The following is a 139,711-nucleotide window of genomic DNA, read 5'->3' as shown; positions in this document are numbered from 1 at the left end:
ATCACAGAAAACACTTTGAGCAAGTGTTTGGGGGCCTATCCTCAGAAGAAAGAGGAATGGAAACAGCCCAGACATAAAGAATAGCCCCCTATACAAATGGAAATGATTTTTTCCCCCAAGTTCCTTGTGAGACATGTTTGTGACGATGTAGAGAATATTCCCGGTACATCTTTGGCTCCCTGAGGAGGACTTCCTTTTCCTCTTATTGACCTCCACGTTCATGTCACTGAATTCTCTCTCTCACCCTTCTCAGTCCCCAGCGTGCCTCTTCCAATCCCTTCACGACCTTGACGTCTTGTTTTTCCCCCTTGAAATCGCAGCCAGGATTCGAACCCACGACTCTCTCACGGCCCCAGCCCAGGGGAAGCCGCCCGGCCTCATGCATCCCTGAGGATTGCCAAGAACAGAAAGCTGAGAAGTCCAGCCACACAACAGGGACTTTCAAACATCTGTTCCTCTTGCTGTTGTGACTGCCACACCAATGTCCCCCCCACCAAGCCCCCACACCCCTGGGCTCCTCTCCTCTGGATGCTGCCACCCTGCCACCTGACCCAGGGTGACTCACATATTCTAGTCACACCCGCTTCATCAGTACTCAGGGTGTGGCCTCCACCTATTTCCAGGACAAGTTTTAATTAGCCCAGAACCTGGGGCCGGAGCCTCCGTGGCTGACAGCAAGATAAATATACGTAAGTGGCTGAGCCAATCGGAAGTCGGCCTCATTTTTCTTCCATAATAAGACAAGTGGCGGCCAGGGTGGGTGGGGGGCTCCTTATCTCTGGCAGACCTTCCGGATGACGAGGTGTCTGATCTGCCTGCCATCACCAGCTTCCTGCAGCCACGTGTTCACCTGCTGCCACCAACCCACCCACCCCTGCCCCCCCCAGCCCATCAGGACCTCAGATTCTGGCTTACTTCAGTTATCCATTCCTTCCCAAGAATTTCTTTCTTTCTTTCCTTTTTTTGGGTGTAAAGGGGGTGCCAGGGATTGAACTCAGGGGCACTCGACCACAGAGCCGCATCCCCAGCCCTATTCTGTCTTTTATTTAGAGACAGGGTCTCCCTGAGTTGCTCAGGGCCTCGCTTTGGCTGAGGCTGGCTTGGAACTCGCGATCCTCCTGCCTCAGCCTCCCCAGCTGCTGGGATGACAGGCAAGAATTTCTGGATTCTTGGGAATTTTGGGGGACCGAACCCAGGCAAGAATTTCTATTCAAAAGTTTCTTTTGTGAGAGGACATCACTCAAACACTAAAGAGATTTTTGAAAAAGGAACAGTAAAGGCTCTTCACACCTTAGCTGTTTTCCCTTGTAGTGGAATTGAACGGGGGAAAGCTTGAAATAACACAGATCCGAGTTCAAATCCAAGTTCCTCTATTTCCTGGCTGTGTGACTTTGAACAAGTGCCTTCCCCTCTCTGAGCCTTGTGTTCCTTAAACAGGCACAGCAATTCCTGAGTGTTCAGGGAACTTAGGTGTGGGTTCCATCCTCAAATCCTTATCTGTTGATCCTTGGTAATGTTTAATCATCTTTTCAGCATCCAACGGATGCTAAACTCTGTGGGTTGAACATAAAGTATCTTCAAGATTCCCTGTTAGGCTGGATATGGTGGCGCCCGCCTGCCATCTCAGCAACTCGGGAGGCTGAGACAGGAGGATCACAGGATGGAGGCCAGCCTCAACAACTTAGCAAGGCCCTAAGCAATTCAGCGAGACCCTGTCTTTAAATAAAATATTTTTTAAAAAGGGCTGGGGATGGGGCTCAGTGGTTCAGCACCCCGGGTTCAATGTCCAGTACCAAAACCAAAACAACTCAACAAAACTACATGAACAAAAATCAAAAGGTAAATTGGATGGGCTGCTTGCTTCACGCCTTTCTGCAGCTCACAGTTGATAAAGAGTCTAAAATATCTAAGAATCAGAAACAAAGAGACTTGGAGATAGGAAAAAAAAAAAAGAGAGAAATTAGAGGAAAATCAGAAGACCCCTCCACCCACTCAACACATCTCTGCCAGAGGTTTTGTGTGTGTGTGTGTGTGTGTGTGTGTGTGTGTGTGTTGGGGTGGGGGCTGGGAGTCAGTGATAGCATGTATATCCCCCATTAAATCATCCCATTATTCATTTTCAAAAAAAAAAAAACACAGATTAATCTGATCAGTAACTGCAAGCACATTTTTCATTAGCCGAGAACAAAGGAGCGAACTGGAAAGATAAATGCAACCTGATGATTAGATACTCAGCTTTGGCAGGGGCGGGGGGGGGGCAGCTCAGCGGGAGAGCTCTGGCTTCGCTCCTGCAGGAGGATGGCAAGTTCAAAGCCAGCCTCAGCCATTTAGCCAGGTCCTCAGCAACTCAGTGAGACCTGGTATCTCAATAAAACCTGAAAAGGGCTGGGGGTGGGGCTCAGTGGGTAAGCACCCCCTGGGTTCGATCCTGGGTGCAAAAAAAAAATTAGTGATCTCTGGATTTGAGCTCTGGGCGGGCTCATTTGCATAGGCAAAGGGCACTCCCGTGACCTTGGGAGGGGTTGTCTGTCCTCAATCTGCAAGGTCCTAGGGAGTCAAGGCTAAGGGCGCCGCCACTCTGGTTCCTTGGGCTGCAGGGGACCCCCGGTGACTTCTCCCCAGCCACCTACCTACTGTCCCTCCAGTGAGCCACTCAGATCTCCGACAGAAGAAAAGACAGGCAGAGGCCACCAGGGGGCGATGTTCCCCCCATCTGGCCCTCCACTGGGCTGCGCGGCTCTCCCAACACCCTCATGCCTCCCTTGGAGATGGAGAGGCGACTTTGGTTGTTGTGATTGTTGTCTTGGTTTCTGGAGCTGCTTGTGCATTCTGCAACAAAGGGGGAAAAAATAAATCCAACACACACTGGGAACCGAAAGCCAAAGGCAAAAGCAGTCTCCCATGTCACCCCCCAATCCCACCCACCGCCTGCTCCCCAGATCCTTCTCATAATGGTCTATTCACGGTGCATCCCACAAATAGTAGCACGATGTGCACATTGTGCTCCACGCTGCTCTTCTTCCATCATACTTCATATGGATTTGACTCCTTCTTTGCAAAGCACCCTAAAGCCCTATAGATTGGGGTGAGCCCAGTTGACTTAGCAACTCTCTCTCTGTCTTTGACGGACAGATATTTAGGCGGTTTGCAATTCCGGCTTCTGGAAACCCAGGCTGCACTTGAATCACCCTCCTGCACAGGGGACAGTCTGTGCACAAAAATTTCCGAAAGCTGGATCGTCTTGTGGAAGATACCCCTAGGGTGCATTTTCAGATCGCTGTCCACAGGGGGCGGTATCAATGTCTACCTTCACCTTTGCGAGTGAAAGATGACAGGTGGGTCTGGTTTAATTCTTCGCTAAGGGGGCAATTCTTCAAATCCTGGAGTCCAGCAGGGAGATCAGACTGAGGCTCCAGGTTGGCCATCTTCCCAGAGCCAGGCATCTGACCTGGAGACCTACTGTGTGCTGGCAGTTGGCAAGCTGAGGTCTGCAGAACTTAGTGTCCTCAAGGTAAAAATGAGAAGTGGGCTGGGCACCATGGTGCACGCCTGTCATCCCAGCGGTTTGGGAGACTGAGGCAGGAGGATCGTGAGTTCAAAGCCAGCCTCAACCAAAGCGAGGCCCTAAGCAACTCAGTGAGACGCTGGGCCTGATTCACTCAACGTCTCTGGGATTCACAGAAGCCCAGCACCTGGAGGCGGTGCCCTGGGCTAGTTGACAGTGTTTTCTCTTAAAGTGCCATAGGAGGGCTTGGACTTTGGGGACTGACTGGGACAAGCGCCTGAGCCACACCTCTAGCCCTATTTTGTATTGTATTTAGAGACGAGGGTCTCACTGAGTTGCTTAGCAACTTGCTTTTGCTGAGGCTGACTTTGAACTCATGATCCTCCTGCCTCAGCCTCCAGAGTGCTGGGATTTTTTGGGGGGAGGGGAGATGTAGCAGGGATTGAATTTGGGGCCCTGAACCACTGAGCCTCATCCGCAGCCCTATTTTGAATTTTATTTAGACACTGGGTCTCACTGAGTTGCTGAGCACCTCGTCATTGCTGAGGCTGGCTTTGAACTCGCAATCCTCCTGTCTCAGCCTCCCCAGCCGCTGGGATGATAGGCATGTGCCACCAGGCTCTGCTCAAGAGGTTTTTAAGAAAACCCCTGAATCCAAAATTTCTCCCTAAACTCTCCTGGTTTTAAAAATCTCGCTTATTCAGATAAATTTCCAGAACACTGTGGGTGTCAAACAAAACTGTCCCATGAGCTGGGAATCCTGAAGTCATCTGTTTTCCAAGTTCTGAAAACTTACCCTTCCCTCTCCCATTTTGCAGATTGAGAAAACTGAGGCCCAGAGAGGCCTTGGCTAGAGGTGTCTGGGTCAAGATCAGAGAGACTAGGTTCTTCTTGTCCATCACCCCCTCTCTCCTGCCACCCCCCTCGACTCTGTCTTTAATGGGTGTCTCTGTGTGTGTGTGTGTGTGTGTGTCGCCTCCTGTTTCTGCAGCCTTGTGGCCACCTCCTGCTCTTTCCTGGATGCCTCTGAGTCTCTGCCTCTTTTCTTTGCCTCCAGCTCCTGCAGAGCTGGGCTGCACACACGACCCCACGACAGCCCCCTCATCCTGTGACTCCTCGCCGCCCCTCCCACCCCCGCCCCAGATTTCCGGAGGAGGGGACAGGCGGGGTCCCGCGGGGGCTCGCTGCCGTCAGCACCCCTCCCGGGCGACTGCGACCCCTCCCCGCTGACCTCACCGGCGCCGCCGCCTCGCGCCCATATAAGCAGCGTCCCCACCGAGGAGCGCGCCGCCGGCGCCCCGGGTCCTAGCGGCGCTTGCAGACTTGGCGACCTGCGGACAGCGGACCCCGCGGCCCAGGATCCCGGACCCACCCCGCGGAGCCCTAACCAGGCAGGTGAGCCCCTCCGATCCCTTACCAAGTGGCGTCCTTTCCGGAGCACTGGGACAGGAGCGCACGATCGCCGGCCCCGGGACCCGACGGGAGCCCCAGCCCGGGGCGCACGGGCGCATCGTGCCGCTGCGGTGCGCGCCAGGTCCCCGGCACCCGGGGTCGATGGGAGCCCAGCATGCATGCTGTCCCCGCCGGGATCCAAGCTGTAGGTTGGCTCCAGAGGAACCAGGGGCTGGGCGGGTCCGCGGGAGAGCCGGGGAGTTCGGATCCGAACCTCACGTTGGAAACCGAACCGCTCGCTTTGGAATGCACCAGGCTGTTGCATTCCTGGTCCGGACGCAGCTCAGCGTTGCATTGGAGAAGCGGAGCCTTGGAATCGGAATTTTAGCGCTCGAAATAGAATCCCCAGGCCCCGGGGGCTGGTGGCCGGCGACAGGGCGCTCGCCTAGCTTTTGCGCAACTCCCTGGGTCCATCCCCAGCCAATAAAATAAAATAAAATAATAAAATCCCAAGGAAGCCTCGTACTAGATCAAGAAAGTTGGCGATGGAGTATTAGCATTAGAGTGTGGCGATGGGACCTTGGGGACAATGTTTGCAGCGACCCGATCCTTAGCATCCCGCGGGCCGTCGGGCGGGCCAGCGCTGCAGCCTGGGCGGGGACATCGCTGGCTTGGTCAACCCCAGCTCTGGCTTCCCCAGCTTTCCCGTGAGGTTGAGAGGTGGCAGTGACAATAGGGTCCCCATGGTCTCCTGGCTCACACAGGCACAAGGCGGCGTGGCCGGGCATCCCTATGGACTAGGGTGGTTCCAGGTGGCAGATTCCGCATTCCTGGTGACCCTGGGGTCTTGCCACTCCCTGGGAAGGGGGCTGAACCGTGAGCGATTTGTTCTGGGGAAGGAGAGGGAGAGATGGAGCAGATGCGATCACGCTCCTCTCTGTCCACTGACCCTCTAGCCGCCGCCATGCCGGGCCCTTGGCTGCTGCTCACCCTGGCTCTGACCTTGACCCTGACCGGCTCCCCGGGAGGCCGCGCTCAGCCCCAAGCCGCCCAACAAGAGGCCGAGATGGCTGCGGAGCATCCCGCCCTGGACGACCTCCTGCGCCAGGCAGAAGGGTTCCTTCTCCTCCAGGATGACATCCAGCGGCTGCGAGGGGACCTGGGCCAGCCCTCAGGTGAGTGGACGGGGCTGTTGGTGGCTGCTGGAGGTGAACTGAGCAGCCCAAAGGACTGGGGGACAGGGATGTGGGGTGGGGGGAGGGTGACTTGAGCCTCAGCCTCCTGCACTTTAGAAATCCTAATGCCACTCCTTTGGCAGAGACTGGAGACATTATTATTATTATTATTATTATTATTATCATTATTATCATTATCATTATTATTATTATTAAATTATACCTGAGATTGAGCCCAGAAGTTCCTTCCCACTGAGCTATATCGCCAGCCCTTCTAAGTTTTTGTTTTGAGACAGGGTCTCCTAAAGTTATTGAGGACCTTGCTAAATTGCTGAGGCTGGCCTCCAACTCCGGATCCTCCTCCCTCAGCCTCCCTAGTCGCTGGGATGACAATCATGCAACCACCCCGCCCAGCTGTTATTCCCATTTTACAACAGAAGAAAACCGAGGCTGAGAGAGATTGAGTCACTTCTGGTCACTTAGGCCAGTTAGTGGCAGAGCTGGGACTGGAATTCAGACGTCATGGCTTTGACCTTGTCTGTGAGGGTGTGTCTCTTTGGGGCCTGAGAGGCAGGTGCAAAATCTCTGGGTAGGTGCTGCAAGGAGTCTGCCTTGGCCTCCAAGAAGAAGGCTGGGGTGGGCATTCAGGATGGTAAGGTGGGGAGGGGACCCTGATGGCCTCTTTCGTTTCCCAGAGTCCCTGCAACCTGATTCGCTCTCCAAGCGTCAACATCCGGGCAAAAGGGAAGAGGAGGCAGAGGAGGGAGTGGAAGAGGAGGAGGAGGAAGGCGGAGCTGTGGGGCCCCACAAACGCCAGCACCCGGGGCGACGCGAGGATGAGGCTGCGTGGTCTCTAGACAGGACCCAGCAGCGCAAGAGGCAGCACCCCGGCCGGCGCTCCCCTTGGTCCGCTGTCACCAAGAGGCAGCACCCAGGCAGAAGGCTGGTGGACGCCCAGGTCCAGGGGAGCTGGGGAGAGGAGCAAGAAGAAGATGCAGGAGAGGGGACCCCGAGGGTTGAGAGGCGCCAGCATCCCGGCAAGAGGGCGCTGGGAGGCCCCTGTGCGCCCCAGGGAGCCTGTACCCCATCGGGCCTCCTCCTGGGGCTCCTGAGTGACCTGAGCAGGGGCCAGGGGACCCAGGAGAAGCCGCCCCACCCCGAGCGTCGGGCATCCTGGACCAGAGAGCCCCTGGAGGAGTGAGCCCTAATTTCCTGGAAAATCCAATTTGGGGACCTAAGGATACCTTAAGTGACCACTGCATCCCGGTCCCCTCTCTCCCAGCCACCAACCTGAGCCTCCTGTATAACACACTCCCAAGTCCCCGTCCCTGTCCCCCAGGGCACCCAGGATCTCCTTTCCCTTCCTAAGCCTCCTTTTGTAGATGGAAAGAGACTTAATGGAACTCTCTGTGGGGACCATGGCCCTGCGTGGGAATGTTCCGTCACAGCCCTGGAAGTTGTGGCTTGTATATAACCCCCCCCTTAGGCACCTTCTCCTTGTCCACGATAGTCCCCCAAGTGGTAATAAAACGTGCGACCTGAACTCCGAGCTCTGTGGCGGTCACTCTGTTCCAGCTGGCACGGGGTTTCTCTTGGGCACCCAGAGGGGCACTGGAAATCAGGGGGCGGGACTAGCGATCCCCAGTTCTGCTGCCCATGGCCTGGGGGACCCCGGAAAGTCAAAAGTTCTCTCTTCTGACCTCATCGCTGGACACATGTGGGAGGTGGATAGGGAGAAAGGACCCAAGGCTGGTCCCAGACACAGCTGGCCCAGGTGGATCTCTGGGATTGAGAGGCCAGTTCAGGGTCCTGACTTGAGTTTCCTGATGGGAAAAGAGACAGGAGCCGAGGGGTCTGGCTCAGGTCTATCATTCTCATAGGCTGGGCTCCGTGGGGGCACACCTGTTAATCCCAGCAGCTGTGGAGGCTGAGGCAGGAGGATCGAGAGGTGGAGGCCAGCCTCAGCCACTTAGACCCTTGGCCATTTAGGGAGACCGTGTCTCAAAATAAACTTAATCCAAAACCTTTAAGAAACCATGAGTGAATCAAACAGTAATAACAATAGTAAAGACCCAAACACAACACCAGGGTCGTCAATATTTTGTGTATATAAGTTTCTAAAATCCTCACAATAATCCTCCTGGGTATAGCTATTACTGTGTCTATCTTACTAATGGGGAAGGAAGGATCAGCAAAGTGAAGTAACTTGCCAGTTTAACCTTTCCCTTAAGCTAACCTCCACAGTCCCTCCAGCCTAGCAAGACACAGTAGTGCACACTTGTAATCCCAGTAACCGGGGAGGCTGAGGCTGGAGGATCACAAGGTCGAGGTCAGCCTTGGCAATTTAGCAAGAGCCTGTCTCAAAATTAAAAAAATAAATAAATCAAAAGGACTGGGGATGGAGTTCAGGGATAAAGTGCCTCTGGGTTAAATTCCTAGTTAAAAAAAAAAAAAAAAAGAAAAAAGAAAGAAAAAGAAAATAAAAAAAAAATTTCCCCATCTTAGGGTTTAGAAGTTCCTGGGCACCTGTGATTTTTATTTTTGTTTATTCATTTATCTATTCATTTGGGGGCCCAAGATTGAACCCCAGGGGTGCTTTAACCACTGAGCCACACCCCCCAGCCTTTTTTATTTTGAATTTTGAGACAGGGTCTCACAGAGTTGCTTAGGGCCTTCATCAATTGCTGAGACTGGCCTTGAACTTGCGATCCTCCTGCCTCAGCCTCCCAAGTCAATAGGATCACAGGCCTGGGTCCCTGCTCCTGGCTACCATCAGACTTCTTAGATGCAAGAAATAAATTTGCATTTTGTGAAGTCACTGAGATTTCACGGCCTGTGACCAGATTTGCCAAACACAAATACCTCCTCCCTTTCCTCTCCACATGGCGCTCCTTCCTAAAATCTTTTCCTGCTCACATGCGTCTGCCTTCACAGATCAGAGCCTGGAACAAAGTAGATGCTCAATAAATATTTGTTGAAGGGCTGTGGCAAGCTTGAGATCAGTTGGATTTTCGTTTCCCTGCCGGATTTCCTGGGGTGCCTTGTACTTTGAGGTTTCTTAGCAATAGAGCTGGAAAGTACTGGAATTCTGCTTTCCACAGGAAAGTGTAATCCATGAGTGAGCAGGTTATTTCTGTGGGCATCGGGGGCTCTGTCTTGTTGAGGATCCTCAGGGGACTAAAGAACAGGCTCCATACTCTCCTGCATGACAGGACCTAGGGCAGGGTCTCGCACAAAGTAAGTGCTCAGTAAACAACTGAATGCATGAAAAGTGGGATTTGAGACCATCTGTCTGATTCTGAGCCCCCCAGGGAGGTGGTGGGGCAAATCCAAATGCTTACACCAAGCTCTGGGGTGGAAGGTTCCTGCAGGTTTGTCAAAAACTGGTCCCGTGGATGGCCATGGAGCTTAGAGCTTATGTTGAAACCCACTGTAACATCTGCCCAAGTATCCTACCTTTTAAAATACCCTAGAGGACACCAAATGGCCCTCTGTTGTCTTACTTACTACTTACTTACTTACTACTTACTACTTCCACTGTGGACTGAAATCTGCAAAACAGCAAGCTCGAATAAACCTTTTTTTCTTATAACTTCATTATCTCAGGTGTTTTCTTCCAGTATCCGAAAGCTGACTAGTAGAGTCTACAAGTGAGAAATAAGCCAAGCTCAGAAAGGTGATGTGATCAGCTCAAGGTGTACCCTGGTTCTGTAAAATCCCAGATCCTGGGGATCTTTTATCTTGACCTACTCTCTCTCTTGCTAGGGCAGTTTTTGCAAAAGCAGGGTGACTTCTTCCTGGCCTCACCTCTCACATCCAGCCTGCCTTGCTTGTGAAACATCTCAATGTCACTACTTCCTCTGATATGTTCTTTAATTAATTCTTTCTGCCAACCTGATTTGGATTAATTAAGTGCAATCAGAGGACTGGTTTTCTGAGAGACTCAGTTCCTGCTCCAGGGCCTCTTGGGTGGGCTGAGAACATGTGGGAGTTTTTACCTGAAGGATGTCAACAATTAGAAGCCATTTCAATCAGCGGCCGACCAGCCGACTGCCTCAATTAGCTCTTTGGCTAACCGGGGCTGAGAGTTACGGGTTACCAAGGGGACCCGTGGTCCATGCCAGGATTTAAGTGGCTTTTATCTTCCGGGATCATCTTTCCTGAATTGCGGCCACGTTCTGGGGCTGGTAATTATTGGAAGGTTGATTAGACCCTGTCCATGACGGAGTGTGACTTCCTAATCACCAGCTGCTGGAGAGGAAGGCGTCCAGAGATGTCGCAGGTACACCCTGTCCCACGTGCCTGGCATTCAAACAGACATGTCTGCTGTGGGCCTGTGGCTGGAATCTCTCTGGGGAGGGGCTCAGGTGCAGCAGCCCAAGGGGGCGAGAAGCCCTGGGCCATTCTTGGAAGGTTCAAGATCCTGTCTGAGGAGGTGCGAATGAGGCATTTCTCGGTACGTATCCACCATGCTAAGTGACGCAGGACTGGAATGATAACAGTTAGTGTTTATTGAGCACTTATTATGTGCCAAGCACGGCTCTGGCTCACTCCACAGGGAGACAATTCATTCGATCCTCTCTAGGAGGAAACTGAGGCACAGGGAGGTCGGGTGAGTGGCCCACACACCTGAGATTTAAATCCAGGAAGTGTGCTTTCAGGTTCCACAGCTACAGAATGCTAGCTCTTGTGCTGAATGAATACCAGCGGTTCTCAAAATCGCCCAGAGACCAATGCGCCTCTTCCCATTGCATTGTTTCCTCTTTTGAAAAACACAGTTGATTGTCACAAGCATGTTTATATTAACAGAGCATAGATTTATCAGGGCTATCATAAATTAATACATATTTTAGAAACTCTCGTTTTTAATTTTTACTCTGGGAAATATCAATAGCTATAATCCATATAATGAAAAGTTCTTTAGGGTCCTCAATAATTTTTTTTTTTTGCCCTGGGGATTGAACCTAGGGGTGTGTGACGACTGAGCCATTTATCTGGGTCCTTTTTATATTTTACTTTGAGAGAGAGTCTTGCTGAGTTGCTTAGGACCTTGCTAAATTGCTGAGGCTGGCCTTGAACTCACAATCCTCCTGCCTCAGCCTCCTGAGCCGCTGAGATTACAGGCGTGCACCCCACATCCGGCTGTTACAGGAACTTTTTATTATTCTATTAAACATCTCTGGAGATTTCTGGTTGAACAGACTGGATTGGTCATACCTAACAGGCTCCCCTTCTTCCTAAATGGACCAATCTAAACAAGGACAATCTAAACATTTCAAGAAAATTTGCAACTTAAAAATCAAAGACATCAAGAAGAAGAAACAGAAAAAAAACATTGAGCCCAGAGGAAAATAAGATAATTCTGAAAACAGAAATAGATGTTAAAATAGAAAGAGAAAACACGCATCAGTGGGTATCTTCAGAGACAGAAGATAAATTACAGCATCCGTAAAACTAGCACAAAATGATATAGAAATGGAACAGAGAATAAGAAAAAAAAAACTAAACTAAAACCTTCTGGAAATTAACACTATGATTGCTAGAAATACATAGCTCATCTTTCCTCTTTCACCCTCACCACCCCAACACTAGTCTATTTTTTTCTTTCCTTTTTGCGGTGCTAGAATTGAACCCAGGGTCTCGTTCATGCTAGATAAGCGCTGTACCACTGAGCACCTCTTGCCTGGTCTATTCTTGCTATTTCGTCACAGCTTGCTCTGTCTTTTGACTATCCTTTCTTTGGGAGGTGAGGGTGATCTTTTCAAAACCCAGACTCCATTTATTTCCTAACTTAACGCCCTAAGGACGCAGGCATGGTGGTGCATGCCTGCAATTCCAGCCACTGGGGAGGCTGAGACAGGAGGATGGAAAGTTGGAGGCCAGCCTCAGCAATTTAGGGATACTCTGTTTCAAAATTTAAAAAAATAATAAAAATAGTTGGTAAAATATACCCCTAGCTTGAATTCCAGGTACTGAAACAGTAACAACAACAAAAATCCTAATGGCTCTTTATTTCTTTCATAATGAAGGATTTTTTTTTCCCTACACTTAGAACTTGTGGCAGATACTGTTAGCTGCCTCATCGAAAGCGACTCCCCTACCATTTCTTTCTAGATTTGTTCAGTTATCAAGCAGCGATGCGTCTCCAAAGGGGTGACACTTGATGGGTGGAAGCCCGTCATTAGAATTAAATTCTCTTGCCAGGGATCTGTTTTAGGGGTGCCTGTGTCATTCTTTGTCACACTGACATGGCTCCCTGGCTGCAGGCCATGCAGCCGGCCCATTGATCATGGGGAGAAGCCACCGTGGAGTGACAGAGAGGTGGCCTGGTAGCCCAAGGGGGTTGGAGGGTGGGTGGGCAGCACAGCCTCATGGCCGCGTGGAGCCCACCATGCAGGTCTGAGGCGCCCTGGGCCACCACCAAGGTGAACCTGGACAAGCCAATCTGATTTGTCACCCGGCCCTGCACACAGGGGAGACGCCCATTGCAGGAGGCGCTCAGCAGAGCCAGACACCCCACTGAGCATGCGCAACCCGAGGACTTCAAGCCACCAATCATAGTAAGGCAAACCACAACGGGATGCAGGGCTAACCAATAGCGTTAGTACAAGCCCTAATTAGCATAAATTTGGACCAATAGCCGTGGACCCGGTGCTATATAAACCCCTGGATGCGCTCAGTAAGTGAAGCACCGCTGTGGGGTGATGTGAGGGGTTTTCCATTGCTCTTCAATAAGGCTGTGGTTTTTCATCCTTTTATTTCTTAAAACATTGAATTCTTAATCAAAAAGAAGTTAGATGAAAGGCGCTGAAGGATGAGTTACTAGAACTTGCTGCAAATGCTGGCGGGCATGGCCTGTGGCAAAGATCGGCAGTGCTTTCCTGTTCAGAGATCTGTAGCTCATACCGATTTTACATGGTAGCAGAAGTAGGGAATGAACTTGGGTCTCAAGACCTTGGTTTTGATATGTTGAGTGGTCAGTAGGGTTATTGGGAATAACTTTCCTTATTTCTGAAAGGTGTTGCTGAAAGAGGAAAATTTAGGACATCATGTTTCAAGTTGATGATTGATGCTTTGGCAGCCCTTTTGGAACCATAAGGGCACACACCAGAGGTCAAAAACGGCTGGAAAAGCAGAAACAGATAAAAATCCTTGTCAATGTCATGAAGCCGTAGGGAATTGAGCCACCTCATCTTGCTGTGTGAGATAATGGAATGGACCTGGGTATCCGTTACTTGCAGCCCAAATCCATCCTAACTTTATGAACCTGATATTTTCAACCTTTGCAACTTCCTGGTCTGTTCCCTATCCTTGGTGGTCACTTCCTGTAATGGTTCACCATTTTCAAACTCACAGTTAACACCCAAGTAGTGGCTCAACATGACTTTCTAGGTGTCCTGATCCTCCGGGTTTCCAGCCCTGTCTTTGCAGCACTGACCACCAAGGAGCATGTCCGTTTTCCACTGACCTGTGGTGTCTTGAGTGGCAATGGATTTATGGATCTTCAGCTGAGCAGGATGCTTCTTGGATCCTCAGGGTTATCACAATCTAAAACTACCTACTAAGTTATGGTCATGTATATGTGCACGTAGAGTTAGCTGGTTGAAAGTGTGAGTTTTGAAGTTAATCAGCTCTAAATCCAGCTAACCAGGTCTAACCAATTCACTGATGAGCCGTGTGGCCTCTAACCACAACCTCTCTGTCTCAGCGTCCCCCCACCCCCTACAAAGCAGATATGGTCAAACCTACGTGAAGATTCAATGAGATGAGCCCACTGCGGTGGCACCTGTAATCTCAACAGCTCAGGAGGCTGAAGCAGGAGGATCGCAAATTTGAGGCCAGACACAGCAACTGAGGGAGGCCTTAAGCAACTCAGCAAGACCCTGTCTAAATAAAATTAAAAGGGTGGGGTTCAGTGGGTAAGCATCCCTGAGTTCAATCCCTGGTACAAAAAAAAAAAAAAAAATGAGGCACATAAACTATTAAACTTGGTACTTGGCATGCGATCAATTATTCATAACACCAATTTGGGGGATTATTGCGATATTAATTTGCATTTAATTTTTTTTTTGGGGGGGAGGATTCTGAGCTTTGATTAAATTCTCAAAGGGGCCTGTGAGCCAGGAAGTCAGTGACTAGTGGTTTTGGGGGTAGATGGAGCCACAGGGGACTTTGCCCACTGCAATAGATGTTCGTGGGTTTTGCAAAAACCCTCCAGAGAGTCCTGGTAAGCGCTCCTCTACCGGGTCACGGTGCCCGCTGTCTGATCTCGCTGGTGATGAGTCTCGGTTCATTATCCCTCCCCCAGGGCCCTGGGTTCCGTGACCTCCGGAGCTGTCCAAACACCTCATTAGCGCCTGCTGGGGACAGAGGGAGGACGGAGCTGCCGTCAGCCTGGGCAGAGACCAGCTCTCATTAGAGCTAAGGGACCCGACGGGGGCGGGGGGCGGGCAGGGGCCCACGGTGCCCCTTTGTCTGGGCCTGATGACTCAGGGAACATCGCACTTGGGAGCACATGGTTGTCAGCACAAAGCAGCGACTCTGCGACAGAGCCCGGGCCTCCCAGGACTGGCACTGGGCCACCCCGCCCCTTCCCTCATTCCTGAGTCTCTTTTCCTAAGATGCCTTAAACCTGCTCCTTACTGTTTGCTCCTCCTAGTGGCCACAATGGGGTGGAGTCCTGTTTTATGGATCAGAAGAGCGAGGCAGGTAGCAGGGAGTGGGATCTGGGTCTCTCTGCTCAAAAACAATAACGAAACCCAACTTTTTTTGGTACTGGTGATTGTACCCAGGGAGGTATTTTTTGCCTTTGAGCTGCATCTCCAGCTCATTTTTACTTTTTAAATTTTTGGCTCAATTGCCCAGGCTGGCCTCCAATTTGCGATCCTCCTGCCTCAGCCTCCCAAGTGGCTGGGATTACAGGTGTGCCGCCTCTGCTTGCAGTCCTGATCCAAACTCTACTTGTAGTTTCCAATGCAATACAGGTGCCACCTCCTCCTCCAGGAAGCCCTCTAACCTCCTCCCACATCGCATCAGGTGCTGCCTCTCTGAGCTGCAGGGTAGACCCCAGTCTTTTTGAGCCTTAAAGGCTCATCAGGAGCAATATATTTGTTGGGAGCAGTGGTACATGCCTGTGAGACTGGCAACTTGGGAGGCTGAGGCAGGAGGATCTCAAATTATAGAGGCCAGCCTCAGCAATTTAGCAAGGCCCTAAACAACTCTTTGAGACTCTGTCTCTAAATAAAATATTAAGAGGGCTGGGGGATGTGGCTCCGTGGATGAGCACCCCTGGGTTCGATCCCTAGTATCCCTGGGGAAAAAAAAAGTCCTCCAGGGAATTCTGATACCCCAAATTTGAAAATTGCCTCCTTTCAAACTATCCTGGAGTCCTGCATTTGAGGCGGGTTCCCTGGCCATCCCCCCTGCCCAGGGACTCAGCCTAGACGACCTGTTACAGAAGAGAATTTTCCTCATCCCAGCCCCTTCTCGAACCTTCCGCAGACACACAGCCAATTTCAAATTGCAGCATAACTTTTATTGGCAAAGGAGAAACATCGGCACCATCTCATTTATTTCTTATCAGATTTTCTGTCCCTGTCCTGCCAAGCCAGGGGCCTGCTGAGCCCCAGAATGTAACCACTGGTTTTCTGCCTCTTCAGAAAAATGCTGTAAAATTTCATGGGGTTCTTCTTAGACACACCAAATGTTGTCTGGAAAAAAATACATCTTTTTGCCTCCCTCTCTTGCTCAAGACCCCAGCCAGTGTGGCTCAGAATGTAGTGCAGTTCTCTTGTCATTCAAATGCTTTCTGAGCCAGTTTTTCTTCCTGTTAAAAGAGTGCAGCTTTCCTCAATCCCCACCCCCCATCCTCCCTTCTCCTTCACCTTGAGATTGAACTCAGGGGCACTCAACCACCGAGCCCTCTCCCCAGCCCTATTTTGCATTTTATTTAGAGACAGGGTCTCACTGAATTGCTTAGTGCCTCGCTTTTGCTGAGGCTGGCTTTGAACTCGAGATCCTCCTGCCTCGGCCTCCTGACTCCTGGGATTATAGGTGTTTGCCATTGTGCCTGGCCCACACTCCACTTCTGAAATACTAACTTGTCGTACTTAGAAGTTCTTCTAGGTGCCTAATTTAATTCCTTCTGGCTCCAACATTCAGCAAACACATATTTTCTCTGCTTTACAGCTGTAGGAACTAGCACAGGGTCCAGTAGGCACTCAATAGATGTTGTCTTAACCAGGTGGGATGGCAGCACACACCTATAATCCCAGCGCCTCAGGAGGCTGAGGTGGGAGGATTGCAAGTTTTGAGGTCAGCCTGGGCAATGGAGGCAGATCCTGTCAAAATAAAAAAAATAAACAGGAGCTGGGTACTGTGGCTCAAGACTATAATTACTAGCAGCTTGGAAGGCTGAGGCTGGAGACTGTGTTTCAAAAAAAATATAAAAAGGACTGGGGATGCGGCTCAGAGGTTTAGCTACCCCGGGGGGTTCAATCCTCAGTACTGCCACCCCCACAAAATTATTTTATGTATAGCTACCTGAAGTTCAGCCTCCCTTAGAAGAGGCACCCACGGTAGCCAGTTTGAAACTGGTAATTTAGCCTAATTTCTCTCTGAAAGGGGCCCAAAGCTCAAGAATTAATGTGTGGGTGTCCCTCATGACAACTTTTTGACTGGGGATTGAATCCAGGGGTGCTTTAAGCCCTGAACTACATCACCAGCCATTATTATTATTATTATTATTATTATTATTATTATTATTATCAAAAGCAAAGTCTTGGCTAGCTTGCCCAGGCTGGTCTACCAATTTGGGATCCTCCACAGATCCCAAGATCTGCGAGGTACAAGATCAAATCAAAATTTTGAGATGAAACATGTTCCCTGCTCCTGCCAGCAGGCGACTGCCTAAGTGTTGAAGCAGACCCCCAACAGCTCACCATCCCCTTCTTTCTTCCTGGATTCATTACCTGACAAACTTTCAAAAAATAAAACCCAAAGCTACACAAGCAAGTGCAACTAGGAATTATTGAATTAAAAAAAAAAAAACCTACACAAAACCCTGCAGAAGGAAACCCACCACCTGGGAGCGGTCTGGGCTAGGGGTTTATATACTGCTCGGCTCACTGCCATTGGTCCAAACTTATGCAAATTAGGGTTTGTCAATGGGCTAACGCTATTGGTCAAAACTTATGCTAATTAGGGCTTGGCACCTACAACGCTATTGGTCAATTCTCAAGCCGACTTCCACGTTCTCCAAGCGGGTTAGGAAGCAGGAGGTGGGTTGTGGGTTGGGGCTGCCTTGTTGGGCACCCTGGGCTTCTGCAGCGGATATAAGTACTGTGCCCATGCCTGGCCATCGCAGGTTGACAGGTCAGTGTCCTTGGCTCGCCTGGGCGCTGCCTCCACGCGGCTGCAGGCCGAGCTTGTCCCCATTAGGGCCACCACTCTGCTGTTGCTTCTGGGCAGGGACCAGAGTTCTTCTGCACAGCTTGGTACCTGGGGAGCGAGATCAATGGCCTCAAGGACAAGGAAGGGAGCTCAGGTGGGGGGGACAAGCACTGTTAACCACATGGCCATCTGCCCTTCACCCTCATTGCTCTAGAGGTGCTTAACCACTGAGCCACATCCCCAGCCCATTTTATTTATTTATTTTTATTTTGAGACAGGGTTTCACTAGGTTGCTGAAGAACTTGCTCAGTTGCTGAGGCTGGCCTCCAACTTGCGATCCTCCTGCCTCAGCCTCTAGAGTCACTGGGCCTGCCAGGCACCATTATACGCTTATGGGATCTCCCTGGTATATGTGGCATATCATTGTTGCTCATTGCATGACTCTAGAAGTACTCATGGGACACATTGTATGAGACATAGTTATACTAAAAAAAAAAAAATGTTGTCTGACGTTCGAACTTAACTCTGCTTCTTGTATTTTTTCTCTGCTGAATCTGTTGACCTTACTCAACTCCTTCCCGTTTTCATTCACGGGTATTTTCTTCAATAAATCACTTGCACATCTAATCTTAAATTGGTGTCTGCTTCTCCGAGACCCCCAACTAACTCGTGGTGGGAGGCGGATAAGGGAACACAGAGAGAAATCACGGAACCAGGCCTGCTCCCCAGGAAGTAAACGTTTGCATTTAGTACAGAGACACAGCCAAATATCACCAGCTGACAAGCAAAGCCACCCTAGATGGATGGCTCTCCATCCTGCGGCAATTCCCTCTCCCCTACACTTAGTAGGTGCACAAAACGTTTCTTGCATTTATCTTCACATGTACAGACTATTTCTGGGAGGACATGCAGGATTGGTGGTTGCCATGGAGAAGACCTTAGCACCTGGAGAAGAAATATAAAAGGGGCACTCTCTTCTCTCTACATCACCTTGCCTACCTTTCCAATCTGTACTGTATGACTGCCATTACCTGTCACAAAAAAAACTAGGCTGTTGCTGGGCGCGGTGGCACATGCCTGTTACCACAACCACCGGGGAGGCTGAGGCAGGAGGATCGCCAGTTGGAGGCCAGCCTCGGCAACATATTGAGGTGCTAAACAACTTAGTGAGAACTTGTCTGAAAAATAAATAAGTAAATAAAGCGCCTGTCGTGCGCCCCCTGCTGGCCGAAGGAGTCGCTGCCCCTGGGTGGGCTTTGCTCCTGGACTGGCTTGTCCCCTAAAGCGCAAGAGTCTGGGCAGCTTATATAAGAAGCAAGCGTTGCTCCAAGCTTCTTATTAACAGTTAACCAGAGGATGCTATTTAAAGCAGACGTGGGAGGCCTCTAGGTCTGGCACATGGGCGCAGGACGCAGACAGACGATGGTGCCCCAAATTCTGATCCTCAAACTTGCCACCCAGGCCCAAGCGAAAAATAGGAGCGGCTGGCAGTGGCCAGACAGCGCGGGGGCGGTGGGGAGGTGGAGGAGGCTTTAATTAAAATGCTTAATGGACATGGTGATATTTATTTTTTTCCCTAGCTGAAGTCTTATGGGTCCCCATGTTTGGTCTTCTGCCTAATGAAGGTGAAGGTCATTCATAACTCATCAGTTCATACATTTAGCAGGTGCTAGGCAGGGCACGGATATAAAAAAAGAAATGCACGGGGTGGGGGCAATATCAAAAATGAGCTTAGCTCACGTTTATTGAGTGTTTACTATGTGCCAGGCACTATTCTATGTGCTTTGCATGTATTATCTCATTTAATCCGTGCACAATCCCCAGGAGGATCCGTATTGTCCCATTTTACAGGTGAGAAAATGGATGCACGGAGAAGTTCAATAACTTGCTCAAGTTCTCACTGTGGCTGGCCACAACCCAGCACCCTCCTTGGACAAGTTCAGTCTAGTAAGGTGACGGATTTGGAAAATACATATTAGCCATCGGGGACTTGCAAAGGATGGAGTACCTCTTCTGTGCGGGAAGGGTCGGGGAGTGTGGTCCCTTGAAATAGGGAGTTGGAGAAGAGGGGAGGAAACCTCAGACAGAGGAAGGGCTCTTGCAAAGGCAGGGAGGCAGGAAGTGGTACATCTTCTACCTTAAACAAAAAAAGCGGCTTTGGAGCTGGGCGCAGTGGCGCATGCCTGAAATCGTAGCTGGGCACAGGAGGCTGAGGCAGGAGGATCTCGAGTTCAAAGCCCGCCTCAGCAAAAGCGAGGCAACACGCAACTCCGTGAGACCCTGTCTCTAAATAAAATACAAAATAGGGCTGGAGATATGGCTCAGTGGTGGAGTACCCCTGGGTTCACCCCCAAATAGAGGAGCACCTCCTTTTCTATGTCACCCATGTCTGGCAGAGAGAATGGCAGAAGAGAGATCAAGGCTTCTGTCCTGGGTTCCCAGCCACCTACCCTCTGAGTCTCAGCTTCCTTCCGTGCAAAATGGTTATTACTCACATCTGTCTGTGACAGAGCATAGAAAGGGCCCACTTCTGGTCTCTGCTAGGGGCTGAGTTGGGTTCTCCTCCAAATTCTCAGGTTGGAATCTGACCCTCAGGAACCTCAGAAGGTGACCATATTTGGAGACAGGGTCTTTTTTAAAAGAGGTGATTACGTTAAGGTGTTTGAATCCAGGCTGGTCTTGGTGACTTGGTTTGGCCAACAGGAGGCTAGAAAGAGGCAAAAGTGACAATGTGGCGGCTCTGAGTGGTGACTTTCCAAACTTGGGCTGTTTGCGTGGTTTAGGTGGTCTGATAGCGCCACCTGGTGGCTGACCTGGGTCATTACGCCCTCTGCTTATCTTGAGACACCGTCAGAACTGGAGCCAACTCTGATGAAGGGTAAACTTGCCTCAGACTCCGGACTGGGGCACATAAATCCCCAGGCAGGAATTTTTTGGGACCTCCAGGTGCCTCCCCACCCCTGACTCGCTGAGTCTTCCAGGGGTGGGATGATGACTCTTTATCTCAGAAGAGCAAACAGGTATGTGAAATTTTGGAAGAAGAGGTGGCTTGGGGACCTTGGCCCAGTTTTGCTTTCTGCTCTTTTTCTAATCTTCTCTTTCCTTTTTTCCTTCTGCTACTGGAGATTGAACCCGGGGTGGCTAACCACTGAGCCTCATCCCCAGCCCTTTATATATTTTATTTAGAGACAGAGTCTTGCTGAATTGCTTAGGGCCTCGCTAAATTGCTGAGGCTGGCTTTGAACTCATAATCCTCCCGCCTCAGCCTCCCGAGCTGCTGGGATTACAGGCGTGCGCCACCAGGCCCAGCCTCCTTTTTAAATTTTTTATTTTGAGAAGGGTCTTACTAAGTTGTGCAAGCCCTCACAAAATCGCTGAGGCTGCCTTCAAACGTGCAATCCTCCCACCTCAGCCTCCTGAGTCACCGGGATAAGAGGTGGGTGGCACCACACCTGGCTGTGAATGAACTTTTTCAGGTTTATCAAAGGACTCACACTCTTTCCCATAACTATACCTTTGGGGCCAAGGTATACGTAGAACAGTATCCGGCACGTGCAAGTCACTTAGTAAATATTGTCATCATCATTAAAATGGAACTATGAATCAAGCTGCCCAAAGGATTAAATAATGACAGTGCTTCTGATAAATGGCAGAGCAGACAGGCAGGACTTTGCCCCTATGATTCTTTTTCTTTGTAGGACTTGGGGACACTTGACCACTGAGCCATATTATCCCCAGCCCTATTTTGTATTTTATTTAGAGACAGGGTCTCACTTAGCACCTTCTTTTTTTGCTGAGGCTGGCTTTAAACTCGTGATCCTCCTGCCTCAGCCTCCGGAGCTGCTGGAGGCCACTATAATTCTTTAAACTATCAAAACAACAGCAGTGACCCATCTATCATGATATTCCGGATTCACAAACTATAGGCTATACTGCTGCTGCTTTTTGGAGCAAATGAAATGGTGACTTTTTTTTTTAAGCAAATAAATTGGTTTTGGTAGACGACAACAGAGGGGAGGGCACCGGCTGGCTTTAAGGCGTCGCCAGTGTGAACCAGGGACGTCCGATCTGCAAGCCTAACTCCTCCCCACATCCCCGTTGGGTCGGCGCCTGCGCAGAAGCCAGCGACTCCCGGGCAGCCGATCCTCTGTGTCTCCGCCCCCTTCGCGCGCTCGGCGCTCGACCGGCGTCTCCCAGCCTGACTTCCGGTTGGGGCGCCGCCGCAGGCGCGCTTGCCGAGCGCCGAGCAGCCGATGGAGATGGCGGCCGGGATTCTGTGAGAGCGGACCTCTGAGGCCCAGAGCCCGGGCCTGGGAACAAGACGGGCCTAGGGTGCCTGCGAGAGCCCGGCGGGGTACTGAAGGGGCTGGGCTCGGCTTGCGGGCGGGGGGTGGGCTCGGTTGGGGAACGGAGACGGGCCGGGCGGCGCGGGTGTGCGGGGTCTGCGGTGGCGGTGGGTGTGACGTCCGCGGCGGGCGCTGAGGTTTTGGGGCCGTGAGTCCCGCCGCGGGGATGGCGGGGCTCGGGGCGGTGGTGCGGGTTCCCGGGCGTGTGCAGGGGTGCCGGGGGGCGGGTGGCCGTCCCCCGAGTGCTCGGCGTGGTTCTCCGGTGGCGGGGTGCGGCCGAGGCGTTGGTGTGGCACCTCGGCGGTGCGTGGCGTTGTCGCGTCTGCCCCACGACCGTGAGTGTTCCGCGACGAGTGTGTGGAGGCGACGTGTCGATGCGCGGTCGCGTGGAGCTCGGGGCCTCAGGTGGTGTGCGCCCGGGGCTGGGGCTGTGGGGACAGGGGGACGTTGGCGCAGGACATGAAGTTGCAGGAGAGGAAAGTTTTATTTTTACATTATTATTATTATTGTTATTATTTTGATGCTTTAGCAGGGATCGAACCCAGGGGCGCTCTACCACGGAGCTCTTTTTATTCATTTATTATTATTATTATTATTATTATTATTATTATATCTGGAGACAGGATCTCTCGCCCCCTTGCCCCTTTGCCCAGGCTGACCTTGAACTTGTGCATCCTCTGGCCTCAGTCTCCGGGGTCCTTGCGATTACCAGGCTGGCTCCTCGTTGCCTTGCATTTACATCTTATGTGATTTAGGATATAAGGGGCTTGCCTCTGTGTTCTTTGGTGGCTTTGGGCAATTTCTCTGGGGTGCATAGGCAGTTGCATGATTTTAGGGTTGATTTATGCATCCCCTCGTGGAGATGCATTCCGCTTTGTCGTGCAGGGGCCAGACCCTGCGCTGTGCCCCTGGGGGGAAAACCTAGCCTGTGTTATTCAGTCAGTTTACATCTGATCATAAAATCGAGGTAATTGCTGGGAAGGAGAGGTGCACCCCCCTGATGGGTCCGTTCCTTGAGTTAGAGGCGCAGTTGCTTTGAGGAAGAGAGGTTTGGGCTGAGCTGTGAAAGGTGTGGATGTGGCCTGGGTGGAGTGCCCTTGGCGTAGGCTTTGTGGTTGTTAGGGATGATTGCTCATGGCGTGGGTAGGAAGGAGCTGTCAGAGCCCGGGCATCAGGTGTGTCACCACCTGGGGAGGGAACAGGTTAGACCTGGACTGCTCTTAAAAACCCTGTATGTAGTCACTAGGGTTTTTAACCAGAAGAAAAGAATAGGGACCTGGTGTGTGTGTGTGTATGTGTGTGTGTGTGTGTGTGTGTGTGTGTGTCTGTGTCTGTCCTATTCTGAGCTCCTGCCTCCCTTCAGCTTTGAGGATCCATGCAGTCCCCTCCTCCAGGGCCCTCTCCAGTCATCTATAGGAGGGTCACACATATTCCTTCCTCCATATTGTGGTTTAGGGCTCCAGGTTCTTGGACCAGAGAGTTTTCAGCTTTATGAAATGGTTCCGTTTGAATTCTCTTTGTGGCGGGGAGTCTTTCTGAGGTGATCATTGAAAGTGACTTTGCTATGACCCAATAAATTTTTTAAAAATGTAATATTAAGCCCTGATCTGTTGGAGTACCACATCCTCTTATTTTTGAAACAGTGAGAACATTAACCTTGCTGCCCAGATGCTACTTGCTGTTATTAAATGTAGGATGCTCATTGGAGAGAGTGTTCTGCAAATAAAAATCAAAAAATAAGTTTTCTCCTTCCCCTCCCCATTCTGCTCTTCCTCTTCCTCCCCCCCCCCCCTTAAGGGACAGGGTGTTCCTGTGTTTCCCAGGCTGCCCTAAATTCCTGGGTTTGCAATTCTCCTGCTTCAGCCCCCTAACTGGCTGGAACTACAGGCACACATGCTGTGCTTGGCTGGTCTTTCTTTTTCATCACTAGACTTCTAATGTTCTTCCTCAAGCTAAGGCTGAGATTTTTGTGGGTTTTGGTTTTGGTTTTGGTGTGGGAGAGCGAACCCAGGACACTTTACCACTGAGCCACATCCTGAGCCCTTTTTATATTTTATTTATAGACAGAGTCTCGCTGAGTTGCTTAGGCCCTTGCCAAGTTGCTGAGGCTGGCTTTGAACTTGCAGTCCTCCTGCCTCAGCCTCCCAATCTGCTAGGATGACAGGCTACTTTTTAAATTTGGAGACCGGATCCTGCAGCTGACCTTGAATTTGTAATCTTCCTTCTTCAGTGTCCCAAGTCACCCTGATTACAGGCTCTGCCACTGCACCTGCTTGTTTTGTTTCTTTGTGGCAGATACTGTATCTTTTTCATCTTGGCATTTTGAACATGTGTGCCTTGGAGTATGGAGCTCAATATGTGTGGTTAAATAAACTTTCAAGGAAAAAGGGTTAAATGAAAGCTTGTTGATAAGTACTTAAGACATTTCCTCAGTGGCTACAGTGGCCTAGAATTGATGAGGTGGGACCATTTGGAATGAGTTTTAAGAGAAGGGCCTTGGTGTCAGCTCTGCTTATCATTGGAAATCCACTTCCCCCTTTATTGAGTTCCTAGCATCCTGTGATCTCACATCTTGGGTTTTGTGACTTGGTTTTAGGATTTGAGAAACAGTTTCTTTTTGTAAATTTGCACAAACATGAAGTACCCTTGTTGAACTGTGAAGAGAACAACAACAACAACAACAACAAAACCCCCTCTAGATTGCTGCTAATTTGCCTGACTTGGCTTTTCCCCTCTTCTTTCCTCTCTTAGGGCACCTCCTGCTCCAGAGAGGAAGCCTCATCCAGGGCCAGGATGCGTCCCCGACATCCATGTGCTGCTTGGTTAAGCTAATGCTGCAGGAGCCCTGGTCCCTTGGAAGGAATCACGCCACCTGATGGCATGAGACTTCTGCCTTCCCGGGGTTGAGAGGAGCACGGCCATGGCTTCTCTGGACGACCCAGGGGAAGTGAGGGAGGGCTTCCTCTGCCCTCTGTGCCTGAAGGACCTGCAGTCTTTCTACCAGCTTCAGTCACATTATGAAGAAGAGCACGCGGGGGAGGACCGAGACGTCAGAGGGCAAATCAAAAGTAAGAGGCGAGGACCTTGCTTGTTGCATTTTGTCAATGAGCGATTTCACTCATGGGAAGTGTTCAGGGGCTTCCATGTTTTTTGTTTTTTTTTTTTTTTTAATATTTATTTATTTATTTATTTAGTTCTCGGCGGACACAACATCTTTGTTGGTATGTGGTGCTGAGGATCGAACCTGGGCCGCACGCATGCCAGGCGAGCGCGCTACCGCCCGAGCCACATCCCCAGCCCAAGGGGCTTCCATGTTGCCACCAGGGTATGACGATAATGAGAGTAGCAAACGGGCATCTCGTGCTTGTCATATGCCAGGCATTGTTCAGAGTCTCCTGTGTATTTATTTTATTAATCCTCCCAGTATCTGTGTGCTTATGAGCCCCATTTTGTTGAAGAGAATACCAGACACAGAGAGGTTAGGAACTTTGCCTAAAGTCACACAGTGAAGCAGAGCCTAGCTTAGAATCTAATAAATATAATCACTGTGATTTGTCTGTTGCTAGATTATTTTAGTTACCCAACCCCCAGCCTAAGGGGGTTTAGACAGAAATGTTTTTCCTTTGCTGTGAAAGTGGAGACTTGTTATGTACCATTTGTCTGTCACAAATTTGAGCCTTCCCGCCATCCTTCCTTCCTCAACTGGACCTTGCCCTCTGCAGCCCAGGAAAAAGAAAGTCATAGTTGAAAAGCAAAGAGAAACAACTCCCCAAAGTTAAACTTTGGTTTTGAGTTTCCATTGGCTCAGGTCATAGAGAGTTAGTGAAAGAATTTTTCAAAGATAATTTTGGCTCTCCACGTATTTATTATATTTCCTGGATTTCAGGTTCTAACCCCAAATAAGTTGCTGCTCCTTTGGAACTCAGCCTCCTAGGGACTTCCTAATCGGCTAACTTGCTTCTCACACCTGAGGCCGTGAGATTTTAAAAGTCTGGATGCAGTATTCATAATCTTTCTTGGGTAGAGAGAAAGGAGTGATCCTAGGTGGGATATGTGAATCATATACCACTTGTAATCAAAGTTTTGTCCCTGGAGTTCCACTCCAGATCTTACTTTTCAGTTAAGGAAAAAAAAAAATTGCTGAAAACATTAATAGTTACAATTTCTGAGTTGGGGACGTGGCTTGGTGGTTGAGTGCAATCCTAGTAGCTCAGGAGGCTGAGGCAGGAGGATCCAAAGTTCGAGACCAGCCTCATCAACTTACTGATATTCTGTCTCAAAATAAAAAACGAAAAGGCTGGGGATGTGGCTCAGTGGTTAAGTGCCCCTTGGTTCAATCCCTGGTACCTAGACAAACAAACAAACAAACAATAAACTTCTGTCCAAAAATATGACAAAGTGATTTCCAAAATCCTAAGGGCTTTGATTTATCAAGGTGACTTCTGGCTGTACAGGCTTGAGCAGAGCCATAACTATAAGGAGGAATAAAAACAAAAACAGACCGCACTCTGCTTTATAGTTTTCAGAGTATCTGTCACATAAATTATTACTTTATTTGACTCTCCCAACACCCAGCGGGAAGGTGGTGATTCTCATTTTACAGATAATAAGTGAGGCACAGAGATGTTCAGTAACTTAATGAAGGACACACAGGAATTGGCATAGCTAGGTCTGGAACCCAGACCTTCTGTCTTAAGTCTACTGCTGCTCTTTCCTCAGGGCATCACTGATAATGAAATACCCTGTATTCTAATGACAGTATGTGTTGCAACTTCCAGCAAAAGAAAACAGGGACAAAACCCCCCAAGACCTAATTATGTAAGTTTTCTTTGGGCAGCTGAAGGGCTTCCATGGTTTTCAGTAAGCTTCTAGTGTTAGTGTGCACCCTACTGATTCACATACCTTGATATTTCCAAGACTGGTTACGTCAGTTTGTAGAGAGGTTAGAGAATGTCCTCAGATTCCTATGGTGACCCACTTTTAGAGAGAAAATGTTTTAAGATTATTGAAGGAGTAACAGATATGGAATCTGGGGAATGCTACATAGATTGGAATTTTTGTTCCTTGTGAACGGAAACTTAAAGATAAGATCCTCTTGGGGACCTGGGGCTGTAGATCAGTGGTAAAGTGCTTACTTAGCATAAGTGGGGCCCTGGGTTCCATTCCCAGCCCCATAAGAGAAAAAAAAAGAAAAAAGATTCTCTTGTTTTTTTCCCTCCTCCATTTCTACTTCCAGAGTCCTCAGAGTTGAGCATTTCCGTGGCACTTAAGATCATCCCTTAAGTTAAAAAGTAATTCTTATGTCACCAACGTATTTGTTTTGGATTCAGGAGAGGAAAGTTTTAAAGATTGGCACCCAAGACTTTTTGAAAAGCCCTTTCAAAAGCAGGCCGTTTCTCTATTTTGCCTATTGATCTTCTGACATTTTATGGAGTTTATATTTTAAGTCAAGTAGAAAAAGCCAGAAGAACAAACATGGGTGTAAGGTTTTAGAGGCCGGTATTATTATTATTATTATTTTAAGATAAACTAGACATTCCTAAAACATGTCTCTGGGTTCGAGCCCCAAACCTGGTTCACCTTCAGCTCATTTAGTAGATAGAAGAAAAGGCAGTTGAAAATCACCTGGAGCTGCTTCTTTGGGTTTTAAAATATGGATGGGTTTGTTCTTAATTGTTCCCTTTGGAAGGGTCACGCCGCTCCGGGAGGGTTGCCAGGCGGTTTTCCTGTGTTTCCAGATGGTTCAGGGCCTGTTGAACTCATGCAGTTCAGCCTGGTTTGCAGAAGTGAAGTGTTGTTTGCTGACTCCAGTTTCCTGTCCGCTGGGCCATTTGTCCACATCGGGCAGTTTCCTCTCCCCTGGTAGAGGATGACTTGACTGCGTGTTCAAGGGTGTCTTGAGTTCTTGTATTTTTCCAGTTGGAAAAAGTAATCTCAGGGGGTCTGATCATCGAGGAATTTGCTTATGGGCTCCACCTCCTAACGAAGACACCTGTCTTCACTACTAACTCCTTCGTGTCTGTTTACCAAGACTTTTAGAAAGCTCTGGGGGTGTTTTTAGTGTTATTCAAGTGACAGAACACTTCAGAGTCATGAGAACTGCATGCAGTATTGATCTATTAAATGTCCAAGTAATGATGTCATTTGTATTATCTGATTTTTTTTTTTTTTTTTTTTTTGTGGCACCAAGAACTGAACCCAAGGCCTCACATGTGCTAGGCAAGCCCTCTACCACGGAACTACATCCCCTGCTCTCTGGTTCTTATTTAATTCTAGTGGTAGAAGGGCCATCAATCACCCGAGATTTAAGAATATTAGTGAAAGAACAACTTAGACCTGAAGGATTCTTTTTTCCTCCTGCTAGTGAATTGTTCAGTTCTAACAAGTGGGCCTCTCACCTCGAACAGGCCGCAGAGACCCTGTTCTGAGAGGTAGAGTTGGTGTCCTTGCTGGCTGGGGAGGGCTGGCCTCTGGTTTCAGAAAGGTGACATGTCCCCTCCCAGCCCTGCTGCCTGTGAGCTCTGTGACCCTGGGTGCAGCAGGTCCTCCCCTAACTCTATGTCCTCTGGTCTTCTGTAAGCAGGGCTGTCACCTGCCCTGCACGCCATGGACACGCACTGCCACAGAGTAGTGGCATCCTGGTGCATCCAAGGGCCCAGTTCAGAAAGGGCTCGTTTTCTCTTCTTACCGAGCTGCTTCTCTTGTGCTGTGCTCTAGGTGTTATGTCTATTTCTTGAAGCTTTTTGGAAATATTCTCACATATGCATTCACCACGTGGGAGGGCAGAAGTGGGAAGGAAGGACGCTCCGCCCAGTTACCCGACAGGGCTGTTGTTGGGTGGTGTCCCATCCTGCAGAATTGTCCCTCAGGGATCCCTGGGGAGGACTAATGAGTACTGAAGAATGGGACTTTGAAGAAACTTCGGGACTGGGAGGATGGCTCAGTGACAGGCTGCTGAACTTGACCTGCACCAGGCCCCCGGTTCCATCCACAGCACTGTGAGCAAATAAAAACTGTAATTGAGGCGGTTTTACACATGTTTTTACGTATATAAGTCAACATTTTGAAAAATGTCTATAATTACTACCCAGTGAAGACAGGAAAACACCCCTTCCAACAGCCTGGTTCCTCATCACGTGAGATTTCACCCCTCCTGCTGTCGGGCCTCAGGTGTCCAAGGTGGTGAGCTCTAGGTGACCCCTCACGTGGGACTCGTGGGCCAGCATCGTGGTTGGGTGCTGGCTGCGTTTCCTCTGGGGTCCAGATATCTCCTGTGCATTTTCAACAAGGATGACTACTCTGTTAGCTTTGGCCTTGAGATTGCCCTTGGCTCTTTTCTGGGTGCCCTTGATCGCCCTTGGCTCTTTTCTGGGTGCTCCTCGTGGCTTCACTTGTCTTGTCTGTTCCATTCTCAAGGTTTCGTGCAGAAGGCCAAGAAAGCAAAGAACAAGTTGTTGAAACGAGAAGGGGACGAGCGAGCAGACTCGGGAACCCAAGGATATGAGTCGTTCAGCTATGGAGGGGTCGATCCCTACATGTGGGAGCCCCAGGAGCTTGGTAAGAACCCATCCATCTGTCCGTCCTTCGCTCATCCACTCGTAGCACCTGCTGTGTTCTCCGTAAGGTTTGAGGTCATAGAAGCATCAGCAAACCAGAAGGATTAGTCTTTAGACCTTGTGCCCTAATAGGGGGACGGAACGGGAGGGGAAGAGCTGAGCATCTCTGTGTGTCAGGCCTGCATTAAATGCTGTTATGTGTGGTCCCCCTGGGTCCTCACTGCACCCATGGGAACCTGCCTGTGGTCATACGGCTGGTGTGTGAAGAGGGTATGACGGATCCAGGTCCTTCTGCCGCCAGTCAGCCCAGGTAGACTCTACCAGCGCGTCCATCGTCACTCAAACAGGACACTCCCTGCCAAGTGGGAGGCACTGAAATGTGTAATTATGACATCCTTTGCAAAGTAATCATTTTGAGGGGGCATGGGATGAAGACATTCTTCGGTTTCTTGTGATGGTCACATAGCTCTGGGTATATACTAAAAAACATGGAATACCCGACACCGTGAATTTTTAAAAAAATATATTTATTTTTTCAGTTGTAGCTGGACACAATACCTTTATTTTATTTATTTATATGTGGTGCTGAGAATTGAACCCAGGGCCTTGCATGTGCTGGGCGAGTGCTCTACCACTGAGCCACAACCCCAGCCCCAGCCCCTGACACAGTGAATTTTATGTATGTAAAATATATCTCAATACAGCAGGTACCAGAAGGATCATGCAGCAAACACTAAGCTGAACTATCTGATTTCTCATGTCCTTTAACTATTGAATGACGGTGATCAGTAATACAATAAAATATTTTCTGACCCAGAACAGGATATCGATTCCTTCATAGTGCTTTGTTTTATTTTCATTTTCATGATCCTGGTCACCTTTCACAAAAGCCCAGGGAGGTGGAGGGGGTGAGGATGCTCATTCCCATTTACAGATAGGGAAACTGAGACTCTAAGAGAGGAAGGGACATCTCCCCAGGGTCAGGTACTGTTCCCTATAGTGCCTCTACAGATGTGTCTTTTTGGATGAGGAAAGTCCTTGAACCATGCTGTCCAACTTGATAACCAGTAGCCACAGCTGGCTATTTAAATTTAAATAAATTAAACTGAAATAAAATCAAAAGTCACTTCTTCAACCGCACATGAACCACATTTCAAGTGCTCAGCATCTATATGTGGTTATTGGAGAGCAAGAGAAAATTGCTTTAAAAATAGTATACAGAGCTGAGTGCAGTAGTGGTCCACGCCTGTAATCCCAGCTACTCAGGAGGCTGAAGCAGGAGGATAGCAAGTTCAAGGCCAGCCTGGGCAATTCAGCAAGACCTTGTCTCAAAATAAAATTTAAAAAGGGCTGGGGCCAGGTACAGTAGCGCACATCTGTGATCCCAACACCTCAGGAGGCTGAGGCAGGAGGATCGCAAGTTCAAAGCCAGCCTCAGCAGTTTAGTGAGGGCCTAAGCAACTCAGCAAGATCCTGTCTCTTCATAAAATATAAGAAGGGCTGGGGATGTGGCTCAGTGGTTAAGCACCCGTGGATTCAATCTTTGGCAACAAAAATTAATAAATAATTATATATGTATATAAATATAAAAATGTATTTCAGTTATAGAACACTTGCTTAGTGTGGCAAGGCCTTGGGTTTGATCCCCAGTGCAGAAAACAAAAACCCAAAACAAAAAAATTGTACATATGTAATACTGAGTTATATATGAAAATCAGTTAGAATCATGCAGAAGAAATTCTAGACGCATGAATTCTTATTAGCTTTGTGATACCTTGTTTCATGCCAGTGTCTGATTACCCTGATGGTTTTCTGATTAACTTGTTTCAGCAACTAAAGGAAGTCACAAATAGTGGAAGGTCAAAGGCATGACAACTTTTAGAAGTTAATATTCATAGCTACTGCCAAGAATTCTAATCTAAACTGCACTTAGATGCTAAAGTATAAGGGAAGGGAAGAAAAGACAGAGGTCTCGTTAGAGTATAGCATGTGGCGCTGTAGGTCAAAGGACACAACAGGTCACACAGGAACAATATGTTCAAGAGATCTGTCTGTAGTCCACATGGGAACTAAGATTAATAAAAATGTATTCTCTTGCTGGAAGCAGTGGTGCACGCCTGTCTTCCCTGTGACTTGGGAGGCTGAGGCAGGAGGATTGCAAGTTGGAGCCCAGCCTCAGCACTGTAGTGAGACCCTGGAGACACAGCTCAGTGGTAGAGTGCCCTGAGTTCTGTCTCCTGTACCACCATAAAAAACAACAGAATCACCTGTAATGGTACTGCCCTTTTTATTTAACAAACATTCATGTGGCAGTCCATATTCTAAGGATTTTGAACTTAATTTCTGTAACAACCCCATGAAGTAGATCCTGTTGTTACGCCAGCTTTACAGATAAGTCCTCTGAGTTTCAGGGAGGTTGCGGGAGTGGTCCAGGCTCATGCAGCACGGAGCAGAGTTGCAGCTCGAGCCCCGGGATCCCAGCTCTCATTTGCTCTTGTCTCAGGCCTCATGCTATAGGAACTTTACAGCTTCCAAGGGCCACAGCTAACATCTTAGCAAATTTCTTCTCATTTACTTTAATTCTTGTCAAAATTAAAAATCCTAGAGTTCAAGTTCAAATCCCCGAATTTGACTTGCTTTTGCTGTTCACTGAGGCTGCACAGGGAGGCAGAGAGTCTCCCTCGGAGAAGGCACAGGTCATGTCTCTTCCTCTCCCCCTCCAGGTGCTGTGAGGAGCCATCTTTCTGACTTCAAAAAACATCGAGCTGCCAGAATCGATCACTACGTTGTTGAAGTCAATAAATTAATAATCAGGTTAGAGAAGGTAAATTTTGTTGTTTTGAAACACTTTTTTTTCTGCAAGTACAAATTTTCTGGGGACGAGGCCCACGTTTCTGTACCCTGTCGTACGTGACATACATCTGATACAGGCAGAGAAGTGGCTGTCCCAAGAGGTGCAGAGGACATGGAGCACAGTTCTAGCCGGGGCTGGCTTTCCTGCAGGGAGCGGCCCAGGCTGACAGACTCTCATGCACCTGCTTCCTGTTCCCACCTTGGAAGCCCACTCGGCTGCCAGGCTCCCTTCCTGGGGTCCCGGGCACATTCACTCAGTGCAGCATGATGGGTGTCATCTGGTGAGGAACAGAAGAGCAGCGGCCAGGGCTGTGACTGTGTGGTGGGCCTGGTGGCCACCACAGGCGCCATTCTTCCTGTGGACGTCGTAGGTCAGAGCTATGTGGCCACTTGGATTCTCCATGAGGAGTGGAGAATCGGGAGCCCCTGTTGCTCTCAGTAGCCACCCAGCCCCATCCGTGCCCACCCTGGTTATTGCTCAAATGGGACAAAGGAAAGACTGGAAGAGGGTCGTGGGCAGGGCCATGCCTTCTAGGTGTGAATTGAGAACTGCATCACGTGCTAAATGGCTGTCGTGACTTTGGGGCTGAGGATAACCCACGCACAAGACTTGAGCATTGCAAACGTGACTGAGCCTGATGTGCTGGTGGGGCGTGTGGGGAGTGTGCGCGTCACCTGGTTGATTCCACCTGGCCCTGTTTTCTCTGCTCAGCTCACCGCCTTCGACAGGATGAACACGGAGTCGGCCAAGATTCGAGGTGAGGGACTTTATGCATTCTTTATGTTCCTTTGTTCTCCCTGAACAGATCTGTGTTTGAAATGCTTTTCTTCTTCTTTGTTCTCCCCAAAGCAATAGAAAAGTCTGTGGTGCCTTGGGTCAATGACCAGGATGTCCCTTTCTGTCCAGACTGTGGGAGTAAGTTCAGCATCCGGAACCGCCGTCACCACTGCCGCCTCTGCGGGTCGATTATGTGCAAGAAGTGCATGGAGCTCATCAGCCTTCCCTTTGCAAGTACGTGACGTGGGGGAAGGCCCCGGGCGCTCCTGTGCTGCTGGGACCAGCTTATTCACTAGTCACCACCAGGGCCATGGGGCCTGTCTGTTTAGTGGCCCATGAGCTCTTCATGTGTTCACTTACTGAGTCCCCAATGCCCTCTGTGTTGCTGGCCAGGGGTCCAGTAGTCTGTAACAGAGCAACATTTTTATAAAAGATCAGGTAGGAACTGGGCACAGTGGCACAGGCCTGTAATCACAGCTACCTGGGAGGCTGAGGCAGGAGGATCTCAAGTTGGAGGCCAGCTTAGGCAATTTTCTTAGACCCTGTCTCCAAAAATAAAAAGGACATTCCTTAGTGGCAGAGAACTTGCCTGGCATACACAAGGCCCTGGGTTCTGTCCCTGGTGTCACACAAACACACAAAGTTCCTGAAGTCATCTTGCTGATGCAGCGCCATGTTGGGGATTGGCACCCCTGGAGGCTCTGCTGCCTGCACACACTGTTGGCCACGGTGTCCACAGGCAGAAGCCGAGGCCTCCTCCCTCCAGCTGACATCCCCACCAGACCCACTTGGCCTTGACCTTTCCCCCTCCCTGTGGCACTAGCCCCTTCTCCCACCTGGGCTGCCTCAGGACACTTGCTCTTTCTTCTTGGGCACATTAACCAGCCCTTCCCGGCAGCTGCAGCGGGTGGCCCTGCTGCTGGGTCAGGGCGCAGGTGAAACACACAGTGTCTACCCGCAAAGGGTCACAGATCGCCAGGGCAGGTGCATGGAACAGGGACAGCTGTTACACCTGGAGGAAGGTCCTCCACAGCGGGGAAGCGGTGGGGGATGGCTGGCTGCCGCCGGGTCACCACGCCTGTCCTCTGTGGTTCACAGACAAGCTCACCAGTGCCAGCAAGGACTCCCTGAGCACCCACACCAGCCCCAGCCAGTCCCCCAACAGCGTCCACGGCTCGCGCCGGGGCAGCCTGAGCAGCCTGAGCAGCGTGAGCTCGGTGATGGACGAGAAGGACGACGAGCGCATCCGCTGCTGCAGGCACTGCAAGGACACGCTGCTCAAGAGGGAGCAGCAGATGGACGAGAAGGAGCACACGCCCACCATCGTGAAGCTCTACGAGGTGACCGCCGGCAGCGCAGCGCTCGGCCACGCACAGGCCCAGGGTTCTAGAGAATGCTCTGGAAGTCGTGCCCTGACTCATCTTGACTTCCTGCTAGGGCCCTGGGCGAGTCAGTCACCCGGGGAATGTTTCTACCAACCCGTCCGCCACCTGTCGCTGCCCATGGGAAAACAGGAGGGGGTGGTCCGAGGGCAGGCCGGGCAGTGGTGGCCAGATTCTGTGGGGGAGGCAGAAGCTGGAGCTCTAGAAACAGCGGGGGCCTTAGCCGGGGACTTTAGACCTGGCTCCATTGAGATTGCAGGTTTTAGGGTTGGTTGGTTTACTGCCCAGTGCTTAAAAGTGTGCCCTTCCAAGTCCTTTCAAATGCCCCAGCTCTGGCCACCACCAGATCCCAGAACGCCCTTAGCAGAGGCCCACGTGAAGGGGAGATAGCATGGGTGGGAACATCTGGGAGGGAGACCAGCCAGCCTCCTGTGGCCAGCGGAGACCCGCGCGCTGAGGAGGACTGGCCAGTGGGGGTGCAGTGGGGAGGGAAGGGGACAGGAGCTCAGGCTGGCAGAGGAAGCTGCGTGTGCACAAGTCTAGCAGGGGCACAGCTTATTTTTGTCTAATGATGGTGGAATTGTCCCTGTTAGCAGTTCTGAAGGTCACAGGGCTGTTTCCTGGAGTCATCCTGTAAGTCCTCAAGCTACTGGAAGTGGTGTTACCCAAACCCAGCGCTGAGTCATGTGCGGACTCCATGATCTTTTCTTTTTTTTCAAACAGCCACTGTGCTTTTTTTTTTTTTTTTAATATTTATTTTTTAGCTGGACACAGTATCTTTATTTTATGTATTTTTATGTGGTGCTGAGGATCGAACTCAGGGCCTCACACATGCTAGGCGAGCGCTCTACCACTAAGCCACAACCCCCATCCCACACTGTGCTTTTTGCTCCTGTTGCGCCATGGCAGCACCCTGTGCTGGGGTTTGGCCGCTGCCGGGTGTCGCCTAGCAGAGCCCACACACAGCTGTTCCCTCTGTGCCGACTTGCTAGGCACCTGGCTCATACCCTGGAAGCCTGGCTTCACTCCAAAAACAGCTGGTCAAAAGCAGCACCCTCTTTCCTTCCTGTGAGATTTTTTTCTGCTTGGAAAGTAGGTCTGTGAGGAAATTGGTGACCATAAGGTTTTTTGTTTGTTCTTTTTTTTTTTTTTTTTTTTTTTTTTTATGCTTGGGAACAAACCCAGGCCTCGGCACATGCTAAGTCAAAGTCCTCATTTTGAAAAGTGAGCATTTTGCATCCACCTCTGTGGATGGCAGCCTGGCTTCTGAGGTGGGGGTGGCGGATCCTGAGAGCAGCGCTCACCTCTTCTCTTTTGTCCTTAGAAATTACGGCTCTGCATGGAGAAGGTCGACCAGAAGGCCCCCGAGTACATCAGGATGGCGGCTTCACTAAAGTAAGCCCTCTCAGTGGCACCGTCTTCTGCCCTTCTAGTCAGTTCTAAAGCAACGGAAAATGGCAAGCTCTCTCTTGTGTTTTTGGCTCTTTGGTGCTGGGGATAGAGCCCAGGGTTGGGTGAGCGCTAACCATGCGCAGTACTCTGCCCCCAAATGGAAATCTTGACTATAGCCTTGCTCTTTTGTGGCCAGCTGTGAGAGATCCTCCTGCTGCGTTTCAGTGGACACACATTCCATCACGGGAGCTCTGTATTAGGCACAGGCTTGTGTAGGTGACCCAGCCCTTCTGGTGGAGCAGGTTTCGGAGTGGCCTTGGAGGACAGGCAGCACCACCAAGGGCAGGGCCTGGAGCGGGTATTGGCTGACCAGACCCTGGCCACATCTAGCCTGCCACCTCTGTTTCTTTTTTCTAAATTAAGATGTTCATCCTGTGAACTTCACTACTTTATTTTTTATTTTGTTTTTTTTTTAAAGAGAGAGAGAGAGGGAATTTTAATATTTATTTTTTAATTATCAGTGGACACAACATCTTTATTTGTACCTGGTGCTGAGGATCGAACTCAGGCCGCACGCATGCCAGGGGAGCGCACTACCGCTTGAGCCACATCCCCAGCCCCAAACTTCACTACTTTAATGTTTAGCACCTTCCCCAAGCTGTGCAGCCACCACCACTGTCCTAACTGGTTTCCTTGCTCTGACAAGAAGCCCTGCACCCCTATAGTCACCCCCTCTCCCCAGAAACCACCCATCTACTTTCTGGCTCTGTGGATTTTATTTTTTATTTTTTATTTTTTTTGGTTCTGAGGATGGAACCCAGGGCCTTGTGCATGTAAGGCAAGCACTCTACCAACAGAGCCACGTCCCCAGCCCGACTTGTCTATTTTTGACATTTCATATAGGTAGAATCACAGACGTACAGTGTTCTGTGTCTGGCTTTTACAAGATGCAGAGCTTTTACGATTTACCCATGGGGTTGTGTGGATCAAGTAGTTCACTTCCTTTGTGTGAAGGCAGTGTGGGTAGACCACATTTACTTATCCCATTGATCATTCTTTTCCCCTCTTAACTGTCATGAATAATGCACGTACAGGTTCTTTTTCTTGTGATGCTTGTGAACAAACCCAGGACTTGACACACACTAAGCATTTCTCTTCTACTAAGCTGTATCCCAGGTTTTTTGGTTTGTTTTTATCTGGAACCCAGAGTGCTTTACCACTGAACTGTATCCCCAGCCTTTGTAATTTTTTATTTTAAAACAGGCCTCGCTAAGTTGCTGATCAAATTTGTGATCAGACTTATCAAACTTGTGATCAGGGGCTGAGGCTTTAGCTCAGTGGTAGTGCACTTGCCTGTCATGTGTGTGACACTGGGTTCAATTCTTAGCACCATGTGTAAATAAAATAAAGGTCTATCAACAACTAAAAAAAATTTAAAAAAAAACAACTTGTGATCCTCCTGCCTCGGCCTTCTGAGCTGCTGGGCTACAGCCATGCTGCAGCACACCCAGCCCCAGCTCCTATTTAAAAATTGTTTTTGAGCAGGGTCTTACTGTGCTGCCCAGGTTGACCTTGGGCCCCTGAACTCAAACACTCCTCCTGTCCTGCCTCCCAGGTAGCTGGGACTACAGGTGTCTGCCCTGCCTGGCACTCGCTGGGTTTATGGTAACTGTGTGTTTACCATTTTGAGGAGTCGTCAGGCTGTTTCCAAAGTGACTGCACCAGCTTACATTCCCGTGGTCACAGGTGAGGCTGTCAGTTTCTCCACAGTCTTGCCCACCTTGTTGTTACCCCCGTTTTTATAAATAAAGTTTTATTGAGCCTCAGCCTTGCCCATTTGTTTGATGACAGTGTGCAGTGACGCACTGGGTGGCCTGCAAACAAAGTGTGCATGCCCTGGCCCCTCCTTGCTTAAGGTGCTCCTCCTCAGGGCTTGTGTGGGGGCTGGCCTCTGAGGTGCTGCTCTTGGAATCAGGTTCCAGAAGCTTCCCAGCCTGCAGGAGCAGTTGAGGTCATGATATGCAGAATTTCTCGCTTGGCCCATTTGGGCTCCTGCATGCAGTACAGATGCACCTTGTTTAGAACAAAGTCATGTTTTCATTTGGATGTTTACTACAATATTTGACAGTGTTCCCCAAATACAAAGAGTGCAAGTGTGGCTTTCCCTCCTGATGTTGGTGGCCATGTTCCAATAGGCCTGTCGTGTGGGTCTCGCCTGTAAAGAAAGTGAACTTGAAGCCAGGGACGTGATGTGTGCCTGTGGTCCCAGCTACTTGGCAGAGGGAGGAGGGTCACTAGAGCCCAGGAGTTTGAAGTAGCCTGGGCAATGCAGCGGGACCCCACCTCAGAAATCAAAAGCAAAAAAGAAAAAAAGGAAAAAGGAATTTTTTCCACTGTGGTCCATAGGAGTTTCCTGACATTGGAGTCTGCAAATGTCCTACTTAGGAAATAGGAGAGGCTAGCCTGGCTGGTTTGTGCAAGAAGCATCCCTTCCCTAGTGTTTCTTGTTTTTTACTGACTGCTTTTGCTGCAGGGCTCTCCTGCTGTTCCCTGCTCTTCCCTCCTGTCTCCAGCTACAGGGCAGAAGAGGTGGGCAAGGAGAGGAGGCTGGGGGACGCTCGGTGGTGGAGGGCTTGCCCAGCGGGCATGAGGCCCCCAGGGTGGAGTTCCCAGCACTGACTGCCAGTGGATAAAAAAAAAAGTGGGGAGACAATAAAAAGAGGTAGGAAAATCATTGTAGAGTCTCCAGGCCTTTGTGATTTTATTTTTTTATTCTTTGGTTCTGGGGATCCAGCTCAGGGCCTTGAGCTTGCTAAGCAAGTGTTCTGCCACTGAACCACACTCACCCTGGGTACCCCAATCCTAATCATTAGAGGTCTGCTTTTTTTTTTTTTTGGTGCTGAGGATTGGATTCAGGGGCACTTTACCACTGAGAAACATCCCCATCCCCTTTTTTTATTTTTGATTTTAGATTTGAGACAGCATCTCACTAAGTTGCTGAGGCTGGCCTTGAACTTGAGATCCTCCTGCCTTAGTTTCCTGTGTCACTGGGGTTACAGGTGTGCTAAGGGGTGATGGCCAGTGTCTCGTTGGGGGGTTCTTCTTCCTGCTGAGGAGGGTGGAAGCCACCTGAGAAATTAAAGTCTAGAATAATTAGTGAAGAGCAGAAGATAAAGAGTCAGAAATATATTTTCAAAAACGGAGCCCCTGCTAGGTTTAGCCCACACGGGAGCTGGAGCTAGATACAAGAAGAGGGCTCCGCTGCTTTATTTAAGGGGATCCATTAAAGGCAGGGATAAGGTTTCAAGGGCCGCGTCTTGCTTGGTGACGTCTTGCACTCAGCAGGTTGATGGGCATCTTGGCGGGTCACACTCATCTCTCGTGCTGTGTGGGACCTGGCAGAGCGGAATAGGAGGTCACAGTGCGCCAGGGCAGTCTGACACAGAGGAGATGTCCCCGGGAAGTTCCCAGACCCCAGATGGTGCTCCTCACTCGGGTGTGATGCGTGGTGGCCCACATGCAGCCCGTGGCTGGCTCGCAGCAGTGGGTGCCGCTCCTCCCCTCTCCTAGCAGCTAGCTGGACAGGGAGGAAACCCTATTTCTTGGGCCCTCTCAGCTGCCATTGTCCTCCTTCTACCCCCTCCCCACCATCTGCACCTCCTGGGTCTGCCTTCCTCTCTGTCCTGGTCCTGGAGCACTGGTTCTGAAGGGCAGCAGGCAGGGGCGGATTTTCTTCTCCACCTGCAATTTCCTGAGAAGTAGATTCAGTTGATGGAGGGTCCTACCCTCCCCAGGGGCAGGTAGGAGGAGGCACCCGACTGAAGTTAGTAGCCACGTCTGATGAGCCTACACAGAGGGCCTCAGCCCGGAGCATCTGTCTCCTGCTCCTTTTCCCCCTGGAACCTGCTGGAATGTATCCCACACTGCCCCGTCGCAGTTGCGGGCTCAGGAACCTCCCTGACCTGCGCCTGTAGCTGAGCAGTCTCAGAGGTCTGTTCTTAAGCGCTTGAAGTCCCTTCGCTCGCTCGCCCAGGAGGTGTTTCCTGAGCCCAGCGCTGTGCTGGGAGTGTAGCAGTGAACAGGGGAGACGGCGCCTGCTCTCCACAGCTTCCTTTCCCTGGGAGCTCACACTGTCACCAAGGGAACAGTGATGGAACCACAATAGGACTGACACCTTAGGAAGCAGCTTCAGGCTTGGGCCAGCCTTGAGATCTTCCACGACTCAAAGATGTCCAGACAAAGCCCTTGTCCAGTTCTCTAGAGGCCAAGCTGGGCTCCAAAGTCCTGGTGCCTGGGCACTTGCACACTGAAAAGCAGTTCTGGTCTGTTAGTGCATCCCAAGAACGCTAACAGTACGCCCAGCACACCCTTCGAGAGCATGAACCCTGTCCTTGTGAGACCTCCAGACTTGAAAATCCTTCTATTCTACATTGTCCAGATAGTAAAACATCAAACTTTCTCTGATTTTTTTTTTTTTTTCCCCCAGCGCCGGGGAAACCACCTACAGCCTGGAACATGCTAGTGACCTTCGAATTGAAGTGCAAAAAGTATATGAGCTAATAGATGCCTTAAGGTAAGGACCAGCTTAAGGTAAACCAGCTCCCTGAGGTGTAGGGATTAGAGAGACCCAGGGGGATAACTGGGAGGAGGAATCACTGTCCTTCCAACATGCATGATCTGCTACACAAATGGCAGATCCTTGTACAAAATATCAATGCTGTCCCATTTAAACATCATTAAGAACTTTCAGACAGCAACAGGAGGGCATTAAACCTGGTCCCTTTAAGTGTCAAGCCCTGTGCAGTTGCTCAGGTTGCTCACCTGTGAGGCTGGGTCTACCTATGAGGTCAGTCCCTGAGCTATGTCTGGAGTCTTGCATACAAAGGGGAGGAAATGGGCTTCCACACATCTTCCCGACAAGAAAGCCAGGCAGCACCAGCCACTTTCCAGACCTGTTTCTGAGACTGGCTGCACTGTTACATTGCTGTGCTTTTCCGTTCCAGTAAGAAGATCTTGACCTTAGGCTTGAACCAGGACCCTCCCCCACACCCGAACACTTTGCGCCTGCAGAGGATGATCAGGTGCTCAGCCACGCTGTTTGTGCAGGTAAAGTCCTCCCAGGGCAGCAGGGGTGTCGCGTAGACTCCTCCAGAAGGCACATCTGTGCCCATGGCTGGCTCTTTTCTGTTTACATGTTTATTATTTTTTACAATTATGAATGCATCATACCACATTTCACAGGAAAGTAAAATACTTTTAATCCTACGTACCTAATGTCATCACTCATCATCCGGTAGATTTGTTTTTTTTCCTCTTTGCATTTTCTACAAACGGAGTTAGTACATATTTGCAAATTGGTGGCTTCTGGTTTTCATCACTAAATGCTTAGATCCTGAGCACTTTTTTACATAAAGCTCCAACAGCTGCATGGGAAGAGGTGTGTGGGGTGTGTTTTCTCATTATAGTGCTGAGAGTTTAGTCTTTCTCCTTTGATTACTGAGTGACTATTCAGCAACCATTAATGGAGTACCTACTCAGTACCAGGCAGTATTGTAGGTGCTGGGTGTCCTGTAGTAAAAAAAGGGGACACCCATTCTTGCTGTCATCAAGCTGATATTCTAGAAGGGGGGACCAATAATAAAGAGCTAAAAATACACGATCTATGGAAGGGCCATGGGCTCATCTGGGGATCACTTTTTCCTCAAAAGGGTTTAAGTGTAAAATTGCCTGTGTCCCCTGCAGGAGAAGCTGCTGGGCTTGATGTCACTGCCAACCAAAGAGCAGTTTGAGGAACTGAAGAAGAAGAGGAAGCAGGAATTGGAGAGGAAGAGGGCCATGGAGAGACAGGTGTGCAGGGCCAGGGCCGGGCCCAGGCCACACCTCCTGCTGCAGCCCGGTGGGCCCCAGGAGGTCCTGCAGGTCACATTGTGTTGGAACCTCTCGTTGCTCTTGTTTTCTGCCCTGTTCCAGCCTCACACTGATCTGTGGAAACCAGAATAACTGTTTTTTTTGCCAGGTCCTAGTTTCCTCTGAGCAGTTTGGTGACTCTCTCTTATATCGCTCTCTGGTAGGGCTGCAGGGGATTAAGACGTCAGGAGGTTCCCAAACTTGGAATCTGCACGTAGCTGGGTGCAGTGCACCCGGACAACTTAGCAAGAGCCTGTCCCAAAATGAAACATTTATTTTTAATTTTTTTAGTACTGAAGATTGAACCCAGGGGCACTTAACCACTGAGCCACATCCCCAGCCCTTTTTCATATTTTATTTTGAGACAGGGTCTTGTTGAGTTGCTCAGGACCTTGCTGAATTGCTGAGGCTGGCCTTGAACTCATGATCCTCCTGCCTCAGCCTCCCAAGCCACTGGGATCATAGGTGTTGGCCAGCATGCCTGGTTCAAAATGAAATTTTCACAAAGGGCTGGGGTGTGGCTTAGAGCACTTGCCTGCCTCAAGTGCATTGAGCACTCATGAGGTTCACAGGGACAAGGTGTGTGGCCGGGGAAGCTAAGATCGAGAGACTCCTGCCCCTTCACTTTATCTTACTTTATTTTTGAAAACCAAACACCTGACTCAAGCGGTTGGGTCTCTTGGTTCTGGGAGGGAACTGGAGTGTTGCAGGGACCACAGCTGTGCAGGTGGCCACTGGCCTGGCGACCGTGGGTGGTGACCCTGTGCCTTGGTGTCTCTGCAGGCGGCCCTGGAGTCGCAGCGACGGCTGGAGGGGAGGCAGAGTGGCCTGGCATCCCGCGCGGCCAACGGGGACGTGGCATCCCTCCGCAGAGGCCACGCCCCCTTGAGGAAGGCGGAGGGCTGGCTCCCGCTGTCGGAGGGCCAGGGACAGAGCGAGGACCCCGACCCGCTGCTGCAGCAGATCCACAACATCACGTCGTTCATCAGGCAGGCCAAGGCCGCGGGCCGCGCCGACGAGGTGCGCACGCTGCAGGAGAACCTGCGGCAGCTGCAGGACGAGTACGACCAGCAGCAGACGGAGAAGGCCGTGGAGCTGTCGCGGAGGCAGGCCGAGGAGGAGGACCTGCAGCGCGAGCAGCTGCAGATGCTCAGGGAGCGGGAGTGGGAGCGCGAGCGGGAGCAGGTCCAGGCCGCCGCGCTGCCCACGCGGACGCCCTTCCACCTGGAGGCCTCCCGGGGGCCGCGCACCCACCTTGCCCACGCCCTGGACCTGGGCTCCTTCCCCGTTCAGAGCGCCACCATCCCCGACACCCCTTCCCCCGGCTTAGCTCGAGCTCCCGTCCACGCGGCCTCCGGGTCCCCGGCCCTGGGCCAGGACATCCTCCCCCAGACCACTGTGTCACAGCCAAATGACGTGCCTTCCCTGAACCCCTTCGACGAGGACGACCTCTCCAGCCCCACCCAAGAGGGCGCAGTCAGCCCCAGTGCTGCAGAGGCCGCCCCCCGCCCTTCCGCCCCTGTCCCCAAAGAGTACAACCCTTTTGAGGACGACGACGAGGAGCAGGAGGCCGAGCCCGGGAATCCCTTCACTGGCCCCGACGGCGCGGCGCCCAACCCCTTCGAGGAGGAAGAGGACCGTCCCCACCCGAGGTCCGCAAGCCCCCCTGCCCCTGGCAACCCCTTTGAGGACAGCGACAGTGGCCCCGAGGCGGAGGCGCCCATCGAGGAGGAGCTGCTGCTGCAGCAGATCGACAACATCAAGGCCTACATCTTCGACGCCAAGCAGTGCGGCCGCCTGGACGAGGTGGAGGTGCTGACCCAGAACCTGCGCGAGCTCAAGTGCACCCTGGCCAAGCAGAAGGGCGGCCCTGACTGACGGGGGCGGGGCGGGGCCTGCTGGGCTGTGCACCACCAGTAACGCGGAGGGCCACGCTAGCAAAGCCAAGGTCACTCGCTGGCTTCCCCGCATTTTTTTTTTTTAATTGGGGGTTCCCCCTTTGGAAAGGGACTTCACATTTTTACTACCGAGTTTTAAGTCACACTGCTGTCTGGGGCCAATGCAGAAATGGCTGCCGTGTCCCTCTGGGGTCCGTTCCCAGCTGCCCAGTCCCAGCCATTGTGCAGTATTGTGGGGTGGCCTTGTGCAGGGAGCCCCTTTAATGAGTTCCGCAGCGTTGTACTTGGCTCCGGCAGAAGTGGCCCGGTTAGGCTCTGGGTTCCGTTTCACCTGTGGCTTCCTCCGTGCTGCTCAGAGCCTCCTACCTGTGTAACAGTCGAGGGGGACCCAGAGGGGCCAGCACCTCTTTTTATGACAAGGGTTTAACCCGTTGTCTCCCACTGTCCTATGTCCAGGACACCTATAAAAACTGGAGCCGTTTTTATGGGTGTTCTGCCTATAAGACGATGATGCACATGGGTTAAGGAAGCAAAGCTCCTCCCAGGGCTAGGGTGTCTGTGAACTTGACCGTGAGCGCTGTAGGAACCAGGAGCAGCTGGCTTTCTGATGTTAGCATTGTTGGGGACAAGAGCTTCTCCAGATGTTGCTGTGATGGCACCATGATCTGTGCCCAGGGACCTCCCTCCTGAGCTTTGGCCGGTGACTCTGATCGGGGCTCAACGTATGTCTCAGGAATCAGAGGTCAGGAAGCTTCTGTGGAGCATCATCAGGAGAGAAGCTGCCCTAGGTCAAGGACAAACTGACTTTCAAGGCTGCTGCTCAGCCCTCCTCCTCTAGCTCACCCTCCCCGGGCACTGGTAGACGTCGTTTTACCATTTTAGTATTAAGACACTGCAATGTTTGAAGAGACACAGCCCAGGATCATTCCACAAGTGGCCTCAGTCCTCATCGAGGCCAGAAGAGGACACTGACCGACTGGTATCATGATAACCCAGTGCCGGGCAGGGCCTCTGCAATTCCACTTGTTAGTTCATGAACAGTAACTGACCACTAGTCACTTTATACCCTTTAACTAACTCTGGGTCAAGCGCCCGTGGGCTCCTGTGTCACAGCTGAAATCCATTTGTTGCACGCAGGTGAAGACCCCTCTAGACAATGCAAGTACAGACTCCCGAGAGGCGTGAACCCGTGTCCCCTCTGCTGCTCTCTCTCTAGCACCTGCTGGGATTTTGGGTCATAAGAAAAACTCCCATAGAGGGTTGTAGGAATGAGGGGCAGTGGAGTGTGGAGGCCTCTGTGTCTTGGGCTTCTGCTCCCGAGGGCTGTAGGTGGGCTCCCAGGCTCTTCTGGGAAGTGTGCAGCTGGCATCTAAGATGTCGCCCACTGCAGGCCCCTTTTCTTCTCCAAGCCCTTGATGCTGTCACTCTGGGGCTCTGGAGATGGTCAGCAGACGCCTCCCTGTCATTTCTATCTGACTGAAGAGGAGGAGATTCTGCACTGAGGGAAGCAAACTGCTGCTTCCTCTCAAGTTGCTTTTTATTAGGAGAATGTCTCTTAGCTGGTAATTTCAATGAAAACTGATTCCCCAAATCTCCTTCCCTGAGATCCACCCCAGGTAACAATAAATAAGCAAGCGTAGTGAGAAACGCAGGTTTTTAAAAACTTTAGAATAAAACCAACTCACGGAATATACTAAACCCAACTAAAATCAGTCCTCGGGTCTCGCGAGATTCTTCCACGCTCCTCTTCTTCCAGTGAGTTCTTCCATGGCCAGGGTGTCCTGGAAACCAGACAGGACAGGAGCCAGAGCTCTCTGCCCCCTGGACAGAATCACTTCCCAGAATCCACTGGCAGAAGGATGGATTTCAGAGCGGGGCTGACGTCAGGAAGGCTGGCCCCGGAACTCTCAACTCCAGTGTCAAGTTCTTACCTCATGTGACTGTCTCGCTGCCCTTCAGAGCACGCAGCTCCCTCTGGTCCAGGAACCTGCGGCACTGGCAGATCTCCTAGCTTAGATCACGGTCAGAGTGAAAGAGACTTCCGGGACTGAGGCATCTAGTGAAGCTGGCTTCCCCTCACACGCCTTGTCCCCGTTTCCCTGTCTAATACACAAAGGACACTTGCTCGTTTCATTTGCGACTCAATGTAGCTTTGCCGTCCAGACACTAAAATGTACCTCTGAGTCCTCGCAAGCCATGCAGAAGGTTGGATATGGCCTAGTTAGTTGATGGGACTGAAGTGGGAAGGTGGCCTCTTCATCAGGTCACAGACTGGAGTAGCAGACTGTGCTGGTCAGCTGATGAGGTAGTCGGAGGTGGTTTATGTGCATGTGCTACTCTGGGGCCTTGAAACCTTTTTTAAACAATAAAATAACAGCTATTCATGGTTGGGGGTGCTGAGTGTGTATGTGTGTCCACGGTGCCTCCGGTGAGACTCGCCACAAAACATCCACCATTCTTGATGGTCACTGACCCAACTCCCCTGTTACCTGTCTGGTGAAGGCCTTTGGATAAAAATCAAGGTCACTGGGCCCTGAGCAGGGGATAGATATCAGTTCCATTTCTGCTTTACAGATGGGGACAGATGGGGGATATGGGGGGTGCTCAGCTATCTTGCCATTCCTGGTGTTGATTTCAGAAAAGGAGATTTAGTGAATCAGTTTTCGTTGAGATCACCAGTTAAGTAAAAGACGGATTCCCATAAGAAAAGTAAATTATGATAGAAAGCAGCATCAACATTCTCTAGGTGCAGAGAACCGCCTCCTTTTCAGAGAGAAATGGCAGAAACGGGCAATGGGGAAAGAGGTTGGGTGCTCCCTGGCCTCGAAATTCAGACTTCCCCAGGACCTATGTGGATTGCTAAATGAGAGGATGATTAGTGCTCACTGTGGGCCACGGTGAACCCCAAATATATGGCATGGATTACCTCCATCTTCCCAAGCGCCCAGTTAATAGGTGAAGAAATGAATGCAGGGGTGGGCGTGTTTTTAAACTTGCTTAACACTGCTCTGCTGAACCCAGGGCCTCCCACGTGCTAAACAAGTGCTGTACGATTTTAGCTACACCTGCAGCCCTTTTTAAAATTCTTTTGACACAGGGGGTCTCAATAAGTTGCCCAGGATGGCCTCGAACTTATGATCCTCTTGCCTCAGCCTCTCCAGCAGCTGGCAAAAGTATCCTTCCCAAGATTCGCTAGTGAGGTCCAGAGGTACAGGTCCCAAACCATTCATTTTTTTCCTTTGGCAAACCAGCTTGTTTTTGATTTGAAAATGGTGGACTTTGAACTTTTTTTCCTCCTCGGTGTTGAGCCGAGGGGCGCTCTACCACTGAGCCACATCCCCAGCCCTTTTTATTTTGAGACACGTCCTCGTAAATTGCCCCGTCTGGCCTCTTAACTTGCGATCCTCCTGCCTCAGCCTCTCTCTAGTCGCTGGGGTTACCACTGCGCCAGGCTCCAGCTCTTCATTTCAAAACTGAAGATTTTGAGAGAAAAATGGGTTGATTTGGGGGCTGAATAGCAAGCTCTCAGAAGACTTGGCAGCGATACCAGGTGTATTGATTTATTTCCTAAGGTAGAGTTCGAGCCTATTTAATTATTTTCCCGTGGGCGGGTGGGGAATTGACTAATTGACAGAACGTGAAAATACAAAAGCTCCCAGGTGGCGGTGGCGATCAGAGCCGCGCACGCCCGCGGAACGGGACTACAAATCCCAGGCTGCCCCGCGGCGGCGTGCGGCCCGCCGGGAGGCGCCTCCCGTGATTCCGTGCGGGCGTGGAGACCCGCGAGGAGGAAAGCGGCGCGAGCTACTCCGGGCCCGACGGCTGCCGGCTCGCGTCTCCTGGCGGGCCGCCCTGCCTCCGCCGCCATGCCCATGAAGGGCCGCTTCCCCATCCGCCGCACCCTGCAGTACCTGGCCCAGGGCACCGTGGTGTTCAAGGACTCGGTGAAGGTCATGACGGTGAACTACAACACGCACGGGGAGCTGGGCGAGGGCGCCAGGTCAGTGTCCGGCGGACCGCGACCCGTCCCCGTGCCTCGCGCTGCCCGCGTCACCCACCGAACAGACGAGCGCCGCGGGGCCGCCCGCAGTCGTGACCAGAGGCGCCGGCCAAGGCCCGCCCTTGTCTCTTTCCTCCCGCGTGGTGTGACAAGGCCACCTTGAGGAGGCCACCGGACCCCTTGGCCCCCATGTGGCTGGAGGGCTGGGGAGGGGCAGCCCAGGACGCCTGACGGGGCTTGCGTCCCAGCTCCTCCACCTGTGGCACTGGGCGAGCTGCTCCAGCTAGGTGTCCCCGACGGGGACGGTCACTCCGCCCAGGGGGAGGTGTCGGAGAGAGACAGCTGTTGACATCTAGCCAACCCTTGTTAATGCCACTCAGGCATCACGTCGCCTATTTTTAAGGGCACCCGAGGGATGGGGAGGCCCCTCTGGGGGCTGGCCCAAGGTGCCGCCGCTGCCCAGGGCGCGTGGGGGGCGTGGCGAGTGGGGCTGGGGGCGTGGCGAGTGGGGCTGGGGGCGTGGCGAGTGGGGCTGGGGGCGTGGCGAGTGGGGCTGGGGGCGTGGCGGCGCTGCCACGGGCGGGAGCAGTGGGGCGAGTTACGCAGCTGTCCCCGCTTAAGGGAAACGCGGGGTGGTCAGCCTGGAGTGGGAACGGGCGTGGCACGAACTGACCCCTGCGCGTCTCTGCGCTCTTCTGGTGTCAGCACGAATGTGTTGAGTGACCCTGGAATGTGGGGACTTCAGCAGGGTCGGAGCAAATAGCCGGCCAGAGCGGGAGTCTGGGAGGGAGCACAGGGGGAGGAAGCTCCTTGTGGAGCGAGTGTCCCACGGGAAGGGCTTGGACGGCAGGGTTGATGGAAAGAGCCAGAAGCCTCCTCGTAGCCATTGCTCTAAGCACGTGAGGCCCAGAGCTCGGGCCTGCTTATATGGGATCAGCGGGGTGAGGGCTTCCGGAGGACTTGGGCTTGGGGAGAATGGGCGCCCACACAGTCCTTCATAACCCGCAGACTGGCCCCATGTCGCCTGCCAGCCTTGGCTCATTCAAGGGCCCTCCGCATTTTTTTTTTTTCTTCCCTCTTCTTTTTGGTCCCAGGAATTGAACCCAGGGGCGTTTAAGCACTGAGCCATATCCCCAGTGCTTTTAATTTTTTTATTTAGAGACAGGGTCACTCTGAGTTGCTTTGGGACTTGCTAAGTTGCGGAGGCTGACTTTGAACTCGTGACCCTTCTGCCTCAGCCTCCCAAGCCGCTGAGATTACAGGCGTGTGCCGTTGTGCCTGGTGGCGCCCAGGATTTGTAGTCCTGCTCCGCGGGCTGGGCGCGGGCCAGCGGGCGTGCGCGGCTCTGATAGCCACCGCCACCTGGGAGCTTTTGTATTTTCACGTTCTGTCAATTAGTCAATTCCCCACCCGCCCACGGGAAAATAATTAAATAAGCTCGAACTCTACCTTAGGAAATAAATCAATGCACCTGGTACCACTGCTTGTTTTTCTTGTGCTGCTGGGGATGGGACCTGCCAGAGTTGATTTCCTCAGTCCTCTCTCCTTGTTCTGTCCCTGGGCTGTCACAGATGAGCCCACAGTAGTCCTCAGGGTATGAAAGTGTGAAAGCAGAGGTGGAATTGTTGACTTAAGATCTGTGCTTTCTAGCTGGAGATGCGGCTCAAGCGGTAGCGCACTCGCCTGGCATGCATGCCTGCCACCCCGGTTGGATCCTCAGCACCACATACAAACAAAGATGTTGTGTCTGCCGAGAACTAAAAAATAAATATTAAAAAATTCTCTCTCTTTAAAAAAAAGAAATAGATCTGTGCTTTCAAAAAAAGTGAAGGCAATTTACATTTATGTTTCTACATGTTTCTTTCTCTCAGTATTGAGGAATGAACCCCAGGGGTGCTCTATCCCTGAGCTACAACCCCAATCCTCTTTGAGACAGGGTCTTCTAATTGTCCAGCCTTAAACGTGCATGTGACACCATACCTAGCCCCAATTTATATTCTTTTGTTGTTTGTGTTCTGGTACAGGGTATTGAATCCAGGGGTGCTTCACCACTGAGCCACATCCCCAGCCCTTTTTTTATTTTGAGATAATGTCTTGCTAAGTTGCTTAGGGCCTCACTAAGTTGTTGAGGCTGGCCTTCAACTTGTGATCCTTCTGCCTCAGCCTCCCAGGCCACTGGGATCACAGGTGTGTATCACCACACCCATTCCAGTTTATATTCTTCATGAAATGTTTCCTTTCTTCTGTAGCTGTTTTTTTAAAAAAGTTAACCATCAAAGATGAAAAAGAATCATTCTAATTTACATGAGTTGAATGGGAAGGTTCTAGAACATAGGATGATGGGCCATTTCCCTTTCTCTTCCTCTCCTAGCAGTGGCCCTTGCCTGTCAGTTTTATTAACCATGTGTGCGATTCTGTCTCAAGGGAAGGGACCTTTGGTTTATGTTTTGGGAACATATTTCTTCTGATCTGGCAGAGCTGACTGTTGGTCAGCTGTGCTGTGCAGACATTCTGATGCGGTTGTGGGGATCCGTCTTGGGAACATTCTGGCCCAAGGTCTTCCTGCACACCTGCACTGTAGAGTATTCCTTTATTTCAAAGTTGGGGCCTGACCTGGACACACTGCACACCCAGGATGGGCTTCACCCACTGCCCGCTATGAGGGCATCAGACCGAGGTGTGGGCCTGTTGGGATTCTATTTTTCCTTTTAAATCTTTGGTCAGTTTTTGGGGAGTGTGCCACATCCTGGGCTTTCGATTTCTTTCCCCTGAGTGAGTAACCGGGAGTCCCAGCACTGTGGGGGGCACATGGTGGGGGGTCCTTTCCAGCTACAGTTCTGCCTTTTGCGGGGTTAGTGTCCTCTGAGAATCCAAGGCAGCTCTGGACACTCCCGAGAGCGGTCCATGTGTGCTCCACATTTTATGGTCAAACCCCTGTGACATTGGGTCGTGTCTTCTATTTGCAGGAAATTCGTGTTTTTCAACATTCCTCAGATCCAGTACAAGAACCCCTGGGTGCAGATCATGATGTTCAAGAACATGACGCCGACGCCCTTCCTGCGCTTCTACCTGGGTGAGTGCCGGGGCCTGGCTGCGCCCTGTCTGGGCGGCACCTGAAAGACGCTTCTTCCCACCGCAGCAGTGATCTCCTGCTCACGGGCTGGTTTTTGCAGAATCTCTTGTTGCCTGGTGCAGAAAGGCCTCGCCCTGTGCCCAGACCCCTCTCCACCCGCCGTTTCCTTGTTTAACCAAATAAGATTTTCAAGGGGCTGGAGATGTTGCTGGGCCCTGGGCTCCGTCCCCAGTACTGGGGTCCTGTGGGAGGGCTCTGGGCACACTGGGGTCCTTGTGGCAGGGGTCTTGAGGGGTCTTGATTGGTGATTTGGCCAGCCACGCCCATCTCCGAGGGGCGGTGGGCGCCCCATGTCCGGGGCTGTTGCTGCTGGGAGGCCCCACCCCTCGCGGCTCCAGCGGCGCTCGGTTCCCCACAGCTCACGGGTGGCAGGTCAGGGAGCAGAGGGCTGGCCCCGGTGGCCCCTCGTCTTGTGACCCTGCGCGGCGGCTCTCCCGTTTCTTCCGCAGTGAAGGCGGAACAGGGCTTACAGGGCTGGTGGCTCCAGGGACCCGCAGGTGGGCGAACGGACCTGCCCTTCCCTCCTGCCTCTGCTGGGTGCCCGGGCCCCTGGGAGAGGCCCGTCCAGCTCGGGCTCTCCGCCCTGGGGAGGCGCTCCAAGCAGGAGAAACCAGTGAGAGAACATGCTGGAACATCAGTGCTCTGAGCAGCACGAACCTGGAGCCGTGGCCCAGGGCACAGAGAGGGTGATGGTGGCACCCGTGTTTGCGCGAGTGTCTGGGGGCTGCGCTGGAGCCCAGCCCAGGGGTCCCGGTGTTTTGTGAGGCCTCTTTCTCCCACCGCCTTCTTGATATTCGTCGTCCTCATCGTAAATCAGCAGTTGATCATTGGAGCTGCGGGTGGAACCCGGGGCCTTGTTTGAGCCGAGCCGCCTCTAATGGGCTTTTGTTTAGAGACGGGATCTCCCTATGATATCGAGGCTGGCCTCCAATTCCTGGGCTCCAGCGATCCTCCTGCCTTGGTCTCCTGAGTAGCTGGGACCACAGGCACAGCCTTTGTTCTTGGCTTCTGTTTATTTTCATTGCTGAGTGATACTCCACTGTAGGGACACACCACAGTGGTTTACCCATTCCCCTGCTGAGGGTGCTGGGGGTTTTGCTACGTGCTAACACATGGGGTGAGACTTATTAGAAGACCTTGAAAGATAAAGGGCTGCAGGAGGCGGGACAGGGGAATGGCCGGATCTCTCTCTGGGACAGGAGGTCTGGGGAGGGGGAGCTGCAGATGACAACACAGCTGAGAGAGTCAGCCCCAGGCCTGTCCCAGCTCTGCTGGGCAGAACGTCCCTGAGAGCGTGGGCTTAACCTGGGGTGCAGCAGACCCCAGAGGCACAGTGACGGGGCTGCCAGCTGGCTGGTACTTGAGGGAGCTCTTCTGAGGGGAAAGCTGAGCAGGTCTCGCTGCAGCACAGACCCGCAGGCTGAGTGGGCTGAAAAGAAAGGAGTTTACTTTTTATAGTTGTGTGGGGTTTTTTTGTTGTTGTTGTTGTTTTCCTTAATTGTATAGGGATTGAACCCGGGGTTCACTGAGCCACATCCCCAGCCCTTTTTATTAAACACAGGGTCTCGCTGAGTTGCTTAGGGCTTCCCTAAATTGCTGAGGCTGGCTTTGAACTCGAGATCCTCCTGCCTCAGCCTCCTGAGCTGCTGGGATTATAGGCTTACGCCACCGTGCCTGGCCTATCCCTAGTTTTTTGAGGATTCTTAGTCATTCCTATCCTGACTGGAGTGACATGAAATCTCAGTGTAGATTTGAGTTGCATTTCTGTAATTACTAGAGATGTTGAACACCTTTTCATATGTTTGTTGATTGATTGTATTTCTTCTGTGAAGTGTCTGTTCAGCCCATTTGCTCATTGGATTATTTGGTTTTTTTTTTTTTGGTGTTAAGTTTTTTGAGTTCTTCTAAGTCTTTATAAGTCAGTGCTCTGAGGTGCATGTGGTAAAGATTTTCTCTCCTTCTGTGGGCGCTCTCTTCACATTATTGTTTCCTTTGCTGAGAAGCTTTTTAGTTTAAATCTATCCCATTTATTGATTTTTTTTTTTTTTTTTTTTTTTTTTTTTTTTTTTTTTTTATTGTTGTGCTTTAGGAGTCTTGTTAAGGAAGGCAGTTCCTGAGCTGACCTGGTGAAGATTTGGGCCTACTGTTTCTTATGCTAAGCACAGGGTCTCTGTTCTGGTGCCTAAATCCTTGATCTGCTTTAAGTTTTGTGCATGGTGAGAGGGGTTTAATTTCAGTTTGCTACATAATGGATTTCCTGTTTTCCCAGCACCACTTGTTGAAGAGGCTAGCTTTTCTCCAGTGTATATTCTTTGTCTCTGTGTCTTCTATTCTGTACCATTGGTCTGCGGGTCTGTTTTGATGCCAGTTCCAGCCGTTTTTGTTGTTATAGTATAGCTCTCTCATTTAAGTTCTGGTATTGTGATGCCTCCAGCTTCACTCTTCTTCTAAGGATTGCTTTGACTATTCTGGGTCTTTTTCTAAATGATTTTCATGATTGCTTTTTTCCATTTCTATGAAGAATGTCATTGGGATTTTAATAGGAATGGCATTAAATCTGTATAATGCTTTTGGTGTTATGGCCATTTTGACCGTGCTAATTCTGCCTATCCACTAGCATGGGAGATCGTTTTATCTTCTTAAGTCGTCTTCAGTTTCATTGTTTGGTGTTCTGTAGTTTTCATTGTGAGGTCTTTCCCCTCTTGTCAGATCGATTCCCAATGATTTTATTTTTTTGAGTCTATTGTGAATGGGGTAGTTTTCCTAATTTCTTTCAGTGGATTCATCATGGATGTAGAGAAATGCTTTTGATTTATGGGTGTTAATTTTATATCCTACTTTGCTGAATTCACTTATTAGTTCTAGGAGTTTTCTGGTGGAATTTTTTGGGTCTTCTAAATATAGAATCATGTCATCACCAAATAGTGATAGTTTCCTATTTGTATCCCTTTAATTTCTTTCTTCTGTCTAATTGCTCTGGCTCAAGTCTCAAGGACAGTGTTGAGTGAAAGTGGTGAAAGAGGGCATCCTTGTTCCAGTTTTTAGGGGGAATCCTTTTAATTTTTCCCCATTAGAACGATGCTGGCCTTGGGTTTAGCATAGACAGCTTTTACAGTGTTGAGGTATGTTCCTAGTGTGCCTAGTTTCTCTAGTGTTTTGAACAGGAACTGTGCTGTATTTTGTCAAATGTCTTTTCTGCATCTATTGAGATGATCGATCATATGATTCTTGTTTTTAAGTCTAGTCTTCTGATGAATCACATTTATTGATTTCCCTATGCTGAACCAATCTTGCGTCCCTGGGATGAACCCCACCAGATCGTGGTGCACTATCTTTTTACTATATTTTTGTATGCAATTTGCCAGAATTTTATTGATAATTTTTTTTAAAGAGAGAGAATTTTTTAATATTTATTTTTTCAGTTATTGGCGGACACAACATCTTTGTTCGTATGGTGCTGAGGATTGAACCCGGGCTGCACTTGAACCACATCCCCAGCCCTTTATTGATAATGTTTGCCTCTATGTTCATCAGGATTATTGGTCTGAAGTTTTGTTTTCTTGGTGTGTCTTTGTCTGGTTTTGGTATCAGATGCTAGCTTCAAAGAATGAATTTGGAAGGGTTCCCTCCTTTTCTATTTCATGGAATAATTTGAGGAGTATTGGTGTTAGTTCTTATTTGAAGGCCTTGTAGAACTCTCCTGAGAATCCGTCTGGTCCTGGGCTTTTCTCAGTTGGCAGGCTTTTGATATTTTCTATTTCATTGCTTGAAATTGATGTTTAAATTGTGTATATCCTCCTGATTCAGTTTTGGTGGGTCGCATGTTTCTATAAATTTGTCAATATCTTTCAGATTTTCTATTTTATTGGAATATAAAATTTCAAAACAGTTTCTTCTGATTATCTTCTGTATTTCCGTAGTAAAAGAACGAATAAGGCTCATCGTTGGAGAAAATGCCCGTTTATTGAGGAATAGCTCTGCTTATTTATAGAGCCGGGGGTGGTTTGACAGTTATGACAGATTAACAGTTTAATGGTCTGACAGTTGGCTGGGGTGCTTTCTGATTGTTGGGTCAGGATCATGTGAGCCAGCAGGGCTAGTCCAATTGGTGGGTAAGGATCATGTGAGCCAGCAGGGCTAGTCCAATTGGTGGGTAAGGATCATGTGAGCCAGCAGGGCTAGTCTGATTGGTGGGTAAGGATCATGTGAGCCAGCAGGGCTAGTCTGATTGGTGGGTAAGGATCATGTGAGCCAGCAGGGCTCACCATTGGACGGCTCTTCTCAGGGGATGGGGAAGTTAGACTCCCAACATTCCCCCCTCTTTGTTATTAAATGAGACTGGGTGTTGACTCATTCTAGCTGCTTCCTGCTCAGATGGGGCGGTGTGGGAGAATCAGAGAGGAGGGAAGTAAGGAGCCCCCACAGGGGGCAGAGAGGGCTGGTATAATTTCAGGAACCAGATCAACGAAGGTTCCTTGCCATCACACATCCATGATGATGTCAGTCCATTCAGCGTAGGTCTCGACTGGAGGTATCATCAGTAGCCAAGAGCTGGTAATTCCTGAGGAGAAGCTGGTTAAAAGCTTGATTAGAAATTTTTTACTCACCTGAGTCTGAATGAACTTTATGATAAAGGGAAGGAACAGGTACAGGGAGTTTTTATAGCCCAAATCTAATGGGGTCTCTGGGTCTGCAAGCTGCACAAGGCTGAACGGGGGCTTGGGCATTTGGACTTGAAGCAATCAGGTGATAAGGAACCAGACAGAGGGTTTGAGAGGCCAGGTCATCCTGCAGCTAACTTTGTTTGACATGCCCTGCAGACCATCCTGTCCTGCACCCAACACCGTCAACTCCACTCTTCATTCCTAGTCCAATCTAGCTCCCTGCCCTCTCTATTAAGGCTGCTCTTCAAACTCTCTCCTACCTGGGTGTCTCTGAAAGCAGCTTGCTTCTCTCTTGACCTTTCTCTGGCCCTTGGTCCTGAAATATTACTGTTCCCAGCTTTCCCTAGTCTTGTCTCTCTCCACAGCAAGAAAGCACGGGCTTTGTAATAAAGAAGGCAGCTTCTCTCACGCCCTGAACAAAGGCGGCCAAAGGAGGACGGTGGCCCATTGTTACCAGATTTCCTTTTGAGAGCAGTCAGATCTGTCCAGGTCTTAGTGAAACACCTCAACCTTAAATACTGTACTTGAAATTCTTACGAGACTGGGAGGGAAAACAACACACACACGTTCCTCCTTAGGCCCAGAAGGCAATGGTAAAGTGCTCCCTTATGACAAAGGTGGTTCACATTTATCCAGGGGTCACCATGCTCTGGACACCTAAGTGGTTCGCGGTTAATCTTCAGAAGGACAACGCACAACGGTCCCACTACTGGCCAGACCCAAGCAAGGAGGGGGTCTGTAAGGAGGAGTAGGGGGTCTGGCTAGAGGGGGCCCTTAGGGTCACTTGCTTTGAATCTCCAGACATAGGACAAAGAGAGGACCCAAGAGGGGCCAGAAATGAGGGGGAGCATTAGGTATTGGGCTAAGAACAGAGACCCTGGAGAGGCAGAGCTTGAAGGGATCTTGTGGGGAGGGATGCACAATAAAGCCAAGGGGAGCACCTTTACCCAGTCCAGGCTTAATTCCGTGGTGAGCTTGGTGAGGGTCTCTTAAGGGACCGATTGGTCCTTTCAACCTTTCCGGAAGCCTGGGGGCGGAAAGGGCAATGGAAATGCTAAGGGAGTGATAGCGTGAGAGCCAGTCCCTGAGTTACCTGCGAGGTGAATTCTGGGCCATCGTCTGATTGGATAGAAGTGGGCATCCCAAAACGGGGGATTATGTGAGTCAACTACCGAAGAGTCCTGTTTGTTGGAAGTGGGAAAGGCTTGTGTTTTTACTCGGGGCATGTTGGTGAAGTCAGTCTGCAGCTGGGGTATGACTGGGCCTGATGAGAAGGGAAAGGTTTAGGTTTAATGGAGTATTGGTATTGGTTCTCTGGCAGATCTGACAAGCGGAAGTGATCTGTTGTAGGAGGGTCTTATCGCGTGGGGAAAGGGTGAAAAAGGAGTGAAGGAAAGTAGTGAGGCTCTGTGGACTAGCATGGAATAGAGAGTGAAGAAACTGGAAGAGTTGCTGGAGATCTTTGGGCCGATCCCCGGTGGTAACGAAGAGTAGCGGAGAGGAGGTAAAGCTCTGTAGGGCGGCTGATCGAGCTGCTTGATCGGCCTTGGAATTCCCCACAGTAGTAAGGGAGGAGTCGGTTTGGGGCCTTGCAATGGATTATTCCCAGTTGGGAAGGCAGCCTGGAGCTCGTAGTAGGCCAGAAATAAGTGTGGAATTAATGACTGCCGTCCCTCTGGTGGTTAATACCCGCTTTCTTTCCAAATGGCTGCGTGGGAGATCGGGATATGGAAGACGTATCTGGAATCTGTATATAGGGAGAGGGTTTTCCCTCTGCTAGCTCGCATGCCCTGTGGCAGCTCTGAGTTCAGCTTGGTGGTTGGTATTGGGTGGGAGAGGTTTGCCTCTGTGATGGTGAGAGGGAAACGACAGCGTACCCGCCACTCTGACCCCTTCATGTGTAAAGGAGCTACCATCTGAGGACCAGACGGGGTCCAAGAGGGCAGGGGTCCCTCAGGATGGTGGTAGGGCAGGGTAAGATCGTCTCTAAGACCTCCAGGCATTTGTGGACAGGATCTTGTGAGGGAGAAGATGGGAGGAGGGAGGCAGGGTTTAATGGAGAGCAGGGCTGAAAAGAGATGGAGGGATTCTCAAGGAATGAGACAAGGAGGGATAGAACCCTGGAAGGAGGAAGTGACTGTAGCCCCTGGTAAGTGAGAAAATCCTTTAGATGGTGAGGAGATGAGATGGTTAGCGCGGAGCCAAGGGTAAGCTTGTGATCTTCTTTCTGCAGGTCATGGGCCACTGCTAGGGCTCTGAGGCATGGGGCCAGCCCCTGACAGTGGGGTTGGATAGGTGGGCCACTGGTGCAAATGTGGGGCCATATTCCTGACCCAGAATGCCCAGACTTTGTCCCTGTTTCTCATGTACACAGAGGGTGAAGGTTTGGGACAGGGCGGGTGCCTGGAGGAGGACCTTTTTAAGGGTTGTAACAGGCTTCCCTGCCGCTGAGGGTAGGGGTTCATCTTGGGGGGCCCTTGGCCAGATTATATCTTTGGTGTAGATATAGACACAATAAGCTGTTTCCTGTCTACTGTCATGGCCTTTTTCCCTTGCGAGAGAGAGAACCCTAGATATGTGACCTCTTTACATGCTATTTGGGCCTTTTTTGGAGAGGCCTGATATCCCTTTAAGGCCAAGAAATTAAGTAGGAGAACTGTGTCATCTGTTGAGCACCCTTTGGACGGGCTAGAAGAATTTGTAGAGGTTTGCAAGAGATGCAGAGCAGGATTGGGTCAGAGCAAGAAGAAAGCCTGGACATAAGCCATCTTTACCCATTTTTACGCTCACAGTGATTGTAGAGATCCCTTAGAATGGAGGGATCCAGGGACCCAAAAAGGGGCCATCTGCTTTGGTTGTCTAAGGGATAAGTGGGCCAGGCCTGGGTGCTATATGTGATCCAAGAGGCATTGTAAGGGAGAGTCGACCGTCAGAGAAGACACATTACCCATGTAAGGAGGAGGAAACTGATTTATTGGCAAAAGGGGCGTCCTCGCTAGAGCCAAAAAATCAGGAGTGCCTAAGTGGCAGGTTCGAGCTGCAGAGGTTGGTCGTCACCAAATCCTGACAGTCGAAGCTCTTGTCCTGGATGAAGCCGGAGCCGTGGGAGACCTTGGCCAAGGCTTTTTGGGACCCCTCCTGGAGAGGCCAGATACTCCCAGGTCCGGAAAGAGAGAGGAAGGGAAGGGTAAGTGTCTCTCTAGTGGCCGAGTCTTAAAGGTGAGAGGATGAGGACTTTCGAATCTAAGGAAGGAGTCCCTGAGGGCCACCGTAGCCTTAAAGGCTGTGGTGGGGTGCTTTCCTCCCCACAGGTGGGCAAAGAGATTTGCTGGACAATAATCAACATATTGCAAGAGGGAGGATTCGGGGCACTGGGGGTGAAAAGATTGGAGGTCGGAGGCCAAGGTTTATCCAAAGAGGGGTGGACTATCTCGAAATCCCGGAGGAAGGACAGTCCAGGTTAGTTATTGAGAATGTCTGGTGGTGGGATCTGACCAGGTAAAGGCAAAAAGATCTTGTGATTCGGGGGCAAGGGGAATGGATAAGAAAGCATCCTTTAAATCTGTGACTGAGAAGTGGGTGGCAGTGTGGGGGATCTGAGACAGCAGGGTGTAGGAGTTGGGAACCAAAGGATGTAAGGGCCTAACAGGTGTTGATGAGTCGTAGGTCCTGAGCTAAGCGATAGGACCCGTTGGGCTTTTGTACCGCTAGTATGGGAGGATTGTACGGGGAATGAGCAGGGCGGAGGTGCCCCTTGCTAAGAAGGTCCTGAATAATAGGTTGTAGGCCCAGGAACATCTGAGAGAATGGGGGATTGTCTATGGAACAGAGGAATAGGGGAGTCTTTCTTGGATAGATGGTCTTTTCTCCTACCCCGACAATAGGAGAGGTGGACGGCACTGTTTGCCCCCAGAATTCTGTCAGGACTGAGAAGGTGGCCCTGGTGTCCAGGAGAAAGTCAACCTTGTGTCCATCCACCTGAATCCGCACCCTGGGTTCCTGTCTATTGATCGTTATGGCCGGGGACAAGGACCCAAGGCACCGTCAGTTGATTGCCATGCCCAGAAGGTCCTTGGCCATAGACCTCCTACGGGATCTAGGACAGTCAGAGCCCCAATGACCTGTTGTTGACATTTAGGGCATGGGGTACGTGGAGTGTGTGGTATGGGGCATGACCTGGCCCAATGTCCTTCCTTGTCACACTTGAAGCAGGCGCCTGAGGGGGTTTTCAGTGATGGGCAGCAACCTGAGGAAGCACCCTGCAGGGCCTGGGTGAGCATGTGAAATTTCTCAGTCTAGGGGGGTTGGCAGGACCATGTTTGAGCTTCTTTAGTTTTGCCCGGATGTCGGGGTAGCTCTGCGAGAGGAAATATGTCATAAGGACATGAGGGCCATCTGGGGTTTTGGGAGTTTGATCTGGGGCAGCAGGTGGCCCTGGAGGGCGATTGGGATTAACTTGGTGAGTTTCATCAGCATGGGCTCTGGAGAGTTCCCAGACTCTGGTACCTTCCTCAAGAAGGAGGGTATTAGCCAATAACATGGTGAGTGGGGCTATAGGCCTGGGGGACCCATTGAAACTCTAGGGACCTGGTTTGGGGGGAGAAACAAAGGTGTCGGCTGAGTCAGGGGGGAGCACCTGAGGGGCTGGACGGAGCCGACGGGGGCGGTCGGTAGGGAGGGGGTTCATCTGCTGGATAGGTCGGGTGAGAACGAAGAAGAGAAAAAGCCTCGACATAGGGGAGCTCCGTCCACTTTTTGGAGCACTCGCAGGGGTTAAGCGGATCTCTGAGAACTGCGGGGTCTAGGGATCCTCCTGGGGCCATTGACTTTGATGTCTAATTGATGCTAAGGCCAAACTTGTGCAGAATTTAATAAGGGGGAGTCTGCAGGGAGGGAAGAAGAGCCCCCATAGGTCAGGAGAGGGACAAGGTGGGGGGGGAGAGAGAGGGAGGGAGGGAGGGAGGGAGGGAGGAGTGCCTCTTCTTCCAGCCCTCAGTGCCTCCCGCTCGTGAACCAGGCTCCAGAGAGTCCACTGTGACCGTGACCGTGACGGTGGTGGTGGGGTGCGTTCTCTCCTCCAGATTGGGCATCAGAGATTTGCCCAATGATCACTGTCAGAGCCCCTGTGTAGCCCGTCTGAAGTTGGGAACTCGCCTACTGAAGGGCGGGTGTTGTGTGAGCAGCGCTGGAAAGAGAGGACGAGGACGGCAGGCCTTGAGAGGGGGGGCCCTCGAGCAGTGAGGCATTCCCCTTCCCGGGTTTCGGCACCAATGAAAGAACGAATAAGGCTCCTCATTGGAGAAATGTGAGTTTATTGAGGAACAGCTCTGCTTATTTATAGAGCTGGGGATGGATTGACAGTTATGACAGTTGAATGATTGAACGGTTTGACAGTTGGCTGGGGTGCTTTCTGATTGGTGGGTAAGGATCATGTGAGCCAGCAGGGCTAGTCTGATTGGTGGGTAAGGATCATGTGAGCCAGCAGGGCTCACTATTGGACGGCTCTTCTCAGGTGGGGAAGTCAGTCTTTGGAGCCGGGGTGACTCCCAACAAGCAGTGTCTGTTGTGATATTTCCTTTTTCATCATGGATTTTAGTAATTTGAGTTCTCTTATCATTAGTGTGTCTAAGAGTTTATCAATTGTATTTTTCAAAGAACCAACTTTTTGTTGTGTTAGTTTTTTGGATTGTTTCTTTTGTTTCAATTTCATTAATTTCAGCTCTGATTTTAATTATGTTCTGTCTTCTACCTGTGGTATTGATTCCCCCCCCCCCAGGGCTTTGAGATGTAATGTTGGGTTATTTATTTGTGGACTTTCTATTTTTATTTCTATATCTCATTTACCTCTAAGTATTTTTTATTTGATCCCTGATTTCTTCTGCTAGCCATTGGTCATTCAGTTGTGTATTATTTAGTCTCCAGGTGTTAGAGTAGCTTCTATTTTTTATTTTATCATTGATTTCTAATTTTATTCCATTATGATCTGATAAAATGAAGGATATTATCTGTATTTTTTTTTTTTTTTTGTATTTGCTAAGTTGCTTCGTGCCATAGATATGGCCTATCTTAGAGAAGGATCCACGTGCTGCTGAGAAGAAAGTGTATTTGCTTATTGTTGGATGAAATATTCTCTGTATGTCTGTTGAGTCTAAATTATTGATTGATTATTCACTTCTGTGGTTTCTTTGTTAGTTCTTGTTTGGAGGATCTCTCCATTGGTGAGAGAGGTGTGTTAAAGTCACCCAGTGTTACTGTGTTGTAGTCTGTTTGATTCTTGAAATTGAGAAGGGTTTGTTGGATGTATGTAGATGGCTGCATTGTTTGGGGGCATAAATATTTACAATTGTTAGGTCTTGTTGATGTGTAATTCCCTTCAGCAGTGTGCAATGTCCTTCTTTGTCCCTTCTGATTAACTTTGGCTTGAAGTCCACTTTACATGATATGAGGATACAAACGCTGCTTGTTTATGGGATCGTGTAAGTGATGTCTTTCCCATCCTTCCGCCTTCAGTCTGGGAGTGTCTCTGCCCATGAGGTGAGTCTCTTGGAGACAGCATATTGTTGGGCCTTGTTTTTTAATCCAATGAGAGACTCCGTGTCTTTTGATTGATGAATTTAGGCCATTTACATTCAAGGTTATTATTGATCTGATTTATATTCCTACTCATTTTGGTTTATTTTTGTTTTTTAATTTGAATTAGGTTCTCCTTTCATTGACTATTCCTTTAGCGTAGTTTCTCTTTGCTGGTTTTCACTTTTTTTTTCTTTTCATTTCACTTTCATGAAATATTTTATCAAGGATGTTCTGTAGTGCAGGCTCTAGTTGTGAGTTCTTTTAACCTTTGTTTATCATGGAAGGATTTTATTCCATCTTCAGACCTTAAGCTTAATTTTGCTGAACGTAGGATTCTTGGTTGGCATCCATTTTCTTTCAGAGCTTGGACATATTATTCCAAGACCTCATAGCCTTGAGGGTCTGGGTTGAGAAATCAGCTGAGATCCAGTTTGGTTTCCCCCTAAACATCATCTGGTATTTTTTTCTCGCAGCTCTTAAAATTCTCTCTGTAGTCTGTACATTAGGCATTTTTATTATGATGTGCCTTGATGTGGGTCTGCTGCAGTTTTGTACATTTAGGGTTCTGAGCCTCTAGTATTTGATTTTCCAATTCATTCTTCAGGTTTGGGAAATTTTCTTGTGTTATTTCATTGAAAAGATTGTGCATTCCTTTCATTTGTAGTTCTGTGCCTTCATCTGTCTTGATAAATTTTAAATTTAGTCTTTTCATGTTATCCTATAATTCTTGGGTGTTCTGTTCATGGTTTCTTAACATCTTTGAATGGTCAACTTTGTTTTCAAGATTATATATTTTGTCTTTCTTGCTTGAGGTTCTGTTTTCCAAGTGGTCTAGTCTGTAGGTGATGCTGTCAAGTGAATTTTTAATTTGGTTTGTTGATTCCTTCATTTCTAGGACTTCTGGTTGATTTATTTTTAGAATCTCTTTTTATTGAAGTGATCTTTCACCTACTGAATTCTACCTCTGATTTCACTGCTTACGTCATCCTTTACGTCCTGGGTCAGTTCACCTACGTACATGCTAACCTCCTTCTGTCGTTTAGTCTGCTGTGGGTGTCAGTGGATTCTGTTATGGGAGCATCTTGGTTTCTTGGGGCAGTTTGTCCCCTTGTGTTCTCAGGTGGTTGTGTGTCTACCCATTCAGGGTGGACCTGAGGCAGCACAGTTTCTACCTGTAGACGTACAGTGTTCCTGAAGGTTCCAGTATCTCGTCTTTGAGAGAGAGACCATGACAGCAGCCATTACAAACAATATACCAAACTGCTTAAACCAGCCAGCTCCTCTAAGACGTCTGTGATAGTGTCACAGTAAACAGAAATGATGTGTTCAATTATTGTCCACAACGTGAACAGTAGGCTTGCAAAGGGTTTACAGTTTCAAATGGTGAATGGAGGGAGAAGAGCGTGGTGTAGGATGTGATGTTTATGAGGAAGGAGGAGAGAGAGTAAATCATCACAGGAAGAGTGAGCGGGGGATTGATAAAAGTTGGCTGTTGGTAGGAGAAAAGAGAGATTCCAGGGAAGCAGGAGAGAGAAGAAATGTATGTGTAATGAAAGATTTTTAAATAAATAGAAAAAAGTAAAAATCAAACAATATACAACTGATTCTTGAAAAATACTTAGTTTCGAAAAAGAAGAAAAAGGAAAAAAAATCTTGATGAGCAGTTGACTGCTTCTGTTGGGGTTCAGAAGTTTCTCAGCTTCCCTTCTCGGCAGTGGGGTTGTCTGGGGTGTGGTGCTGGCTCCACCCTCAGGGCGGCCCGGGTGGCCAGGGTGGCCGTGAGAGGGTTGGTCCTGGAGGTGGAGCTCCTGAGGCAGGGCGCAGGCTCGGGGTGCTCCAGGCTCCTCCCTGGCCAGTTGGTCTGTAGATCTGAAGTCCCCGCTGGAAGACCGCACCCATGGCTCTCCTTCAGGTTCCACTCATGTGGCGCAGGAGCTCATTCTTGGCCCACTGTGGCTCCTTGGCCCACCAAGATTCCTGGTCTCTGATTCAGACACCGGTCCCTCCCACTCCTGCCCTTTCCAATCACCGGTCTCAGGGCTGTAAGGGGGGAGCAGCCAGGCGGGCCCCCCTCCAGTGTTCCCCTGGGTAACCTCCTCCATGCTGGTCACTTGTCGCACTCTCTGACACCCGGCGTGGGTGTGCCCAGCGTGGTGTGCTCAGTAACTGGCCCCCAGGTGCAGCTGCAAGGTGGTCCCCTCTGCTGCTCCCGTGGGCCCTGGGTCTGTTATCAATGGCCTTTACAGCATCGAGGTGAGGCAACTTCCTTCTGTCCCCAGCTTCTTTCTGACCTGAATGGCTGTTGGAGTTTATCAAAGGCCTTTGCTGCGTCTATTGACCGGATCGTGTGATCTTCTTTTTCTTGATTTTAAGTGACGAATCACATTTATTGGTTTGCAGATGTTGAACCGACCTCTCATCCCTGGGATGAAACCCACTTGAATGGGGTATGGTCTTCTTGATGTGTTTCTTCTATTTTAATTTTTTAAATACCATGTTGTAGTTGTAGGTGGACACAATTTCTGTTTCTTTATTAAAATGGTCTTTCGTCTCCTGTAGTCGCTCTCTCAATTCCTTCCTTAGATCTTCTTTTAGTTTGTTGGACATTCTGAGAAGCGGTTTCTCATGACCTTCCTGTTTCTTCGTCTCCCCCTCATCAGTGGGACCCCTTGTTGGGGGCTGTGGGTTTGGGGAGACTGTGCATCTGTGTCCTCGGGCCCTGGTCTTGGCCTCCCCCTCTGTTTACCCACATTCCCGGGTTGTGACTGTGGTGGAGTGGCCTGGATTGAGATGCTCCTAGGTGTGCTGTCTGAGCCTGTGTGTGACTTCACTGTTGGTGCTGTGGCAGTGGATGCCCAGTGGGGCCTGGACAGTGGTGTGGGGTTTGTCTCGTCTCTTCCTCGTGTGGAAGTGCAGCTGAGGACGAGTGTCGAGCTGTGGGGGGGACGAGGAGCGCTGTCCTCTGGTCCAGGGTGGCTCGGCAGCAGAGTCTGTTCCTGTGACCCTGTGGTGTCCTGGAAGGAGGAAGGAAGAGGTCCCAGCAGCCCTTTGAATAAGGGAACCAGCAGTGGCAACCGGGACACCAGCCGCACAAGGCACTTGGAGAGAAGGACACGTGGCAGGTTCCACCCTCCAGAGAGTGGAGAGAGTGGGGAGAGCAGGGCGGAGGGTGAGGGGAGGAGGCACAAGTCGAGGAAGTGGGAGGCAGCCCGGAGCCTGGCTGTGAGTAGATCGCTGAGCCCGGACCAGGCCGGGTGCGACTTTAAAAATGTACAAATGAGGAAGGAGACGCTTCTGGGGACACTGGGTCTCCCCCAGGCAGTGGGTGCGGCTGGCGCTGCGGGGAGCCCACAGCCTCCGCAAGTGGTCACGCAGTGAGAGCGGCTGGCTGAGGGGGCCGTCCACCGTGTTCCCGGCCTGTCCCTTGCTTGTCCCTGGCTGAGCGAGGAGCAGGATCAGCTCTTGAGTCCTTCCCCTGCCGGGAGGCAGGTCTGGGGTCTTCCGGACCCTTGGCCCTCTGCTGCCCAGGGACCCGCCGTCCCCCATCCCGCTGGTCACTAAGCCGCTGGGCTGGGATGGGGGCAGGGGACGGGCTATCCTGGGCTGTCCCCACTGGAACCCCCCGGGTGGAACTTTCTCTGCTGGGGCTCTGTTCTGGGTGCCACCGAGGTCACGGGCAGCGCTCGGCTGCCGTGTGGCCGTGTCTGCTCTGCTGTCCTGGCACCTGGCCGCCCCAGTCCTGCCTGGTGCCTGTCCTGTGCAGGGGTGTCGCAGGGCTCCGTAAGGCCGCCTGGGGCTCCAGCAGGGGCAGCCTGGGTCCCCGCGGGCTGTCATTCGCATCCCAGCAGGGTGGCAGCGGCTTTCCTGACCTGGGGATGCTGGGTGCGTGGGTGCCAACTGACCGGAGCCCTGGCAGCCTGTGCTGGGTGCCGAGGAGGGTTGTGCGCCTCTGAGCCTCTGTCCAGGGCGGAGTCGTAGCGAGGGCCCCTTTGAGTCGCCTCCAGGGAAGCGGCGCTCCCGCTCCGTGGCTCCCGCTCCGTGGATCCCGGTCTCCGTCGCTGCCCGCCTGCCTGCCCCGCCGTCCTTGGGTCGTTTTTTTTTCCCCTGGGTTCGGGTCCTGGGGGTTGACCCAAGGACACTCTGCTGTGAGCCACACCCCAGCTCTGTGTTTTGGGTCTCGCTGACTTGCTTGGCGCTTCACTAAGTTGCTAGGGGTGGCCTCCTCCTCGTGATCCTCCTGCCTCAGCCTCCAGTGGGCACCATCCATCGCGTTCAACCTCACGGCTCCTTGGCAAAGAATCTGCTTGAATCTTTTGTTAATTTAAGGGGAAAACGTTGGCAATTTTTCTTCTTTGTATATAAAGTGTCCTTTGCTATAGTTACAATCTGGATGCGCTGTCCTCCCGGGCCGCCTGTTACTATAGCCATGGAGCTGGGGAAGCCGGTGGCCTCTGGGGTCTGTGGAAGCTGGGGCCCCTTCTCTGTCCCCTGCCCGCTGCTCCTGCTGCCCTCCACTCCCATCCACCATGCTCCTGTGTCCCTTTGGGCCCAGAACCCTGGGTTGAGCCCACCTCCAGCCACATCTCTGAAACCATGAGCCACAGCAAGCTTGTCCTCCCCTAAGTTGTCACTGTTGGTATTTTAGTCACAACATGGAAACGTTAGCAGATTGGAGGGCTTTTTTTTTTTTTTTAATGAGCAGAGTTGGAAATTTTCAAGGACACCCGCTGCTTTCTGTTGTCCCTTGGGCCCTCCTGGTTCATCTCCACCCACCCCAGGCCACTTCTGCCCAGTCCGGCTGCAGCAAAATAGCCCGGGGGGGGGGGGTGACGAGCAACTTGTGTAGATTGACACAGCAGGAGTGGGAGCCGTTTTATTGTAGGACAGGAGGGGTATTTATACATTCCACACAGCTTATCTCATTAACATAAACTAGATACAGCAGTCAACCAATCGGGAATCCCCACACTTAATGGCTCGCTGGCGTTACATCACAAACCACTCCCCCTGGGAAAATGCCAGGCGCCATCCTGATTGTTTACAGACCCTAACACACTTTCTTGAAGAACTGTAACCTTAAATGTCTGTTTTGTCCTGTGGTCCACTTGGTGTCATCTCCTGTGTTCAGTAGGGTGTGGCTTTAGACTTGGAGGTCTCGGGACCTGTGACCCCGTGTTCAGCCCCCTTTCCCCGCTGAATATGCTGCGTCTGTCAATCCGTTCACACAAGTGGACAAGAACGTGTGGGCTCCACAGTTGGTCACTCAGCCATGGAGAGCAGCAGCTGGCACACACCCCACCATGTCACTCTGGCGTGCTCCTGGCGTGCCCGGTACAGAGGCCCACGTGCGGGTACACTAGCTCCCCTGAACCGTGTCTTTAAAAGGGTTAACATGCTGCGTGTATCCTGGGCGTCTACCCCAACGTCCCCTGACAGTGATTTCTGAAGTCCTTTTCCTCCCTCTCACTGGTGGGCACTGGTCCTCAGCTCATAGCCGCCTGTGCTTGTGCAGTGTTCTATTGAACTTGAGTGGCGGGCGCATGACTGCAATCCCAGCAGTTCAGAGGCCAAGATGGGAGGACCTCAAGTCCAAGGCCAACCTGAGCAACATCATCCCTGTCTAGAAATAAAAAGGGGCTGGGTGGAGCTCAGGGGCAGAGCAGACCTGAGATTAACTCCCAGGAAACAAAATAAAAGTGATAAATGAAGAAATGAAAGGAACTGGGTAGTGTTCGTTCAACGAGGCCCTCTGGTTTTCCATGTAAACCACAGACTCGGCTGGGCGAGGATCACGTTGGAATTACTGCAGTTGACTGCTGCTTCCTGTCTCTGCACCTGCCGTCGACCTTGCTCTCTCCGTTTCTAGTTTTCATTTCTAGATAGCTTAAGATAAAGTGGTGTTCCGCATCTGCACGTGGGAGTGTTATTACAAGCTCAGCAGCAGGGTTGTGCTTTGCTTTTGGTACAGGGATTGAACCCAGGGGCCACTGAGCCCTGTCCCCAGCACTGTTTGTATTTTATTTAGTGACAGAGTCTCACTGAGTTGCTTAGGGCCTCGCTGTTGCTGAGAGCGAGTGTGAACTTGAGATCCTCGTGCCTCAGCCTCGCGAGCTGCTGGGGTGACAGGTGTGTACCACCAGGCCCGGCTAGTAGCAGGTTTTATTTTCATTTTTTAACATCTTGGTGATTCCGATGACACCTCATTGTGTTCGTTAGTATTTTCCTAGTGAGTAAATTGAAGATTTTCTCATGGGTGTATTGGCCACTTCCGTTCTGAAGTCGGCTTGGCTTGAGTTGACAGTTGCTACATATTTTGGGCACAGGTTCCTGATCCCCAAGTTTGTGGCTTATGATGGGGTCCCAGGTGAGGGCACGGTGCCTGGCATGCCCTACTCGTCTTTCCTCTCTGGCTTCCACACGTGAGAACACAAGGCCTCCACCCTCTGGGTGAGGGAGGCCCGCTTCGGTGGTCACTACGGCCCCTCCAGTGGCTGAATCCAGCTGTGCCATCCACGTGCCACCCTGTCTTATTGCCACCTGTCTGTTGGTGGACACCCGGGGTGGCTCAGTTTAGCTCTTAATGTGGCTGGAAGCCTTTGTTCAGCAGGGTTATGATCTGCTCCTGTGTTCTCTTCTAGAAGGTTCCTTCTCTGTGCAGCCTGGGGCGTGCTGGGCAGGCGCTCTGGGAGTTCCTGCGCGTGTCCGCTCTCGGTCTCCGATGCCCACGTTCTTGCTCCTGCACGGGCTGACGCAGGTCGTGCGGGGGCCCGCCTCGGCCCAGGCCGCTGGTGCGCACAGGAGCAGGCAGTTCCCGGACTAGGTCCGCCCCCCCCCAGGCCCCTTGTCACGCAGACCCTGCGTGTCGCACCGCAGTGATCCCGTGGAAACGGGAAAGCGGACTCCCCCCCCTCCTCCCCGTCTAGTGTTTCAAGGCGGTGGCTGCTCTGCGCCCTTAACTTCTCCATGTGTGTTTCGGGGTCAGCTTTTTCGTTTCTGCGGAAACCCTTGCTTGGGTTTGGGCAGGGTCCGCACTGGAGCCGCGGATCAGTGACCCTGTGTCTCCTGTCGCCTAACAAAATAGTTCCTTACCAAAAGGCGGATGGGCGCCCCGGGGCTCAACGCTGGCACTAGAGGGAGTTTGGGGACGCAGCTCGGTGTGTAGAGCCCCGGGTTCCATCCTCAGAGGTAGAGGTGTGTGTGTGTGTGTGTGGTGTGGTGGGTGTGGTGGGTGTGTGGTGTGTGGGTGTGTGTGTGTGTGTGTGTGTGTGTGTGTGAAGGCCCCACCCACTCCAGGGAGACCTGGGCCAGGCCCCTGCAGCGCGGAGTCTTGGCTGGAAGGCGCGGTGCTGGGTACCCACCTGAAGGCGGCTCGGATCCCGGGAGCACGGAGAGCGCCAGGCGGCCTCCTGGGTTCTGTAAACACGTGTGTCCAGGTGACAAGCGTCCCTGCCCCTGCAGCAGATGGAGTCGCAGCTTCTGGGCTGTGCGCACGAGCTGAGCCTCCGTCCCGGGCCTCTCTTTGCAGACTCCGGGGAGCAGGTCCTGGTGGACGTGGAGACCAAGACCAACAAGGAGATCGTGGAGCACATCAGGAAGATCCTGGGGAAGAGCGAGTGAGTGGCTGCCCCTGACGGGGGAGGAGCCGAGCGGGGGCTGCCCACAGCGGGCCTGTCCGGGTCAAGAGGGCAGGTCGTCCCTGGCGGGGCGGCGACAAGCCCCTGGAGCGCAGCTGGAAGGCCCCGTGTGAAGCCCGGCTTGGAGCCAGGGGACGTCCGGCTCCAGGAGTCGGGCCTGGGGAAGGGCTGACCCCGGGACGCACGCTGCTCTTGGGGACAGCAGGGGGTTGTCTTCCCAGGGACCTTGCCCTCGTGCACGGGGTGGGCAGGGGGCTCCTGGGGACCCGGGCTGCGCTTCACCTGGGCGCTCCTGCAGGGAGACCCTCCAGAGGGAGCAGCAGGAGAGGCAGCAGCTGTCGCACCCGGCCAACTTCGGGCCCCGGAAGTACTGCCTGCGGGAGTGCATGTGCCAGGTGGAGGGCCAGGTGCCCTGCCCGGGCCTGGTGGCCCTGCCCAAGGAGATGACCGGCAAGTACAGAGCCGCCCTGAGGGCCAGCGCCAAGGACTGAGTCGCCTGTGCACCAAGCGGTGGTGAGATGGGGGTGACCCCAGGACTGTGCTCGAAGGTCGCCTTTGGACTGAGGCTGAGGTGCTGCGTGGATGTCCCCATCCCTTGCTCAATAAAAGGCCTGGTGGCCCCAGCAGCGGTGTGCCTCTGGTCCTGCTGCAGGGAAGGGGCTCTGGGCAGGGAGCGTAGAGGCCGTTGCCACCGTGTTGTCCTGGTACTCTGCTCCAGTGCTGTGGGTCGTCTACTCTCGGGGAGGTGACAGCCACCATGGCTGAGCCTGTGGCTTTGTGGCTTTTCCACTCCTCAGAGGGCTGGCCTTTCCAACAAGCATGTGGCCCTTGTGTGGCGTGGGGTCTGGCCTGGGCAGAGCTGCAGCAGCCCACTGTGGTGCAGGTCCCTGTCACTCAGGTCTGTGGCCCCTGCTGGCGAGGCCACCCACAGAGCCCTGGCGACTCGGCCAGGAGGTGGGTGTGGGGGTCAGCCTGGCTGGTCCTACAGCCCCCCAGGGTGGTAGCTGGTGCAGGTGGCCTCTGCCATTGGGGACAGCGGGCAGCGTGGCTGTGGGAGCTGTAATGTGGTTTAGGGACCTGCCAGAGATGGTGACATCCAGGTTCCTGTTTGCAGTGACTCTGCACCAGACCTGTGCTGGGCGATGGCTCGTGGCTCTAGTCGTAGTGGACAGGGTGCTCTGAGGGCCACAGGCTCACGGGCTGCTGTTTGGTGGCAGTGTGGCCCTTGTCTCCCACAGCCAGTGTGGAGGGCCACTCTATTGCCCCCAACCCAGCCGCTGGCTTGGTGACATGAACTCCTAGGATGAGGGGGACCCTGATCCAGAACAATCGCCCCTCTGTGCAGAGGGACAGAGGCCTGGGCTCAGGGTCAGGCTCAGCACGGTTGTGGGGACCACCCGCCACGCCTCCGGGCCAGTGGGTGGAGGTGAGTGGTGGCTGGCCTGGGGCCGCCCTCCCTGGGACGTGGACAGTGGACGAGGATCACGCACGTCATTGTTTGGGACTTGTCTTTGATGAATCTGAGACACGGGGACTGGCGGAGCGGGAGGGCTGAGCCGTGGGGCGGGTCTGCAGACAGCGGCTGTGTGGCCGTCAGGAGGCACGGCGGGCAGTGCCACTCGGGGATCTGGCTGTCACGAGTTGTCCTGCCTGTGACTTGGGGCCTTAGCGTCCTTACCTGTGAAATGAGGCCAGGTGACCATGAGCTCGTCCCCCACTGGTGGCTCCACCCTGGTGAGTGACTGTCCTTAGAGGAGGAGCCTGCTGCGCTGTGGCTCAAGGCCTGGTGACGGGGTGGGGTGGCCGCCCTGCTCCTGAAGCAGCCTCACCCCTCACCCAGGAGCCACCCTGCGGGACACAGAGGTCGCTGCCTGGGTTTTCCCTGCCAGGTGTTGAGGGCCAAGGTCAGGTGGAGAGAGGGGCACTGTCCCACCCCAACAGTCCCCACAGGGCCCTCGGCCAGATGTCACCAGTGCGGTGGGGAGAAATGAGGAGCAGGCGCACACGAGGCTTTAATTCACTTTTAATGGTCTGCCCTCCTGTGGGCAGCAGGGTGGGCCACAGTGAGGCCACGTCAGACAGCATGGGTCACGCACACAGCTGCGCATGCACGGCAGCGCCACGGACACAGCGCAGGGCCGCGGGCGGGACAGCGTTAGATACAAAATCAGGTTAAAAAGGACATGCCATTGAAATGCCATCACAGAACACTCGCTTCATGGGGGACGGGAGCTGTGCACAGCTGCAGCCTCCACAGGGTCTCAACCCGGAGTCCAAACGTCACGGCGTCAAGGAGAGAAGGGCAGGGTGACAGGGACGGTCCCAGGAAACCTCACGCCCGCACTGTCCTCTGGGGGGTGCCTTTTTACCGGCTGGGACGCGGCTGCATTTTTACAGGAGTCTCAACTAGCGGGGACCCACAGCTGGGGTGTGGGGACACGTGCAGCTTCGCAGTCAGAGGACCAGGCCAGCGCTGGCCCCCGGGGGACAGGTGAGACACAGGACAGCAAGTCTGCCACTCTCACAACTGAGCCTGCTCCCGAGGAAAAGCCACTCTTAAGGGAGAGCCTGCTGTCCCCAACCTTCACCCTTTAATGCCCTGTCAAGTGGTTGGGGTCACTCGGCTGCTGTTGTGCCGGCCAGACAGGTGACAGAGTATCAGGCAGGCCTCCATGTTTTTCAGCTAGAAAGCCACTTTCAAACATGTGATTGTCACAGCAAGTGAGGGCCACAGCAGCGCCACCTTCGTTTTACATCAAAGTAGGGCCACCGAGCGCTGAGGGCCCGCATCTCTCAAAGGCACTGAGCACTGTCCCCGTGTCCTCGACCATGCTGACACTGCACCAAGAAAAAGAGCAGCCTGGGGCCCGGGAGGGTCCCGGTCATCCAGCGGTGACCGCCAGGCTGGGCCTGGCTGCAGGGCCGGGTCTCCGCTCTGAGCCCGATTATGGGGAGTCATCAGGTTAGACCTGGTGACAGAAACTTGGTGTCTGTGGCTTTAAGGACAAACACCAGTTCTTTTCTGAAAATTATGATTTGAATTTTTCAGAAAGGAGTTTAGCCTGGGGACTTCCCGCCATGCCCCCAGGGGACAGGGAACTGCACCAAAGACCCCCCCTCCCCGGCTGTGCCCTGGCCTCACTCTAGGCCCCGCTGACAAGGACAGTCCGCACCCTGGCCTGGCTCTGGCCCTGTGGAGCACGGGACCTGGGGAGCTCCTTCCAGCTGGGCTGCCAGCTGCCGTGTGACCGAGTTGAGAAATGGCCACGTAGCTGGGGACGCTGCAGCCCTCGTGTGAACAGAAATGTCCTCCTGTCCTGTCTGGAGAGAAAGGCTTCCCCACGGGAAGATACAGGTAGGAAAACCAGCGTCTCCCCCAACCAGGGGCCTTGAGCACCTGTCACACACCATAGAGCTCTGTACTCAGGGTGTGGACACACGTACGTCACCCAGGCTGCTGCGGAGCCCTGGGGCTGGACACGCCCAGTGCACACTGCGGGGATGCAGAGGAGGGGGTGGCCCGGAACCTAGAGTGCAAAGACCCAGAGCCGCCCTGTGGCACTGGGGTCTTGGGTTTCAAAATCTACAAAGTTGAGACCATTTTCAGAGCTGCGTGACTGACCTAGAGACCGGTGGCTGGGCAGGGGACATGGGGGCATCTGCTTACTGGCTGAGGTGTTCCCAGGACCCAAGGGCACCTGGAGAAAAGTCGGGTCTCACAGGACACTTAACAGGCTGAAGGGACCTGAATGCCACTAGCCAGAGGCTTCTGGACACGGATGCCAACTGCCACCAGGACTGCTCTGCAGCGAGGCGTCCCCAGAGGACAGGGTGAGGCTCCAGCCTGAGGCTGGCTCCCACCATGGCCAGCTGCCCCAGTGGCCCCGGGGAGGGTTGTGTCCAGCCCTGCCTGCCCACAAGCTAGAAAACGAGGGCGCACGGCAACCACACCCCAGATTCAGTAGAAAAACCCACTTAAGGACCCCAAACCTCAGCCCGAGGGCAGAGGCTGGGCAGCACGTCACCTTCCAGGAGGAAAGGGACCAGCGTGACACTGGGCTGAGCGCCTGGGTCTCTTCCCGTCTGGTGTACGCGCGCGTGACTCCAACCCCTGACTCAACGTCATTTGAGCTACTTCTAGGAAGAAGGCCACTTAAACAAGAAGTGACCGTGGGGACCGTCCTCCCCCCTGGGCTGGTGTCCTCACCCAGGCTCCATGCAGAGCACCTCGGGGACCTGGCCTCACGTCGTCACACCCAGACCACAAGCTCCCCAACGCTGACAACCTGTGACGGCCGCACCCCAAATGGTGAGTGTCCTTAAGTAAACCGAGGCTCTGGCCACACGAGGGACTTCTGAGCCCGAGAGCGTCCTCCGGACTCAGCCCTGGGCAGCTCAGGCCGCACCTCTGCAGGCACACGGGGCCCCCAGGCCACCATGCGGCCCTCGGAAATGTAAGAACATGGAAGTGGCGGCTCAAGGGACACCCACCAGGCCAGCTGTGCTCTCGGGGAGCCTCTGTGTCACTTCCCTAAACACTCAAGTCCATCGGCCACCACAACCACTTTCCAGCCTCTGCTGCTCACGAGGAGGAACAGCCCTAGCGACAGAGCCCGAGGCGGATGCGTCTCCCCTGATCCTGCTGCCACAGCCCGGAGCGCTGCCCCCCCCAGGAGGACGCAGCCCCTCTGGCTGGAGCCCACACCCAGAGCCGTGGAGACAGGCCACCTGGTCAACAGATGCAAACTATGCTCATGGAGGTGACAGTATGCCTGGTAACCGAGCTCGGCTTTTGGTGTCAACTCTGGTCGCTAACTTCTGAGGAAGACGGTCCCTTGGGGATGAGGGTTGCTTTCTACAGGACCGGTGGCCTGCTGGGACAGTGAGAGGCCACCCCTGATGTTCATGACCTGCAGAGGACGAGCTGCTGGGCTCCTGTGCCACCAGCCCTGACCTGCTCCCGGGGTGTCAGGTGGAAACCCCTGGACAGGGGTCCTCACGCCAGAAGCTGCACCGTCCCTGTCCACGCAGCCCCCTCCCCACCTACTCGGGAAGAGGCGTGCAGGGTGGAGGGTGCCCACCCTGCCGGGTCAGAGGCTGCAGCTGCCACGAGCGTGAGGCCACCTGAGGACGTCTGCCGTTGCTGGAGGTGTGACAGGTCTCCTGTCGCCGTTTGGTCTGACCCGCTCCAACCTAATCCTCAGAAGCAGGTGCAGGTGATGGAGAGTCCGCAGAAGCCCGCCACAGACCAGGACCGCGGTCAGGGGACCCGATGGTCAGCCCTGTCACCATATTTCCGTTCACAGGAGCCACGTGCACAGACCGAGGAGCCACGACGCTCTAAACAAATGATTGTCTCCGGAACCCGCGGTGCCAGTCCCCAGCGCTCCAGCCAAAGGTGCCCGCGTTCCCGTGGCCCCGCCCACAGGCAGGTGTCGCTAACGTTACAAAGTTTGATAACAAGTGCTTAGAAAGTGCTATTGTCACCCTGGCAATTAGTAGCTATTAATTCCAAGGACATTTTTAATATATTTACACACATACTGTTCTCTTAGGTTCTTTTAGTTGCTTTAATACTAGTCTCTGACATTATAAAACTTCATTTTTCTGGTTTTTTGCCCTTTGAGAATTGCTAAATACAAATGGAGTTAAAAGATTTTTCCAAAATCTTCATCAAAAGGCATGAAAACGCTTCTCACGGCGGGAGAGGATCCCACTGTCTGGGGTCAACAGGAGGAACCGGGTGGGACCCGGCCACCCTTTGCACATACCAAACACCACTACTTTTGCTCCCCTTGGTCCGAGCGGTCCTGGCGGGTCCCACGGGCGGTGGCGGGCGCGCGTGGGTACTATAGGCTGGCTCCGGTGATCTGGCCGTTGTACTCCGCCGTCTCCATCTTGAGGATGTAGGGGATTATGCTGTCTATTGAAACATTGCCAATGAGACCAGTGAAAAAGAGTTCCTCCGTTATGCTGGAGCTCATCAGCCTGAGCGCAGGCAGGCGGACGAGGATCCGGGCCAATCTGCAAGAGGGAGCCGCGTTAGAGACGGGAGGGCCTCCAGCTCCGGGGACCAGACCGCCACCGCCACCCACCACCCAGCTCTGGTTTTCCTGTTCATCCTGAGGACACGCAGCAGGTGAGTCACACTCGTGACAACACTTGGCTCTCACAAAAAGAAAGCCACTGGCCTGCCACTTCCTAAAAGACGGGAAGAATGTCTACGTCTCGATGAGGAAAGACCCAGGACACACTGTGTTTAGATTAAAAAGCAGGTGGAGCATGTCCCCAAGACACTCATGGCTGTCCCTGCCTCTCGGGAGCTCCTAGAGCTTGGCATGGCCTCAAAATCCAGGTCAAAGATGCTTTGCTTTGAAGAAACCCTGGTGTGGGGGCCACAGACACTGTATCTGCTGTGTCTCACGGGACTGTGCTGCTCCTTCTGTATCAGATAAAAAGTTAGGGGCTTTGATTCCCAGTAACGTAAAGCAAGTTTCTGGAAGTGAACACAGAAGGTTAAAGGTAGGACAGCTCCAGGTGATGCCTTCTTAATGAAGTAGTTTGTTCCCTTTCCACTTTCTAGAATGTTCTAAAAAAACTACATTCAGAGCATTCAAGCACCAGCACCTCCAGCCGGCTACAATGGACTCCCTGCTCTGATCCTGCAGGGCGCACAGGGTGGGAGGGACACCGACACAGGCTGCCGGGCACAGGATGTCAGCAGGGGGCCATCTCAGCCTGGGACCCCAGGCTGGCCCCGGGGGTCTGTGGGGAGTGCGTGGCGAGAATCTGCTGCACAGGCTGAAGGGACTCTGGGCTTAGGACAAGGGCTTCAGAGACTGTGGTCAACAGTGGTGCTACAGAAGCTGCAGCTGGGCTGCGGGACGGTCCTGGCTTTGGCACTGCAGTCGGCCAGGAGGGCCGGGTGCCCCTGAGGCTCAGGACAGCAGCAGGTACAACTGCAGGACTTGGGCGGCTCTGGACAGGGGACACAAGCCTAGGGAAAGGCTTCATCTGTCTGGACTGTGACTCCTTGTGAGGTCAGAACGGAATAAAAAGTAGAAAATGGTTGGAGTGAAAGGGGGCAGCCATTCCCTAGCCCCATGAGTCAGAGCAGTGCGGGGGCCGGTCTTTGGCAGAGCCAGGGAGCCTGGACCAGCCCCCAACACCGGGACCCCTTGCAGCCACCGTGTCTGGAGGCATGACCTGTGCGCTCCCTGCTCTCCCCTAGGGTCACACACAGCTGCTGCCCAGGACCAGAGGCAGCGCTTTCCAGTGGGCAGACGGGGCCTTGCCGCACCAGCCCCAGGAGAGGGACAAGCACTCTGAGGCCACCCAGCGGCCAGCTGTGGCCCCCGCGATCCTGCCGCCTCCACTGAACAGGACAGGGGGCAGGGCTCACCGGTAGGTGTCCTCGGCGTAGGTCTTCTGCACGTAGTCCTGCAGCTCCATCTGCGCCTTCTCCTGGAACTTCTCGATCTGGCTCGTGCCCGTCAGACCTGGGTGATCTGAAAGCAAAAGGACCCCCACGTTCCCCTCTGCCCTGTGAAGGCTTCCCCTGCAGACGCCACCGTGGTCACCATGTGTGCATGGAGGGGGCGGCAAGGGGGAACCAGCCGGGCAGGTGCCCCACGGCCAAGCTGCGCCCCACCCCAGCCCTTTCACAAATGATCTCTAGATTCCCAGACAGGGACGGAGTTGCCCAGGCTGGTCCCGAGCCCGCGGTCTCCTGACAGCAGTCGACACAGGTGTGCCCACCTTGGCCAACTGAGTTGAATTTCTATGAAGCTTCCCCAAGGTGACGTCCCAAACTCGGAATCTCAATCCCGTTGGGACGTCGCTAGAATGCTAGCTTTGCCACTGGTTTCTGCCAAGGTTCCCAAGAAGGAGCTGGGCTCCAAAGGGGCACCCCCCTTCCCCCTGGGCACGAGCCCAGCTGAGTCGGTTGTGGACACCTGGCTGCCACCACAGAGCCAGGTGCGGGAACTGCCAAGGGAGAGCGTCCTCTGGGTACTCGGAGACAGGCTCCCGAGGTGTCTTGGGGACGGGGCAGAGCCACGGGGAGCCTGCCCAGGTACAGGGCAGGGTTGGCTGGCACCGAGCCCAGGTGATCAGAAAGAGTGCGGGGAGCACCTGCTGAGGCCGGCCGGGCGTCCATGTGGCCAGGGATCTAATTAGGTATTGAACAGCTGTCATCTGTACCCTAATGTCCCCAGACACGGTGGCCCGTTTCTCAGGAGCTGTAAAAGCCCAGGACTAACAGAATGTCCGCATTTGCAGGAGCCAGTCAAGTGGCTGTCGGGGGACACCACGTGACATACAGAGTGGCAGGGCAGGCTACAGCGCCGACAACACGATCAGGGTCAGAAATATCAGTGGGCACGGGGAAGGCGTCCCGGGTCCCCAGCGCATATCTTACCGGGGCTAAAGAGAACTATAGCTTTAAGGTATGCGTACTCATAGCCGTCCACCTCGAGCCGCGCCATGCCGTTGCAGAACTCCTGCAGCTTCCAGATGTGCTCCATGACCTGCTTGATGCGCTCGCCCGACAGCTTGTCTGCAAGCAGACCACAGGCCCTGAGGGGACGGCCACCGCGAGGACGGCAGGGGGCTCCGCTCAGCACGGGGGAAGTGACTGCGGGCAGCCACGCTCCACTGCGCCATCACCCGGCCTCAGAAGCAAGGCCCCACGCTGGGGCCCACCCGGGAGGCAGCTCCCTGACTTATGGTGCCACAACTCTGCCCAAGGCCTGTCGGGGTCAGGGTCCCAAGGAGCATGTGCCGAGTCCTCAACGGGACATGGACAGCCATCGGGACAGTGTGACCCTACAGCGGTGTGACCCTACAGCGCTCTGCAGCAGGTGTCGTGGTTCTACTTGGTTTATTTGAAAAAGAAAACAGGTCTGCTGCCAGGTGGCTCGCATCCCAGGACTCACACCTGGGACGCCCCAGGAGGAGCCTCGCTTTACGGAGAGGGTGTCAGCGCTCACATGGAGCCCTGGATCCTCCCCTTCCACAGGCTGGTCCTCGCCGTGCTCTGGGCACATGGCCTGGGGAGAACCTGGCTGTGTCCAGCAATGACAGTGAGGAGACTAGGGGCGGGGATGTGTCCCTCTTGCACTTGTTTCATTGGAGGCCAGCTGTGGCCTCACCAGGGCCTCACTTTCCACACAGGCCACAGTCCTGAGGACAGGCCTGGAGAATGTCACATGGAAGGACGACAACCCAGGGACGATGGGATTGTAAGATCACTAAATGCCAAAGAGGTCGTGGACTTCACAATGGCGATCACTCTTTACCCAAAAAGGCCGTTCCAGACGCTCTGACTAGTAGGGTCCCACTACTTTGAAGTCAAGTGCCACTGCCCACCCCATGGTGTGGCGGGACGAGAGGCTGTGCCGTAGGCCAGGTCACCCTCCTCCCTGCGTCCCCAGGCCCTACCTTCCTGGATGCTGTTCTGCAGGTGGTTGACGATGGCGGCCAGGATGGTGGAGAGGCTCATGACCTGGGCGCACTGGGCCAGGCCCAGGGTGAAGAGCTCGTTCCAGCAGGCCCGCACCAGGCTCGTGTTGCAGTCCTGCCTGGGGGCGGAGGGCGGCTCAGCGGGCGGCGGCACCGCACCTGGCACCACCCGGGGCCTCCACCAGGACATGCCCACGGGCTGCACGGGAGCCAGGCCGCTGCCCAGTACCGAGCACAGCACTTAACACGCCCCTCCAGCAGGGAGCTGCCCTTCTGCTGTTGGGCTGAGGACGAGGCTGCTCGCCCCTGGGCTCCGTCCCCAGCCCTTTCTGTTTGTTATTCTGAGAAAGGGCCTCGGTGGCTGAGGCTGGCCTCAAACTTGTGGTTCTCCTGACTCCACTGCCCAAGTGGCTTAGGTCACAGGCGCACATGACGGTGCCCGCCCACTGCTATGCCACAGCCCTCAGGAGGGAGGCCGAAGCCTCCTTCCCCAAGTCTGCTGGACCCTCAGCTGGCCTGGCCTGGCGCTGTCCTAGGAAGACGGGACCTGTGACTCGACACCCATAGCCAAGGTCACGAGTGACCCCGTGGATCAAGACAGGAGCCGAGCACCCACCTGCAGGTGGGAGGGGACCTGCTAGGGCTGGGCCTGTAGCAGGGGACCAGCTGGGCCACCTGCAGCCCTGTTCTGGAAACTCCTGCCCACGGGAGGGGCACAGTCAGCCCTCACAGCAGCCGTCTTGGTGCTCTGAGGCTGCAGCCCAGTGGGGCTGGGTCGCCCCCTCTTCTGCCTCAAGGTTTCTGAGGCCGTGGGCTGGGGGACAGAGCTCAGGTGGCCGAGTGCTTGCCTCTCACACACAAGGCCCTGGGCTCAGTGCCCAGCACCCCCAAAAAGGAAAAAAAAAATCTGTGGCCAGGGGCACTGCCGTCCCCACAGAGGCTGTGCCTGCATTTGCCTCAGAAAGGCCCCTGCGCCGAGCGTCCCCTGGGCTCAGTACAAACCTCCTGTCATCAGTCGCCCCCTGAGCTCGGATCCTGATGAGTATGTGAAACCCAAGGGACACTGCTGTAAGGGGGTGACATTGTGTAGCCCTCTGAGGAGAGTCCACGTCCGTGGCAGCAGGGACGTCACTTTTTAACCCCATGTTTTAAAAATCTCTCCCAGGGAACCCGGTCCCTGCCACTTCAGGAACAAATGCCCGTGTGGGGACACAGGCAGTCGCATGGTCTCAAGGGCCTGACCACAGCTCCTGGTGCCATGCCTTTGGCTTGTGGACATCTGGGGCCTGCTGCAGGGTGGCTGCCGGTGACGCTCCCAGTCCACGGATCAGGGTGCGTGGAAAAGGGCCACTCACCCGAGGGCCTGGAAGGCGGGGATGGAGCGGGCCCAGTGCATGGAGAGGAAGAGCAGGCGGGAGGCGGACTCGCAGATGTAGTGCACGTTGAGGTACTCGGGCATCGGGCTGGGCATGGTCAGCTGCAACAGAGGACGGAGAGGTGAGCAAGGGATAGTGGCCTGGCAGCAGGTCCCCGTCGTGTCCCGCCAGTGGTGGCGGCTGGGGCCCCTGAGTCAGAAGAGCCCGTGTGTCTGCAGCAGGGTGGCCCAGGCCCCCAGGTTTTTCCGCTTAGTGAAGCAGGGTCCTGGGGACACAGTCCGGAGGCCCAGGGGACGTCTCAGCTCGCCCCTGGGACAGGGCACTGCTCCATCACTGCCCCAGCACAGCGACTGTCTGCTGCACTCACTGGGCCACAGGTTCAGGCCCAATGGAACCGGGGCCCCAGGGCCAGCTCCATGACCGACAGGCATGGTGCAGGTGACCCTGGTGCTAGGTGGTGACACATCCACCAGAAAGGCGGGCCAACGTGCTGACCTGCCTCAGGGCACCCGGCAGCAGGGGACCGAGACCTCTTCTGAGGCCTCTCTACAGGCACTTCAGGGGTTCTGGGAGGCCCTCCAGGGGGCATGGGGCGACCTGGGCACTCACAGCCACAGGGACAGCTACCATCTACCTCTGTGTCTTAAGGGCAGTGGCTGCCACCCGCCGACTCTGACCCCAAGGGCTCCACTGCATGGAGGTGCCCACAGCCAGGCTCTGCAGGGAGCAGGGGCGGAGCAGCCAGCCCCCACCCTTGGGGACTGCTCACCTTGGCAAAGACAGGCCACGCCCCTGCACGATCGAGTGGCACTGCGAGCAAGACAGGGAGGACTGCTCTGGACACGAGATCTGCTCAAGCCCCTCTGCCACACCACAGGGGTGGGGACGGGACCAGCTCCCAGATGATTTCAGAGCCACCTGTGGCCGGGCCACAGACACTCACCTTAAAGGTGACGTGTGTGTCTGAAAGGAGGGGGCCCTCGACCTCGATGATGGGCGTCGACTGGTCTCTGCTGATGACGTGGATGCCGCCCCCTCCGCTGGTGTCCACGCCGTCCGCCAGGCCGGGGGGCGAGGCGCCGTCCGCCGTGTTAAGTGCTTTAGCTAAGGTGTCAAACGCCCTGTGGGCGGAAACCAAGCAGGTCGTGAACCCGTGGCTCCCAGGGACACGGCTCTGCTGAGTCACTGTCCAGCACAGCAAGGCCTCGAAGAGGTGCTGTCCCCCTGCAGAGGCGGGCCACAGCGACAGCAGGGACAAGGAGGTCCAGAACAGCGCCAGCGTCCAGCAGTGGGCTGTGATTTCCAGTGTGACTTCCGTGTTCCACGGTCACCCTCCCAAGGCGGGAATGTTCTCCTGGTTACAGATCTAATGCCAGTGGCTTGTCCACGGCCACCCACAGCCAGCAGTGGACGAGGATTCTACCCGACTGGACAGCACCCTCCTGGCCCTGACCTTCACTTTGTCCTTAGACTGGAACACCAGGGCCGAGCCCCCGTCACCTGGCTGGCCGACACCAGGGCACAGGCCAGTGCTGAGCAGCCAGTCAGTGCCACCCGGGGCCAGGCCAGCGACCCCCGTCAGCTCCCGCTCCCCAGCCCCAGAGGTGGAAGGAACGAGCTGCTGCTGTTTGGGGCACTCGGCAGGATCAACATCAGGCCGCTGCCACGTCCCCTCCTGCCTCCCGGGTCACGCAATTTTGATCCATGTCACAGAATAAAGGGGACAATAGTCTCACAGTTGGAAACCTGAGAGCACAGACCTGCAGTGTCACCGTGACCACGCCACAGCCCTCGACTGAAGGCAGGATGGATGCCAAAGGCCACCACGGCCCTCCCAGCACCGCGACTGTACGTCCTCCCCCGTGGCCACGTACCGCGTGATCTCGCTGGCAGACTGGTCCTCCGGCTGGATCTCTGAAGTGTCGCCATTGTTCAGGGACTCGCTCAGGTTGGCCAGGGAGGTCACCACGTTCGCCAGGGTGCCCAGAGCTCCCTGGCTCGTCTCAGCCTATTGAGGGAAAAACGTGACATTAAACACGAGCGCATAGGCACAGGACTCGGGCCGCCGTGGAGGTGACGCCGACTCGGGACTCAAAATTTGATCTTGTGAACAAATGGTGGCACCAGGGCATCCTTATGGTGACAGATTAGCTTTCTGAATCTTGGTTATGATAGTGGTCACACAAGTCCCCAGGTGACACGACAGTGAGACACTGAGGAAAAACAGACCCGCTGGCCGTCACCCATCCACACTGGGGTGCTTCGTCGACAGAGCAGGAAAAACCAGAGAACCCACACCAGACCCCGTGGAGTGAAGGCTGCAGGGCACACACAGGCACAGGGTAGCCCCAGGACAGAGGGGACCTCTTGGAGCCCAACAGTTCCAGGCGACCCAGGGCATCTCTCCAGACAGACGGCCCGTGAGCACGTGTCAAGATACAGAGGGCTGTGACCCCAAAAGATTGTGACATGCTGACACAGATGTGGGAAAGTCACGCCCACGGACACTGCTGGTGGGACTGTGGGGACCAGGGCAGTTCAGTCTAAAGGGATCTCACGTCCCGTGGAGGACGGCAGGGCACAACGTGGACGACCACGCCCAGCTTTTGACCCTCTCCCACTACGACAATGAGGACTCGATCTCTGGGACAGGCTGCACCCCAGATGACACTGTGCTGAAGGACAGCAGCCAGCTGGGAGGGGCACCTGTAGAGGCCCTGGATGGGGGAGGGACGTTGGCAGTCCCTTCTGGGAGACCATCTGAAGTCGGTGGTACTGGTGGCGAGTCCCCTTGACCGTCCGGCCCGCGAACACCCTCCAGTTAAAAGGGAAGCCAGAGCCACAGCCAGGACACATCTACACAGCCACCTGTGTCTCCACTTCAAAAGGAAACACTAGGATCCACAGCAACATTCTGACTGCAGGTGATAAGTCCCAGCAGAGCCGGGGGACAGCGGAGTGTGCTAGTGGAAAGTGAGGTGTCAGCAAGAGCTGGGGGACACAAAGTGACACACATGCTTTGTACTCAGTGTCCTGGTTGTCACATCAGTCCCAGTTGGGAGGACCGTTGTTATCTGAAGTAGATGGTCTTGGGTACCGGGGTTTGGACCCAGCAGTCCCAGCCCTTCTGTGTTCGAGACAGGGTCTCGATACGTCCTTGGGCCTCAGCCCCCTGCCCCGCTCTGGGCCCTCAGCGGCTCCGTGGACGATGTTAAATGCATCACGATTTCAATGTAAAAACGGACCCTTCTGAGAGCAGCTGCTGGGGCGCTCTGTCTCCTTACAAAAAACTGGGGGGGGGGGTGTCCTGCTGTTCCATGTCACCAGGAGGAAACGGGGCAGGGCGCGAGCGGACCCTGAAGCTCCGTCTCTTAACCACATCCACACCGCGAGCCTTTCCAGGTATCGACAACAGTCCCCTGTCACCCCCCTGAGCTTGCCGTGTGCTGAGGGCCCCGTGAGGCTCACTTGCTCCAGGTGCCCACCAGCCCCGGGCAGGCGGCCCTGAAGGACACTGAGGAGTGGGCAGACACTGCTGGGAACCCCTGGTGGCCTAGAGCCCCATGTTCCGGCTGGTGTTCCTGGCCTTTGCTCTGCAGTGACAGCCACTCTCCAGAACACATGCTGGGGGACAGCGGTGGCCCATCAGCTCCCATCAAGCACACAGCCACGGCTCCCGGTCAGGGGGCTCAAAACCCAGCCTGAGGACCAGAGGGGACAGGCTGTACCCTGGCCAGCCAGGGGCTCTCAAGTTTGCCTTCTCTTCCCAAAAGAGGACGTGCCCCAAGTTTCTGGGTGTCACGTGAAGGAGCCAAGGGTGGCAACAATGTCAACACTCCCAAGTGGCCCCAAGTCACCCCTCTAACGTGTGCCTTACTGCTACTTTCTTATGACTGGGCTCACACCAGGAAGGACGCGATGGCCCCCTGCCTGGACCCAGCCCCACGCTCTGGTCATCGGCACAGGAAGAGCCAGCTGTCCAGCTCCTGGAGTGGCGGACACCTGTGTCCCCACTGGATCCTCCCGGCTGGACCTCCTCCTACAGAGCGACTGCCAGAACTCACGGGTCCTGCAGAAACCTTGGCAGGCCCAGCGGCTGTCCCCTCAGGAAGCTGGTGCTGGACTATGTCTGACTTAGTGGAGAAAAGACTGCAGCCTGAACGCCACCGTGGTCTTACCACAGCCCTGAAGGAGTTCTAGAAGCCACCAGCAAGGCCTCTGAGGGCCAAGGAGGAGTGGGGCACAGGGAGACAGCCCGCTGCCAGCACAGAGGACAGGGGGTGAGAACGTCACCTTGGAATCCGTGGCCAGGAGCACCGTGCCGTCCTCGCGTATCAGCGGCTGCTGGATGTTGACGAGCATCCCTGGATCGAGAAGGCCCGTCTGTCTATTTAAGACAAAGAAACCCAGGGTAGCTTCCAGCATGTCGGCAGACTCCCTGCCCTCCTGCACGCCGAGACCCAGCGCCCAGGTGACAGCCTCCTTTCGGCGGAAACGTGGACACGGAGGCGCCCACACTGCGCACCAAGCTGTGCGCAGTCACCGGGGTCCCTCCTGCCCTCTCTGCGCTACGTCCTGGGTCCCATTCTCCTCCTCTCTGACCCTTAAAACCAGGTCAATAAGGTGCATTCAAAAGAAGGTACAAATGACCTGTGGCACCGTCTGGGACCTCAACTCCCGTTTATACAGCCAAAGTCCAAGTCCCAGGTTCCCAACACCTGTCGTCCTGAGTGAGTGAGGCCTACACTGCAGGACACCCGGAGCCCTGAGCCAGACATCCCCAGGGCTGTTCTGGGGGTGAGCAAGCCGTGGCCGTGGGAATGGAATACGACGTGCCCAGCTGCCCACCTGGGCCGCCCTTGGAGAACAGGGCACTGACCTGGTTCCATCTTTATCTGCCACAAACGTGGGGGTGGCTATCAGGGGACTTCGCAGGTCTTTCCGGATATAGATTTTCTCTGTGGAAGCGGCACAATTGCTTGGTTTCTCCCGCTGCACGTCGAAGGGCTTCCGCTCGCTCTGCACAGCTTAAAGCACAGCACGCCACGTCACCACACGGCACGCCCCGGGGCTCCCTCAGGAACCCCCCGCTGCAGGGGCGAGGAGCTCAGTCTCCACAGTGGACTCCCCCGCCCAAGCAGAGGAGGCAGCGAGGCCCCACGATGCCCTGTCACGTCAGAGGCACGCACACAGCTCCAGAGGACGGGGGCCGAGGCAACAGAACATGGGTAACCTGGGCGCCTCCCTGGCCCTGCAGCTGGGGGTCTAGGAGCAGCACGTGTTGCTGCTAGTGACCTGGCTCTTCCCAAGGACGAGAAGTGCCCATCTTCAAGCAGCCCTGGGCAGGGGGACGGAACCATGCCAGCCTCCAGGTCCAGGCTGAACAGCCCGAGCCTGCTGCTTGGTGGGTGCCCATTTCCCATCCCAGTGTCACTTGTCCTTCAGCTCTCGAGTAAGAGAACAGGGACACGGGCCACAAGCAAACCAAGGTAAAAAGACCTGAAGCCCAGAGACTAGGGTGCAGACGTCCTGCTAACCAGACAGTCCAGCTGGACCTTTTCCTTTTCCTTCCTCTTTAATTTTGCTTTCTTGATATTTTTATTTTTGTTTGGGTTTCAGCTGGATCCTGAATTCAGTTATAGCCGAGATGGTAAAAAATGATTCTGCCATCGTCCTGAGGGATGGCACCTGCTGCTGCGGAAGGAAGGTCCCTTGGCAATGGGGTGGTGCCGTCCGCCGTGGGGAAGGACCCCGTCACGGGCAAAATGGAAACCCCACTCTACAGAACCTCGGCTGGCGATTCCGACTTTCTGGAAAACACTTTCCTACTTGTCCCAAGTGACGTCTGCCATTTCCCCTGTAGAAACAGCAACGGCTACACTGAAAAGTGCTGCTGCCCCCAGGACCACGCGGGCCAGGTCGAGTGTCACCTGCACCTGCTGTCCCCGTTCCCCTGATGGGAAGGGAGGTCCCAGAGCCAGACACCACGTCCCTGGGTCTCTCTGCTGCCTGCTTTAGGCCCCGGTCGTCCTGGTTTCACTGCCTGAACCTGGTTCCTGGAATTCCTAACCCCCACTTCTAGCCCCAGGAGCAGAGTGGGGGGCTTGCGCCCTGCCCCGGCTGCCCTAATGCGCCACAGCTGGGCGGGAGGCCTGGCCTAGGGCTATGGGAACAGCAGGGGGCTGCATCAGCAAGCCGCAGGCTTCTGGCTCTCAGAGGGGACCCTGGGGCTACCCGAGGCCACGTGGCAGTTTGTTCCACAGCTGGCGCTGGCCCCGCGGCACCGTCTTGCTCCTGACTCCTCTGGGCTCAGGGGCGCCACGGGGACTGACCAGGTCCAGTGGAGCTGGCTCTGAGTCACCTGCTGACCCGCGAGCGGGGGTTTCTGGTGAAAGCCCGTGTGCCGTGTGCCCCGCCCGCCCTGCCCTCCCGGCGCCCGCTCACATTCCATCTTCATGCCCATCTCCAGGCACTTCTTGAGGCGGCAGAACTGGCAGCGGTTGCGGTGGTGCTTGTTGATGACGCAGTCCTGGCTGCTGCGGCAGCTGTAGGTCAGGCTCTTCCTCACGCTCCTCTTGAAGAAACCCTTGCAGCCCTCGCAGCTGACGGCCCCATAGTGACGGCCTGCAAGGACACGACAGCGGGTTTGGCCCTGGCCTGGGCTGCAGAGGGCGTCCACCAGGGCCTGGGACAGGGGGCCCTGAGCAGGAGACCAGGCGCATCCCTCCCAGGAGCCCCCGCGGTCTTCCCAGCAGCCGCAGCACGCACAGGGCATGGATGGCAGGCAGCTGTTCCGGGCACACCAGGGACCTGCCGCGCTGCCGGAACTCCACTGGGCACTGCGCGCCTGTCCCCCGCCTACAGACCTGGGTGGCTCGGCCACCGGCTCCGTCCTGTGCTGGACACAGGATGGCATGAGCTGCTTCAGGGCCGGGGTCTCACTGCCGCCCTTGGTCACCTGCAGGGCCTTGAAGGCCCTGGGAAGCAGCGTGGCCACTGCCCAGCCCAAGGTCAGGGAAGGCGCGTAGTCAGCGCCACCATTTCAGCGTCTCCACGGGCCCCACGCCAACTTCAGAGGAGGAGGGAGAGCCCCTGTGGGGACTGACAGTTGAGTGGTCCAAGTGGCAGACACCAGGAAGCAGAGGCCCCTGACCCACCTGCAGCCACAGCCCCTCTGTCCTCAGCTCCCCCAGGGGACCCAGGGCACTCGTCCTGCCTGGGCAAGGCCCTCAGAGCCTGACCTCCCGATGCCCGCAGCACGTCACACAAAGCTGCCCAGGCTCCCCTGACCCTATCGGAAGGTGGCCTCGGGGTCACTTGCGTCAGGTACTCGGTCCCCTCCAGGCTCAGTCCTGGGAAACACACTTAGTCGGCACTTTCTTTTCAGCGTCTCCAGCCTATGACAACGTCACCTCATTTGTCCCGTGGATGCCTTGGGTCTGCCTGGTTTCGGTGACCCAAGTTCAGGGACGTGGCTAGGGAGGGCACATTTACAGGACCATCATTTACGGTGGCCACAGAGGATCCCGCTGGCCGCGCGCTCGGCGGGGACCTTTTCCCACACGTGCAGCTGCGCAGCCTCCAGTGCTTCCACCCCAGCCCCAAGGACGAGCCCGGGGCCCTGCACCAGGGAGGCCAGGGCTGTGCCACGCGCCACGTCCCAGCCTGTGGTTCTGCTCCTGAAGAGCAGCTGTGCCGGTCACCTCTGCTCACGGCTCCACCTCGCCATGCATGTCCTTCAGCCACCCCCCACGTCTCCGTGACTCTAGGACCTGGAGACAAGGGCCCCCATGGCCTGTGCAGAGGCTCTCTGTGCTCAGAGGAGGCCGGACACGTAGGGCCCTCCTGGGTCCTGTCCCTGCTCTGTTCACCCCGCCCGCGTCCTTGCTGCGCAGCAAGATGGGAGCTAGGGAGCCGGGAGGGCGGAGCGCTGGACACTCCCACGGGAAGACGGGCCTGGGGAGCTACAAGACAACGCGACAGCAGTGTGGACAGTGGGCACAAAAGGGCCATCAGGACCAGAGGCAGCACCGTGGCCCTGCTGCCAGGGCAGGTGAGGTGTCACCAGCCGGGGGGGATCTGCAGCTGCTGTCCTGCAGATGCTCCTGGGCTGCTTTCCTACAGGCCTGCTCCACCCCCCTTTGCAGGACAAGGTGTCCAGAGCGCCTAGGAATTTGGCTGCCACAGAATAAAGTAGAACCAGGCTGCCCAAGAACTCAAGCCTCCCGTCACTACTGCCCGCCTCCTGACCCTCTGTGCCCACAGGACACAGGCCAGGGCTGACCTTCTGGGCCACCTGTCTGCCCGCTCCCAGGATTGAACCCAGGGGCTCCTCATTACTGAGCAGCACCCCAGCCCTTATTATTGAGACAGGGCATCGCTAAGTTGCCGAGGCCGGCCTTGAACCTCCGATCCTCTTGCCTCAGCCTCCCGAGCCACCGGGATTACAGGCGTGCGCCACTGCACCTTGTAAGTAGTAGTTTTGACTTTTCCTGTCGATCTGAGACACTTACATCACCACCCCAATAAGAAAACTGCAGCCCACTTCTGAGACCACAAACTTGCAGAGAATGTTCTGAGTAACCACTGCCCCACGCATGATGGCGGCCCTTGCTGCTGGCCCAAGACCCGCACCAGCAGAACCCAGGTCACGTACCAGAGGCTTTGTCGCCACAGACCACACAGTACTCCACCACCTGGGGCCGCTGGACGTCCGCCTTCCCCAGCAAACGCTCCACAGAAGCAGAATCCGTGACGATCTAGGAGGAATCAGCCAACAGTGAGCACGAGCCCAGTGTCCAGGCCAAGTCCCGTGGAGCTGGGAACTTGGAGAATCCCAGCCCTGCTGCCCGCTCAACCGCACCCTCCGCAGTGGCCCTCCGTGACCACTCTTCTCTCCGGCTACCATCACGGAGACTGGGGACCAGGAGAGGAGACGCTGTGCAGATAGAGTAGTAGATAAGGAAGTGCTCCAAGACTAAGGTGTTCTAGGTTCTTCCAGCTGCTCCTCGGATCCCATGAAGCCACCCCAGAGTGTGAAGGGGCGTGTGAGTCAGAGGGAAGAGCCTCTCGCCCAGGCAGAACACAGGAGCCTGGAACCTGCCCTTGTCTGGAAGGGACTTTCTAGGGGACTCTAGGTGCTATCCACCTCGACGAACACGGACTCGTCCTCACTCTGGGAATGTGCAAAGCAGCCGTGGCTGGGCCAACGAGCTACCCTGGATGATTTACGCATGACGGGGACCACACTCGGAAGTCACCACGTAGAGTCACCTCTTGGGAATCAGGATCAGAGTCTGCCTGTCACCAACGGGGGCTGTATCTACAAACCGCGGTACACGCCGTCTCAAAATGGATTTTTTTCCTACATCGATGTTCTGAAGCTCAGAGAACCATTCCTTCCTTCCCTCGGTTTCTGCACCGTACAAAGCCCCCGTCCCACAAGTGCATGAATCCTCACGTTACTTTTAATAACCGAGGGGAGGAACCGATGCCCGTGTCCACCAACAGACGGGAAGACAAGCTCCTTGCAGTGGGACACACAGGGACTCTGTTTAGCCTTGATAAGGAAGAGAGTTCGCTAAGTGACAAGAGCTAGGGAATCTAGAGTCCCCCAACTCTGAGTGGGGGCTGCCAGAGGCTGGAGGGGACATGGAGACGGGACTGCCCAGTGGACAGAGAACAGGGACTTGAAATTTCTTCATCTTGGGCATCTGTGTGCAATTCCTAATGGGCACAGCGTCAGTTTGGGAAGGTAAAGAGTGACAGCCAGGCCCAGTGGCCCACACCTGTAGTCCCAGGGACTCCGGAGGCTGAGGAACCTAAGTTCAAGGCCAGCCACTACGGAGACCCTCTCCCACAATAAAACACAGAAAGGGCTGGGGTGTGGCTAAGAGGTTAAGCAGCCCTGGGTTCAAAGAGATAAAAGGAAGGGACAGAGATGGACGGTGTCACAACAACGGGAGCTCAGTTCATTTAATGCCATTGAACACCTACAAGTAGAAGTAGTAAACCAAAAATATTTTAGAAATTAAACACTGTGACCCTGACTGATGACACCTGTGCGACACTGGCCTCGCGCCTGTTCCGAGTGAGGGGTTTGGGCATTCACTGCTGCCAACTCACGCTGAGCAAGGACCCTGCCCCCCTTTGGTGCCCACTCTTCTTGCCCCAACCCACCCTGCCTGGCCAGAGCAGGGACAGACCAGGCAGGCACTGGGGGCCCTGAGCCACAGCTCACAGGAGCGAGAGAGAACAGAGCGAGGCTCTCGGATCAGGTCGGACGACCTGCTAAGGCAGGAGCAGCAGCAAGAAGTCGCTGTCTGGGGTGGTGGGCCCGAGGAGGGCCTTTAACATAGGGCTCAGGGCTGCCCCGTGAAGAGCGACCCTCTCTGTGGCCTCAGTGCCACCCTGGCTCAACTTCTAGCCCTCCTGAGGGTCACTGCTGTTTTCTGGACCTTCCACTTTTTTAACTTGAGCCAAAGCATCAAACCGCCTTGTGCGTGTGTCCCCAAAGGAACCTTCCAAGGAACCGATCCGACTTCCCAGACAGAGGCGAGGACAAGTGAGGAACCCGTTCAGTGACGCGAGTCCTGGGACAGCCTACCTGGATCCTGCCGGGGACGAGGTTGTCGGCGGTGGTGAAGATGAGCTGCTTGGCGCTGGACGTCTCTGGGGAAGCCAGGATCACCTTCCCGGCCCCAGCTCCATCTGGGCTGGTCAGGATGAACTGCTGCTTGGAGGATCCCGAGGCGTCCACTGCGGTGACGATCTGGATCTTCTGTCCCGTCTGCTGGTCTGTCACGATCTGGAAGACAACAGAGCGCCGTGAGCCCCGTGCACGTGCGGGAGCCACTCCGAAGGGGTGACTGCCAAACGCAGTCCCCGAGGGCATGCTGGCCGGCCACGTGTCAGCAGCTCATGCAGCACGCGGGGCAGGGCGGTGGCTTCCCAGATGTGGACGGGCACGGAACTCCCTGTTCACCAGGGTCAGGTCTTAAGGGTTGTTTTTGGAATTAAAAGCCGATTGCATTTATTGTCGTCTTGGTCGTAAGCAGAGTCACCTTAAACACAACCCTGGCCCAGGACTGGGCTCGGTGGCCGAGCGCCTGCCTGCTCAGCACGTGAGCTCCGTCCTCAGCACCACATCGGTATAAAGTACGCAAGTAAAATCAAGGCGCACAACTCTAAAGATTCTGGTCCAGGAATAATAAAATGTGGGCAGCTCTGATTCTTTTGAAAAAATGTTGTTAATTCAGAAACTCTAAAAATTTGGGAATAAATCCCTTCCTGGGCTCTGTAAGCCAAGGGACCCATCTGACTCCCTGCCGTGTGACCGGGGCAGCAGAGGCCTGACACACGCACAGAAGGCAGGACCCCGGGGTGGACTGAGGGCCACAGGTGCCGACTCGCGAGAAATCCCGACCCCGATTCCTGGAGGCTCCCACCACTCAGGAGCCACAGCCTCCAATGCCCACGCCCTCCAGGGTCCCCACCTTACTGCACCCGCAAGACGGCTGCTCGGCAACACTGGCCGCTCTCTGGGCCCCTCTCCGTCCTGGGACCAGCAGGGCCGCCCCACACTGGAGCCTCGGGGCTGCTACTGCCAGGGTGTGGCAGGGGCGTGGGCTGAGCCCTGCGTCACCACCTCTGACAGACGGGACATGGCGCTCCAGAGTCCAGAGCGCAAACTCACAGCCTGAGCACAGCGGCGCCAACTGTGTGCACGGACAACTCAGTGATGTTGGTGGACGCAACTGAAATGACCCAACCAAGGAAAGACCCTCCCACTAGCAGACGTCCACTGAGGGACAACGATGCCGTCGGGCACCGTCCTGGGTACACAGCACGGGTACGCGGGCCCCAGAAAGCCGCTGTGGGCCGGGAGCCACCCCTCTCTAGAGGGGAACACAGCGTGGCCACGGGCTCTGAGGATAGTAGTCCACGGTGAAGGCCACAGAGAACTAAGAACAGAAGAAAGGACCCTGGGACGGCGGCGGGGACCTCAGGGAAAGGCCCTCCCCAGGGCAGCGGCACAGGCTGCAGCGAGGGGCTATGCCAGGTGTTCCAAGTCGGCCTGCAGGAGCCTGGCCTCGCCACCTGCTCCCCTCAGGTAACCTGCCCGGCCAACAGGGGCACCTGTCACCCACACGCCCTCTTCAGAAAGTCTGCTGTGGGCACCACGGGAATGAGGGTGCAGGGACGGGTACCGCCACCAGAGGGCGAGCCCGGGACAGCCATAGGGTCACCAGCTCTCCAGGGCCCAAGGAGAAGAGCCCCAGAGGAGGGGGGAATCCTGGGCTGCCGCCACCCAGGGCTCTGCCAGGCCTTCTGCCAAAGTCACCCCCGGAAGAGAGCTTGGTGGGGAAATCCTTTACACACCCCCCTCCGCAGTGCTCAGCCGGGGCCACAGGCACAGGCTGGCACACGGCGCCCAGACGCCACCCACGGAAGGCACCCCACAGCCCCTCCTTAGACCAACACGACGTCACCCTGGGATGTCAGAGTCCAATGCTTCCTGCCTCCATGCCCTCTCCCTGAGCTGCTTCCTCCTTAAGAGACCAAGTCACGAGGCTGAGCTGAGCTGCAGCCAGGCACCGCTGGAGGGGGACACTCCTAAGAAACGTGAGTGACTTGGTTCTGGTCCTGACATCACAGCATGTACCACTTTACAGGAATTAAGGGGGCCACAGGGCTAGGTGGTATCTCAAGGGACCCCACTGTGTCTGTGGCCCACTGTGACCAAATGTCCTGTGGCAGGTGACTAGAGTCGCAGAAGGCAGTGGTGCCCACGCCCTGCTGTCTGCAGGCGACGCGCTGCCCCCGGCACATGTGGGGAGTGGGTCTCTTCCTCCAGGTCCTTCCCAGGCCTGTGGCAGAGAACAGCGGGCAGAAGCCAGGGCGCTGGGAGGCAGGGTGACCGGTCTGCACAGACAGAGGCGTTTGGTGGCTGCACATACATTCCTTTTCTCCCCCACTGCCTCGCAAGACTGGGGCTCAGGCAAATGCTCACAGTCTGCCCTCACTGACGTCTGCGGCCTCCATTCTGAGAGATCACCTACGTGAACAAGAACTAAAGATGCCGTCGGAAAAAGTAACCCCCCCCCCCCAACCCGAGGCTGAGCACCAGGCACAGAAAGACCAGGCCCAACACGGGCAGGTGCGCTCCTGGGGCCAGGCCTGGGGCAGCGGCAGGTGGGAGGGTGCGGCCCGTCCCTCCTTTGGGAGCAGAACCACACCCTCCCCTGGCCAGCTCCACCCAACTCCCAGGACAGGTGACCTTATGGGGAAACAAGGCCTCTGCAGACGTAAGGGAGCACAGGTGAGGTCACAGCAGGCCCTGAATCCACCAGCTAGTGTCCCTGTAAGAAGGCCACCAGACGCCAGAGAGCAGGGAGCCCAGGAGGGGTGGCCCCGCGACACCTTCGCTTCACGCCACCGGCCTCCACAACTGAGAACACAGTTGTGCTGCCACAGGCCGCGTGTCTGTGGCGACCTGCTATGGCAGCCCCGGGAGAAGGACCCAGGAGGCCACCTGTCATTTTCTCCCACGGAGCAGCACGCGGCAGGTGGGGAGGCCTGAGGGACCTCCTGCTCTCTGTGTGACTTCTATGGCCCGCCACCGCTCGGCCACTCAGCACTCAGAGAACCAGAACATCAGGGAAAGTCGAATTCTCAGTGTGACTGAGTGAGGGACAGCTCCCGTGCTGGTCTGCACACTGTGCCTCCCACGGGCAGCACTGGGCCACACACCTCGGTGATCTTGGGATCAGCAGCCCAGGGGAGGGCTGTGTGTCACACCAGCCAGCTGCAACTGTCCATGTGACTTCAGGTCCCCCTCTGTCCCCCATTCAGTCACCTGTGAGATGCGCTCTTGCCACACCCCCTGCACGAGCGCTCCACGGGGCTTCCTTGGGTCCAAGGCCACGTCTGTCACAGCTGGGCACTGACCCGCTTGCAGCTCTACCAGGCCCCCCCCCCCCCCACACACACACACACTGTGAGGGTCGTGCCACTGCCCTGGGCCTGCCCCTGCGTCTTGTGGCTTTCACTGTATCATTTTGTGCGGTGTGTGGGGAGGTTTAGGGATACGCACGCCACCTTACCACAGAGCTGGCCATTCTGCCAAGCCAAGGCCCATCCCAGCTCTAACCCCAAAGGACCTGGGTGTGACCGGACACCCTGCCCGTGTCCCCCACACCTCCCACTCTGTCCTTCATGATAGAAATGAGCTAAGGAGTATCTGCCAGGAGATGGCCACCAGGCCACTAGCTGCTGCGTGACTTTTGGCTTCTTAAACCCAGGTTCACTGTTGTCTGGACAAACTGGAAGCTCTGGCCACCTGGGCATGCACTCCCCTCGGCACGGGCTGGCTGGAGCAGGGTGCAGTGCCCACCCCTTTAGATGGGGCCAGCTTGCCCAGTCCTTGCCCTGGTCACCTCCTCCTGCTGCTCTGCAGCTGGAGAGCAGAATGGTCTCCTGCGCTCCCACTACTCCAGCTGTGTCAGCCTGCACGAGCTGCACAGCCTGTTTCTACATCTTCATAGAAAAGAATGATGGAACCACCCTTTGACCCAGCTATCCCACTCCTTGGTCTACACCCAAAGACTTAAAGTCAGCACACTACAGGGACACAGCCCCATCAGTCTTCACAGCAGCACGATCCACAACAGCTAAACTGTGGAACCAACCTAGATGTCCTTCAGTGGACGAATGGACCAAGAAACTATGGAGTATACACACCATGGAATATTACTCGGCATTCAAAGAGAATAAAATCAGGTAAATGGATGGAGTTGGAGAAGATAACTTGAGTGGAGCAAGCCAATCCCAGAAAACCAAAGGCCGAGTGTTCTCTGATAAGTGGAGGCTGACGCATAATGGAGGGAGGGGGCATGGGAGGAAGGGAGGGACTTTGACTGGGCAAAGGGGAGGGAAGGGAGGGAGGGGGCAAGGGGTAGGAAAGACGATGGTACATGTGTGAAGACACGAATGGTGTGAATGGACTTTGTTACAACCGTTTGTGTACTGTGAACTGCAATGTATTCTGCTGTCACGTACAACAAATTAGAATAAATAAATAAATTTTAAAAAGGAAAAAAAGAACGTCTAGAGAAGGGACATGGTGGTGTGTGAAAGTGCCTGGTACACTGCAAAGACGAGCAGGCCAAGGTACCCAGGTACAACCCGACGTGACACAGCAGGAAAGAGAAGCCCCACAACGTGGGTGAACAAGGGGAAGAGGCCAGAAGCAAGGCACACGTCTTCCATGGATATGAGATTCCAAGAACCGACAAGGCCCAGAGACAGGACGCAGGCCACAGGGCGGGCTGCTTAACAGGTACAGGGACGATGAACTGTTCCGGAGCTGGGCTTCGGGGTGTGTGTGCAGAGGTACTGAATGCCTCTGCATCACAGGTTAACATTGTCAGCTTTTTGTTTTACTGAAAATCGTTTGTTATTTGCAGGTGAACACAGATTTGTTAGAAATGTATGTGATAAACCCAGGATATCAACTGAAATCACATCAAATGAAAAAGGACCCAAGGAGTCATGTGAATTGCTCATTCAAAACCAGGGAAGGCAGCGTGAGAAGCTTCTGGCAATTAACAAAAACAGAGTTGGATGACATTGATCCACATGCATCAATAACACTAAGTGTGAGTGATCTAACACGCCAATTGAGACCGACCGTCAGCGGGGAGAAGGAACCCAACTAGGTGCTGCCTACAGCAGCACCTATATATGTAAAATATCTAAATTTTACATTTTAGATATAAAACACAGACTGGAATGAAGAGGTACCATGTGAACGCTCATTAAAAGGAAGGAGAAGTAACTACAATTTTAAACGAGGTAGACTTCAGAACTAGGAAAATACCAGGCATAAAAAGGGGCATTTTATAATGAGGAAGGGATCGATTCTTCAAAAAGGCCTCCGTCTTCAACACGCGTGCACCTAACCAGGGAGGCTGCACCAACACACCCAGGAACTAGGAGAAGGGCCCAGCTCCATGGTCCAGTACTTGCCCTGCCCGCACAGGGCCCTGGGCTCATTCCCACACAATAAACAGAGAAGTAATGACCGAACTGCAAGGTGGGATTAGAAAAATGAGTTTTACTTGGAAATGTCACTGCGTCCCTGTCATCAAGGAGGTGACAAGTACACAGACACTTGACCTGAAGAGCACTGTCAACTCGACAGGATCCAACAGCACCACTCTCCTCAGGCCTCCACCAATGGAGCACCGTCCCCAGAGGCCACACTGTGACACGAGACAGTTTGACAGACACCATACAGAGCATGTTCTCAGACCTCAACGGAGTCAGCGTCAGAAACCAACTCAGGAAACAAGAAGGTCAGCCAGTTAGAAATGAAAACACCCCCCTCCTGAACAAAACACGGATCAAAGAAGTCGTCTGAAGAGACACTTCTTTTGGAGTCACTGGTGGATAATGACAGGTCAAGCCCGGGGCTCCACGGGAAGAAAGCCAGAGGACAGGGACACTCCAACATTTCATAGCCACACAGAAGAAGAGCGCCGTGAGAGCCAGGCCACGGTCATTTCCTTTCTTAAAGTGTGTGTGTGTATATATGTATTTTGTAGCAGCAGGTGCACACAGTACCTTTTTATTTTATTTTGATGCGGCGCCGAGGATGGAACCCAGGGCCTCACACATGCGAGACGACTGCTGGGCAGCCCCAGCCCCTTCCCATTTTGGACGTGGCCCCTGCGTGTTCTGATGCCCACCTGGTTTCCCTTTCCTAAAGCAGGCGCTTGGCCGGCGGGCTGGTCTGGGTCACGTCAGAGGCTGGTTCTAGAGAGACCCCTTGTTTTAAATACGCATTGATCCCTTGGTTCATAAACTGCACTTAATAGTGACAGTCAAAGCCACACAGAAAGTCTACTGGATGGACAGTCAGCGGGGTGGGGCAGTGGCAGGGTGGGACATAAAACTTAAGCAGCATCCTAGTTACTGAAAAACTAACAATTTGGTTTTTTTTCTTCTTTTTAATCAAACCCAGGGAGCTTCATCACTGAGGTTTATCCTTAGCCCCGCCTTCTATCATTTTGTATTTTGAGATAGGGTCTTCCTAAATTGTGGGGGCTGGCCTCAAACTTGTGGTCCTTCTGCCCCAGTCTCCCAAACTGCTGGGCTTACAGGTACACAACACCACGCCCGGGAAGCTTTATTTTTACATATGTACACACACACACACACACGTGCATGCACATGTATATACATGTGAGTAAAGAGCAAAGTGCAAAATCTGTACAGCAGTGACATTATTTCATCTGGCAAACTGACAAGACTAAAAAGCACGGCGTGCTGCACACCGGGTTGGTGGGAGTACAAACTGGGACACTCTTTGGGGGCGGTGTGGCAAAATGGGGTATCAAGCAGCCACTCAAGAGAAACAGAACGTCTAGTTTGCACCACACGGAACCATCTCCAAGGACGAGCCACACTTAAGACTGAGGAGCAAAACGACGTCACAGTGTTGACACTCGTGTCAAAACACGATCTATGCACTCACACGTGTCCCTGAGGACTACATGACAAGACCCACGCTGAAGGAATGAAAGGCCATATGGCAACAGCAGCTGCCCCCACCACCCAGAGCTGGGCAACCCCAAGAAGGCAGGGGACACTCCTCTTTCACTCTGTGCCCAGTTTGGTGTGACTTTGTTACTCGGGTCTCTGTCACCCTTCCAACACACGAGCAACAACTCCTCCGAGCACTGGAGAGAGGAACCAGCACATGGCTGGGGACTGAGGGCACAGAGCAAGCGGCTCCAAGCAGGATGCGCAGGACACAGCACCAGGGCTGGGGACAGCAGGAGGGAGGGACACAGGGCCGCTGACCAAGAGCACAGCGTGAAGTAACACTGCTGTCACCTGGGCTGGTGGGACAGCCACGGGGCCTCACCCTGGAGTGTGAAGATGCCAGACGCCACCGTCCCTCCCCAGGACTGAGCCCAGAGTGCGTCACCACTGAGCTGGGCGCAGACCTTTTGTAACTTTGTGAGAAAGTCTCTAAGTTGCTGAGCCTGGCCTCACACTTGTGAACGTTCCGCTTCAGCCTCTGAGTCACTGGGGTTAGGCATGCGACTGTCCTGCCTCTCTTTTTCTGGGGTGCTAGACTTGGAACCCAAGGGTGCTCTCCCTCTGTTACTGAGCTCCATCCTCTGTCCTTTTAAATTTTTAGGAAAATCTTCGAGCCCACAGAGAGGGCAGGAAGGGCTGCACAGCATCCGCCCAGGCGGAACAAGTCAGCAGAAGGGAGAGCACCGATTATGTCCAGCATGTGGACTTCACTATATCACATACTGTCCTTTAACTTACTTTACTGGCTTCCAAAACATGAATAAAAAAATAAAACTGGAACCTGATGTGTGCTGTGTCCTCCATGTCCTCTGCCCCACACCTCTGTGTTCCCAGAAACAACAGCACCCTGACTGCACCCCTGCTCTCCACCCTGAGGGCTGACGCTGCACCCACTTCCTCAGGGCCTTCTGAGCGCTACAGGGACAGGGCACGAATGGACACAGGCTCTGTGCACGCACCCCTCCCTCTTCTATCCTGCATAACAAAGCATGTTGACCTTGGGCTGACGACATCTATTACTTTTATCTATTAAAAATATAACATCGATCCTTGGAAAAACAGCTCCACGGGCCTTTATTGGGACAGTGAATGAAATGTGGGAATTTGGAGTTTGGATCAGATAACGGCACATTTCAGTGTTAGTATTTTCTCATTTTGCTAACTGTATTTTCATGATGGAAGACTGTCACTGTCCTTAAGCCCAATGCACAGGAGTGATGTCCCCAGTCTGTTCTCAAATGAACCAGAAAAAAAATGAACCCACTCATATTTAGAATGTGACAGCACATAACTCACAAACCTGAGTGACAGGCACAGTGAATCTGTATGGACTATTTTTGGTAAGTTTGAAATTATGTACAAATAAACCATAAAAATCCACACTGCGCTGGCTTCCTGGGGCTCTAACGGCCTTATGTCACCTACTTACGTCACCTAGTCCCTTCCCAACTCATAGAATCAGCACCCTCAGCGCAGCTCTGTCAACTCACTTTCCCGAGTCGCACGCCTGGGGATAGACGCGACTCGACCCTCGGTCTCTGTACCCTCAGACACGGCTCCGACCTGTTGTCTAGCCTGCTGTCCTTTTCAAAAACAAAACCCAAAAAATCCTTCCCTACCCACCTTGTGAGAGAAGCCACCATTTGGAGTCTAGGAACTGTTACTCACGACAACATCAGAGAACTCGTCCCTCCTCTCCCCAGGCCTCAGGGAATGCCAGGTGGTCACTAAGGCACGAGCTGATGATACAGAGAACCGCATGGGACCCCCAGCACTAATTTTGAAAATCCAGAAACCAGCCAATAACCTTTATTTTACTTTGAAAACCTCACATAGCCAGTGTGGTGGCACTGGGCATGTCCGACTTCACTGGCGGCTCCCAATGGGACACTGTCAATTATTTAACAAACATAAAACTCGCACCAAAGGACCGTCTTCCTTAGAAACTGCAAGCTCAGCACCAGAGATCTCTCCCCCAAGAGAGAACTGTTGAGAGGACAGGACTGCATCCAGCCAGGAAGGTGGCGTCCCCAGGGGCTGGGCGCCAGCAGGGAAGAGCCTCACTCTATAGATAAGGGTGGTGCCAGGGTCCCATCTTAGGGAGACAGGAAGTTCTCCTTAGATAATACACAGGGAGCTGCGCTCTGGACACAGACCTACACACCCGGTCTCCTGGGGTGGCCACCCGTCCTTCTCTGCACCCTCATCTGCTTCCCGCCCTCTGAAAACAGTTGCCATTTGACAATGTGACTGTGAGCTGCGCAGAGCAAGCTTCTGTGTCGGGCTCAGGAGAGTCCTGCAGTGAGACCCCACACCTCCCACGCAGGAGCGACTCTTACTTATTAGAAACGTTTGTCGTTTATAACAGGAAGAGTCCATGGAGTGTCTTAGAGCAGGCAGGGGTAGAATTTACCCAGTCGCTCTGTGTCACTGTCTGCCTGGGTGAGCTTCCACTCCCTAGGACAGCAATCCCCGATTCCCAAATACCCCTCACCTGGCGTCTCTCACGTCCATGCTGTGCAACTCATGTTCTTCCTGCTGTTCCTCTCTGTTCTCACGTCTGGATCTGGCCTTTTGCTTCGGCTGATGTGAGAACACTGCATCTTTATCTGTCAGGGTCTGTTGCCCTTCCTCCCAGCTAGGGCCTACATACCTACCGTCTGAGGAAAAAAACGTGCAGTGGGCCAGAGGCAGGCTCAGCACCGCCCCTGCGTAAGTGACTAGCAGTCAATGACACCAGTAGTAACAGGATGACACAGAGGTACAACACACTGGACACTGTCCCGGGCCAAGCCCTTCTTAGCACTTCCTAAGCAGCGTCCTGTTGATTCCTTACACTGACCTGTGAGGTAGGTGGGCATACTATGCACGTGCTGCAAGTGGAAACCGTGAGTCTCTGACATTTACCTGCCCACGACAGCAACAGCGATAAGTGGGACCCAGACAAGCGGCAGCCTGGGACCAACATGTCGCCCATCAATTTGGAAGCCAATGAGCAACAAAATGGTTCTTTATCACAATAGTTGAAATAACAGGTTAGAGTTCTTAGAAATCAGTTAAGCAGGGCTGGAGGGCAGCTCGGCGGGACAGCACCTGCCCAGCCAGAGGCGGCCCTGGGTTTACAGCTGCCCAGCACCACAACGGTCAGTTCAATCAACAGAAACGTTCCTTCTTTTGTCTTTCAAATAAATGAGATGGTAGTGTACTTGACGTCCTAGAGGCGCGATTTCCTAGAGATTTTGTGTTTGGAAGGACTGGGGGACAGCAGGGTCCCTGGTACCTGAATGCGCTGAGGTGAGGCTACCGCGGAGTCGGTGGAGATGATCTGGATGCGCGGGGAGGGGCTGGTCATCCCTGGAGATTCCGGCCGATGGGTCTGTGGACGCGGTACCTGTGGGCAAGATCAGAAGGCGTCAGAAAGCCGCCCAAGGGGCCCACGACCGCGCCTCTTGCTTTTGCTGTGACAAACATGCGCAGGAGGCAAAGGCAGCACTGAGCCCCCGCACAGGAGTGCCCTGGAAAGACCACCCGAGAGTGCGGGAGAAACAGGAAGCGTTGGGTCTGCTCTGCCCGACCTCCCAAGAGCTACCAGGCTGACTTTCTGGACATGACCTGGGAAGTCTGCGTCTGTGTGAGCAGCCGGGAAAGGGTAAGGGGGCCGTTTCTGGAGAAAGGCTCCTAACAACACTGCCAGGGACCACGGGCCAGAGGGACCCAGAACTAGAGGGTTCAGTGCCCGGGATCAGTGGAACGGGGCTGGAAAAGCCCAGCAGGAGCACCAGGGGCTGGGATGTGGTCAGGACCTGCCCAGAGGCTGGGGGCCAGGTGCTCAGTGGCCACCTGGTACCTGAAGTGGGCAGACACCCTCCTTGGCTGAAAGCAGATCATGAAGCAGTACCTTCCCAGAATTCCAGAACACGGCAGAGAACATTTGTTTCCTAATTCATTCTGCGAGACCAATACTACCCGATACCAAAACCCACAGAGATAACAAGAATGAAAGAAAAAAGACCCCAAAACTACAGACCAATATTCCTTATGAATATTAATGTAAAAAAATCCTCAACAAAAGAAAGCAAACCAGGGCTGGGCTGGGCTCAGGGCTAGAGCGCTCACCTAGCGTGCGTGAGGCCCTGGGTTCGATCCTCAGCACCACATAAAGGTACTGTGTCCACCTATCACTAAAATATAAATAAATTACATATAAAAGCAAACCAAATCCAGTAGCATATGAAGGATGACATACCAGGATCAATGGGCTTCTTCCAAAGAACGCGAAGCTACTTCAACGTATGACAATCAAACAGTTTAATACACTATATTAAAACAATAGAGGACAAAAGCCACCTAGGATCATGTCAACTGACAGGAAAGGCATTATGACAAAATCCAGCAATAGAGAGAGACAGTTCTCATCCTGATAACAGGCATCCACCAAAAAACAAAGAAAAAAGAAAACTTTCCCCCTAAGATGACGAAGACCACAGGAGGCCCATTCCCCCACCTGCACACAGCCCTGGACTGGGGGGGCCGGAGGTCAAGCAGGGAAAGCGGGAGAGGGAGGGCGGGGCACACGGCATCTAGGTTGGAAGGAAGATGATGGAGACTCTGTCTGCAGATGAAATGGCCTTACATACAGGAAACCTCACAGAATCCACCACCACCAACTCAGAACTGGTAAATGAGCTGCAAGGTCGCAGGGTACAAGACAGACCTACAGCTGTCCCGTTAGTGATGAACGATCTGAAAAATGACATTAGGTAACAATCTCACTGACTAGAGAAGAATGAGACGCTTAGGAAGACACTGAACAAGGCCAACTGTAAGATCTGTACCCTGGAAACTGTGATCCAGCACTGAAGGAAACGAGAGACCGCGGAAATAAATGGAAAGAACTTTGTGCTCATGGATTAGACACGACACCGTTAAGGCGGCCATACTCCCCAGACTGACTTTCCAATTTAGTGAAATCTCTACCAAAATTCTGGATGCTCTTTATTTATTTATTTTTTTTGGTACCGGGCACTGCCCAGAGCTCATGGATGCTAGGAAAGTGCTCTACCTCGGTGCCACGTCCCTGGCTCTTCTAATTTTTCATTTTGAGATAGGGCTTGCTGACCTTCCCAGCTGGCCTTCAACTCTGCCTCCCGAGCAGCTGGGATCACAAGCAAGGGCCACCAGGTTCACCCTCCACGTGATCATAAAATTTATACAATTTCCAAATACAAGGAACCCAGAATGGCCAACATAGTTGTGGGCAGGCGGGGAGCAAAGCTAGGAGACTCCGACTTCATTTCAAAACGTCATACAAAACCTACAGTGACCAAAACCACGTGGGATCCAGAAATTCTGTTTTGGGGCACTTAATCCAAAGATTTGAAACCAGCTGGTGGAAGGCACGTCTGCACTTGCATGCTCAGTGTACCATTATCTACAAGAGCCAAGTCAGGATGGCCATCACAGTTCAAGAGGTGAAGAAACTCTGGTGCATGAATACCACGTTGACACTCTTCAGCCTTTTTCAAGAAGTCTCACAATAAAAACCAAGCCCTTGAAATGATGAGTATGTTGATGATTCCACACTGGACTCGCAGATCTATCACCTTGTACCCCCAACACATCAGCTTATCAATTGTCAATTTACAACTAAAAAAAACAAAAAAAACAAAAAAACAAAAAACCCTAGTCTTTGCATGAAGACAAAGACGAATGGAAAAGAACACAGAACTCAGAAAAAAACTTTTACACGTTCAAGTGATTTAGTGGGGAGTGGCACTGGAGATTTAACCCAAGGGCACATTGCCACATCCCCAGTCCTCTGTCATTCCCAGACAGAGTCTAGTTGCTGAGGCTGCCATCCTTGCGCTTTGCCTCTTGAGCTGCTGGGATTCTAAGTGTGCGCCTGGCTCAACTGGTTCTTGATAAAGGTGCCAAGACAATTCATCATGTTGGCCACTAGGCAGGTACTTCTAACCACCACCACAGGAGTGTGTGTGTGTGTGTGTGTGGCTGTGTGAGCGTGTGTGTTTGGTGGTGGTGTGGGGGGGTCGGGGTCCTCTCACTATTAATATAGCTTCTAAGTACTTTGTCTGTTTTAGATGGGGCACTCCAGAACCAGGAACCAGCCAAGACCACTCGGGCGTGCTGGCGCACCCTTTTTAGGTGACACAGAGTAAACTTCGCTCATTAAGATACTAACTTTCCCACCCAGGAGGCGGTCTTTAGCCATTCTTAGAACATGCAATGTATGAGGAAGCACGACCTTGAACTGAGCATGCTCAGGACAATGTGCCACCCCTATGTGTGACATGCGATGACGAGACTTTCCTATAGTGAACAGGTCTGAGACTTCCTAATAAAAGCCCCTTGCTAGCGGGAGGCAGTGGCACATGTCTGTCATCCCAGTGGCTCAGGAGGCTGAGGCAGGAGGATCAAGAGTTCAAAGCCAGCCTCCGCAACTTAGTGAGGTCCTCAACAACTTAATGAGACCCTGTCTCTAATACAATACAAAAGGGGGCTGGGTTAAGTGCCCCTGGGTTCAATCCTGGTACCACAACAAAAGCAGCCCCTTGGCTTTCTTTGCTGCTTTGAGAGTTCTCTCTAGTGCCCTCCGTACTTGCTACAAGTCATAAACCTTTCCCTACTTGTTTATCCCCTGGCTTTGTAATCTACTATGTTTGGTTACAAATGGGCAAAATAGTCTTTTTCAACCACTGGTGATGAGACAACGGGACATCTAAATGTGGGAGGATGAACTTGGGACTCCTATAAAATATTAAAACATATCAAAGATCGAAATGTGAAAGTCAAACTACAAAACTCTCAAAAAAAACAACAACAACAAAAAAACAAGTGTGAGTCTGTGCATTTGGATTAGGTGATGGTTTGGGGAGATAACACCAAAAGTGTAAACCCCCCCCAGCAAAAAAAAAAAAAAAAAAAAAAATCAGATAAACTAGACTTCTAAATGAAAAACTTTTGTGTTTCAAAAGATACCATCAAAAAAATGAAAAGGTAACCCACAAAGTAGGAGTAGATTTTTGCAAACCATACATCTGTTCCACACATCATACATTAAAAACTATTAACATTAGTAAGAAAAGACAGATTTAAAATGGGTAAAGGAGAAGACGGCAAAGGGGAGGGAAGAGAAGGGAGGAACGAGGGGTGTCAAAAAGACGTGGAATGAGATGGACACCGCTCCCCTAGGACACATATGAAGACACAATGGGCGACTGTACTTTGTGCACAACCAGAGACATGAAGAAACGTGCTCTGTGTGTGTGCTACGAGTTGTAATGCACTCTGCTGTCATATATAGCAAATTAGAATAAGAATAAAAAAAACTTTTAATAAGCCAAGATGTGAAAAAATAATAAAATCCTCACACAGGAGGCGGCTGGGTGGTGCTCCAGCTGCAATGAGTTGGGAATGACCAGATCAGTGGCTTCTGGTGACTGTTCTTAAAGCCACTGGAAGAAAAAAAAAATTGAGTAAATGCGACATTTGTCAAAAGAGGTAAATAAATGGCCTATAAGCATAGGAAAATGTTCAATATCATTAGTTATTAGGAAAATTTAAATCAAAGTGACAGGGAGATGCCACTTCACATCCACTACAATGGCTACAGAACAGACGGGCGATAACAAGTGCCGGCAACGTGAAGAGCCTGGGACCCTCACACGCTGCTGGTAGCGAGAGGGGAATCAGGGATACAAGAACATCCGTCTCAAAAAAGAAATGCTGACAAACTGTTGGAATGCAGAATGAATAACTTGTGATATCACACTTATAGCACAAGCAGCACAAGAAAAATCAATACATTAAAAATCGCCAACATTAACAACTTCTGCCCTTCAAGAACAATATCAAGAATGTGAAAAGAAAATCTACCAGATGGGAAACAATAATGTGCAAAGTATGTATTTGATAAAGGGTTTGTATCCAGAATAAGTGAAGAATCCCGGTAATTTCAGGGCCCCACCATCAAACATGATCAAAGGGTCGACCAGACATTTCTTCACAGAAGATCTACACACGGCCCATAAGCAGAAAGATGACGTCACGGGGAATACAATACAACCAGGAGCACGCCCACGCCGCACACACCAGGACATGGCGACTTGCAAGGCCAGCGAGAGCCAGTCAGGCTATAGGAGGACAGGGAACCTCACACACAGCTGTGGGAATACAAACGTCAAAGTCCCTCTGAAAACCAATCTGGCAGTTCCTGGGAAGTTTACCATGGAGGTAAATCACTCAGCCAGCAGTGCCACTTTTCCAAGAATAAAAACATGTCCACAGAGAAATGAGCTCACAAGGCTCCTAACAGCATTGTTCCTAATTAATAGCTCCAAATGACAACTCGATACTCATCAGCTAACGAGCAAAATGGCACGCACCCACAGGGCACACTATTTAGCAGTTATCAGGAGTGAAGTGCTGGCACATGCCAAGCAAAAGACCCAGGCACAAGACAGCAGGCCGGGCGGCTCCATTCACCCGGGTGTCCATAGACAGAGCCCTAAAGACACAAAGTCAATTAGTGGTCCTGTACGGCTGGGGTGGGGATCACAGGGGGCTGGGGTTTCTTTTTGGAGAAATGAAAATGTTCTGGAATTAGACAATGACAGTGGTGACAGGTGCATGACCTTGTGGATCTGTGAAAGCCACAGAATTGGACACTTTCAATAGGTGAAGGAATCACAGGTGATGTGAGTGACATCTGAGTAAAGCTGTGTGTGAACTTTTTTTAAACAATGAACAAAAAAACCTCGTTGAAGCCATAGTACAGGGGACTGGGACAGTGGTCACCTCTAAGGAGGAGCCTCAGAGCTTGTGGACTTTGGGGAAATTCTACTCCTGACCGGGTGGTGGCTACGTGGGAATGTTCTCTGGGGAAATTCACCGAGTTACACATTGGTCAACTTTAAACCTACGAGCAAATTGATCTTTAACATAACAACTGTGCTCGTGGGCTGGGTGGTGGCCGAGTGGTAGAGCACTTGCCTAGCACGTGTGAGGCCCTGGGTTCAAGCCTCAGCACCACATAAAATAAATAAATAAAATTAAGGTAAAAAAAAAAACTGTACTCAATAAGTGTTTCACTAAGACCACAAGAGCTTGCTAAGTCAACAAGCCACAGTGAGCACAGGCCAAGCTTTACTTGAGAAGCACGCACTTTGTCACCCTGGAGCTGTGTGCTAGATACACAGAGCCACGGGCGTGACTGCCTTCGAGCCTCCACAGAGAAGGCTGCAGGGCTACAGGGCAGCGCAGGGGGCCCGAGGGCACTGGTGGAGCGACAGGGCAACCCCTGACTTCTGGCCTCCTTCCTGCCCAGGGGTGCTTGCACAGTCTACCATTCCTTTTACACGAGAAGCCAAAGAGATGGCCCGAGAGGAGGCCGGGGTCACAGTGACAATGAGCTCAGCAATAAATTCTGACCAAGAGAATGGCCTGAAGTATCCCCGCGATTCCGCGTGGGAATGCTTAGCTCGGGAAGTGCCAGGGTGGGAGGGAAATGTCCAAGAGCCCCTCTCCTGAGGCTTTACAAGGAGGTGGCTCCCGAGTGGCAGCTGAGGCTCGGTCCTGCCCACAGTGGTGTGAGCTCAGTCCAGCACGGCGACCAGCCGGCCAGGCGGGAGATAAAGCAGGCGACTGTGATAAAGGGGCACCTGGTAGCGGGACACCAGGACACTGCAAGCCTTCGACTCGGTGAGAACCATTGTTCCCCCTGCCACTCTGCTGCTGTCAGCCTCAGCCCCCTTTCTGCTCTCCAACAGCCCAAGGTGCCGAGCACAGAGTCACTCAGTGTATGTGGCCGTGCGAGGGCCTGCCTGGCGGCACCCAGGTGTATACCAGACCCTGGTGACGACATCTGCACCTTCAACAGGAAAACTGTGCCACGGACTCTCAACACCACGGGCACGCGGCGGGACAGTGGGTTGGCCGTGGGGCTTCGGGGCACGGTGTCCAGCTTAGTGAAGAGACTTCCCCACACACACCTGCTGTCCCAGAGTGGACCGCGGCCTGGTCCCCTTGCCAGCCCTTCCTGTGAGCCTGCGCCCCAGGATTACTTGTCTGGATGGCCCCTAAATCCTGCTCTTCTTTACGGTAAGTCAGTGAAGGAGTGAAACTGAACATTATAAATGGCCATCATTTATACCAGACTCGATTGTCCAGCTTGGTTATCTTCTCGCTGTTCATTTGGTTTTAATATTTATTTTTTAGTTTTAGGTGGACACAATCTCTTTATTTGTATGTGGTGCTGAGGATGGAACCCAGTGCCTCACACATGCTAGGGGAGCTCGCTACCACTTATGCCACAGCCCCAGCCCCTCGCTTGGTTTTAAAAAAAGGGAAAACTGTACCCCTCAATTTCTTGGCATAAAAACAAAGATCCAAAGTCAACAACTACTTCCCACCATTACATAACGACGACGGTTAGGAGCAGCACAGTTCAGAGTGCTTTGGTCACAGGTAGATTAACCTGTCAAAAGAAACGACAAGCAGACAGCTCCCGCCCCACCCGATTTCGCCAGTGTACCCTAACGCCACCTGGCCACAAGCTTAACCCAGCAGCACACACCACACTGAATTCCTTCTAATACACAATGGTGGCCGAATCCTCTGCTGCTTCACCGGCTGCTTTAGGAACACGTGCCTACGGAAACGCACCCTGTTACACAGAGGCTCACCCAGGAGCAGAGAGGGGACAGGCGGCAGTTCTGCAGTCCTGTTGTCACACTTCCCATGCCAACGGCTCCTGCAGCTTTATTTACATTTTCCCTCAGCAGCCTCCAGGCCAAACAGGGCCCAACAAGGGAATTCACAGGCCTGAGCTTCCCAACCCGCCAGTGCAGATTCCAGACGGGGCTGTTCAAAGACGCCCTCTCTGTGACCCCGCTCTGCTGAAGGTCAAGTACACTATCACTCCCTGTAACCAAGGAAGCAAAATCCACATGCTCCTGCTGTGTCACAGCTGCTGAAGCAGCCTGTCTTCTTAACAATAGGATTAACTGCTTCTGGAAAAGACGCACCCTACTTTACAAACTTCTCCCTTCACCCAGATCGCTGCCTTTGCCAAATTCTCTCCTCCAGCCTCCTTCCCCTTAGAGATCACCCTCCTTCAGGGCTCACAGAACATCAGCGTGGGGTCCAGCCAGTCAGAGCAGGTTTAACACTGTAAGGAGGGAAGATCTGGAGAACCAGGGGATCTGCACATAACACCTGCAACCTCACAGCGTGGCAGGCTGATGTTTTTACAAATCCAGGGTCTCTGAAGGTTCCTCTTTCATCCAAAGGGAAGGCAACAAACGAAACACAGGAACAGGGCCAGGGCTGGGGCTAGGGCTCAGCGGCGGAGCACTCACCTAGCACATGAGAGGCTCCGAGTTCCATCCTCAGCACCATATAAAGATAAATAAATAAAATAAAGGTACACACATACACACGAATACGAACAAGAGTGGCAGAACTGAGCTAATCTCCTATATGCAGTCAGTGGAAACCAAGAGAACTGCAGGCCCAAAGAGAGGCTTGAGGCCCAGTCTCAGGCCCCCAAGGTCACTGAAGAAAGGGACCTCCTGAAGTCACAGTGAGGGTACAGGTGGGGCAGCAAGTGACACCCAGATTCTGAGGCTTTCAGACAAGGACACCTGTCACTCAGCCAGTCTGGGCAGCCTCCTGTTGGACACGGAGACTCAATACCTGGGTTAATATGCAGCAAACAATGCATGAGAAGATGGCGTCCTCACAGGACAGACTGCACAGAAGCCCAGGGAAGGAGCGGGAGGAAAGAGAGCTGCCAATACGCTCCCACAGGGTCGCAGCAGGAGGATGAGAAAGAGGACGTATTAAAAACAAGTTCATGCTGCGATTCACCACAAGTTTCAACACTAGTATGCACACTAACTTAACGCAATGCAGTTCAACAAACATGGCACCACTTCCCAGATTCTACCACACCCAGGAATCCCAATCCAAAAGGGAAAACTAAAGGGAAAGAGATGACTCGGGTTTTTGAGCAGGTAAACTACGAGTCGTTCCATCTCCACAACTATGTGAAGTTGTGTTTTTTTTTTGGGGGGGGGAGGTTTACTGGGGATTGACCCCCCCCAAGGCGCATATCCACTGAGGTACCTTCCCGGCCCTTTTTGTTCATTATTATTTAAAAAAAAATTTTTTGGGGGGTGTCAATGGACACAATACCTTTATTTATTTATTTTTATGTGCTGCTGAGGATCGAGCCCATGCCTCACTCACGCAAGGCAAGCGCTCTACCACTGCGCCACAACCCCAGCCCCTTATTTTTTATTTTGAGACAAGCTCTTGCTAAGTTGCTTAGAGCCTCACTAAATTGTTGAGGCTGGTCCTGAACTTGATCTTCCTGCCTCAGCCCCCCAAGCCACCCCACCTGGCTAGCTATTTGCAATGCTAAGAAACCTAATGGTTGCATTCACTAAGTTTGCTCAATTAAAGGTGCCTAGTGTTTTCTTTCTTAGATGGGTTAGAAGAGTTTATCTAAAGCCGATTTTTGCTTTTAGCAGAAAAAATGGTTTCATTTTCCGATTCACTATTTCCTACACCAATAAAAGACTACAACTTTAAAGACTTTTTAAAGTATGAACCACTAAAGGTGAACCTCAATGCTGGCAGATTTCAAGAAAGAAGCCGCAGACCGTGGCTTCCCTGTGTCACGACACCAGGGGACTCTGAACCTGTGCTTCTGTGTAAGGTGCGGCTCTTCTGCAGGGACGGCAGGCTTCCTCACGGCCTCCTTTGGACAATTCCCGTTTTTCTCTTACATTACATACGAGTCTCGTCCTCCTTATTCCAACAGTAGTTCTACTGCAGCCCCACTGTGTGCCTTTCCCCTACAGAAGAGCTTTATCTCCCTCCCGCCTTCCACCCTCACTCCTCCACAGCATCCTCTATGGCCCGAGGGCTGCGCGCTGACATGAACCACCGTTGACCAACAAACTGCTTTCCTTCATTTCCCAAATGCAGCTACTATATTGGTTTTTGAAGTTATTTCTGTACAAGTGGCTACATTTTCTATGAATATCATTTGGGTACAGTAAAAGGTCATCTTAAAATATACTAATAAAAAGCGGGCTCTAGGTCAGAAGGAACCGAAAGGCCCTGGAACCAGGGACCACACTGCGTGCTCGATGAATGGATCAGCACCTGGGCGCATTTAACAGTGGTCCAGCTGTCAGTGTGAGGCCCGGGGTTTAAAAGAAGAAAAAACTGTTAACAACTGTTCACGCACACTCCCAACTTGGAAGGTACAATTTGACTGGGCTTTCAACTCAGCTTCTTCGTGTCTGTAGAAACACTCCCACATGTGAGCCCAAGAGAGAAGCACAAAGATGACCCTTGCGGTACGACAGCTTAAACACACTCCTACAGTGGAGGGGCCACATAGAAACCTGACCTATGGTGATGCTATAATCAACAGGAAACAGAATTATGTATGTATCTCTATATTTGAGCCACAGTTAAAATACTAACTTTATCAGGGGATCATATTGATCAGAATCTCACATCCAGTGTGATTCCATTTACTTTCAACTTAAAAACCTACGCATCCCTGGGGCTGGGCATGGAGCTCAGTGGTAGGGAGCTTGCCCACGTGCATGAGGCCCAGGGCTGGAGGCCCAGCACTGCAGAAAGCAAAGACAAAATTCCCACAACTAAGAACTACATATTTCTACAGTTAAATATGTCTGAAGGCACTCAGGAAAAACGTCTGGAGGTAACACACCCAACCAAAAACAAATTTCAAAAACTTGCTGTCATTCAGGCCAGATCTACTGGTTACATGGTGATTAAGTTAAAAAGCTGATTTAAAGATGAAGTGAAATCTAGAATTAGCTATAAAATACCTACAGAAAACATAGGAGTAAATCTTTGTGGACTAAGATTCATTAATTTTTAGATAGATAGGATATTAAAAAACCCAAATAATAAAAATGAAAAAAATATTAAACTTCATCAAAATAAAATTTGTTCAAGAGACATATCAAGAGAATTAAAAGATGTCACAGATTGCAAATATTTTCTCCTAATATATCTGAATAAATAACATGCCTGCAGAATATATTTTAAAAATTTACTAAGAAAACAAAGACCTCAATTTAAATAAATAGGCAAAAGATTTGAAGTGACATTTCAAAAAGGATTTATGGCAAATAAGCACAAGAAAAGATGCTCAACATCAGTCATAAAAGAAATGCAAATTTAAAACCACAAACTAGTGCACATCTAAGATTAAAAGATAGCGATTACACCAAGTATTGGCAAAGCACAGACAAACCAGAACTCTGCAGCACAGCTGGGGGGAATATGAACTTGTTTAACTTTTTTGAAGAACAATTTGTGAATTCATTAAAACAGGAAAAAACAAAAACAAAACAGAACAGTGGTTGCCTGGGGATGGATGTGGCTAGAGTGGTACTGGGAAGACAATAGATAATCTAGTATTTGCATTAGAAAAGAAGAAACAAGTCAACAAGGTAGGAATCCATCCTAAGAATTAAAAAAAAAAAAAAAAAGCAAATTAAGTGCAGAAAAATAGAATAGGGACAGAAATTATTCAAAGACAGAACAATTTATAAAAATCATAATGGAAAAATGACAGTATTAAGGATGAAGGGGCTATAACTAGAGATGCTTCAAATCTTAAAAATATAAAATAAGCATATTCTGAACAACTGTATGACAATAAGTTTTCAAATTTAAGACCAAATGGACAATTTCTTAGGTAGAATCATAAAAATTTTTCTAGGCACTAATATTTTACTGGCAAGTTCTACAAGCATCCCAGGAACACCAATTCCAACTTCATGTAAATGATTAGGGCACAGAAAATGAAGGAATCTTCTTTCACCCCATTTTAGAAGTTAGCATACCTTGATGCTAACTCAAGAAAAATTATAAGTCACCCTCACTCACGAACACAGAGACAAAACTCCTAAACAATTAGTTAGCCAAGAGCTGGGCGCAGCAGTGCATGTCTGTGATCTCAGCTACTTGGAGGCTGGTGGAGGCAAGAGGATTTCAAGTTCGACACCAACCAGGGCAACTTACACGGGAAATCCTGTCAAAACAAAAAGGGCTGGGCATAGAGCTCAGTGGTAGAGTGCTTGCCTAGTCTAGCATATGCAAGGCCCTGGGTTCCATCCTCAACACTGGAGTTAAATTAAAAAAAAAAAAAAAAAAAGAAAGAAGACAAATTGAGTCAAGAATGTGTGTATAAAATTAAAATCAAGATGAGATTAGCTTGGGCTGGGGTTGTAGCTAAGTGGTGGAGCATTTGCCTAGCATATGTGAGGCACTGGGTTCGATTCTCAGTACCACATAAAAATAAAGATTATATCCAACTAAAACAAATATTTTTTTTAAAAAAGGGGAGTTAACAAACCCAATTCACCACATAAACTGATCAAAGGCGGGAAATCATAATTACCCTACTGAATGCAAAAAAAAAAGCAATAAAATTCATCATCTGCTCAAGAAAATAATTTTTATTACAATTAAGAATAAGAAAAAGTCTTTAATAAAGTAAAAGCTCACAGAGCTGCTAAAAGCTTTCTTTTAAAATGACGAAGGGCAAGGCAATGATGCCTACTATCGCCACTTCCATTTGACATTGCACTAGACTATCCGAACCAAAATAGTAAGGAAAAAACAAAGAAAAACGTAAAACTACCAATAAATCAGAGGCCAACAAAACCCAATGAGTTTAGAATTACCAGAATTAATAAGAACAAACTGCTCAAGTTTAAAAATGAAAAACAAAACCACTTGCATTTCTACATGCCAGCAAGAACTGGAAATTAAAATTTTAATCTGATATTTATAAACAGCATCATAAAACAAAGTATTAGGAAACATAATCAAAGAAGTGCTAGATCTTTTTGGAAAAAAAGACTTGCCACAATGGATTGTAAACTCCAACATCAATATCATAAAAATGTCAATTCTCTTCAAATTGATTAAGTATTTGCAAATCTCAATTTTGGAAGCCAGCAGGCGTTGTTTCTGTATTTATCTATTGTAACAAATTAACTTAAAAATTTACAATTAAGTTGAAAGGACTGAAAAAATTCAAGACCCTCTTAAAGATGAATAATAAAGTTATGGATCCTTGACCCTTATAAATCCTCATCTTAGACTAAAATGTCAATTCCAGGAGGTTCAAAGTTCTAAATCTAGAAAGTTCAACTTTAAAATCTTTCAGAAAACAATCTAAGATTTATGGCCATGTGGTAGGGAAGACCTCATAAATAAGAGATGGGCCATGCAACCCCCAAAGATAAGGGCTGATGAAGCATCACGAGGAGTGTGAACCCCTCAGTGACAATTCCTCACCTGCCTGACTTGCAGAAGGCTGACGGGTTAGCTCGTACCACTGTTCCCAGGGCGTTTCTCTACCCTAATAGAATCCACGAGCATACTGGATACCTGCGCGCCCCGGGCTTGAACCCTAACTTTAATTGTGAGGACTTGCTCGGCATGTGCAAGGCCCTGGGTGGGTCCACCCTCAGCCCTCGCACACACACAGCGACAGGCTTTAAGACTGAACGAGCTCACACACTAACACAGCTCAGGGTGTCTGGCGCACACGAGGGTCACCGTTACGATGGATGCTCTGCTGTCAAGTTCTCTCTAAATGTGTGACCTATGAAACTGTCACAGAAATGACGTCAGAGCACCAGCGGAAACCCAACCGATTCACACGTGACTGCTCCCAACTCTGCAAAGCTTTGTATCATTGGGTGACATCACAGGATGGGGGGGGGTCAACGACGGCGTTGTGCATGTTGCCTGCTCACACCAGGACTGTCCCCCGTCCTCTGTCTCACTGCGCGCTTCCCCCAGTCTTTATACATTGCATACATTTCTCTCAAGTGTCAGGCAGGAATTCAGCATCTTTAATCCTTCCTCATATTTTCTTCCATAGAAACTATTTTCACTTTAAGACAAAATCCTGTACTTAAGTTTCATTATTAGGATTAACGTATCTTTGTAACTGTGCTATTTTTATTTTTATTAGGGTTATTATTTCTGGTAGTCCCTGGTCTGTGCCAAGCCCTATTTTTCTATAAGCTGTTATTTTTAGCGTACAGAACACAGGGTTTTCAGAAACGCCTGCATTACGTAATGTCAGAGACGTCCACTTTCCAACTCTTAGAAGAAATCTTAGCCATGTAGTCCTGCAGGGGATACAGTCTGGCTCCATCAATACAGACCAGGGAGGGCAGGGACATCATACAGGATGGGCACAGCCACCCAGCGGAATTCCACTGCAAGGATTAAGGAGATGCATCTGCTCGCCCTAGGAAGGGAGCGCAGTGCTCAGGGCGAACACCAGCCGCACCCACTGCACCCTGGAGGCTCCCGATCCAACCCCAGAAGACTGCTCAAGACTCTCCAATGGCTCCCAGCACATGGGAAATAACATACAGGTCCGTCACCACGGCCCGTGAGGCCAAGATGCTGTGGCCCGGCTTCTCCCCCTGCCCCATCCCCTCTGCCCTGAGCTCCTGCCACACAGGCCTCACGGGGGCTGTCCTGTAGGGAGACATTCTATAGAATATAGAGACAGTCTCTAGAATATTCCAAGCGTCCTCCCCTGCTTCCCTGCCTAGAGTCCCCCCACCTCTGTAGCCTCACCCCAGAAACTCACAAGAACCACTCCCACACCATTCAGGTCTCCATTTAAATGCCACCGTCTGAGACAGATCCTGCTGGCCAGACCCAGACGTCGACTCCCATGGGTCTCTTTCCCAAAGGAGCACCCTGGCCTCCTGACATGTTAGTTGTGGTGAGATATTCACCGTCTATTTCTAAGAGAACAGAAACTCATGTTGCAGAGCCTTCACCCAGCACGCAGGAAGCACTCCTTAACAATCTCATGATAAATAAATTAGGGATATTTCTGGAGCCCCTTGAAGTCCATCAGTGAACAATGACAATTTGCTTTACAAGGACAAGTGCTTCCTGACTTCCAGTTAAACACAGAAAACATGTACATTTGCTACCCCCATTTCTTTACCAAATCACATTGCAGTAGGAGTAAATGAACAATAATAAAAAGGGCCCAAATGCACAAGGACACAAAGAGCAGTCGGGAGAGGAGGGGGTCAGACATGCTAAGAAACAGCAGATGGCCGAGTGGAAGCTGACCCAGCAGAATGGACACAGCTGCAGGGGCGCACACCGCCGAGGAGCTGGCCCATGCCCCCTCAGAGCCCTGAGAAGGCTCCGTCTAGGACTCTGGGGCTCACAGAAAGCAGGGCTCAGCAGGCTGGAAACCAGGGACCAGCAACCCCCCACCACACCGTGCCTCACTCCACTGCAGGAAACAGGAAGTCTGTGTGCAGACGAGCTGAGCAACAGGCCCCAACCCAGAGGCGACACATCTGCACAGTGAAGGAGCCAACCCTGATCCCTCCCTCCTCCAAGAGGTATGGAAAGGTGATGCGTCACCAGCTGCCAGGGTGGCAACTAAAAGACCACACGAACACAGAAATGCCTTTATCGGGGGTCAAGGACGGCTCAGGCAAGGGAAGAAAGGGAGGCAAGAGAGACAGCACCCCAGAAACCCCTCTATTATTGGGGAGAAGACATCCTGTAGGATATTGCACCCAAATAAGGCAGGGGACGGGATTTTGAAGAGTGCAGTGTTGCGTGGGGATGTCCTGTGGCCAGCAGAGTGACCGGCGTCTTGGCTAGTCACGCCCACCTCAGAGGCTGCGTGGGTCACAGGCAGAGCGAGAGGAGGGCGCGCTGTGGCGCTCGGCCCATCAGCAGCAAGGCCCCCACACAGCCCAGGGTGGCCCCGACAGTGACCTAAGGAAGGGGAACCCTCCACCCCGGCCCCCCTCCAGTGTCCTGTGCCACAGCTTTCAAACAGACAAGGACAGGAGAGCGGCAACAAGGCCCACACCTCTCAGACACGCAACTGGGGAATTCTTGCCTGGAAAAACTTGGACATTCGACTCTAGGAAAGCAACCTGCAGATGCGGCAGGGGCGTGGCGCCCAGCCCTGGGAGGAAAAGATGAAACGGGAGGAAACGAAGGCGCCAGCTCAAGGGTCCAGACTCCAGCTCGTCAGAAGTTCTAGAAAGAGTCTTGAACAAAATTCAGGAAGAAAGTCTCGGAGAGCTAGTGTAAAGCACTTTCCTAAAGCAGGAGGATGCAGATTTCTAAACCCAAAGAACCACCTGAGCCCTGAGCATCATGGATTTGAAAAACGCACCCACTAAGGGACAAACCGGGAACTTCAGAACCAAGGGCTAAAGAGACCATCTGAACAACGGGGGTGGGCAGCGGGGCAGGGCGGAGGCCCGAGGAGGAGGCTGCAGCTCCAGCACCGCCCAGGGGGAGGCGCAGGAGCGCCCCAGAGCAGCCTCAGCCCAGGGAGGCCTTCCAGAGAGAAGCAGCAGAGCGGCCTTGAACTTTCCAAAAGCAACACTCCAAGCTGAGAACGAAATGCCTTTGAAACGCTGAAGTAAAACCACTTTCAACTTCGGTTTCTATTCCTAAACCACCAGCTCAGCGCAGGAGAGTAAATAAGGGCAGGTTCAGATCTCAGACATCAAACACCACCGTGTCCCAGGCACCTTTTCCCAGGAAGCCACGGAAGCATGTTCTCCATAAAAAACAAAGAAAAAAAAAAAAGTAATGAAGAAACCAGGAGAAAGACAGGGACTCAAGGAAACAAAGAATCGAAACGAGAGAGAAGGGCCGACCAAGCCAGAAACACAAGCAGGAGCAGGGCAGAGGGCTGAGGAGGAAGGCTTCCACAGGAAAGCAGCGCCGGAACATTCTTCGGATGTCTCTGTATGGAAAATAGCAGAGAGTCTCGACGCCACCAGAGACACCAGGAAGCAGGTGGCACATCGTACAACAGCACCATGGCTCCTGCGGTGGACACATACAGTCTTATTGGGATGATGGAGAGAAGAGATGTGGGCATACGAGTCATTTAAACCATGAAGTTCCCCCATCCATGATGGCGAGTCAAGACCGATGAAGAAACAGAGGATCAGAGTAGACCTAGAACTATGAGATCAACTAAGCCATCAAACCTTCCCAAAGGGAAAAGCGCTCGACCACATGGCTTCACTGGGGAATCCTATCAAATACTTAAAGAAGAATTTCACCCATCCTTCCAACTCTGCCAAAAACTGAAGAGGAGGACTCTCCTAACTCATTTTATGAGGCTGGCGTCACCTGGTGAAAATGCAGACACAGGAGAACTGCAGCCTACCGTCACCAACCAATGACGACACAGTCCTCGGGGACACACCAGCAAACTCAACTCAGCATCGTGTTAAAGGAGCACGCAAGCGCGGCCAGGAGCGGTTTGCTAAAGACCGCAGGAGTGGCTCCAAACACCTGGACTCATCAGCCACACGCCCTATGGGTGTAATGAGGGAAAACCACCCACACAAGCCTCAGTTGATGGAGAAAAAGCAGCCTGAGAAAATCCTATCCCCTTTAGGATCAAGACGCTCAGCCAAGAAGGACCAGAGGAGATCACCTCCACATAGCAGGCCTGGCTGAAGAGCCACTGCTAATGGCAGTGCCTGTCAAGGACGGCAGACTGGGGGCTTTCCTCTAAGATCAGGGAGGGGCCAAGAATGCCTGCGCCTTGGCCACTTCTACTCAACACCAGGAAAGTTCTAGCCCAAGCAATCAGGGAAAAAAGGGGGCAGGGGCAGCCAAATGGGAAAGGAAGAGAAACTGTTTCCGTTTGTAGCCGATGTGATCTGATATGTAAGAAAGCTCTGTTAGAAACTCTAAGTTTGGCAAAGCTGCAGGATACAAAATCCACACACAAAACACCAGTCACCTTTCTTAACTCTGCACAATCTGAAGAGGAAATTAATGATTCCATTCACAACAGCATGAAAAGTAACAAGCCCAGGGCTGGGGTTATAGCTCAGCAGCAGAGCGCTTGCCTCACACATGAGAGGCACTGGGTCCCATACCCAGCACCACATGAAAATAAAGTAAATATAACAACCCAGGGGAAAAAAAAGACAGAAAACTACAAAACACTGCTATAACAGGTTAAAGACGCCATAAATGAAGTGGAAAGCTATCCCATGTTCATGGAGTTGGAAGACACAGTGTTGTCAAGATGCTGAAAATACCCAAAGCCACACTGATTCAGTGCAATGCCTATCAAAATCCCGATGATTTCTTTTCAGAAACACAAAAGTATATCCCAACATTCTGATGGCACCTCTAGGCATCATCTTGAAAAGCAAGAACAAAGCGACATGTCTCACTGATCACAAAACTTACTACAAAACAGTCTAGTTCTAGCATAAAAAGGACATATACAGAGATCAATTAAATAGAATAGATCCTAAACCTTGAGAATATTAAGCTAAATGAAATAAACCAGTCGCAAAATAACAAGCTCTGTGTGACTCTCCTTGAAAGCAGTCACATTCATAGGAAGCAGGATGGTGGTTGTGAGGGGCGGGGGGGGGGGCTGTTCACAGCAGCACTGCTCACAGTAGCCAAGAGGTGAAAGCAACTTAAATATCTATTGAAGGGTGGAGAGATATAAAAAATGTGGCCCAATGGAATATTAATCAGCCTTAAAAAAGGAAGGAAATTCTGACACACACTACAACACAGACGAACCTTTTGGACATTATGCTAAGTAATATGAGCCACTCCCAAAATAGGCGAGATTCCTAGAGTCGTCAGATGCATAGAAAGAATGGTGGGCAGCCAGGGCGCAGGGAAAAGGAGAATGGGTAGTCGGTGTTTAATGGGGACAGAGTCAGTTTGGGAAGATGAAGGAAGTACTGGCCACGGACAGCGGTGACTGGCAGCGGACGTGCACAGCAGTGTGGAGGTGCTCCACACCAGCCAGCGAGCTTTAAGATCCATGTATGTGCACTACTTGAACAAGAAAATGAAAACCGTCCACATGGTAAGAGGGCAGAATTCATCAAATTTGCTCAGCTTGACTGGGGTCTTGCAGGACATGGAAACCTGGAACCTGAGCCATAGCAGCTCTGTCCCTTGGGCCCCGTCCCTGCACTGGGCAAGCTGTGTGTGTAACACCCCAGTACATGGAAGCGACAGTTTAAGTTTTCTGCAGTGAAGATGTCAGAGTCTTCATGGTAAAAATGATAATAAAGGTGTAAGATTTGACTTTCTCCCCCAAGGCAGGATCTTCCTGTTCAGAGTGTCTGGCCACTGGGAGCCCCTTAGACGGCCTGGGGACCAGGGGAAAGCTTGGGCAGATCTATAAAGCCACCTCGTGACTACTGCAGAGACACATGCCACTTACAGGGTCGCTGTATGAGTGACTTAAGTCCTCCTGCTCATAGACGTTCAAAGTGCTTCAGCAAGTGAACTCCAAAGCTCCTAATTCAAAATATCTTAGAGCTGAGAAGTGCTCCTGTGCAGGTGACCCTGTGGGACAGCACCTGTGTATTTACATGTGTGCAGGCGTTTGTTTACATTTCTAGTCACCGAGAGAAACCTTAAATGTTTAAAAAGTACTGCAGCATCTTTAGAAAAAGAATCATTTCTTTCATAAATGAAAAGCAAAATTCGATACGACTCAAGGTCTCACTGCATCCGCTGCCAATTCTTATCTGTCAACTAATGAAGTTCCGTAGCTGACGGGCATTGGGGTTACACTGCAGCCAGCAGAGGAAGGTTCCCAATCTCTCTGCATCCTCGCGGACACTAATTCATTAATTCTAACCAATCTAATGAATGTTAAATGGTACTTATTGTGGCTTGGAGTGAAAATTAATCAAATAAAGAATAGAAAAGTGATAGGGAAAAAAATTAACAAATCCAAAAGCTTTGGTCCTTTGAGAAGATCAACAAGTCAACACTGAAAAACTTCCAGCTAGACTGAGCAAACTAGGGAGGAGACTCCAACTCCCACCGTCTCGAGGGAAGCAGAGACATTACTACCGACCCCACAGAAATGAAAAGGCTCAGGGCCAGCCCTGAGATCAGGCAACCTGGCTGCAGTCCCCACTCCTGACCACTATGCTAAGCTCTGAGTAACTGAATCGTTTTGACAGCAGACATCAAGCGGTTGTTTTGTACCATCCAACTTCCTGTTCTAGAAAGTTAATCCGGGGACTCTAGAGAAAGTCATTTACATAACCACCCACCGCTGCAGGAAAGGCATGCCACTGCTGGGCAGGGTGACACACGCCTGTGCTCGCAGCTACCTGTTCGGCAGGAGGATCGCCTGAGCCCAAGAGTTTGAGGCCAGCCAGGACAACACAGTGAGACCCCATCTCAAAACAAAGAGCATAACTTTAAAGAAAATAACAAAAACACAACAACCAAGTGCATAATTTTAAAAAGTCTGTTAAAGCTTACTAAACCTCTCTTACCTCACGTACAAGTCTTTAAACATTATTATTGGCACTTCCAAAAGCTCTTTACACATTACCTTATTGAATCCTCACACCAATCCTAAAGGACAGGTAGGTACTACTATCACTCTCACTTTCCAGCTCAGGAACCAAGGCACAACATCACCCACCCAGCAGGTGACAGGGCCTGGACTCCACCCGCCTGCCTGATCTCGGGGCCCACCGCTCCACGTGGGGGAACCCTTTCTACTTACTCCTCTGTGGCCCATCTCATGCACAGCCCCTCAACAGGGAATTCCTGGGGAGTAGCCCGTCCTGTCATCCGCCAGTACTCACTCCGGGCCTCCCCGCACCCTGCACCTATGGGAGAGAGGCACCTGCTCCTTCATGGTTCACTGACCAAATGAGCCACCGCACACTGACTGTTCAGAACTCTTCAACATGGATACTTTACTCGCCCCCCAATACTGTCTAGCGTTGAGATGGTCAACTCAAGGATCTCCTGCTCACTTCACGAATCTGATTATATGCAGCTTAAGTTCATTAAGCTCAAAATTTCCAACAACACACATACTTACCCCTTAAAAATAATAACGATGGGGAATGGTTTAAGTGGGAAGATTGTTCTTGCATGCAAAATGAACGATAACTTTTTTATTTATTTTTAGTAATGGGGAACAAACCCAGGGGAGGGGTACTTGAACCACTGAGTTGCATCTCCAGTCCTTTTTCATTTTTGTATTTTGAGACAGAATCTCACCGTGTTGCTCAGAGCCTCACTAAATTGCCAGGGCTGGCCTTGAACTTGGGATCCTCCCATCTCAACCTCCAGAACTGCTGGGATTATAGGTGTGCACCACTGTGCCCCACCCTATTCCTTTAACTCCAAAAAATGCATGTTTTGCCATGACAAACAATTGCACCAAGTTAACACATGAATTTGCATTGTTTGAAGGAAATCAGGCATTTGGCAGAAAATTTTAGCTAGCAAATTGTTTGAACGTATAATTCAGAACGTATTTACCTATTTTAACTTCTCTCAAAGAACTGATAGCCTTTTAGAGCAGCAATCCATATACTAGTCTCCAAATCAGCCTCAATGAGGAGCCCTATAAAATATAAAATAACCCTAAATATTTGAAAAAACAACTATTTTTGAGGTGATTAGTCCATTCATAAATTAAAGCAACATAAATACAAGCAGTTTAACATCAATACTTTCATATTGCTAATGGCCCTTTCCAAAATATTATATGAAATTTTTTTTTTTGAACTATTTTCTTTCATCTTCAGTTAACACTAACCTGCATTTGCTGGAGGAGGGGGTGTAACTACATATACTGTTGCCTTAAACTTAAGGATGGATCTAAAATTCTGAAAAATCTGCTATTTTTATTGGTTTAAATTAGCATGTATGTGCTTAGTTTTCGTTTAAAAACAATCCTTTGTTTGTTCCTTGGTAAATCTGTGTCTGCCTTAGAAACTAATCAAATGCAAACCTGAATCCTTCCCATGGCTCTTGGTTACCATAACCCATGGTTAACTGAAGGAGCTTTGAAAAACATGCACAGACCTGGGTTAGAATCTCTGCTGGGCGACAGCGTGCCCTTGGCCAACTACATGTCTTTGAGCCTTGGTTTTCTCACCTATGAGGACAAGAATAATAGTACCAATCTCAAAAGGTCATTGTGAGAAGAAGATCTGGTACAGTGGACACACGCTGTGTTATGAATGATGACAGATTAACTCGGCTTTTCAAGGTCTGGCCTGGATTACCTCGTTTACACCACAAGCTGCCCCCACATACCAAGCTGATGCCTCAGCTCCTTTACATAAATGTTTGACTTAAGTTTCTTCCTAGAATCTGGCACAAAATTCTCCACCTCACTCACTCGGGTCTGTGTGTCCAGTGCTTGCTTGTCATTCAAGACCCACCTCCAGGCTCACCGACCTCCCGTGGAGTGACATTTCTCAATCCCTGTTTACAGTCACTCCATAACCAGGCCTCGTGAACACTGAAGGAAGAACTCTGACTCGTTCTCCTCCATGTTTCTCAGCACTTAGGACAATGGCAGATGGCCAATTACTGCTGAATGCCCAGGCCTCCACCATTTGGTAGTATTGACCAAGTGTTAGGCGTGAGACAGGAAGGCCAAGCCTTTGAGTTACAACTATGCCCACGAGTCTGGTAAGAGTCAGACTCTTTGGGGCTTGCGGCAAACTTTCAAGTCACTGTAATGTGTATGCAGCCGTCCTGTTCAAGCAGACAAATGCTACGCTACGCCATCTTAACACTTTCTTCCACAGCATCCTGCTCTGGATTTGGATCACGTGACCATGTCCTTGGGACCATTTTGAAATAACAGAGCACACCGATTTTTTCTTTCCTTTCAACAGCAAGGGTACCAGCTATGGTGCTAGTCCCCGTCACTCACCTCAGCCACCTGCTGGGTCCCCACTCTGTGCTGAACCAGCCCCTCCATATTTGTAGCCATGGTGAAGCAAGATCATTAGAGAACCTGTTTGGAAAAATGCAGCAACTTCTATCAGGTGGGAGAAACCAGGCTACGTGAAAAATACTACTAATCAAAATTCATCGTTGGTGCCATCTGACCCGGGCTGCGCCCTCTATAGCAGGCCAAGCCGACGGGCAAGCAAAGCGTATCTGAGTACGTGGCACCAGCGTCTTCAATTACAAGTACCGAAATTAATTTGTAGAAACATTTCAATTTGGAAACAAAGCCTCCCCAGGTAAACAGATGAAGACGACTCTGAAGTTTAATTATCACATCTTCTGGGCTGTAAGGGCTTGGGCTGCCTCTCGGGGAGGTGGGAATTACACACACCTTTTTGGATAGCTCTGTCACCGCAGGCTGGATAAGAAGGCGGCCATATGAGAAAGGTGTGAGATCGACCCTGGACAGAGCGCCAGAGCGCTATCATCAACTGTGCTTCTGTCACTGGTGGCAACCACAGAAGCAAAACCTGCCCAGGTGTCACACACCTCACAGGTGCAAAGGCGGACACCATGACAGAGAACGGGCTGATGAGAACCGTGCACCCATAAACTTACTAACTTACAGTTTAAAAGTTCTCAATGAAGAGAGAACCAGATAATCCAGCTCTCTGCTAAGAGGAATAAAATGTAGCTGGGCATGGTGGTGGCGCACAACTCTAATCCCAGAGACTGGGGGCTGAGGCAGGAGGATCTCAAGTTCAAGGCCAGCCTCAGCAACTTGGCAGACCCTGTCTCAATATAAAAAAGAAAAAGGGCTGAGGTGTGGCTCAGTGGTCAAACATCCCTGGGACCAATACAACAAGAAGAAAGATCTGATACCACCATCTGGAAAAACTGAAGAAAATCATTTGATGATCAAAAAGTGTGTCAGCCTGGCTCAGGGTGACTGCTTATGAAGTCGACTCCTGGTCCCTTCTGGTCAGGAGCAGTCCCCTGTTCCCCCAGCACTTTCCAACAACTCTACCACAGAAAATCCTGGACCAAGGGAGTCCCACTAGACTTAATTCCTGGAGAATTCACTAGGGACTGCACAGATCTCTTGCTTAACAGGAGAACAAAGCTCTGGGGATTTATTCCCAGGATTCGCACATGAAAACTACACGGCATCACCACGCGAGCAGTGTACACAGATGCTCTTCCACAGTCACAGCCTGGGCCCCCAGAACACGTGACTTTACAAAAGCACTTTCCTGCGCTGGCATCCCTCAGGATTGTCCTACCCACTTTTAGCCACTTCTATCATAACTCTCCGTCCGATTATTTTATCTCCAAAATGGAGAGAGAGAAATGAGCGCATGAAACTGTGACCAACAAGTATCAAAAGATCTGGCTCTGGCCTTCAGGGTTTCGTCGGAACCCTGTAAGAGCTGCGACACCAGGCCACCAACAGCAGATTGGGCTCTACTGCGGGGTCAGGTGGGAAGCTGGGGGGGGGTGGGGTCTGCTGTTCATTCTTTTCCTCTGGAGTTTCCTTCCACCCTTCCCGCCCTGTCCATCTTTCCTTTCTTTCTGGGGACTGCATCCAGGGCTCCTGCATTCTCCCAGCAAGCTATAGCCCCAGCCTATTTACTCTTTTAATAAGGAGTTCATTTTTTTTTTTTAAAGTTTGTTTTTAGAAGGAAAAAAACAAAACAGACAGAAACACATTAAATGTTTTTTCATTGCTACAATTTGTTTCCAACTAAGAGAGAAGGAGGGAAAAAGCACCCCTTTCCATGCACCAGAAACCTGAATGGTGTTAAGAAAACCCACAGCCGGCCCGAGAGGCCACACAGCAAGGACGCCACACACGGAGCTGTAGCTGGCGACTATCACTTGTTAGATGCTAGCATTGTTTCCAATTGTACTTTGATATAAGAAGTATGTGGACTTGCGTATTTCAACATTCTGAGGGAAATATTAAAGATTATGGAAACAACAATTCTAGAGAATCACATCTTTCCGTTAGGTTTCCCTAAAAGAAGTGGCTTGATGTTGAAGTTCTGAGTGGAAGTCAATTTTACAGATGACTGCCCAACATCATGGAGCCTTAGTAACTCGGAAACCTTTATGGCACATTTTAAATTTGCAGGACCAATTAACTTCAGATAGGGTTTGGAGCCTCCAGATAATTCTAAAAGCCAGAGACTACAGATATTAGGCTACAGAATAGTAGTAGGAAGCCTGTTTAACTTAGAAAGGGTTCAGTATTCTGAATACTCACTATTGTGATCATCAGCGGTAGTTGTATTTGGGTACTGGGAACTAACTCGGGCTGCTTTACCACTGAGCTATTATTTCCAGTTCTTTTTTGAGCCTGGGTCTCTCCAAATTGCTAAGGATGGCTTCAAACTTGTGATCCTCCTGCCTCAGCCTCCCGAGTTGCTGGGATTACATGTGCCCCTGCACCTCGATATTTATTGATTATAAAAGTTACAGATATTTTCCTCCTTGGCTCATCTACTTATGTTCTTTAAGGTGTCTTTCCCTATAACCCTGCCCAGGAGCTAGGGATGGAACCCAGGGCCTCATATATGCTAGGAAAGTCCCCTACCACTGAGATCAGTCCCCAGCCCTTTAAGCTGTCCTCTGACAAACAAAGATAATAATGATGTTGGGCTGGGGCTGAGGCTCAGAAGTAGAGCGCTCGCCTAGCATGTGTGAGGCCCTGGGTTCAATCCTCAGCACCACATAAAAATCAATGTGTTCATCTACAAAAAATAAAAAAAGATAATGATAATGCTGAATTTACCAGCATTTTCTTATATAGCTTATACTTTTATGGTTAAGAAAGTTCTGTCCTACTGCACAGTTGCATGTTTTCTTTATATATATAAATGTTAAAGAATTCTTGCTCTGACATTTAAAATTCCTGATCCATCTGCAAATTGATCCTCAAGTTTGATGAGTAAGACTCTAGATAATCATTTCTCCAGCGCCATGTACTGAACAATATTATTTTCCTATCTGACACAAATCACATGTCCCTCCGTATGTGGACATAATCCAAGGTTCTCAACTTTATTTTACTATTGTTCCACTTATCTCTGTCACCACCATTATCTTATTACAGCAACTTTATAATACATCTTATCTCTGGAAGGACAAATGTCCCCTGCCAACTTCCTGGGCCATCTCAAATGCCTTTCTTTATACACTTGAATGGAGCCAACTTTTCTTATAGACTTGAACTCTGACAATTTCTGATTTCAGAGTTGGGTTTCTGCCTCTGAAACAGCCATGACCATCATCAACAGAAGCTTTAGAGGTGCTTAAAAAATGAACAAGGAGGAATGTGCACCAATTAGAAAAACAGACACAAAAAGAGAAATTAAAAGAGAAGCTAAGGCCTTCAACATAAAGACTGAAATCCAATCAGAGCAGATGTAAGAGATGCTTTCAATACAATATTTTTTTCATTACTTTTTTTTTTGGTACCAGGGATTGAACCCAGGGGCACTTCACCACTAAGCCACATCCCCAGCCCTTTTTATTTTGGAAACAGTCTTGATAAATGACTGAGGCTAGCTTTGGACTTGTGATCCTCCTGCCTTAGCCTCCCAAGCTGCTACGGATCACAGCAGTCACCACTGATCCCGGCCCATTTCATTACTTTTAAAAATGGCATAAATTATATCCTATCTACAGATGTTTCTTTTTCTAGGATATCACAACGAAAGTAGTAAAATGAAACGCTTAAGTGATACTAGAAAGGGGAAGGCTGTTTAATCCAAGCCCATTCAGAAAAAAGTTTGGGGAGAAGCCTCCCCCTCCAAGAGCTTGTTCACTGCAACAGGAAAGGGGATGCCATCAACTAGGGGGTGTCCCCCTTGAAGCAGCTCAAGGAACAGTGGGTTGTGTCTATATGTAGTTTAAAACGTTAGAACAGCATAATCTTATCACTGACATCTGGGGGGAAAAAGCCCTATTATTTTGATGCCACCAACTGAAGAAATAAAGCTTTTAGAGACGACCTCTTGGCTTGTGGATCTATGTAAAATGAGCTTGATGACAAATAGTACTTGCTAAGAGGTAGCTATATACATGGCATTCTTTATTTATTTAATTTTATACTGGGAATTGAACCCAAGGGTGCTTTACCCCTGAGCTACATCCCCATGGTACACACCTGTAATTTCAGCAACTTGGAGGCTCAGTTAGGAGGATCATAAATTTGAGGCTAGCCTCAGCAACTCAGCTAGACCGTGACTTAAAAGAAAAATAAAAAGGGCTGGGGATTTAGGTCAGTGGTAAAGTGCACCTGGGTTCTCAACCCCCCCAAAAGAACATGATAGGCATCATAAACTTACAGGTTAGCAGTTACCTGTTCAGTTCCCTAATCTTCAAAGATCACATCCACACACAATAATGTTCCTAGAAAAGAACCCAACTAGTTTCCAAAAAAGATTTAGTATCTCAGGTTAAAAACTGATCCAGAAAAATCTTCCTCCAACAGTTTTAAACTGAGTCCAACTACCTTCAGCAATCCTTACTAAGAAACAGCTATTAACTAGCAAGGAGCTGACTGCTGAGCAGCAGCAAGAACAGCAAAAGAACAAGGAGTCCTCATCCGTGATGAACTTGAGGGTACCAAGAACATCTCTGCAAGGCTAACAGTCTCAAGGAAGAAGCACCGCCCTCTGCCCCTGGGAGCCAATCACACTGCTAGGAGAGAGGGCTAGACCAGCACTGAAGGGTGGAAAAGCAGCAAGCAGAGAACGGGAGGAGCTCTAAGCAGAGCCGGCAGCTCATTTACACCTGGCAGGTAGTTCTGAGGAAGGAGGGAGGTCTGAGCAGCAGCAGGCCTCCTGCTGAGGAACGACTGGAGAGGGGAGTGGCAGAGAGGCTGAGGCTGTTACAATGGAGAATCAGTAGTTCAGCCAAAGAACCCGTGTCTGCATCTGCAGATGCCTGCACCCAGCAAAGAAAAACAGGAGGCTGATTAGGAAGCACGGGCAGCCGCCAAGGCTCAACATGAAGGAGGTTCTTAAGCTTAACTTGAACTAATGAGTTTGTCTGGGTAGCACAAGAATGACACCCGGACACAGAACACAAAACAAAGTCAAGGGCTAGGGTGACACAGTGGCAGAGCACCTGCCTAGAAGTCACTCCCAGTATTGCAAAACAAACCAACACCAAACCTGTAACAAGGGCCACAGGATGACCCCTTCCAGGCTCACAGGGACAGCCGAGGAAACCCTGCAGGCCTGGTAGAGGAGGGCGCCAGAGCTCAATGCAGTGACACCTGGGCTCCCGCTGGGGACACCTGAATCTCCACTCAGTGGCCAGGACAGCACAGCTGTGCTCTCCCTGGGCAGGGCCAGGAGTCAGTGTCCCCATTAATAAAGTCCCTTGTCTTCATTGATAAATGCAATGAGCCGTCTTGGCCTCACAATCAACTGACTGAAATGTCCCTATTTATGGACTGCGTGGCCCTGGTCACACAGCATTCAGAAAGCACACTGTCTGGGAATTCTCTCCTCTAAACAAGTGTCCTGGACTCAGGCACAAAGCCAAAACATGCAATGCACAGCGGCTACCATGGAGGGGACAGCACCACTTTTACTTTCTAAAGGAAAAAAAAGAAAAAAAAGGCAGTAGCCCAAACTGTAAAATGTGTATTGTAATTAGGACTAGGCGCCTCATTTAACATAAGATCCACGTGAAATTTAATTATACGTGTATTATATGGAAACACCAAGCGCATTTGTAGTTCACTGTTAAGTAGCGCAACTGAGCAAAAATAAAAAACGCTGAATTAGGACAAAAATCTCGGATTTTTTATATTTGTTTTTGGTCCCAGGGATTGAACTCAGGGGTGCTTGATCCCTGAGCCCCGTCCCCAGCCCTTTTTCTATTTTATTTAGAGACAGGGTCTCAGTAAGTTGCTTAAGGCCTTGCTAAATTGCTGAGGCTGGCCTCCAATTTATAATCCTCTTGCCTCAGCCTCCCAAGCCCCCAGGGATTACAGGCGTGTGCCACTGGGCTGGGCTGTCTTTACAATTCAGTGGCATTAAGCATATTCACACTGTGGTACAGCCATCCCTGCCACCCATCTCCAGCTTCACAAATATTTTAAAGTAAATCAATACCCAATAACTATTCACAGAATACCAGAGATGGAATTTCTCAATAGGTGTTAAGTATTCAGTATAATTTAATTACATTGTAATTGTCAGAAGCCTTCGTGAGACAATAAAAATTGACCAACTTGGATAGACAGGAACAAAATGAGAAATACGTAACCCCAGACTCGAAATCCTAGATCAAAACTCGAAATAGAAAATAAAAATCAAGTGGCAGGTTAACAGAATACAAATATTCATCAACAGAAAAAAAATTGCTCATGGGGATGCCTCTGCGTTCAAGTTCAAGCACCACATCCTGTCATCAAAACTGTTACTTTTAGACTCAAAGATGACTTGGCTTTTGGGTCCCAGGCTTTCTTACCATTGTGCCCCTCCAGGGGACACTGGTCAGTGGGTGCTGAGGCGGCAGTGGGGTAAGGAGGGAACGGCAGGGAAGAGGAGCCACTGTCACATACCTGGAGTCCTCTGCTACCGGGACAGTTTTACAGTTGTCTGCGTGGAGACTTCTACAGTGAGTCACTGTACACTAGAGGATCCTTTCTTATCCTACCCAGAGCCAAGAGCCAGCGAAACATGGACTCTTCACTTCTCTCCCTGCGAGTCAGGGCTGGATGGAGGGAGGGAGAGCAGGGACCTTGTGGCTTTGTGGGAAACCAGGCATGATTTACCCTGTGGCAGGCCTTAGGAGGAGGCTTTATCAGTCCCACCTACCAGATGGAATCAGCCTCATAGAAACAATTGATTTAAAGTCATCCAGGGTGGGGCTGAGGTGGGGCGCTCACCTAGCAGGCACGAGGCACTGGGTTCCATCCTCAGCACCACATGAAAATAAAGATTGTGTGCACCTAAAACTAAAAAATAAACATTAAGAAAAAGTAAAAAAGAAAGTCATCCAGCTAGCAAAGCAGGAGGGGAGGAGTCCAACTCATACCTCTGACTCTAAGAATCACAAAAATCCCCCTCGATCACATGCCCTTCAAAACCATTTTTCCAAAAAAGAAAAATCAAGGAGGAAATGCAAAATAAAAGTGACAGGCAGCCAGTTAATTATCTAAGGGAATGAACTAAAGGTACGTCATTTAAAAACTGATTTACACAACTGCTGATTCCTAAATATGTGACTTAGGCTTCAGGACTGCTGACCAGAAATTTCAGACCCAGCTCCACTCCGGTTGTACCCTGACAGTTTATCAGGCACTTGAATAAAACCTTGTCCGTATGGTAATCACTGTGACATGCAAATACGAAGCCCACAAATTATTAACAGTCTGATCAGTGTCCACCAACTGAACACACGTGTAAACACACTCAGGTCAGAAAACATTACCAGCACCCAGATGTTCCGGGTATATCCCAGGTCCACTGGCATTAACATCTTTCTCCTCCTGACTTCTAATTTCCATGGGTTCATTTTGCTTGGTTTTTGAGCTGTATATAATATATATCTGCCTTTTTTTTTTTTGCTCAAGGTGATTTGTGATAACCATGAGTGGTTAATCCATTTTCATTACTATATAGTATTCCGGTGTGTGTGACTACGCCACGATCTTTTCATCTACAATTGTTAGACATTTTGATTGTTCCTAGCATGGAGCTCTTATGCTCACTCCTGTGAACATTCTCATCCATGCCTTGTGATGTCCTGCCATCCTCTGTGCATTTACAGTTTTTCTCATTTTCACCCTTTGTTTTGGTTTGGGTGCTGGGGACTGAACCCAGGGCCTCCCACGTGTCAAGCACGAGCTCTACCAACTTCACCCCAAGTCTTTTACTTTTAAAAACTGTCCTGCACATCTTCAGAAAAGAAACATGCATCATAAATTTAAATTTTTAATCTCTTAAAAATCCCGTACTAAGTATATCAACAAACACATTCTAATTACCAGCCTTTTTAGATGAAGACTGACATACTTTGACATCTCCTTGGAAAAGCAATTAAAAGGTGACTTTTTTCAATAATTCCAAGGTATTCACCTCATCAACCTGGTTTAAATTAAAAAAAAAAAAAAAAAAAGGTGTTATTGCAGAAGCAATGGGAGAGCCACGGAGGAAAGGCAACAAGAGCAGTCCCCTGGAGTTCCAGGGCCGTCCAGTCTCAGCTCTTAGAGAGCTGCCCACCCCACACAGGCAGCTGCTGGGTGTTCCTAAGGGGCGTGTGTGGGCTGCTGGTAGGAAACTCAAGGTGTCCTGCACAGACCCATCAGCACTCATGTGAAAACCACCCAGCCCTCAAGTTGGAGTCTGGTCCCATCAGCCTCTCCCTCCTCCTGTCTCCAGCAGCTGTCCTGTTTTCCAGAAAATGGTGTCCTCTTGTACACCTGAAAATCTTGGAACCAAATTCTGTTTTACACATTAGTATTTCTAAAGTTCCAATCCTTGGGATTGTTGTAACTATGGAATAAAACGTTTCACCTCCTGTTAAAGGGCTTTAGGCCTCGTATTAGCAGGAAGCACTTGTTATTACCTCTTAAAAAAAATAATAATCACGCTCTGCCCTCAAGGCTGGCTTGTATCAATACAGGCTTCCAAGAGTCTGGGAGGAGGCCAGCTGAGGTCTGAACCAACCTGCTGCCTTCATACCCCAGCAGCTGCCCATCACCCCCTATACTCCCAGGCTTCCAGATGCCAGGCCTCAATCTGCTTCCACCTCCTTTTAACAAAGGTCCATGCCAAGACCCTGACCTGGGCTTCCATTCCCTGTTCCCCACGCAGCCAGCCCCAGAGCTGCTCTGCCATCTGCACTCCAGCACTCAGGTACTGAGGACAGGAGAATACCTGCCAGAGGTAGGTGACAAAGGGACACAAGATAATACAGGACAGGGAATGACAATCTTAGCCTCTAGGCAAGTCAGGTTGGAGGCAAATAAACCTCCATGAATCAAGAGCAACCTCATTTTTCAGGGTGACAGGAGCGTGAACACATCCTTCATGTTAAAGGTGATGAGCGCACTTGGAGGGAACTGCGCTGTTGAAGGTCCTTACAAGCAACAATAAAGCACAGAGACCAAAATCTTTTGGAGGACTCTGCATCAGGCTTGAGGGAGGACTCGGTGAACTCCATGAGCACTTCCCACGCAGACCCGAGCCACCCTTCAGATCCCCCCACGCAGAGCTTGCCGAGGGGACGCCCACTCCAGGAGACGCTTGGGAGCCAAAAATCAGCCTCCAGTACTCAGGCAGGGGACTCGGTACACACTCCCAAAGGGGATCAACTCCACAGAACTTGGAGACACTCAGGCACCTGGAGACAGGAGACCAGTGGGCTCAGGTCAAGGTTAAAAGTGGGGTCATTGTACACAGGCCACTTCTCTCATTTTCAAGGTCATCTGGTCAGCCTTTGCCCCACCCCCAGTCTCAGGGTTGACTTCCTACTTCCAGGTTACAAACAGGGAAGGTCTATGCCTGGAAGAAGCCACAACCCAAGATTCTGGAACCAAGTCTTCCTGGCCTCCACAGCCCAAGCTCTTTGCCCTGGACCACACTGTCCCTTGACACTCCAAAGACGAGCTTATAAACCCTTCAGCTAGTGCCCAGTGGCCCACTCTGAAGTCCCAGCTTCCTAGGAGACTGAGGCAGGAGAATCACCGGAGCCCAAGCGTTCAAGGCCAGCCACGTAGCACAGTGAGACCCTGTCCTAACAACAACAACAACAACACACACACACACACACACACACACACACACACACACACACACAAATACAAAACTTCCCAGAGGAAGTTGTTGCAGGTAGGGGTTTTCTTTGTTTCTATAAAGACATGATCACGAAAAGAAAACATCAACGTCATCATGAACACAACTACTGAAAGCAATAAATACATAATTTAAGCTGGGTGCAGTGGCACATGCCTGTAATCCCAGAGACTCAGGAGGCTGAGGCAGGAGGATGCAAGTTCAAGGCCAGCCTCAGCAAGTCCTCACCAAGTCCTTTTTATTTTTTGTTTTGGACCCTGTCCCAAAACAAAAAATAAAAAGGACTTGGTGGTAAAATCCCCTGGGTTCCATCTCCAGTACCAAAACAAAAAGAAAGAATGAAACTTAATGGTATAAAACAATATTTTTAATAAACCATCAGTTCTTTGGTTACCCTGAGTAATTAGTTCAAGGAATCAAGTGTTGAACAAATGACAATCAAAATTCCTTGAACAGGATGTAAAAGAAACATACAAAACTATGGATGTTTTTGGTTAAAAAAATATTTTAAATTTATATGTTATGTAAAATAAGAAAATACAATACAAATGTTCTATTTACCAGACTTTCTGGTAGAAGCTTAACATACATCCTGCAGCTTTTAACCTTAGGTAGCCAAATAAAAGGCGACTTTCAATAATTTTATTGCATGAAATCAATTTACTTTTGGAAAAATAAATATTTATAATTAGGCTACAGAGACTTTCAACTCCAACTCTGTAAAACTACTAAAACTTGTTCCCTGCTGTGATAAAGAAAAAAACGACTGAAATTTTTTACTTTCAGAAAATGATATTAGCTTGGTGCTTTGTTTCTTCAAATGAATTAAATGACACAATTATATATGGGTTATTTGTTCACATATGAATTTACTAATTCTCATGTAATTAAACTTATAATTCAATTAATAAACTATTTCCGACATTAAAAAATAAAAATAAATCAACAAATAGGGAAAAAGGATTTGAATGGGTCATCTCATCTGTAATGACATCTCTGAGTGGTGGCCTATCAGTCAAGAACCACTTCTTAAATGCATCCAAATATCTTGAGAGTTATTGCTGGGAGTGCTAATTGAAATAGCACATAAAAAGGTAAAAGGTCCGCATTAACAGGCAGCAGCTTAGTTATTGGTGACATCATTAATTGACAATTCATTCACTCAACAAACATGCCAGGGATTCTCCTAAGTGCTGGATAGGTAAAGGTGACTCCTTCAGGTACTCCTCCTCTCAAAGCTTAGAGAGTGGTCAGAAGGCATTAAACCTAAGAAGACATTAAACAATTACATAATGGAGTGTGCAATTTCAAAGTGAGACAGAGGCTACAAAGAAAGGGACGAAATATGAAGCAAAAGATCTGATCTAGTCTGGCAGTGGCAACCAGGGAGGACTTCCCTGTAGGGGAGGCTTTTCTGCTTAAGCAGAGAGCTGCAAGACAAGGAGTCCAGGAAAGAACCAGAGGGGCAGGCTTCCGAGTATTTCATGGTGAAGGCCCTGCAGGTCAGAGGGTAGGGCAGAAGGTCAGCCACCCTGTGGAGGAACTGAGGGTAGGCCAGGGTGTCTGGAGCACAGGAACAGAGGAAGGACTATGTTACATGGGTTCTAGTGGGACGGGAACCAGGCTAGGTTCCAAAGAGTCCTGGGAAGTACTCTATAATTTTGTTAGCACTATTACATTCCATACTTTGTTTTCAATATAAACTTGAACTTGATGCCACACCTAGCTGAACAAAAGCATTCAATCTCAGTGTTCTGACCAGTGCGTCTGCTCCTACACCACACCACCTATAAATTTCATTGCTGATATCACTTAACTAGTCCAAGGTCTATAAAGTCAACCACTGCTCCGTGACAACCACCTCCTACTTTTTAAACTGAGTTTTTAACTATGTTCCAGGCACTTTTCTAAGCTCTCCACTTACATTAACTCATTTAATCCTCAATTCCAGACAGAAATGTCTTATTATGGTTCAGACAAGGATACTGAGGCTCAAAAGTAACCTCTAGGCACAACCACACTGCTAGTAAGCGTTGAGCTGTCAGCTCCAACACTTAGTTTTGCCTAAAACCGACTTCGCATCCGTGCCTACACCTGGCCAGTGTGTCAGAGACGGTGGCACTTCATACACGGGACCATGTTATACAAACTTGAGGATCGTCTTAGCCACCTCTGTATCCCCCCCGCCCCCCCCCGCCCCCGCCCCCCCCGCCCCCCCCCACCTGGGGGATGAGTGGGGCTCAGCAAATATGTGCCCAAATGAAGGTGGACAGAAGGGGCTGGCGAAGGATGTGAACCCGAGGTAAAGTGACTTCCTGAGGCTGTCCCTTCACGGCAGGGACTCACTTGCAACTAACCTCAAGACCGCACTTTCCCGGTCTCTTACTGTCAAACTGCAGATGTGCTGCATTACCCAGCGACAGTCACAGCCTCTGGCCTGGGGTAGAGGGGGATCACAGGACAACGACCTAGCTCCAGGCACCTTCCAGCCAGGCCTGGCCGGCCCTCCGAGACCCCCCAGCTCCTGTGGCTGGCGACCCACCGGGCGCCTCCATTGGAACCGGGCACCCTCACGGTGCAAGCTGAGCCAGTGCCCGGGCCTCCAGCTCCTCCTCCGGGTCCCCTTTGGGGTGTTTTCGTCTAAGTCCTCCCACCCGCCCGCGGTCCCGTGGGTGGCGCCCAGAACTTCGCTGCCCGCCGTCCCGAGCCCGCGGAGCCCGGGGCCCCGCACTCGCCACTCGCTCCCCCAGGCCCACGCGCCCCACTCCGGGCGGCTGGGGACAACACGGCCACTCTGCAGCCCTCGAGCCCCGCAAACCAACCTGGGAAGGGCCGTGGGGTCCGGCCGGTCAAGCGCGCCCATTCTCCCCGCTGCACAGTCCATCAAACTGAGCCTCGGACAGCGGATCCGCCCAGGGCAGGGCCCAAAGCCCGCGCAGGAGCCCCGACAGGTGTCCGGGTTCGGAAACGCTGTCCCCACGAGGCCGCGCCGTGGACTCCAAACGCTTCATCACCTTTACCACTATTGTTCCCCGCCACCCGCGAGCGACGCGTTCCGGGCCCGGGGACGCTGCACTCCCGGCCCCGCCCCGCCCGGGCCGCGCCCCCAGGCGCCCCGCCCCCGGCCCCGCCCCCGCCGCCCGGGCCTCACGCCGCGCCCCGGCCTCTGCTCCCGCCCCGCCAGGGCGCCCGCGCCCCCCCAGGGGGAACGCCCTCTCCCGCCAGAGCCAATCATCAGAGCCTCGGGGGGCGGCGCCGCAGGCCCCGGCCCTCCTATCGGAGCACCCATTGGTCAACCCCGCTGTCACTCAGGAGGTCGCGGCCCGCACCCGCCTCCCTCCTTTTCCTCCACCCTCCCGTTCATCAAAAACGGCGGTTGGGCCGAGGCGACCGCCAACTGCAGGCGGGAAGCGGAGGGGCGAAGAGCAGGGGAGCGAGGGAAGGAGGGACTGCAGGGAGGAGGAGGAGAGATGGAGGACGAGGAGGAGGAGGGGAGCCCGGCCCAGCCGGAGCCGTCTCCATCGGGAACAAAATGGCGGCGCTGGCGGAGGGCCAACTGTGAGGCGGGGCCGCGGCCATTCCCCCTCCGCCCCCACCCTCGCGCCGGCCGGGCCGGTCAGGGGGAGCCCGCTCGCTCCGCTCGGCCGCGGGCGGGGAAGGGAGGGGAGCGGCCCGGCCCACTATGCAAAGCGGCGGGCGCCGCCGCCGCCACCGCCCCGTGGCAAAGGTAAAAGGGTCGAGTTCAGCAGCCGCCGCCGCCGCGGCGCCTCCATGTCCGCGCGCCAGGCCCGCCCCCTCCGCCGCCGGCCCGAGCCCGCCCCGACCCTCCGTTCAATTTTACCTCAGGATGGGGCGCCAAAGCGGCCTCGAAGCAGGTCCCGTGTCTGCGGCGGGCGGCCCCCGGCGCGGAGGGCAGGGCGCGGGGAGGCCCGGCTCCCGGCGTCGGCGGATGGCGGGAGCCCGGGGGCCGCGGGCTCGCGGGGCAGCAGGCGGGAGAGACGAGACGCCGCGGCGGGAGCGGGGGCGGCGGGGGCGGGCCCGAGGGCGCCGCCGGGGTCGCGGGGAAGGGGGGGTTTGTTATTGTTTTTGTCAGTGAAAGGTCAGAGTTCGTGACCCCGGTGCCGCCGCCGCCGCCGCCCGCGCGCTGGGAGGAGGAGGGCGAATGTTCTTCTTCCTCTTCCCAGCGCCAGCCTCGCCGCGGCGGCGGGGGGCGGGCGAGCACGCGATTGGCTGAGGCGCGCGCGCGCACCGGAACGCCGCGGCCGGCGCCCGGTCCATCCGGCCCGCGAGCGGCGGGCCCCGGCGGCTCCTCCCGGGCTCGGCGGCGGCGGGCGGCCGGGGAGCCCGCCGCTCAGACCGCGCGGCCGCCCGGGGTCCCGGGCCGGTCAGGGGAGGAGCCCGCGGCCGCCGCGCGCCGTTAGGCGGCCGGGCGAGGACCGCGCTCCCTGGCATCGCCGCCCCCGGGCCGCCCTGGTGGGAGCCGCGGGGCCCCGAGCGGCGCGGCCGAGTCCGCGGAGGCGGGCGGCGGGAGGGGCGTCCCGGGTGGACGCGGCGCGCTCTGGGCCTCGCTCGGTGCCGGCGTCTTTTGTGGGGATTTAAAGGTGCCAGGCCCAGAGCGCCCAGGTGACGCCCGAGCCGGGCCTCGTGGGCAACGCCCCGCACCTGGGTGGGGTTTTTTTTCTTGTTTTTTTAAAGCGAACCTCGCGGCTGAGCCTGCGCAGTCCGCGCCCCGCCCCTCCCCTCCGCGATCGGGACCCAGGAAAGGGGGGTGGTGTGCGCAGAGCAGCTTTGACCACAGCGGCGACGCTGCCCAAGGAAAATGTCGCGATCTGCCGCCTCTGGGGTCGTGGGGCTCGGGTTTGGGCTTGGCTCTTGTAGGTCAAAGCTTGGGAAGACGCGGGCACTTGTCCCCATGTCCCCGAGTGTCCAGTGTCCCCTTGCCTTGATCACCATGCTTCTGCAGGCTGCAGGTCCTGATCGATTTCCTCCCCTTTTTTCATTAGGAATAAATACTCCAAGATGACTGTTCTTAAACAGTACCTCTACCGATTTTATCAGGGTGATTCCTACTTTGATTTTGTCCATGATCCTAAAATACTTTATTTAAAATATTTTAACATATTTCTATCTTAAAAGGTTTCTCTTTGGTAGGAGGTGTTTTCAACACACCTGTTTCCCTTTCCACTCTGTTGTCACCTTGCAAGGTGCAGGAAAGAGCTGTATCCCTTTTTTTTTTTTTTTTTTGAGGATTTTTTTAATGTTTTTCAGTTTTCAGTGGACACAACATTTCCATTTTACTTTTATTTGTATGTGGTGTTGAGGATCGAACCCAGCATGCGTGCTACCGCTTGAGCCACATCCCCAGCCCAAGAGCTGTATTCCTAATATCCAGGTGACCCACACTCCATGGAACTGGAAGGGGCCTGGAGAGAATCCGGTGAAATCCTCTCTGGCAGGGAGATTTTTTTTCCTATTTTATCAGGGAAGTGGGTGAGAACCCAAAAGGGCAAACCTTGTACCTAAGGTAACACAATATTTGGAGGGTAAGTCCTTGTAGACATGGACTGCTTTGTGCACTTTTTCCAAAAATAAAAATTTAATGCTAAGTAGGCCTAGAGATGTGTGAACATCCATAACAGGTTATCAGAGGAACCTAGGGTGTTTTTTTTTTTAATCTAAACAGTCATGAATGTTTCAATGATTTATGATTTTCTAATCTTTTCACTTAATATTCTGTATAAACATGCATTCTCTTGAGGTGCAGAAACTTGTACAGAGAGAGTCCATGACCTGCCCAGGGTTGTAGATGCCTCAGTAAAGCCAGGGCTCTGGTGTACCCTTATGGTGTTAAATTTGCAATGAATCAGCTCACCTGATTGCCACATTTTGCAGTAGCGTTCAGGTAGGGCTCATAACCCTTGATTGACTTGGCCGTTTTTCCTTGCAGACAGATGCACGTGTGCATGCACCCAGGGACTGTGTGCTCCCTCAGGGCTGCACTGGGCTAATGCT

At 51.9% G+C, this 139,711-nt stretch overlaps 4 protein-coding genes and 1 long non-coding RNA gene across 17 annotated transcripts; 4 read left to right on the top strand and 1 right to left on the bottom strand.

Moving 5' to 3' along the window:
• Nucleotides 1-4,653: 4,653 nt before the first annotated feature.
• Trh (thyrotropin releasing hormone) lies at nucleotides 4,654-7,621 on the top strand. Of its 3 annotated transcripts, XM_078033423.1 has the most exons (4): nucleotides 4,655-4,900; nucleotides 5,854-6,072; nucleotides 6,768-6,951; nucleotides 6,997-7,621. In XM_078033423.1, the coding sequence occupies exons 2-4, from the start codon at nucleotides 5,862-5,864 to the stop codon at nucleotides 7,271-7,273; spliced, it is 672 nt and encodes a 223-aa protein (XP_077889549.1). In that variant the 5' UTR covers nucleotides 4,655-4,900; nucleotides 5,854-5,861; the 3' UTR covers nucleotides 7,274-7,621. The 3 variants fall into 3 exon arrangements, with proteins under 3 accessions (XP_040147034.2, XP_077889549.1, XP_005333839.2); XM_040291100.2 differs by having other exon boundaries at nucleotides 4,654-4,896; nucleotides 6,768-7,621; XM_005333782.4 differs by having other exon boundaries at nucleotides 4,663-4,900; nucleotides 6,768-7,621.
• Nucleotides 7,622-20,462: 12,841 nt separating this feature from the next.
• On the top strand, nucleotides 20,463-45,961 carry Rbsn (rabenosyn, RAB effector). 4 transcript variants are annotated; one of them, XM_078033412.1, is made up of 12 exons: nucleotides 20,463-20,483; nucleotides 24,561-24,877; nucleotides 29,226-29,366; nucleotides 32,089-32,189; nucleotides 32,931-32,976; nucleotides 33,069-33,230; nucleotides 34,095-34,336; nucleotides 35,703-35,773; nucleotides 40,257-40,343; nucleotides 40,774-40,876; nucleotides 41,513-41,617; nucleotides 42,461-45,961. In XM_078033412.1, the coding sequence occupies exons 2-12, from the start codon at nucleotides 24,730-24,732 to the stop codon at nucleotides 43,553-43,555; spliced, it is 2,301 nt and encodes a 766-aa protein (XP_077889538.1). In that variant the 5' UTR covers nucleotides 20,463-20,483; nucleotides 24,561-24,729; the 3' UTR covers nucleotides 43,556-45,961. The 4 variants fall into 4 exon arrangements, with proteins under 4 accessions (XP_077889538.1, XP_077889539.1, XP_077889537.1 ...); XM_078033413.1 differs by lacking the exon at nucleotides 20,463-20,483 and adding an exon at nucleotides 21,660-21,817 and having other exon boundaries at nucleotides 33,126-33,230; XM_078033411.1 differs by lacking the exon at nucleotides 20,463-20,483 and adding an exon at nucleotides 21,661-21,817.
• Nucleotides 45,962-47,317: 1,356 nt separating this feature from the next.
• On the top strand, nucleotides 47,318-70,205 carry Mrps25 (mitochondrial ribosomal protein S25). Its single transcript, XM_005333780.4, has 4 exons — nucleotides 47,318-47,575; nucleotides 50,542-50,648; nucleotides 69,471-69,558; nucleotides 69,878-70,205. The coding sequence occupies exons 1-4, from the start codon at nucleotides 47,442-47,444 to the stop codon at nucleotides 70,068-70,070; spliced, it is 522 nt and encodes a 173-aa protein (XP_005333837.2). The 5' UTR covers nucleotides 47,318-47,441; the 3' UTR covers nucleotides 70,071-70,205.
• A 1,381-nt stretch (nucleotides 70,206-71,586) lies between these two features.
• Nucleotides 71,587-137,678, bottom strand: Nr2c2 (nuclear receptor subfamily 2 group C member 2). Of its 8 annotated transcripts, none has more exons than XM_078033415.1 (15): nucleotides 137,541-137,678; nucleotides 123,856-123,939; nucleotides 101,308-101,418; nucleotides 91,024-91,224; nucleotides 89,074-89,176; nucleotides 86,862-87,041; nucleotides 85,297-85,444; nucleotides 84,711-84,804; nucleotides 82,292-82,425; nucleotides 81,361-81,538; nucleotides 80,397-80,518; nucleotides 79,021-79,160; nucleotides 78,037-78,136; nucleotides 76,982-77,087; nucleotides 71,587-75,603 (listed from the first exon to the last, which is right to left on the bottom strand). In XM_078033415.1, the coding sequence occupies exons 2-15, from the start codon at nucleotides 123,913-123,915 to the stop codon at nucleotides 75,253-75,255; spliced, it is 2,028 nt and encodes a 675-aa protein (XP_077889541.1). In that variant the 5' UTR covers nucleotides 123,916-123,939; nucleotides 137,541-137,678; the 3' UTR covers nucleotides 71,587-75,252. The 8 variants fall into 8 exon arrangements, with proteins under 8 accessions (XP_077889541.1, XP_077889542.1, XP_077889540.1 ...); XM_078033416.1 differs by lacking the exon at nucleotides 137,541-137,678 and adding an exon at nucleotides 136,522-136,790 and having other exon boundaries at nucleotides 71,587-75,502; nucleotides 77,999-78,136; XM_078033414.1 differs by lacking the exon at nucleotides 137,541-137,678 and adding an exon at nucleotides 136,522-136,790.
• LOC144371166 (uncharacterized) lies at nucleotides 93,050-97,894 on the top strand. The gene is made up of 2 exons (XR_013431302.1): nucleotides 93,050-95,757; nucleotides 95,885-97,894. It is a non-coding gene; the product is annotated as an uncharacterized LOC144371166 (long non-coding RNA).
• Nucleotides 137,679-139,711: the final 2,033 nt, after the last annotated feature.

This window comes from Ictidomys tridecemlineatus, chromosome 16 (genome assembly GCF_052094955.1).
Source record: "Ictidomys tridecemlineatus isolate mIctTri1 chromosome 16, mIctTri1.hap1, whole genome shotgun sequence".
In the NCBI taxonomy this organism is placed as follows: Eukaryota; Metazoa; Chordata; class Mammalia; order Rodentia; family Sciuridae; genus Ictidomys; species Ictidomys tridecemlineatus.
Note: the sequence above shows the minus strand (reverse complement) of the source record. Positions and strands in the feature narration are given on the sequence as shown.

What these genes read in the sequence shown, in the direction of transcription:
- Trh (XM_040291100.2), top strand. Translation starts at nt 5,862, where the DNA reads ATGCCGGGCCCTTGGCTGCTGCTCACCCTGGCTCTGACCTTGACCCTG. An exon ending in GGACCTGGGCCAGCCCTCAG is followed by an intron (nt 6,073 to 6,767) that starts GTGAGTGGACGG and finishes TTCGTTTCCCAG; the next exon opens with AGTCCCTGCAACCTGATTCG.
- Rbsn (XM_078033412.1), top strand. Translation starts at nt 24,730, where the DNA reads ATGGCTTCTCTGGACGACCCAGGGGAAGTGAGGGAGGGCTTCCTCTGC. An exon ending in GTGGGAGCCCCAGGAGCTTG is followed by an intron (nt 29,367 to 32,088) that starts GTAAGAACCCAT and finishes CTCCCCCTCCAG; the next exon opens with GTGCTGTGAGGAGCCATCTT. An exon ending in GAGCTAATAGATGCCTTAAG is followed by an intron (nt 40,344 to 40,773) that starts GTAAGGACCAGC and finishes TTTCCGTTCCAG; the next exon opens with TAAGAAGATCTTGACCTTAG.
- Mrps25 (XM_005333780.4), top strand. Translation starts at nt 47,442, where the DNA reads ATGCCCATGAAGGGCCGCTTCCCCATCCGCCGCACCCTGCAGTACCTG. An exon ending in CTTCCTGCGCTTCTACCTGG is followed by an intron (nt 50,649 to 69,470) that starts GTGAGTGCCGGG and finishes CTCTCTTTGCAG; the next exon opens with ACTCCGGGGAGCAGGTCCTG. An exon ending in AAGATCCTGGGGAAGAGCGA is followed by an intron (nt 69,559 to 69,877) that starts GTGAGTGGCTGC and finishes GCGCTCCTGCAG; the next exon opens with GGAGACCCTCCAGAGGGAGC.
- Nr2c2 (XM_078033415.1), bottom strand. Translation starts at nt 123,915, where the DNA reads ATGGCTACAAATATGGAGGGGCTGGTTCAGCACAGAGTGGGGACCCAG. An exon ending in TCTGCCAGCGAGATCACGCG is followed by an intron (nt 81,539 to 82,291) that starts GTACGTGGCCAC and finishes TTCCGCCCACAG; the next exon opens with GGCGTTTGACACCTTAGCTA. An exon ending in TACGCCGAGGACACCTACCG is followed by an intron (nt 75,604 to 76,981) that starts GTGAGCCCTGCC and finishes TCCCTCTTGCAG; the next exon opens with ATTGGCCCGGATCCTCGTCC.